The sequence below is a fragment of the Pyrgilauda ruficollis genome, unplaced genomic scaffold (assembly GCF_017590135.1).
Source record: "Pyrgilauda ruficollis isolate IOZ18807 unplaced genomic scaffold, ASM1759013v1 scaffold56, whole genome shotgun sequence".
Classification (NCBI taxonomy): domain Eukaryota; kingdom Metazoa; phylum Chordata; class Aves; order Passeriformes; family Passeridae; genus Pyrgilauda; species Pyrgilauda ruficollis.
In genome coordinates this window covers 4,449,168-4,574,198 of record NW_024527266.1, presented here as the reverse complement: position 1 = coordinate 4,574,198, position 125,031 = coordinate 4,449,168, and the positions used below count along the sequence as shown (strand labels likewise).

The following is a 125,031-nucleotide window of genomic DNA, read 5'->3' as shown; positions in this document are numbered from 1 at the left end:
CATTGTGATGACAGAAATTTATCCAGAAATAGATGCTGAATTCTCAGAAGGAAATCTGAAGGAAGTAGCTTTGCTGATATATTTATGTATTAATGTTTAATATATTATTAGTCTGAAAATGCCACAATACTAAGAACACATTTGAAAAGAGAGATGTGCTTGATAACATCAATATTAAGATTGATTGATTATTTTATATGGCTGAATATTCAGCCATAGAAATGACACAATGGAAATCAAAATGGCAATAATTTGTAGGACTGTCTGATATGTCAGTGGCAAAAGGAAGCTTTTTAACCAGGTGGGAAGAAGTGAGAGGTAGTCTCTTGTTTTGTCTAAATATTTTTGCAGTGGGTACCCACAGCTGGCACTCTTGAGTCTGGTCCTCCACCTTCCTCCCTCCACTCTGTCTGCAGCTGTTTTATTTATCCTTTCCTCAGGAGATATTGAAATGGAGCTAGACTTGGAAGAGGGCCTGAATATAATTTCAGCTTGGTTTCAATTTTTGGCAGCTGAACCTGAAGACTTCTGGAAACCTTGAAAAATATATATGCAAGGGAGTTTACTAAAGCCATTAGTCAATTGGGAAACATCCCCCTTTCCCAACCACACAGAGTGGAATAATGAATAACATGGACAAAACTACCACTGATGTCAATTGTTGTCACTGCGCTGAAGTTGATGATGAGACAATAACTCAAATTTATGATCTGAACTCTTGCTCCTCACCATTTCCCATAAGTAGATGTATTAAAAATCTCAGTACAGGACATGGAATTTAAAACAGGAATGACATGTGTCCATGGAATTGACTGAAGCATATTGAAGGAACTCCATTTGTTATTAAAATTTAATTGGAAAGATAAGATGCCAGCAAAATGACTGGAAAAATGTAATTTTCTTTCTCCCCAGAAATATTATTAAATACTTACAGTATAACAGTCCACGTGGTGGATTCCTAAAGGATACTTTCCTTTCTCTGTTGCTCTATAGCTCCTTCCATTCCAAGTACTGCATGTTTCTTTTATTTATTTTCCTTTTATACCATAAAACTCCCCTGTCACTTGCTATATTTTGTTAGGATACAAAACAGCCCACTCAGCAATTGTTTTGCATTCACACCTTGCATTTGAAAAGAGGAAAACAAAGCTGCAGTACAAAGTGCAGCTGAGGACAGGCAATATAATCTGCCTTACTTGTCCTTCCCTCTAAGAAAAATAACTGGCACTATTAATGAAGTCAGCTGCACTTCATCCTAAGCAAAGATGGCAGAGCTCAAGTGCTTTTAAGGGATAGGGAAATTAAACTGCATGGATTTTAACTGTGAACACAGGAAAAGGTTAAAGAAGAATTTTTACTTCTAGTTTTGAAAAATGTTTTTCCTGGAAAATACAATAGACACAAGATTGCCTGTCTCAGGGAGTGCCACCCTGAAGGTTTATATGTCCCTGGATCGTGAAGATGTCATTGTATATAAGAATATTTCAGCTTAGACATCAAAACTGAGGAGATTGGCATCATCCCTATGTACCTTATATCTAAAACATCTCCCCTTTATCTAAAGCAAAGTCTTACACACCTTTTTCATTTTGTACTGAGCAGTTACCAAGACATCATTGATTATATTGACCTGAAGGACTAACAGTGATGTTTTTATAGAGAGCTTCTTACTGACTGTTTCCTGTTTCCTGAAACCACTGACCTTTGCAGGTGAAAATACAAAGTGTACAAGTGATGTAAATTGATGGGGGGATGTGGGACACTGACCATTGTCACCTGTGATTCCATAGCTCTCAGAACCTCTGGAAAGTCCCTGGAGAGCCTAAATTAGTGCCAAAGTGACAGAACCATGTCCCCCTGATAGAGAGGCCCAGAACTGCTCTGTTCTCCTTTCCCATATAATTCTCCTATAATTCTTTATGGGAATTCTCCTCCTCCTAGAAGTCTTTGTTTCATCCTTGAGCAAAGAATGCTCTATAACTTCCTTCTTTAAGTCTGGAGCACCTTCCATTCACCCTGCTCTGAGTTGCAGCTATGTTTTGGCATTGTTTAAAATGATACCAATCTATTGTTGTGATCCTTGGCAGGGCCAGCTGTTCTTTATTACACAGAGAGGAGTAGCAATCAAATGGTTATTCTGTTATTGATCTGTAGCTTAGCTTTAGAGGTGTTTCATTCACCTCATCAGTTCAATTACTCCTTAATTAATTAGCTCAAACCATCAACAAAGGCTTTAGCTTACTAATAATCTCACAGGTGAGATTTATGGGCAATGTTGCTATCACAGCCACGGAGATAAAGGTTAAATTTGTCTTCTACAGATGTTTATGTTGCCTCATCCCTTTTACTACAGCTTTTATTTTTTCATGGTATTTTTTGTTCCTCACATTTTATATAATTCTATCATCAGCATCAACTCATATTGCAGAAAAACAACAGAATTAGCTTTAACCAATAGAGTGTCCACAATTAGAAATTAAATACTACATTAAAAAAAAACCATAAAAATAGTGACTTGAAATGGGGGAGGAAAAGAGGCTTGAAATAGAGGCTGGATTTGAGAAATGATGTATTCTTTTGCCAGCTTCAGGAAATCTGCCCAGTGTGGAAGGCTCTTGTACTTTAAATGCCAGGTTTGTTTTATACATTGTGACCAAGTATTTTGAAAACTTAAGCAAAATAACTCAATCACAGATCAGAATTCATAAAGTCCCACTCTTGTGCTTGGTCTCTTTCCCACTGGCATCTCTTGACCTGTGTGGATTTAAATGAGGTGGTACAAGATTGGAGCTTGCCTGGGAGTTAGGATAAGATTCAGATAAAACCCCATTTTTAGCTATTTGTTCTAACAGAAGTGATAGGTTACCAGTTCACCAGTTGCTTTGTGTGAAGATCAAAAAAGAAACTTTTCCTTTGCGTGTGGGGGAAATCTTTCTATGTGAATATTTGGGGCTTTATTCTTATGTAAAATGATATATTTTTAAAATGGAATTTCTAGAACTCTCTTCTGAATGAACCAATATCTTTTATATTTTTTTAATGTTTCAGAAATGGAAGACAAGCCAGGCTGTTATGCTGGCTCTGTGTTTGCCCTCTGTTTATAAACAGTGTTGAGGATCATCCATCATCTGCCCTGGACTTCAAATTGATGATATCTAGACTTCATCCTCACAATGCTGTAGCACTGACACTTCAAACAAACTCAAAAAATGCTAAAAAGAGGAGCACTACTTACAACCATTCTACAAGCATAGTATCAGTATGCAAGCAAAAAGCTAAAAGACTCGTTTTGCTGGAAATAATTAAAGTTTTGGGGTTTTCTTGGTCTTGGTTTGGTTTTTTTTCCAATATCTTTTATATTTTTTTAATGTTTCAGAAATGGAAGACAAGCCAGGCTGTTATGCTGGCTCTGTGTTTGCCCTCTGTTTATAAACAGTGTTGAGGATCATCCATCATCTGCCCTGGACTTCAAATTGATGATATCTAGACTTCATCCTCACAATGCTGTAGCACTGACACTTCAAACAAACTCAAAAAATGCTAAAAAGAGGAGCACTACTTACAACCATTCTACAAGCATAGTATCAGTATGCAAGCAAAAAGCTAAAAGACTCGTTTTGCTGGAAATAATTAAAGTTTTGGGGTTTTCTTGGTCTTGGTTTGGTTTTTTTTCCCCCACCTCTTCCCTTTTCCTGGCTTTAACGTAGTGAACATTTTAGTTCAGGCAGCCCAAAGGCATGAAATTACAGATGGTGCTCACTCACCCTAAAGTCAAAAACTTCCTCTTTCCAAAGGTAATTGTTTCCAGTTGGTACTTGCCACTTGAAGGGGGTAAGTCAGTCATATCTAGAATGAAAATAGTTCTTATATTCCTGAGAAGGGAAACTCCCTGAAAAGATCTCTGTCCTTGGAAAAGAGATCGTATGTTCTTTTCTTCACCTGTGATTTAACTTTAATTGTCAAATCCCCACACAGAAGCTTTGGCAGAAACAGGTAAAAGTTGCAAGAGTTCCTTGTTATTTATAGTCTATGAATTCAAAAAGAAAAAGTGGGGAAAGTAGATTATATATTTGAAAATATTCAATATTTCAAAACTTTCTTACAAAAGCCAGTGTTACAAATTTAGATTCTGTAACCTTTTTGAAATTTGGAGCATTTTGAAGAGCAGATCATGGAACAACTGCAAGAATATGTCAACAGAATAGACCATTTACAGTGTGCTTGGTAATGTACCTAACCCACACTGAAAAAAAATCCTGTATAATAATAGCCTTTTAAATAAACATTTTTATAGTCAGAAATATAAGTTAGGTTCTTTCTGTGGCTTTTGATGAGCTTCTTGTGGGCGTGCTTGCTAATAAGGATGTTCTAATTATTTATTATATCTGGAGGAGGAATCTCTGGTTTTTGTCTTTTCTGCTCAGCACAGATGTGAGCCCAGACCTTAGAGGGAAATGAACCGTGCCTTTTATCACTGGCTTTAATAAATACATGCAGACAGTAAAGGACTGCTGAGTTTTAGGATTTCAGCATTTATTTCAGCTCTGAAGAATATCTCCTTTAGGGTTTAATCCCCTTTTCAGATTCCTCTCACTACGTTTTTCTCCCAGCCTCTTCTGTCTGACCCTTATCCCAGCCTTGTATTGTCCCTGCTTGCCCTCTTGTAAACAGACAAACAAACAATCGACAGCTTCTATTTGTGTATTTCAAACACAAATTTGGCAGGTTTTACTTGTGTCTTTGAGCTATCTCTAAGCTATTCCTCTCTTCTGACACGCAGAAGAGCTGCCATAAATGTTCGTTTGCAAGTGATACAAGCAGCTTTGCATGCAAGCTCTCAGAAAATTTATGTGTCTGAGATCTGAACATGAAGACCTGAATCTGGTGCTTAATTCGAATCATCCCAGTGAGCGGGACTGAGTCAATAGTCATCTTTGCTTTATTCAGGAGCAAATACACTCCAGGTTATTCCTGTTCTGTCAAAACAAGGCTATTTCCTACTGTCTGTGTGCACCCTGATTTACTCCAGCTGAATCTGACAAGGGTTGCATTTTAGGACGTGAAATTAGCAGCAGCTACCTAAAATTTGTGTTTTCTCAGGGAAACCGGGTGCTTGTATGTCCCAGTTATGACTCATTTTTTCAAGGCAAGCAATTAGTTACGATATGAGTTTGGCCCAAAATACAAATTTGTAAAATTATTATAAAATGTTCAAGGGAAGGCATAAGAGCTGTCTTTCTCGTAAAAGGGAGGGGGGGGGGGGGGAGGGAAAAAGCCGCCAAAACATAGGAAAAAAGGAACTGCAGGACTTGCTCCAGTAATGTGGGAGAGAAGGACTGAAGCTCCTGCACGCACAAAATCTCCATGTCCATGGAACACCGTGGGGCTCCCAAGGTATTACAGGATCTGTTTCAATGCTTGGTGCAGTAAAACTCAACTGAAAAACTCCTTGTGCTCTACAGAGCTTCTGTATTGGAACTGAAGAAGGGTTTGCAGGCTGGAAATCTTGATCATGTTATTTTTCTCCCACTGTGCCAGCTGCTCTAGGAAAACTTGTGATCTCCTGAAAATCTTCCTCCTCAGAAAAAGTAGTGTATTTATGTTGTTTGTTTTGCTTGGGCTTTTTCCATTTTCAGGACAAGTAAAAATCTTGTTTCTGTTTTGACAGAACTCTGAGGGATATGAAACCACTTGTAGATCCCTCTACTTTCTGAAAAAGGAGTAAAGGGCTAACAAAGTTAAAGAGGCCAATTTAAAAAGAAAATAAAAGACAAAGCACAGCATGTGCTTAAGCATTTTCCTGACTGTGATGAAATTAGGCATATTCTTAAGGGAAACAGGGCCAAAACATCCTCGTTCTCCCTGCTGGAAGGTTCAGGGGGGATGGGGGTGCCAAGGCAAGGCTTTTGAACAAAGCTGTGTTGAGTAATTCTAGTTTCCAAGCACAGTCTATTTATGAGAGAGGGAGGCTGGCCCATGATAAACACACTGCAAAGGAACCCTTTGGAATTATTTCATGTTTCCATTGCAAACTTTGTGAAGAATATCAATTAAAACCATGAGTATTAAAAAATTACATACAGCCATCATTGTATATCTTCATGATATAATTTAAAGTGTTCTTTTAATTAAGGTTTCTTGATGCCAAAATTAAAAGCATAATGTTTAACATAATTTAAGTTCAAAACTGAAGACCAAAACTGAGAGGTTTATCTTTTGTGCCTCCAGTTCTCCTCTCCATCCCACCCGAGGGAAGAGGGAGTGGTTTTACTGGGAGCTGTAAATTGGAGAATACCATTCACAAACCATGATACGCCCCTATAAAAAAGTGATGACTGAAATCTTGCTTTTTCTGTCTGTAGGTAAAGACAGAATAAGCAGAACTGCATTACCTGAGTGGAGGCTGTTTGGTCTTTGTGGAAATTGGTGGTTTCAAAAGCATACAAGGAGTAGGTAGACAGTGGAATTAAGCAATATATAGAAAATTTGCCCATGAATCACGGAATATTTGCAAAGGGATTGAAAATCAGTTTCAAAGAATCGAATTTAAAAAGTTGTGGCAATGAGCACCTTGGCACTCAGCACCTGTGGAAAGCAGATCTTTCTCACCACATTTTTTCTCCCAAATTTGTTTATAAAAAATAATGCTTGGAGAGAAGCAAAACACAATTTCACCTCCTTTTTTTTCTTTTATTCCTTTTTAAGATCCAAGATACCTCTAGCAACTGGTAATTTGGCAAGACATAAAAGTTAAACTTTTTAAAAAAATAGCTTTATTTAATCATTGTTCTTATGCTGAGAAAGAGAAAATTAACAATAGAAATGGCACTAAAATCAGTCTGGTAGCTTGAAAAAGCAGCCCAGTTCAAGGCAGTGAGGGTGGTGAGTGGAGAGAAGGTGGTCTCATTAACAAAACAAAGCCTGGAGTGTCTTTACAGAAGGATGGATTATGTTGACAATCAAGTGAAGGATGCACTTGAAAGGTAAAGGTGAGCTGGGATATTTGACCGTGGTGCTCTGAGACAAAGCTTGATTAAAAAATGGAGAGAACAGTCAATCCTCCATAAATGCAGGATTGTGTCCTGCTGCTCCCCACACAATGGCTCCTTTATGGAGCCTCCTGCTCTCTGTGCTGAGCCCCAGCTCTGACAGGACAGGTATGACGTGGACCCTTGAAGATTTTAAATGTTGGGTTGTTTGGTTTTCTTTTAAACATACTTCAGATCTCCTGAGCAACACAAAAGCTTAGCTTGTTCTAAACCCAGGATTTTAAAATTCCCCTCAAGACTAAAGAGGAAAAGCTAGTACTTTACTACCTGAAATACAAATAAAGTGTCCTTTGACTACAATTATTGAACTCTGGCAAAATATCAAGATGGGTAATCTGATGCTATTTCCATGCTGAACAGCACTCAAGCCCTACTATAGTAATGTAAGCAGGGGGTGTGCGAGGGGGAATTACTGCTCATTATAAAAGCAAAGGAGTGCAGTCAAGCAGCAAGAAAGGAAAACATGAAATTAATGCACTTCCCTTGTTGTTTTAACAAAGCCTGTTTACTGTGGAAGAAGGAAGGTCTTCAGATTAGGAAATCTCACTTCTGGATTAGGAAACAGCCTCCATTACATCCAGCAGCTTTCCCCAGGATATATTGTTAGATTTTGCCTGAATTCTTCTCTTCTGCTATGAAAGAACGGCTGTCTTAAATTAAAAAATACTACAATGTTTCAGTTTCCAACGTACAGAAGTTTTATTGTTTCTGTGAAATTGTTGCTTTTGTCTCTGCCGGACACTTGAATTGTCTGTACACCTGATGCCAGCACTTGCAGTGTCTCTCCCTGCAGAGAGCTGGCAGGTCCCTTGTCAGCTGAAGCCACCACAGTTCCACACCAACACAAGACAAGCATCTTTGCCTTTGGAGTGGGAGCTCTGCTTGCTGTGCATCCAATGAAAATTGCCCTTCCCATGCATTTTGTTGAGTCAGCTCAAAGCACAAAGTGCTTGTTAGTTTTCCCATCCAATTGTGGACCTCACACAACAAATAATGAATCATGGGTGTGTGCTTCGGTCCTTTTTCACCTTTATCACTTGCTAATTTTGGAACTTGGAGTATATAATTACAGTGCTGAGCCAGGGGTCTTGGCTTGGGAAATGAGAATATTTTAAAGGGAAGCTTAATAGCTGCATCTTGGTTGAATACACTGTGAAGAGTTGTGTCTGACCTACAGCTAGAAAAGCTTAGAGAACATTTCTTTCTGCAAATGAATGGAGGGCCCTGAGAGAAAAGCACATATTAATTTCTCTCTAAACCACTGGGATCCACAGAAATTGAAATGGAAGGGTTTTTGTGGGATCTCTCAGTGCTTGTTTCAGGATGTTATGTGGCAGTGCATTTTGTCAGGGTTTGAGCCAGTGCCTGCTGCAGTAACCTGCTGTGAACTGGACTAAACAGGCAATATGATTTGTCCTAAAACATCTCCGAAATGCCAGAAAATTAAAGGCGACTTCTACATTATATGTTTAATTAGTGCTATGAAATGTAGGTAAAAGAACAGCTGATTAAATTATTTGCAAGATTTTTCTGATGCTGCATCAGTGAGTTCTGTCTTTTAAGCAGAAGTCAGTCTTGACACCTTGGTTCAGAGTCTGCATCTATGATATTCTTTTCCTGAAGAAGGGAATTTTTTGATTAGGGAGAAGACAATTTGAGAATAATTTCCTTTCCTGAGACTGCAACAAACGAGGATATAAGCTATTGCAAAACCCCAAGCATGGGGAATTTTACCCCAGAGGAAGTCAGTGATCAGGGTTCTTCTCTTTTTTTCTTGGGATATTAAATATTCTCTCAGAATAAACCATCTATTTGATGATTTTCCACTGACTGATACTTAGCTCTGGGAAAGGACAAGTTCATTTTGCTAAAATTGCCTGTGGATTAGGATGTTGCATACCCCATTGCTAGGGACACGGCCTACTGCAGAAAACATGACAATTTAATTATATTGGTGAATGCAATATTATTAGTGAAATAAAATTGCCTTATTAGGATATTAAGCCTTCTTGGATCTTTAGAGATTTATTAAACAAAGTAATTCCCTATTAGCTCAGTGAAAAGGAATTAATGAAAGAGTGGAGATATCAGAAAGGTCTGAAAGGAAGTGATTATGAGGTATCCTGATGTCAGCAGATAGAGTTTGAAAACATTTACATTTGTCATCTGATTTGTCACGTTTGATAAGTCCTTCCTTTACTCCCCCTACTTTGCTTATTTGATCCACAGCATCTCCTTCAATTTCTCCTTGCCTTCCTCACACGTGCTTATTCCTCCCAAGCACAAAGCAGGGAAATAGATGTTTCTGACTGTTTACTAAACTGAAAAATAAAACTGTTCAACTGGAGTAATAATATTTTGGTCCTCCATCTAAAAGGGCTAAAAACAAAAGACAAAAAATTCCCCAACATATTTTTGGTTTTAACACTACTTGTCAATGCATTGTACATGATACTTCTTGGGGGTCTCTCTCTCTCTCTCTCTCTCTCTTTTTTTTTTTTAAGCTTTCCCTTAAAGAGTAGCTAATTTGTCAAATAAAATGCCAAAACTATGAAACCTAAAATAACATTTCCTTTTGAAATTCCTTTGTATTTTGATATTTTATAATGGAATTCTTCCTTGAAAAAAAATATTGGACATAATTGAACTAAAAATGTTTCTTAGCGTAACTTGAATCAATGAAAATATGAATTTTGAAGTGAATTTACTGTCCATAGAAAATTTGTGACCATGCTTACATACAAACAATGAGTAATCATATACTGTTGCTCCTATTGATGTTGTATGACTTGGCTTAAAATTTACACTGTCTTGTTAAAATAATTTCAAAATATGTTCCGATTATGATAAATGTCCCTAGTGCTTCTGATGAACAGTGCATTTTCTGCAATAAAATTTGAAATTTGAAGCCTTTGGATTGAATAGAAACATTCAAATTAATTCAATGTTAGATTTACAATATATCCCATGGAAATACCTTCCATCTCTTGAAATTTCTAATCTAAAGGCTATTAAATAACATAAGTAGATAATCTTGCAAGATCTCTGCCGTATTGAATAGGGGAAATACTTCCAGTTCTCTTGAGGGTTTGCTTCATGGCAGATTTCAGGCTCAGCTCAAATTTGCCCTTGAACATAAATGCTGCTCATCATTTGGCTGTACGCCTTGGTTTTTTTGATTTATTTCTGAGTTCTGGTGGGGCAGCTCATTGTTTCACAGGAGTTAAAACAGCACCTGAAAAGTCATGTGCATCTCGGTTCTGCATTTCTTCTGGTTGCCAAGGAAACCACCCCAGGACTCCTGGCGCCAGACTTCATCTCAGCTGGAGATGGAAACACCACAGGTATCGGCCAGGCGGGCACCTCCCAGTGGGTGCTATTTGGGGAGCAAGCCCATGGATCAGATTCTCCTGTCCCAGCAGCTCTGAAGCTGTGTGAGGGTTTGCCTTTGTCTCCACGGGGCTCGGCTCTCTGGCAGTTTCTCTGGGCACAAAGCCATCCCAGAGGTTAGGCTGTTAAACAGTGCTCTCAGGTACAAAAAGCCTTCAAAGCCCTATGGTAAACCTGTCTCTAAATTTCCCAAAATCTGGAGTGAGGGCTAAAAATTATCAGGGGGAAGAAGGTGGTAGGCTTTGTTTCAGATGTACACTCTTTCTCCTCCTGTACCAAAACTGTACAAAAGTGTTTGCATTTACAGCCTTAAACAAAAATAATAATTGCACATTTGTAATGGATTTGTAATTTAGTCATTAAATGTCCTGAATATATTGACTGAGATCTCCAGTCCTGGGAATGGCAGAGCACTAAGGTAAGGTTCTGGGGTCACCTGTGAGTTCTACAGGCTGTCACCCAGACTGAGGGTCAAAGTGCTACCAGCCTGTTCCCAAACTGAGTTTGTCCAGAGAGCATCCAGAAGGGTTAAGTGCTTTATTCTCAAGAAGAGGAAAGTAAAGCTTTGGATGTGATTGGGGGTGTTCATAAGAAAGAACAGAGCAAGCTGGAAGAAGATTACTTGAATGCTAAGGGGAGAAAATACAACAGGATAATGGGGAAGACAGATGGTAGGAAGAGAATAAAACTGTGATGCACAGTTGCAATGGATACATAAAACAGAGATTGGAAACCTGTGGGGTGGGAATGGAAGAACTATAAGAAATGTCACACTGGGGAGAAATGGTTGTGAGCAATTGAAAAAATCCCAAGAACAGGGATTTTATGGCAAAAAATGGATAGGCCTGCACTGTTACAGGACTGCATGATGTTCCAGTTTGTGAGGGCAAATGCTGAGGTAACTCAGAGGCAACAGCAAGAACTTCAGAGGGGAGGAATGCTGGAATTCCCTGGCATCACCTGGATGGTGCAGAATGAACATTTTGGAGGTAAAACTGAGGAGTTTTATTCCCACTGGACTGTGGCAACAAAAGATGCAGTAATCTGTGGAGGACATTTTTGGTGGGAAAGTTTGAGGAGATCTCTAGAGGGGAAAATTGTTTGTGGGAAAAGGTGGGAAAAGTCTGAGGTAACTCAGGGGGGACAGGCAGAGAAAATTTTGTGATAAAACCTGAGGTTATTTTTAAGGGCCAGAAAGAAATGTTTGAGGTAAAATCTCAGGTAATCTGCAGGGGACTGAATGAATATTTTTGAGGCAAAATCTGAGGTAATCTGTATGGGACAAATAGGGAAAATTTTTGAGGGAAATTCTGAGGAAAATCAGTAGGGGACAAAATGGACATTTTGGAGGTAAAATTGGAGGTAATCAGTAGGTGGCATTTTGGGGCTTAAATGAGAGGTAATGTATAGGTGCAGATGGGGACATTAAGAAGGGAAAATCGGAGGTATTTTCAATGGAATATAACATTTTGGAAGGAAAATCTGAGCTAATCTGTAGGGATCACAATGAACACTGAGGGAGAGGTGGGTGCCCCTTGTGATGCTGAGGGGATGTGGGGGTCAATGAGGGAATGTGAGTCCCACTGAGGGGACACGTGTCCCTGAGTGAGTGTCAGGTGCCCCGTGTGTCACTGAGGGCATAACAGGTCATGGAAGGAATGGCTGATTCCCCATGCGCTGATGAGGGCCCGCGAGTGTCACTGAGGGCAGGTAAACGTGCAAGAAAATAAAACTTTGTTGTCAGAAGGCTACAGAGCAGGTATTTGTTTATTCAGTGCTGGGAGTGAGGTGGATCTCTCTGCCAAAACCTCACTCGATCTTCTTTAGCCTTCAGTTACATTTTAAAAGTCCTTCCATGCAACATCACAATATCATTAGCATGCTCGCATTTGCATAAAGCTGTGTCATCAGTTTGTTGCTTTTGTGGATGCATCAGTTCCTTCTGTGGTGGTCATCAGTCTTCTGGTGGATGAAAATTTTGATGAAGTTTTGATGAAAACTTCTGCAGTCTTCCTCACGTTTGAACCTTTTACCTCTACAGCACATGCCCGGTGCTTCTTTTTGGTCCATCTAATTTGTTTTTAGCTAATTTTGCCTTTCGGAAGTTCAGTTGGAACTTGCTGTCTTGCTCTTGATGGTGCTTGGTCTCTCACTGGCTTTGCTATCTCGCTTGTTTTACCTGCACATCTTGTTACAATATTGCACAAAAAGTTACAAAAAGGTTACAAAAGAGGTTAGGATTCAGATGCCGCTTGTGTTCCTCTGAGGAGGACTATGAGGGTCATTTGAGGGGAGGCAGGTGCCCCGTGTTCCTCTGAGGAGGCACGAGGGTCACTGGAGGGGTGGCAGATGCTCTGTGTGCTGCTGAGAGGCCGCGAGGGTCACGGAAGGAATGGTGCGTGCCCTGCGCGCTGTTGAGGGGACACAAAGGTGACTTGAGGGGGACTTTGAGGAACCATGAGTGTCTCTGAGCGGCATACCGGCACCCTGCCTGTAACTGAGGCGGCGGCAGACGCCCTGCATGCCACCGAGGGCCGTGCGGACCCCTGAGGGAGGCGCGGGGCCGCCTCGCGCCGCTGAGGGGGCCGCGGCTGCGCCCTGAGGGACACGGCAGCGCGGGCGCGTGGCCGTCCTGCGGCCGCCGCCTCCTGATTGGCTCCGCAGGGCGGCGCTGCCCGCGCGGCCGCGGCGGCCCCGCCCCGCCGCTCCCCTCACCGCGGCGGCGCTGGGGAGAGCTCACACCGGCAGCGTGTGCATGTGTGAGCGGAAACCGACCATGGGACAGCTGTAAAGATGAATTCTAATAAATAACTGAGGGAGTAAAGCATGGGAGAAGGCCTTTGAACCTATCCTTTGTTCGCAATTCACCTTTATAAGTCTTAAGTTGATTTAGGGGCATTTGAACTAAAGCTTTAAGGGTGTTGCTGTTCGACAGGAACTTTCGGCTTGTAGCTAAGCCTTAAAGAGATTTGCAATAATAACCTTTTAAAGTATAATTTTAGAATGTTGTTGTAGTAAGGATCTTTGTAGCTTTAGAATATATAAAAAGGAAACATGCTTATCTCGACGCCTTAACAAAACAGTGAAAAGCAGCTTGAGAAAGGAAGATGAACATCAACTTAAGGATTGATAGTTTCGACCAAGGGAAGCTGGACATCACTGTTGTGAGATTTATAGTCCTTGAAATGAAAAGGTGGACCCACATCTGGAATCTGGACCTCACCAGCTGGGAGACTTCTTTTTTCTTTCGGAAGCCGGACCCCCACCATCTGGGGATACTCCTTTCTGGGATACATCCTGAGAAAAACTAAATCACAATAGTGTATAGAATTGTGACATAAAAATTGGGAACAGACACTGCTGAGAAAGCTTTTGAGTACCCCTATAAATATCTGTAAGCCCCAACTATCGGTGTGCAGCTGGAGGGAAAACTTCCCCCACTGTACCCAGCGCTGTATTGCTCATACTTTAACATATTAATTAATAAATTGATTGCTGCTTGAATATTGGCCTAGTCAAGCTTCTCATTTATAACAGCGGGAACCCGGACCCGCTGTGTCCGCCTCCCTCCTTATTTTGTGATCAAACATGAGGTCCTTTTAAAGGGCCTGAAGGAATATCATTGGGCTGAAATCTCAGGTAATCTGCAAGGAATGAATGAAAGTAAAATGTGAAGTAATCTTTATGGCATAGAACATTTTAGGAGCAAAATCTGAGGTAATCTGTAGGAGATATTTTGGGGGGGAAATCTGAAGGAATCTGTGAGGGACAGAATGGATATTTTGGGTGCAGAACCTGTAGGGGACATTTTGGAGGCAAAACTTGAGGTAATCTATATGGGACATGAAAGATATTTTTGAGATAAAATCTTAGGTGACCCATAGGATACAGCTACGGGACATTTTGGAGGGACAATCAAGAGGTAATCTTTTGGGGTGTCCAAAGTCACTTGCCAGAAAACCTGAGATAAATTACATAAAACAAATTAGCACTTTTTTGACGGGTGAATTTGGGGTAATTTAGGGAGGAAAAATGGGCATTTCTGAGGGGAGAGTGTGAAAAATGTGTATTTTATGATTGGCTTTTTGCAAATATTAAAATGAATATTATATGTGTTATGTTACAAAGTTGTGCTGTATTAATTTTTTTAAGTAGTGTGTTAAATATACTTTTAGGTTATAACATAATGTTAAAATAGAAACTATGCTATGTAAGATACTTTTTGAAAAAAGAGGAATAGGGTACTTTCACCGAGATAGCAGCCACAGGACAGCTCAATCTTTCAGAGAAAAAGTATTTATTGCTCCCTTCTCAGAAGAAACTAACTCCTTCCCCGCTCAGCCCTGAAGATGCTGTCAGGATTTGGAGGAAAAAGTTGACACTGACCAGACAGAATCCTTTGTTTGAATGGAATTTGTGCATCTTGTATGAGATGTACGAATATGCAACAGGCTATTGCTTTTAAGGGTTAATCCTCTACTAACGTGTGTCCTTTTTTGGGCTTATTTTGCCCAGAAAAAGGTACCCAGACTGTCCGTAACTCTTTGATTTTATTGTCTTGTATTGTCCTAATTCTAATTGTCCACATTTTTATTACCCTGATTTTATTACTATTTTTATAACAATTTTATTACTATTAAACTTTTAAAATTTTAAAAACAAGTGATGGGAGTTTTTCACAGACAGTCTTTTGTAACACAGCATTTTGAGGCAGCATCTTTGACAGAAAATCTGAGATACCTTAGAAGGGAAAGAGGTGACATTTTCAGCTGAAGACCTGTGATACTTTAGAAGGGTACTGTCATGGGCAGAATGGGAGCTGCAGAAAAAACCTGTTAGAAAAGCCCTCCTGCTCAGTCATGAGGTGTAAAAATTACCCCCTTGCTTTCTAAATTCTTCACAGAGGAACCTGGGTGTGGGGTAATCCAGTCTCAGCCCCAGATCTGTCAACAGACAAAGGCAAATCCAAAAGATTTTATAGAAGTGAACCTTTATACAATTTTGTCCTTCAGGGTAAAGGATTGCAAACCAAATACATTTATATAAATTTGTACGATTTATTATGATAATAACTAGACAAAAGTATCTTAATCAAAATTGTTTACTACACAATAAAGGTGCTATAAAAACCAGAGTAGTATAATGCACTGTTCTGAACAAAGACTGAAGTGATTATATTAAAACAAGCAAAAAAAAAATTATTCTATTAATGTTAATGTAACTTAGCCATGCAAAAAAATATTGGCAAATATCATTTAGGACTGGGTGGCTGGAGGCTCAGCCTGTGGGGCTGTTGGGTCACGGTTCCCTTCAGGCACAGGAGCTGGAGCTTCTCAGGCCTGAGTGTGTCATCGTCCATTGGCAGAAGCCGTGGGACAACGAGGTAAGTGAGCAAGAGCAGGTGCAGCTTCCAACTCATGTTGAACGGTGAGGTAAGAGAAGCAGGGAAGTGTGGCAGGTCTTGGAAGAAGCCAGTGTCTCTGCTGGGACATACTGGTTCTGGCAGCTGAGATTGCTGCCGTGAGACAGCCGCTTTTTGCTCTCCCTGATGGGGCATGGGACGTGAAGGTAGCACACCTGAACTTCCACTCTGGCTGCTGTCAGCCCGCCCTGCTCCCCTCTGCCTGGCCCTTCCATCAACTACAGTGGCCAGGAGCCCCCTTCCCTGGCTTGTCAGCAGCCTGTACAGCAAAACCTCCCTGGTGGTGGCCCGGGCTTTGCTGGAGAACCATGGAGAGGGTAAGGTCTTGTACCAGGCACTGAGTGTCACATCTGGCCCTTCTCCAGCCTCACCCCAGCCTCTTATTTTGCTCATTTACCCAGCAATGATCTCACCTGCTTCAGCTTCTCTCGAGGCTGCTGCATAGGAGAAGGGCTTGAAGTGGAACAAGATACTAGTATCAAATCTTCTAATATTTTTGTAAGGCTGCAGATCTATTCCTGTTCCCTGGGAGAGTAAAACAACAGTCTGGGAGGAAAATGAATGCTCCCATGTCCATCTGTAAGCTAATGATGTGTCATGCAGGCAATGCCAATCCAGCCTCTTCTAAACAAGCAAAAAAGTAAAATCAGGAGTGGAGGGCTGTAAACGTGGCAGGACTGGTCAGCTGCCTCTCCTTTTGCTCAGGCTTACAAGTGCCATTGCAATTCATCTTTGAATTTGGCTGGATGTCATCTTTCTGCCCTGCAGCTCTGGAGCTCCTGTGACTAACACAGCCTGGAAAATGAAGGCAGAGCCCTGCAAACAGTGAATGCAAACCCCACATGGGCTTTGCCGGGTTGGTGCTCTCAGTCCCCGGTGAATCGAGGGGGAGGTAATGTCTGGGTTGCTGCCCTCTCTCCAGGGGTGGCTTACCCTTCCTCCCCCCGTCGTTTTCCTCCTCCCACGTTTGTGGCTCTGCCCGGTGAGAGCTGCTGGGAAAGCAACACAACGGGGCCCATTCAGTTCTCACTTCTGCAAGGAGAGCAAACACCAGTGCAGGAGCTCGGCAGCTGCTAGACAGGGTAGGGGACACTTTCCTCTCTTCAACACATCTTGAAGTCCAGGTACTCCAAACTCCGGGCGTGTGAACCCTCCAGGTGTGAGGGAGGGAGTGATGGCATGATGTCTGGCATGTGGCAGTGCTCCGGGCACAGCATGGGGACTGAGTTTAGTGATATTACACTGGTGGCACTGGGCAAGGGGTGTGCAGGAGAGGGCTGACCCTGTGTGTGTGTGTGTGTGTGTATGTGGGCTGCAGTAGGAGTAGAGCGGGTGACAGCAGGAGAGTAGTGTTGGTGCATGGGACCACAGGGGACAACGAGCTACAGTGGGCATGGGGCTGTGCACTACAGTGGCTCCAAAAATTTAAGCCTTGCAGACCCTACTGATGCTGTCTTGGAGGTTAGCAGGATGTATTGGTCATATCTGCAGCCTGCTGCCTCCTCTGTGTTTCTCCCAGCCTTGGCCTCTCTCTGATACCTTCACCCCAGGGGCTCACTCCTGCCCAGCCAAAACCAACCTCTCCTTCCTGCAGCTAAACAGTGGAGTTCTATTCCAAACACTATGCTGTGAATAGCTTAGGAGGGAAGCAGGGAGCTTGCAGGGTGGGAGGCAGATTACCAGGATGGTGGAGACATGGGACATCTGCCATTTAAAGAAGGGTAGCAGCTCAGAAGCCTGTGTGATCACATTCTCTGGATGGCTACACCTGCTTGCCTGACAAAAAGAATTGTAGGAGAGATACCAATAGCTTGGACAGACCAAGGCAATCTTAAGTTAGTGATATTTGAAGAAAATGCAGGGGTGGGGTGGGTGTCTGTTGCAAGCCAGCTCCTTGTGAGTGACCTGCTAGCTGTGACCTTCACTTTTCATTCCAAGAATTCCTCCTCTCTTTTTTCCACACTTCCTCATTTATAACTTGTGAAATCATAGTGTGAGAGAAAGAGAAAGTGAGACCTGACCCACTAGGTGACAGCAGCAGTCCTCTTGGCACGGGGGGTTCCAAGCAGGCGATGCTGTTTGGGGATGCATGGGAACCTCGCCTCTCTCCTGGCCTTACATCTGTCTCTCCCCAGCCACAGGTGCCCTGAAATATGGGGCCATCCTGGGGGCTCCTCCTTCTTGCAGTGGCCTTGGAGGTAACGGCTGCCGCCCGCTGCCCTGCACCATGTGTCTGCGATAACCTCCGTGCCCATGTCCTGTGTCTCAATGGGAGCCTGACTGCCATCCCTGACACCATCCCAGAGGTGGGAAAGGGGATGAAAGGTCAAGGGATGGGGAGAGAAGATAGGTATGGCAGTCCTAGGGTAATTTGTTGTTTTATTTGTGACTGACAGCTCACCAGAAAACTAGACCTTCGGGGCAACAGTTTCATGGTCATCCCAGCTGGATCCTTCCTTGCTACCCCCTACCTGACACACTTAGACCTGCAGCGTTGCAAGGTGGAGAGGCTGGAGGAAGGGGCTTTCCGGGGTCTGGGGAGGCTTGTCTACCTCAACCTGGCCTCCAACGGCATAGCCCTCCTTTACCAGGAGTCCCTGGATGGGCTCTTCTCCCTCCAGCAGCTCATTCTGGAGGGGAATCGCATTGAGGAGATACAGCCGGGTGCTTTTGGCCATCTGGGGTCCCTCACTGTCCTCGACCTGAGGGCAAATGCTTTGGTCTACCTCCCAGACATGGTCTTCCAGGGTCTGCAGTCTCTTAGATGGCTCCAGCTGTCTCACAATGCCCTCCATGTGCTGGGCAGTGAGGCCTTTGCTGCTCTGCCTGCCCTCCGCAGGCTGAGCCTGGACCACAATGAGCTGCAGGCACTGCCTGGCGAGGCCCTGGCCAGGTTGGATGTGGCTACCCGGCTAGACCTGGGCCACAACCCCATCACCTATGTGGCCGAGGAAGCCCTGGCCATGGCATCGCTGAAGCACCTCTTCCTGGACCATGCCTCCCTCCAGGAAGTGGCACCCGATGCCTTTGCCCGCAGTCCCCAGCTCCGTGTTCTGGACCTCCGGGAAAACCAGCTGCAGGGGCTGCCACCCCTGGCTGGGACAGGGAGGCTGGTAAGGGTCAGCCTGGAAGGGAACCCTCTTCTCTGCTCCTGCCTCCTGCGCCCCTTCTACAAGTGGCTGGCAAGGGCACGAGTGCAGGCTGAGGGTGCCTGTGCTGCACCCCCTGCCCTCCATGGCCGGTCTCTCAACTCCCTGAAGCCCCCTGAGATGAGATGCAGTCGCCTGCGCCCACCCCCTAGCCCCACCACACCACCAGAGCAGCCAAGTTCAGCTGGCAGCAGGCAGTGTCCCCGGGGATGTGTCTGCTCCCCTGATTTCCATCATGGGTCCTGTGAGAATAGGGACCTGCGGGAGATCCCTCGGGACTTCCCTGAGGACACTCGCCTTCTGGACCTGCGCCGAAACCCCTTCAGGACAGTGCCACCGGACGCCTTCCCTGGCCTGAAGGAGCTGGTGTCACTCCACCTGCAGAAGTGCAGCATCAGGGTGCTGCACCCCGGGGCACTCCGAGGGCTGGAGAGCCTGGTCTACCTGTACCTCACCGACAACCACCTCTCCACCCTGGCAGCTGCTGCCTTTGAGGGGGTCCCGCAGCTGGCCTACCTCAACCTGGACCACAATGCCTTCACCCGTGTGCCTGCAGGCACCTTCCGGCTCTTGCCCAACCTCATCTCCCTCCATCTGCAGCACAACGCCATCGGGGAACTGGTGGAGGGCGACCTGGCCGGAGCCAGGGGGCTCCGCTGGCTCTACCTAGCTGGGAATGCCATCAGGCACATTGCCCCAGCTGCCCTGGCTCCCACCAAGATGCTGGAAAAGCTGCAGCTGGAGGGAAACCACTTGTCAGAGGTGCCCACAGCAGCCCTTCGGGGCTTACCTGCCCTGAGTGAGTTGAAGCTGTCACGAAACCCCATCAAGCACATGGGGGATGGTGTCTTCCTGCCAGTGGCCTCCAGCCTGCAGCACCTCTACCTGGACAACATGGGCCTGGAGTGGGTGAGTGTGTTATGGGACTCTCAAGGGGCAGTGGCACCACAGGGCATGTAACAGGTTACATTGCCCAGGGCTGGTGGCCCCTATAGGGTCACCCAAACAGATGTCCTCAAATTCCCAAGCCTTCATATGTTCCATAGCTGGCTGGGAAGACAGATTTTTTCAGGCCCAGCTGTAACATTCCCTTGCTTCAACCTTGCTCCTGGCTCCCTTGGGAGAAGCTTACTCCTTCCAGTCCTTAAACACCCAATTTCATTGGGGTCCAGACCATTCCCTAAATCACCTCCTTCCCCCAGCTCTGGCCAGATTTCTCTTTCTCTTATTACAGGCTGTCCTGCAGGCCTCTCCACTGCTATTATCCTGAATATTTCCATTCTCTCAAGGAAGTGGTGTTAGCAGCACCCTCACAAAAACTGTGTATCTTAGCAGCACCCAGGGATCACTCTGAGACCTCCTTTCTAAGAAGACTGAACAAGAGTCTAATGAGTTCCAAAATGTGATTGAAACTGCTTGAATTAATTAACAGTCCTCCCTATTTAAAGCAGCTCTTTTGTGGGGCCATCAGCTTCAGGACAGGTTGTCAGGCCCCCCAAAATGATCAGAAGTGCAGGGACAGAGATCTACTCCCCTGCCTTTATCAGCATGCCCCTGACTTACCCTTCCTCCACTGCAGATTTCCCCCCATGCCTTCACTGGCCTCGGTCCCAAGATCAGAAGCCTACACCTGGAGAGCAACAAAATGAGTAACATTCCCGACATGAGCAACTTCACGGGGCTGGAGATCCTCAACCTGCAGGATGTGCCTTTCCACTGTGACTGCCAGCTCCTTCCGCTGCACAGGTGAGTGCCACAAGGGGGTGCAGCCTCAGGGATCTGCCTGGTGGGCAGCTGTACCTCCTATGATGAAGGCACAAGCTCCCAGCACACTGGCCATTTTTGGTCTTTTCCCATAGTGGCGAGATGTAGCACAAATCTGTGTGCAGAGATGGAATTTGCCTGGGCTTTCTGGGTGTAGGAAAAGCAGCCCCAAGCAAATATTGAGACATTCAGAGGTCACCCAGGTTACCTGGCCTTACTTTGAAGTGATCATCCATAGATCTATGCCTTTATGGGCATAGACTTAGGCCCCTTCTTTTGTCCTTCCTCATTTCCTTCCCTGATCTTCTACCACATTTCCAGGTGGATCAACAAACTCAACCTCTGTATAGGGGCCACGTGTGGTTCCCCTGCAGAAGCTCAGGGGCTGAAGGTGAAGCTTTCCACCACTTTCCAAACATGTCCTGGCTGGGGACAAGGCGAAGCTGGGGAAAACAATCCTAACAAGACTAAGGCTGCAAGCAAGCCCAGCAAGAAAAAGAGGTCGGGAAAATCTCCAGCCAGAGGCTTCAGTAAGAGCAGAGCTTAGAGTTTCTTAAGGTGTGTAGGACATGTGCTGGACACAACAGGGCCATACCTACAGTCTGGCTAGAGCAGTTTTTCTAGACTTGTCCCCACCATGGAGACATGAATATTGCCCTAGGTGCACAGGAGAGCCTGGTGCCACCAAAACAATGCTGATTTGCCAAAGATGCAGGATTCGCTTTTGCAGGACACAAAGGCACATTCCATAATCTGCAGCATGCTTTGGTGATGCAAACAATGAAGCCAAATACTTGCTTCTTCTTTCCAAGGCTTCATCCAGCCATGTGGAAAAGCTGCTATCCAGAAGTTTGGTTTTGTTTTTGAGAGCGCTTCCACAGCTCCCAAAATCATAGAACTCAGAGTGGGACTGCAACCAGCACCATCCAGTAAGGTCCTGCACTGGCCCAAATCTCATGCTAGAAAGCTTAAAAATTATTAGTGAAAATGTTGCCTTAATTCCCAGAAGTTCCTCAGAATTAAAACATATGCACATGGAAGCCTTTTTATTTCCTGCAAAATTCAATCAGTACCCATAAGTGATATCCCATGATAAACAATGTGCTCAACCTATTCCCCCTGACTGCATAGGTTGGGACCCCCAGAAGTTTGCTTAAATTGAAAAGGCTCTGAAAGATAAATGTCCAGATAAAGGTATGTTTTGGCTAACTCTGGATTTTGGTGGCCTGGAAAGCAATATGCAAGCCTTGGGCCTCTTCCTGATGTTGGTCACAGGGCTTTAGGGTTGGCTTTAGGATCATAGACCAAATTTACAGTACAACTGTTAAAAAAATTAAAAACTCAAACCACACTCCAAGTCCTCTGCAATTCTGAGTTCAAAAGCAAGAAATTACAGAAGCAGACACATAGTGCAGATGAATATCTGGTTTTGAGGCCGGTGCCATGGAGAAGGTTTTGGCTTTTGTGACAATGGTGTGAGCTTTAATGATTGTAACATATTAGAGTGGGTGTGCTTTAATGATTGTAACATGTTAGATGGATGGGATCCACCTGTCTATAAAGAGTAAGAGAATCTTTGACAACAGCCTGCCTAATTTGGTGAAATGGGCCTTAAACTAAAGAACTCAGTGTGATTTCCAAAGTTCCATGGCTTCCTCCTGGGGAGTAATCACACCAATCAGTGCAGTGAATGATGTTCCCTGACTGTCCCTCACAGTAAGCATCAAAGAGCTGCCACCGAAGGTGTTTATGGTTGTGGGTGAATCCTCCTAAACTGCTTCTTGGGTAATCCAATTGCTTGCTTAAACCAGATGTGAGGGAGACAATTTCATGTTCTTCCCTGGCAAGCTGTAGGATGGTATGAAAATGTTAGAGGGAGAGGGTGGTAGTGAGTCCCTCTGCAGGTGACTTGAAGAGATAGCAGACACAGGGGAGCACACTTGGAGTCTTACAGAGGTGAGCCAGGTAACAGAAGCCAGCAGGGATACCAGCAGGGAAATAATCTCAAAGGAATTAAGGGGTTTTCCTCTGGGAAGGTGATGCAGCCAACAGCCTGGCCAAGGTGCCTTTACACCAAAGCACACAGAATGGGCAACAAACCAAAGGAGGGGCTGGATGCCACCACGCTGCTGGAAAGTTACGACCTTGTTGCCATACTGAAACCTGGTGGGACAAATTGTGTGACTATCAATGGCTATGAGCTGTTCAGAAGAGACAGAAAGGAGGGAGAGGTGGAGGGGTTGCCCTCTCTATCAAGAGGTGCATGGAGTGTGAAGAGCTGTCTCTGAAGAACAGCCATGAGCAGGTTGAAAGACTGAGGGTAAAAATCAGACACTGAGGCAACAAAAGGAACCTTGCAGCCAGGCTCTGCTACAGCTGCCTGACCAAGGGGAGCCCACTGACAAAGCCTTCTTGCCCCAGTTACAGGAGGCATCGTGCTCACACCCTCCAGTCCTGCTGGGGGACTTCAGCCACCTTGACATCTACTGGGAAAGTACCAAGGTAAACTGCAGGCAATCCAGGAGACTCCTGCAATGCATGGAAGATAACTTCTTAAGCCAGGTGGACTTCTGTAAAGCTTTTGACACAGTCCCCCACAACTACTCCCTCCAAAGTGGGAGTCCATGGGTGGACTGTTTGGTGGATTAGGAATTGTTATGATGGTTGCCTGCAGAGGGTAGTGGTCAACAGCTGAGAGTCCCAGTGGGCATCAGTGACCAGTGGTGTCCCTCAGGGGTCTGTATTGGGACATATGTTTTTTAATGTCTTCATTACTGACACAGACAAAAGGATCAGGTGCACCCTCAGCAAGCTTGCAGATAACACCAAGCTGATTGGTGCTCTTCACTCACCTGAAGGATGGGATGCCACCATAGAGATCTGAACAGACTCAAATGTGGGCACATGGGAATCTCATGAGGCTTAACAAGACCCAGTGCAAGGTGCTGCACCTGGGTTGGGGCAAACCTGGTATCAACACAAGCTGGGGGATGAAGGGATCAATAGCAGTCCTGCCATCCACCTTGGGGATACAGGTGGATGGAGGCTGGACATGACCCAGCAATGTGCACTCACAGCACAGAAAGCCAATCAGCCATCAAGAGATGAGTGAAAGCACCAAAAGCAGCATGGCCAGCAGAGTGAGGGAGGGGATTCTCCCCCTCAGCTCCAGTGAGACCCCACCTGCAGTGCTGCATCCAGCTCTGGGGTCCTGCACAAAAAAGGACACAGACCTGTTGGAGCAAGTCCAGAGGAGGCCACCAAAATGATTAAAAGGATGAAGCACCTCTCCTATGAGGAAATGCTGATAGAATTGGGATTGTTCACTCTGGAAAAGAGAAGGCTTCAAGGTAACCTAATTGCAGTCCCCTGATACCTGAAGGGAACATACAGGCAAGATCAGACAAGACCATTTACAAGAGCATGTAGTAAGAGCACAAGGAGGAATGGGTTCAAACTGAGTAACAGTAGTTTCAGATTATGCATTAGGAAAAAATTCTTTACTGTGAGGGTGGTGAGGCACTGGAACAGGTTGCCCAGGAAGGTTGTGGATTCTTCATCCCTGGTTCAAGGCCAGGCTGGATGGGCTCTGGGCAACCTGGTCTAGTGGAAGGTGTCCTTGCCCATAGCAGGGGTATTGAAACTAGATGAGGATCTTGAGATCTTTAGGTCCTCTTCCAACCCAAACCATTCTGTGATTCTATGAAAAAAGGTCTCACTTCTTCAGCAGGCATCATCATCTCTTTTGTTTCTTCATCTCTTTCCACTCTTCCTATCCTGATTTTCTTGGGGTTCGCAGCACTTAGATCAGAGAGCACAGCACCAAAGTCCTACAGGGGCAGCTCCTTTCCTGATATGTCCTGCACTTGTCACGTTGGACAGCAGCTTGTCACTTCCAGCCAAAGCTAAGAACCCTCTTGTGCTCTGGCAGCCTCTTTCCCTATTTCAAGCTCCTGATCCAAAAGGTGCCTTTAAAATCAGGCATGCACAACTACAGCAGCCATCCTGGTCATGCTCCGCAGCACACCTGCAGTCTTTCTGCTGTTTCCTAGGGCTTAATATTACAAGTCTGGGGGAAATTTTCTTGCACACCAGGAAAGCAGAGTTGCAATGCCACAGGGTGGTCTGCTTTAAAAAAGGAAGGCCCTTTTGGTCCTCTGTTTCCCTTTGCCAAGACCTTCCCTAAAGAGCCACAAGGTGAAGCTGCTGTGGGCAGCTGCGGAATGCTCCAGATCAGTCTGTGTCCTCCTGCTTTATGCTGCTGATGGGAACAGGAAGCTCTGTCTCTCCAAATTCTGCATCTGAAGGGTCAATGGTTTCTTCTTTCACCTGCACAGCAATGACTAGAAAGAGAGAGGGAAAAATAAGTAAATAAAATCAACCCACGTTGACTAGCATTACCTGCAGCATCTCCAAACCAGCTCTGTCTATGCAGGTACTCAAAATTCCCCAGGCCCTGGGGCCAGCCCACTTCCTGAGGATACCCTCACCACAGGCAGCCCTGTCATGTCAATGCAAATTTATCCACAGTCACAGAAGCAATCAGGATGGGACTAAACCCTGGCAGCATTCAGCTGCTGGCTCCCAAGAACAACTCCGAAGGGATGACATCCAAAGCTGATGTCATCCCTTTTCAATCTGCCTGAGTTCACACAGGGGATCTTAAATGAACAGGAGGGACCTTCATGACTCTCCAATCCCCATGTGCACAAGGCACCTCACCCACCCTCCTTCCCCCCTACCCACTAGGGTTGACAGGTGACCCAGTGCTCTTCTGCTCACCACAGCATGAGAGGCTGTATTCACATGCTGCAACAGCCCTTATGGGGACTGGGATGTGACAGCCACCCCTGACATATCCACTTCATCTTTCCTCCCTGACCTCACACAACCAGGCCCTCAGCAGGCATTAGCAGCATTGAGATTTTGAGCAGTACTGGTCCCACCAAACTTTCTCAGGAGGCAAACATTTCCAGGGAAAGCAAGCAAATGCTTTCTTCTACTCTCTGGAGTGTCTCTGGAGGAGTACGGAAGGACATTTCACATGTGGCTGCCTTTTCCTGCCTGGGAGCGCCCATGACTTATTGGTCAAGAGGGTGTATGGGGAGAGGTGGATGTGGCTGCAGGGTAGAATAAGTAATTCCCTTACTCTCATCAGGTGCTGGCTCTGGCAAAGCCTGGCTGGCAGCTTTTGCTTCTCGTTTTGAATTTGTGGCAGAAGGCTTCTTGACAGTCTGCTTGACACTGCGGGCTTTGGCAGGTAACTTTTTTCCTTAACAAAGAGATAACAGAATATGAGCAAAAGTGTATTTCTTTTCCCCTGGAAAATCAGCAACCCTGCTCCTCTGAGAAACCACAGGCCAGGGACCAGCACAACTGAACAGAAAGCTACATGGTCATTAGCTGCCAACTGGTTATGCAACAGAAAAGGCCTACTGGAGAAAAATTCTATAGTCATCATCTCAAAATATGCTCCTTCATCTTCTCCTTCATTAAAGGCAAGACACTTCAGCATGTGTTTAACTTCCAAGGAGCAGGTCCTCTTGGAATCAGTGTGGAGTCAGCTTTGCTTACCTGTCTGAGCCTAGTCCTAGGCAATGAGCATATTTGCTGCAAGGTGCAGACATCGTAACGGTAATGTTCTGGTTTTTAGCTGACCTTTTCATTTAGGTTGAAAATCTTTACATTCTTTGGATGTTCTTTCCCCTCCACCCCCCAAGAAGGAATTTCTTGTCTGTCTACATGATTTGCCACAGCTACTGCAACAATGACAACAACAATAACAAGATGAAACAATTAAAGTATTTCTACTGGCGTCTTCAGCCATCTTAAGGCTTTCTTTCCCTCAGCACAAAGCAGGGTTGCTCTCCAGCTACCCTCCAGCTGCAGCAAACATCTCCCTCCAGCCATGGACACAGCAGTGAAAGCAGCACAACCTCACACCTGGAAGCAAGTGCCATATATACCTCAGCCAACAGAAAACAGACTGCAAAACAGATCCTTCCCGCACACAGCTCTCTGCTCTTTAGGAAACAGGGCAGGTAAGAAGGGTGAAGCTGTGTTGGTAAACCCACAGCTGACTGAGGGCACCCACAGCAAGACAAGGCCTCTCTCTCCTGCTCTGATGGGACATGGATGTGTTCCTCTAACTGGGCCCAGCCTGCGAGCGAGCGGGAGGGCACTAATCAAACATCACTCACTCTTCTTTCCATAGGGTTTCTTCCTCTTCTTGGGCACCTCCTTGGCCTTCGCTGGAGTTGTGGGCTCTGTCATGGAGACGAGAGGGAAACGAAAGCCAAGTCCCATAACCAGTAGGTAACTGGGATGAAGTGACATAAGCGAGAAACAGATATACCCGTCCCCCCAAGCCAAAGCCCTCTTCCCAAGACAACCAGCTGAGGGGAAAGCAAGGCTCTGGTGCAGTTGCTGTCTGTGCTTCCAGGTGAGGGCCCAGAGCGGCAGGCTGGGGCAGCACAGGGGAGAGAGGCCCAGTACAGACTTGGTAGGGGCAGTAAAGAAACAAGATTTGTAGTTTGAAACAAGAAGGAAAACATCTGCAAAGGTGAGGCAGTGGCCTCCCTGTGACAAGGGAAGGAACAAACTCTTGAGAGGATACTCTTACCTTTTACAGACAAAGAGTTGATGAGAAAAGGGAGCATGGGGTGAGCTCCTGCTGCTATCTGGCTAAGGTTATAGCTATGATTAATAAAAGGGAGCTGTGCAGGGATAGGACCACCTGGAACTCTAGCCAACTTCTTCAGGAGCAATTAATTCTCTGCTGGTGTGGATGTACAGAGCCAATCTCAAAACTCAGGCTGTTTTCTCCCCATCAAGGCTCCTCCCTCTGCCAGCTGCTAGAATGTGGCAACAGAGGAAGATTTATGGTAGCCAGTGCAACTCAAGGAGGCCATTTGCTTCTCCCTACAAGGCCCAAAAATCAAAGGAGCCACTCAAAGAGGAGGAGGAAGGAAATCTTTATCTCTAACATTAGAAACTACAGTAAAATCTTCACTCACCTGGAACCACTGGTGGTTGAAGCTGGTAGCCTGTCAGTTCACACCATCCCACAGGATAAATGTCTGGAGACTCGCAGTCCACCCACTGGTCATACTCGTTGTCCCAGCCATCAAAATGGATGCTAAGGAGACGCTGGACTACACGCTTCACCGTGGCCACGCAGATGAGCCGGGGTTCCATCAGGTCCACTGCCTCCACCTTCATGCCTGCCTTGAAGCCATGGTTGGGACAGTCCTGGGTGCATAAAAATTAAAAAATTAAAAAAGAAAAGCCAAGGCCATTGCACTCAGCCCAAACCCGTATCTGGCCAACACCACTCTCACACAGGCTGGCCTCTAGCCTAAAGCAAGCAGACAACAAGCCCGTAGATACAAAACCAGATCTAAGGCCAGTTGTGTCCTCAGTAAATTTCAGCCCAGCCTTTAGAAGCAAGATCCTGATGTGGGGGGAGCAGCAGTTCAGGAACACAATCAATTACCTGACATACCCCTGGGAAAACAGAAAGACCAGCACAGGCCCAGGTGCTGCAGTTTTGTTGATGTAAAGCAGCTCCCACCCTCCACCCAACATGCCAGCCACACATCCACAGACAATGAGCAATGCAGAGCCCACCAGGAGCCTGCAGCTCACAGAAACACTAGAGAATCACAGGTGACACTCACAGGGACCCACAAAAGGCAGGACACTGATGTCCCAACTAGGAGAGTACATACTCCTGGGCCTTTGAGCTCTACTTAAAGTGCCGCCAGCAAACTGCAGCCCACTAGACACTGCATATATTGCGTGTACTGCCTATTGTCTGTCCTGACTTCAGGAAGACTTTTGACACTGTCTGCCATAAGAACCTCATAGAGAAGATGATTGAACTATACAGGCTGGGTGCAGATGCAGCAAGCTAGACTGAAAACTGGCTGAGTGACTGGGCCAAGAGGATGGTTATTACTGGCATGAAGTCTAGTTGGAGGCTAGTAAATAGCAGTGTACCCCAGGGCTCAATACTGGATCCACTCCTATTGAACATCTTTATTAATTATCCAGATGACATGTCAGAGTATCATGTCAAACCAAGCAAGCTTGCCTGTAGTAGAAAACTAGGAGGAGAGACAATATACTAGATGGTTGTGCTGCCCTCCAGAGGCACCTTGACAAGCTGGAATCCCGTATCTGCGAAGGAAGAACCCCAGGCACAAGCTAGGGGCAGACTGACTGGAAAGCAGTGTGGCAGAAAAGGGACTGGGAATCCCAGTGGACATGAAGCTGAACATGGGCCAAGGATGTGCCCTTGGGATAAAGAAGGCTAATGGTAAGCTGTTCTCAGCAGATCAGTGGAAATGATCCTTCCCCTCTGCTTGGCACTGACAAGGCCACAACTGAATTGTTCCTTGGTAAAAGGGAGACAGTGGAGAGAGTGCAGCAAAGGGCCAGGAAAATGATGAGGGAACTGGAGCATCTTTTGTATGAGGAAGGGCTGATGGAGTTAGGACTGTTCATCCTGGAGGAGAAAAGGCTGAGGGGTATCTTATTTTTGTGTATAAATGCCTAAAACAAGGGTGCAAAGATGGAGCCAGATTCCTCTCAGTAGCTCCCAGTGCCTGGATCAGAGTTAACAAGCACCAACTGAAACACAGGAGTTTCCCTGTGAACATCAGGAGACAAGTTCTCCCATGAGAGTCAACGGGCACCACAGGTTGCCCACATGGTTGCGCAGTCTCCATCCATCTGGACATGGTCCTGAGCAATGGGCTAGAGGTGACCCTGCTGTAGCAGGGGTGCTGGACAAGAAGTCACTTCCATCTCTGTGATCTTGTGACAGCCAGAGCTATTGCACTCCTCCTTGCTTACTCCAAGCATTCCTACACATCGTTTCTTCCTGGCAGCACTCACTGTGTTGAAGAGCCGTGATGGAGCAGGTCTTGATTTGGTCTCTTCCAGGTAACGTTCCCAGCTGAATGTCTTTGCTTCATGCCCTGCAGAACGAAGTAACAGTAAGAGGTAAAAAGGCAGTCACTGGGTAGACCAGCTGGGACAAAATGTAGAGTAGGCAGGAAGGAAGCATAGCAACTGGTTGCAGAGCAGGTCAATGAACCTGCATGTACAGCCTGATCTTGGACATGAACATAGTGCATGGATTCCATGGGAGCCCAGCACCCCTCTCTGCAGGCAAATACAGAAAAAAGCAAGCTGTATCTCTGAACATCTGTGTCATCCATAGACCCAGACCACTGAGAAAGAGGAGGACCAGCAGCAAGTAGGAAGTAGTATGTTCAAAACACACCACTTAGACCAATCTTTCTTTCTCCCAGCAGCAGGAACATCAAATAAAGATGGAACAGCACTGCACAGAAATTCAGAGCAGGCCTTTTTGGGTATGGCTAGATGAGGCAGCAAAAACACTCCTAGGGTGATTGTCTCTTAGGAATTTGAAGAAATACTCCTGTCAGATCTATTCATAGAGAAAAGAATAGAGATGACTGTGGACACTTAAGTACCGATTCCTGCAGCAATGGTTCTACTTATCCCTTCCCACCCTCCTTCTCCTTTAAGAGCTTTTATTCTGTTCAGTTTGGGGATCATACACCTTTGCCACTGATCTGCCAGGAGCTAACCAAGACTTAGTATACGGGCAAAGCTTAAATAGCCTGGCTCTCTGAACTAGCAGTCTCCATGAAAAACAAACAGATTGGGACCTTGTTTTGATTTATCTGAACCTGACCCCTCTCAGAAACACACCCCCCATCAAATTCTGCATGCAGGTTTGTACCACAGGGCAAGAGTCCAAATCTCACCTTTTGGAGGGGTCAGTTCGATGTTGTTCCTCTTACAGAAGTTGGCAGGGAAGATGGCATGTGAGGAGGCGTGATAGCAGAACCAGTCAGAGCCATCATCAGACGTTGCTCCATCAATGCTGATCATGAGATACCCATCCAAGAGAACCTAAGATGGGAGTAAAGGCGTTAAGTGTAGAGCTCTACTTGCTCTAAAACCTCTCCTTCTCGCAAAAGATTCTTTCAACAGTCCCCACATATCAATCACAATTGCCATTAGATAGTAAAATCCAATGTTATATGCCCCAAGCATAATATGTTATCTCCTAATATGTTAGTCAACACAAACTAATCCCCAAAGCAGCAAGTTCTGCAGGACTGGGACCAACACCAAGAGCCTTGTGAAAGGACTATGTGAAAAGCCTTAAATGGTCAGGTGTTCCAGTTCAAATTTATTTTATTGATTCCTTGTTAAGTGGTTCATTCCGTTGTACCCCCATGCTCCCCACCAAGTTAGTTTACCCCTGGGTTTTACCCTCCCTCAAAGCTGTCCCTCATGCCATTCCCCGCCCCTTATTCCAACTCTTTCCCTGCCTGTCAAGGCAACCGAGTCCCTTTTGCTCCTCAACCTTCTCTGTCACTTTAACCTCAGGCCAATCCCTGACTGCACCTTCCTTTTGGAATTCCCCTCCTCCTCGAAGCCCCATGTGACCCACCCTCTCCAACCTCCTACCCCATTTGGCCCCAGACACTTGATGTAAACCCTTTACTCCTCCCCTGAGGATTCTCTATTGATTAGATGTTTGTATCCATCCCCTGATTTGTATCTGTACAAAATCCCTTGTGCAGGAGTGTGCAGGGGTCTTTGTTTCTGATCCCTCTTCTTGCAATAAACCCTTCCTTGTGGAGCCTCAAGACAGAGAGCCACCTCCTTTCTCGTCAGCCTGGTCCCTGTCGTGGCTTGTGTCTGGCACTGTAGAGCAAGTGGCCTTTAGGTTCCGCCCCTGGTAAATCCCCATACCAGGGCAGTTCTCCACTGCTGGCATGGTGCTGGAGTTCTAAGAGCTAGCCTGGGCTCCAGTAATATGGCACTCAGGAGCTCTGTTCTCCCCCAGAAACACTTCATTAGCAGCCCAAAAGCCCTCCCCAGCAGCCAGATCATGAATTTGTTACTGGGTAGAAGGGAAGGAGCACCATCCTTGGATTTGCTACTTCATACAGCAACAAGACTTGTCCCATTCTGTCACTCACTGGTAATTACCAAAGGTGAAAGGCATGCCTGTCCCAAACTCTTCCATTTCCAAATTGTGGCTGAAGGGGACATTTTACAGACACAAACTGCTCTCGTAGCATGCCACTGCCAAACTCCAGGTGTCAAAGTCCTCAGCCTGGGTTCTGTGAGGGCAAAGAGCTTCTTAAGGAAGCAGGAAAAGCCCAGATGAATGCTATACTTTCAACATTCAAACCTTTGCTGAGGAAACCGGGGCAAGGAATTTACTTCTCAACACTAGCACAAGAGTAGAGCTTACTACCACCTCATCAAGAGAGATGTCCATCCTCATGCCATTCCCAACATGAAGTCACCTCACCACTCTTCCTTTCTTTCCATAGGGGCCTCTCTATGCACTCTCAGAACTGGAGAACAAATCTTCCCTACTGCATGCCCATGGGTGGAAAGAGCGTGGTTGCCAGTCACACACACTGGGCACTAGCTTGCAGACCAAGCATGCTGATCTTCATGCTGTCTGTTTAAGTACACATGGATAACAGCTTGTCAGACCTCTGAGGTAACCCCCCAGTTCCCTCCACCCATCACCTGTCCATCTCTCCTGACAGCCCTCTCTGCTCTCCCATGCAAAGTCCTACCTGGTCTTATTAATTTGAAAAGATCTGAGGAGAAGCTGCATTATCCCAAGCAAACATAGCAGACCCCCTTAGGCTCATTGAACTTACCTTGCAAACAGTGGCCACGCAGATGTTGCCCAGATTCAGGGGGTCAATGGCTTCCAGTTTCATGCCTCGCTCAAACCATCCACCTTCAGAATAGACAGCTCGTACCTAAGGGAGACTCTGGTATACCATGTGCTGCCAGGGCTATGGGACAGTCCCATCCTGACACCCAGCACAGCAAGTGCAAATAGGACTAGAACTTCTTCACTTGGCTCAGCTTGGGAGGGGAAAGCAAAAATATTACAAGAAATACAAAGAGGCAGCCAAACCAACACTATGTTTGTGTCAGCAACCTCTTGCCATGGCTCTGGTCAGTCAGAGACCCAAGTCCAACTGCTGCTCTACAACAAAGCAAGCTTCCTTCTCATCTCAGTCCTTACCAGCATGACACAGCTCCTTGTTGGAACTGGCCTCTTCCATGCAATCCTCTTCCCTCTCCAACTCAAAGCTTCCTTGCTCGCCCTTTGATTGAATGCCTCAATCTGTCACTGTCCTTTGATTCTTTCAGCTTTCTAGTCTGACCTGCTCCTTCTTTACAACAGCCTCGACACCCTGAAGACCTTACTGCCCTTAGGTATAAGAAAGACCACCCTCAACAACCCACACAGCAGCATGTGTGCCCAGGCAAGGAAGTGCTATCACTGCTTCCTTCTTTGTGACCCCCACAGAAAGACAGACTTGTCCTACCTTCTTGAACAGATAGGGCACAGCATCACAGTAAATCTTCCTGAAAGTAGGATGGTTTGCCATGTCATTACGTTTTTCTTCTGTGAGGAATGGAAGAAACACAGAGAGGTAAAAAAACCTGCAGCAACTGCAGTAAGAAAACAGACTGGTTATTAATTTTCCTGTGAGAGCTTAGCTGTTATAAACCCCCTCAATATGAGACCATTTATTAAAAAGAACAGGTCAGTCCCTCTACACTTCTTATAAAATGGGCTGTGATGAAGGACTTGCTCAAAAGCAGATGGCTCAGCTTCCTGAGAACTACTGATAACACATGCAGCTATAATCACCAGGAAGAGGCAGCAAGGAATAGAGACACAAGCAAAAGGATCAGCAGAGCTCAAGTCTTGCTTTTTTCTTTGTCTTTTTTCTTTGTCTTTTACTTTGCCAGAGTAAGCCGATCATCAATTCCGCTTGGTAAAGTCCAAAAACACACAACCTGATGGCATTCAGTGTTACAGAAGTCAGCATGAATTTCCTCAAAAAAGACTACAAACATCTGTCATGTTGCAAAGTCTGCATTCTCACACTAAGGGGACAGACTGCCTGCTTCAGGTGAGAAACCCTACAGTCCCCCGTTGTGACCTGTGATTACAGGGCTTTTATCTATCCAGATAAAAAAACCAGCAGACACAAAACTAAGCAGACTTCACCTCTTAGGTCTTGAGGCAACTGCCTCACTCCCAGCATGTCAAGACTGGTGGCAACAGCAGAGTGCAGGCAGCTCCCAGCAAATCAGAAGATGGCTGCAGTGGTTGATGGCTGATCCTTACCAGTCTTCTTTATGTCATGGCCGACTCTCCGTGACCAGCCCACAGGATGGATGAGGGGACTCCACATGTGGCACCAGAAGTCATCATCACTGTCACCGTCCTCATAGAGGAGTCTCAGTCTGCCCCCAATCACTGTGTCCACCACTGCCATACGTGTCTGGGACACATGGTTCTTATCCACCACCTCGACCCGCATGCCCTGCCGGAACGGGTACTTCATGCTCTCTGCCATCTGGTAACAAACAGCAGAGGAGGTGAGATCAACCAGAGCTCTCCAAACACTTCAGAGAACAGCCTTCCCCACAGACATGCACCCTGGCACTGCCCAAAGCTGACTAGGAAGGGATGCAAAGGATTGGGTTCTTTGGGGGCACAGGTAGCTCCAGCCCCAGACATGACAGTGTGGTTGGGCACACACACCCTGGGTTTCCCTTTTGTCATGTGGCCTCATGAGAGCTGCCCCGCTCCAGCCCAGCAGCAACACCCAGCAACCACCTTGTGTGAATGCTCCCAGTGAGAAGTTCTGTTCACAAGGAACTGAGCAAGGAACTGTGTGTGCTTTTATCAGTCATGAAAGAGATCACAAGGGTTTTGAGGCTGCAATTAGTTAGAGGTGTAGCTTCCCAAAGTACAACAGGATTTTCAGTTGGCTTCAAAAGAGGTCAGGTTCTTTTTTTCACCTTTTTATTCTGATCAGAGGTTGAACTACATGATGATCTATCTCCCAACTCCACATCCAAAGCCAGTTGCTCTGCAGACTGACCCAAAGGCACAGTGGAGTCACTGGTTGCTTTCTGACTTTTTTTTGAGACCTTCAGTTTGCTCATGCAGCCTTGTCCTACTCATCCACAGATGTCCAGTGGTGTTTATAGAACCCCTGACATTTTGGAACTGTGATCCCAAGATGCCATGCAGCAACCAGGAAACACAAAATAGATACCCAAACCAGACTACACCTGAATCCAGAAAACTTTTAAGGTAAGGTCTTCCCCTTACACTTGCTGTTTATTAGGTGGGAGTGGAGATGCTAAGGGAGAAAGACAAAAACAATGTCTGTTTTCCTCCACCACTTCCCTTTCAGCTACAAGCTGGGGCCCAGGAACAAGCAGTTACAAACACCCTCTTCACTTTCTGAGAAGTAACATGGGAAGCACTAACTACACCCAGATCTCCATCTCAGTGTCACCACTTGCACACCAAAAAAAACCTATCACCTGCCTTCCTGCCTGCAGCCTCTGTGACTGTCTTCCTTATCTGCCATTTCCAAAGCTCCTAGCCACAGGAGACCCCCTTCCCTCCAACAAGGTCTAATTTCAGTGCAGGCTGCACAAAAACAATCATGAGAGCTATAGAGATGCCAAGGAAGCCTGTGCCCTTCTCTCTCCCTGCAGGCTGCTTTTCTACCAACACTGAAGGGAAAGTTTTTTGACTCTCAGAGCTATTCCCTGGCACTGAAACAGGGCAGGGAAAGGCCAGGTTGGAACTGCACTGGCCTCTTCCTTCAGCAAAATGCCAAACCTCATCCCCAGTATTTCCCAGCAGACCATGTGACAACATCTTTTAAAGCCTGCCTATGACCCAAAGCAGAAACTGTTGTGCTGAGAGCATGGAGGCTGTGCCATCCATTACCCACAGCATCATGACAGGTATCTTAGGAGGAGGTGGAAGCACTCACTGCCCCTGCCCTGCCCTGCCCAGGTTTCAAGGCACACAAAAGTTGCACAGATCAGAACCAGAAGAGACATGCTGAGCATGTCTTGACTTCAGCTTCATTTCCCCCATGCAAAATGACAGCCTCCCATGGTTACCTTTATGTGGAAATCCACTGGGATGGTCCTAGCTCCCACCAGTTTTTTCATGAGGTAACTTCTCCAGTCAGTGTACTTGGCATGGATAGCTGCATATGAGCAGGGAAAATGTTCATCTTTATGACCAAAATAATTACAGCACCACACCTTTCATCTCTCTCTGACAGCCCATTAGCACTAAAAGGCCTTCTTCACACTCAGATTCTGTACTCTGTTTTGCCAGCTTGCCCCCACATCTGGCTGAAGGGATCACCATTACAGAATGAACTGGGCCAAGCAGACACTCAACTCCACTGACCTAGATGAGGAAGGGGTAATACAGCAAAACACAGAAGCCATTCCAAGCAAATCTCAGCTTGCCAGAATTCCACTAAATTGGCATTCCTCTCTGAACTGCTAGCTGTGCAGGGACTGGAGTCACTGCACTTAACAGAGATGATGCCCAGGATATAGGACCAAAAGGTTCCCCCAAAGTTCAAGTCCAGCCACCATGTGGATTAGAAGGAGGAAAAACCACCTGCATTAGCCCCCACAGGTCTGATGTCAGCTCTGCATGCAGCATCCCCAGGTCAATAATATGGAGATGCAGAGGGAGCAATCCAAGCAGTCTCCAGCTTCCCAAACTCAAACTGCTGCTTGTAACTCAAAGCACAAATTGAGCTGTGGTCTACATGCAGTAGGAACACCTGTCCCTCTGTGCTAGGCATAAACCAAAGCTTCTCCATGCCCAGGTATATGCTGACCCCTCTTTCCCCACACTCACTTTGTGGTGGTACTAGGATTTTGCTGTTGATGGCACACCAGCCAATGGGGTGAATATCCACTGTGCCCAAATTGCACCAGAAGTCATGGCTAGCGTCATTCTCAAAGCCCTCATATCGCAGAAGGGCCCTGTATCCTGCCAGGACAGAGCAGACAAACAAAGGCATTAGAGGCCAAGAATTTGGCACCACAGGCTTAGTACCCACAGCATGGCCTTCAGCACCCTGCATAGGTTACAGGAGCTTCTCCAGCAACTATTCCTGCAAATTGATCAGCAACCAGAAGAGGAACCACATGCTGGTTTCCTTTCACTCCTGCACCATCGTATTTCCTGCTCCAAAATCTCTCAGCAGTTGAAGAGCTCCAAAGGGCTGCTGTTTTGCTTGACCAGCTACCCTCAACTCTCTAAAGCTTCCCTAAGAGCTTAGCTGTGCCCAGCTATCAAAGATTACTGAGGAGACTTACCTACAATCTGGATGACAGATGCAATCCAGTAGACACGACTGGGGAGCACAGCATCACTGTTCAGCACTTCCACTTTCATACCTTTCACCACATCATCCCACTGATCGAAGAGTGGCACCTGAAAGATTGAGGCAGCCATGGAGGCAGGGAGAGGGATATGGAAATCAGAGCAGGGTTTAGGCCCTTCTAGCTTTCAGAGACATGTCTTAGGCAGCTACACCTTCACCTTAGATGCAGGCTTGCATGCCTTACCCCTCCTAGAATTGCCAACATCTTGAAATACAGTTGAACTGTCCCAGACATCTCACTGTGATGTTCACTGAGGATCCCAAAAGGCAGAATACCATATAGCAATACTTAACTGTTTCACTGCCAGATGTCCTATTATTCCAAAGCAGCTGCTGCCATTCCTCTATGGCATAAAGATACCTAACAATGAGGTACCTAACAATGAGGATACCTGTCTGCCTGACCTATCCTCAAGAAAAAGGAAACGTTGTCAGTATTATCAGACCACAACTCAAAAGGAATATAACAAGTCTTATAAAAATTGGACATGTTGGAGGTGCAGCTACTGCCAGGCTCACATAAATTGAATTCCTCTCTGCACATCACCCTGGGCTGTACTCAGCCATACAAACTGCAAAATTAGCTTCCCACTGTCATCCCCAGTCAGAACAAATTCTGTTCCCAGTCAGCACTAAGCCATCACTAATGATGCCTGGAAAATAGACTAGATCTTCCCAGCAATGTTAGAGTCAATGTAAAAGCAAATCTTTACTTGAAAACTTTCAGGTACACAATATGGCAAAAAACACATTTGGTATAGTAATTCTGCAATTTTTGTAAGATTAGTCGATTAATACACTTATCATATACTGTCCAGTTAAAATGTTAGTTGGTTAGGTAATAATTTCTGGGGTTCTGACCCACTGGAAGCAGTCCAGAGGTTTTGTTTGCCCCACTTTTATTAAGTCTCATTCAGATTCTGGTTGGAAGACAGAATGTCCTTGTAGTTGGTTCTATTCTTGGAATAAGACTGAATGTGTTTATATGGTTAGCTTATTGTTCCTACACGTAAGGAAGAAAAACAGGAAAAATACTAGAAGCTACAGCCATGCTTTAACAATCTACAAAACTACAAATATATGAAAAACATAAAAAGTTAAAAATCACAGGCATCACTAGCAGCAGTGTTTCTACAAAATCCCCATCTGCTTCCTTCCCCCAAAACTCCTGGACCCTTTGTGAGACTCCCATTCTCAGCTGCCAGAAAACCCAACTTCTTTCCTTGCATCACCTGGTCTCAATAACCCCCGCTGGGCCTCTGCTCACCACCTGCCAGAGGAGCACAGAGGGGCCCATGCACATGACATGCCCTGCGTGCCCTGCCATGCACAGCAAAGTAGAACTCACGTGTTTGAAGCAACTGACAGGAGCTGCCTTGTAGCCGTGCTCCTGCAGGTACTTTCCCCAGTCAAAGCCCAGGACGAGTGCTGCAAGCAGACATGAGAGCAGAAAATCAGATGAGATCGCAGAACAGGCACAGAAATCAGTTACCTCTGGACTACAGCCTGCAGCCTCCAGGCACCAGGATAGAACACACAGGGATTATGCATTCCACTGCATTTTCTCTGGTGGGAAACTAGACCCTATGTGAGTGCATGGTCACTAACCCCCACAAGAGGCAAAATATATTATTAATCAATATTTTCTGTCACTTGCTTGTGGGGGAGCAATAAAAAGAAAGAAAGAAAGAGCAATAACAGGGGTCAAGTCCAGCCCAGGGCTAAAGCATTCCAGGGAGAGTGCATTCTTTCAGGGTTAAACCACTTCACATTTTGCCTCTCAGCAACAACACTGCAGGGTCATATCAGGAGCACTTGCTTTCCCAGAGGGTGCCGGGAACATCAGAGATACTAATTTGAGAGATCAATCCCACAGTCACTCCTGGTTGCAAGCTACAGCTCTGCTCAGGGACCTCTCCCTGCTGCTGCCATGCCCCAGCACTCCCCTTTTCCCTAACACAGTAAGTTGCTTCTCCTTCAGCTGCAGTGACTGGTTATTGCTCAAAGTGATCAGTGGATGTCTCGGGGCAAATATAACTCCGCATGAGCAGTGGGGCAGCAAACGGCTGGGGGAAGCAGGACACCTTCAAGTCACCTTTGCCAGCAGAAATCAGCACCTCATGGAACTGGGATTACAGAGCTTACACCCCAGGTCAAGTCATACAAGGAGTGAGGATGAGGCTACAATAGTGGATGGGCAGGAAGAGGAAATAAGACATGCCCTGTGTTCTGCCAGCTTGTGTCAGAGCAATCCACACACATGGTACAAGGCAGTGTACCAGAGAGGAGGAGGAGGAGGACTGCCGAGCTTACAGCCCTCAAGGTGTCCCCATTTCTGTGACTCCAGCAGCTGCACCTCCTCACACCTCACCTACACTCACCATCCTGACCTGTCAGTGTCCCATCTGCCAGCTGTCCCGTGCCCTGTGAATGGAGGAAGGCCCCGATCTTGGCTGACCAGGATGCCTTGTGCAGAACTTTAGCTTTCTTTGTTGGTGGTTTCCCCTACAAAAGAAGGAACATTAGAAACATTAATGACACAGGAGACTAAGCCACCCGCTGCAAGTCGGTATTCATCTCTTCCCTGGGACAATTTTCAGGCTACTACAATATTTATTAACGCTCACAGGAACACGAAACAGCAGGCAAAATACCAGTGTCTCCTTTCTCAGCTGTTAGGGAGCACCACCTTTAAGCTGTCATGCCTTCTCTGGGGACTTCAGGAAGGAAGAACAAGCCACTGGGAATGTCAGTCTAATATTTAATTAGAGAGCAACCACCTACATACAGGCACATCCTACACCATCCCCAGGAAATCTCACAGAATTATAGACTCTTCCTGAAGAGCTGAAAGTCTGCCTTCCTAAAGTTCAGGAGCATGACTTTACTCCTTAGCTCATCTGTATTCCTCAAGACTGCAAATTCCACCAATGCATGACCACTGCAACTGGAGCCGCTGCCTCCAGTCTTGACATCCCCAATTAGTTCACTTACCTTGGTGACCATCAAATCTCCTGTTGTGTTCCCTCTGCTACAGCTGTCTATTCCCTGGCTTAAGAAATTATCCCCCATGCATTCCAGGAGTTTCCTGGTTTACCTACAGCTTGCCATGCTACTTTTTGCAGGTATAGGGGTGGTTGAAGTCCCCCAGCATGACAAGAGCCTGTGAGCACGATGGAGCCTGAGAGCCAGCTGGAAAGGTTTTAACGCACCTGCAGTCTGGCCAGGATGCTGGCCTTTTTGGAATTTGAGGAGTAGCTTCTGGAGCAGGAGACACTGCAGAAACGTTTGGTCTTGGAGAAGAAAGCCTCCCTGGTGCCCACAATCCCACACATTTCGCACACAGCTGCAAGAAGGAAGGCCAAAAATGTGAGGATTTAGCAGAGTCAATTCACTACAGAATTGACAGAGCTGAGACCAGCTAACCATCATTATACAGAGCAGATCCCCCACACAGCCCAGAAAAAGCAGTGTGAATCCAAAGCTGCTCCCAAAGCATCCCCAAGGTGCAGCCACACACCCTTCACTGCCCCTGAGCATTTCAGGCAGCACAGGCAGTACCTGGCTCGGAGCCACTGTCCTCTGTGAGCCGGCCTGTGGATGGCTGGTGCACCGGAGAGGTCGAGAGCTCTCCAGCTTCCCGCTCTGCCACCTCATCATCGCTGGATTCCTCCAGACAGGAGCTGCTGTCACTGCCCATGCTGCTGTTGTAGCACGTGAGGCTGTCGTAACCACCAAAGATGTCCAGTTCATCATCCTCCTCATCGTCATCACCTTCCTCCTCCACTCGCTCCAAAGATGAAGTTTTGTGGCAGAAGGCAGACACCAGCTAGAAAAAGAGCTAGTTTGCTTTAAAACAGACATTTTACACCCCACTGCACAATAAACCTGCCTTTGCTGCCGGGGGAGGGAGTGGCCTCAGGGTGGGCAAGGAGTCCACATAACAACCCCAAAGGCAGGACTCTGAATGCCTTCCCCCAGACAGGTCCCTTTACTGGTATTCCACATGCTGCATTCTGCTTCCCAAGAGGAAAGTGCCACAGGGCTGTTGCTAGATAGAAAACAGCCTGAGGAACTTCGAAAAATACAGGGCAAAGCACTGCCTTGCTGATGGAGGACAGCTGAGACTGTGTCCTTCCAGGCAGTGTTCCTCCCAACACAGTTCCACAGCACAGCAGCACAGACACCGTCACAGTAAAGCCAGCACAGGCTTCCAGAAGGGAGCACAGCCTGCACGTTCCTGCCACCACAGCTCACAGGACCAGCACAGCCCAGAAATCAGCAGGGCCAACTCAGTCCTGGAGACAGCTCATGTCCTCTGGAAACTGCACAGTCCACAGCTGACCTCGGTTCAGAAACTACACCAGCAGGATGGCAGAACGTCTGCTATAGGTTTTTGCCTAAACCCAGACGCCTCCACAGCTAAACATCTTCACTGGCTCTTTGTACTTGCTGTTACAGCAGGAGAGCTGCAAGGCAGAGACTGAAGAAAGAGCACAGAAAAACAGTGTGTCTCAGACTAGAAGAATCTTGAGCCAGGCTCGAAATAAGCATAAAAGAAGCAGGGAAAATATGTTAGCAACTCATGAAGGAGCAGCAAGAACTCAGCATCAGCACGGGAAGTGATGGAACAGAAAGGCAGATTCAAACAGCTACACGAGGCTGGAGGATACCATAGTTCCTCCAAGTGGGCACCAACAGAAGATCAGCAGCAAGCCCATCACCTTCCAGTGCTAAATTCCCTCTGATCCCTGGCTCCTAGCTATCATTACAGACACGTGCACAGGAAGACCAGACCTCACTCACTGCTGTCTCCCCGCATTCTCCCCGGCTTTCACACAAAACAGACCCAAGGTTCCCAGGTTACTCCCTGAATAGAGAGTTGCTCTCCTGAGGATCCAGGCCCTCAGACAGCATTCCTGACGTCTGAAAGGCCTGAACTCCTCTAAAAAAGAACTATTTGCATCGCCTTCTAGTCGCTGTGTGGGTGCATTTTACACCAGCTCGTAGGACGTGAGCACCATTGCATCGCTACTCTTCCACAACAGGTGAGTGAAACTTACGGACACCATACAAGTCCCCAGGGCTGCCAAGCAGGGGCAGCATCACCCGGAGCCTCCTCGGGAAGCTGAGGGGGACGCAGAGGCCCATCCCACCGGGATCAGACGGACCCACCGCAGCCCGGGCCCCGGAGGATCTCCTCTCCTCTCCCGTCCCCTCCCGTCCCGTCCCGCTCACCTCTGCCCGCTCCCGCTCCATCGCTGCCGGGACGCCGCCAGCCCGCCTCACGCGCGTGGAGAGCGTCCCCCGCGAGCTGTGCGTCTGATTGGCGAGAGCAGCGGAAAGCACAGCAAATCAGCGAGGAGTTTGTTCCCGCGGCGCTGCCCGCGGGGCACGACGGGAGCTGTAGTTCTTTTCCCGCAGCAATGGCGCCTCGCGGCGGTCCCGCCCAGGAACAGGCCGGGCGCTGTTGCCGTGTCCCCGGCTCCGTTTCTGCTTCTGGTTTGGGATTAGCCCGCTCGGTCCTAGAATGGCTTGGATTGGACGGCACCCTAAAGATCATCCATTTCGAACCCCCTGCGGAGGACAGGGTCATTTTCCACTAAAGCAGGTTGCCCAGAGTCCAATCCAGCCTGGCCTTGAACATTCCTGGGATGGGACGTGCACAGTTTCTCTGAGCGGCCTGTGCCAGTGCCTCGCCACCCTCACAGTAAAGAATTTCTTCCTGTGTCTAACCTCAATCTGCCCTCCTTCAGTGTAAAACCACTACCCCGTGTTCTGTCACTGCCTGCTCACATGAAAAGTCCATCTTCCTCCTTTTTACAATCCCCCTCCAGGTACTGGAAGGCTGCAGTGGGACTCTCCAGAGCCTTCTCTTCTCCAGGCTGAACAACCCCAGCTCTATCAGCCTGCCAAGAAGCCTATGTAAAGGTAAGCCCCTGGAGGCAGTTCTATTTCCCACCCTTTTATTTTGTTGTCACTGTGTTGACGTTGTAGGAGAAAGAAAAAAAAAAAAAGTAAAGAAAAAAGGGCTGTACTGATCATTCCTAGTCTGTATGGGCTTTGTAGTGAGCGCTGAACAAATAATGTGTGAAGCACCTGTACAGTCTTAGCTGCAGGTGGAAGTAAAGCAGCATGAAAAAGGTTCATTCCAAAGGCTCACCTTATACACGGATTGCTCTTCCAGACAATCCAAGGGCTCTAACATGAGGCTACAGCCTGTTGATATAAACACAAAGGAGTGTCACTATCCATATGAAACACACTGAGAATCCAGGGTAGTGGTCACAGCCTAATTACAGAGGGACAGTGTCGGGGAGCTGGCAAAGCCAGTCTGCAACTTGATCAGCAAATTTCCATAGCATCAGGGATCCTCCACTTTCAGGTTTTCTAAACAGTCCTCCAGCAATGTTAAAAATAGAAAATGGCTTTAAAATAATATAGCTAATAATGAAATAAATCATAATGACTGTTGTTCCCTTGTAAATACTGCTAGACATTGCACGGCATGGCAGACAGCAAAGCTGTTTCCAGAAAAGACACAATCCAAAATTAAAGGCTCATTAAGTCTTTCTACTGCAATAATCTTCCATGGAACACATTGTGAGCTGTAACTGGTGTGCATCCCCTGCTCCCTTCCCAGAGTGGCACAAGCAGCACTGCTGCCTTGGGTCACACACAGGCTGGCTCAAGGCTTCTTGAAGGCTTCAGTAGAAACAAGTCCTGTGTTGACACAGAACAAGCTTAAAAGGCAGTCCCCACACCACAGCTGTTCATTTTTCATTGCAGTTCTAAATAAGCCTTTTCAATAAAAAGTAGTATTTAAATAAATTCATTCTAATGTCAATCAATTCAGCTTGATTGAGGAATACTTCTGTTCTTTTCAATAATAAAGACTCTGTTATGTAACAATAATCATAATAGTTCTGTAAAGCCAACTCCTTTCTTCAGGGAGAGAACAGCACTGACAATCTCAGGTAACTAAAACCCAAAACTTAGATTGAACTGCACTTTTCCCATCTCCTTCCCTACTGCTGTTCTGGGCTTGCTCTTGGATTTAACCTAATCTGCAATAAAAATTTTAGAGGGATCAGTATCGAAGGGCTGCTGTCAGGTGCAATGACAGACGGAGCCCTGGCTGCAGTGGGAGGGATTGTTGCTGCAGGACAGGGGGCCAGGCTGCTTCCTCAGGCACTCAGCTCCAAGGTGTGCAGCTCCTGTGCTGCAGCATCTGCTCTGTCCCTCATTACCACAACTTCTTTGAGGAGCCTTGTCTCACTGGCTCTTTGTGCTTGTCCTGGGACTGTCCTCTCACCCATGCTCTGGGATGCAGAGCTCATGTTCCAGGTCCACAGGCTTCATAAATTCATCTGCTGCTTCTCCACAGCCTCCTTTTTCAGTTTTCTACTCTGTTATTTCCAAGAGCTCATGAGAATCCTGGTGCTCCAGGGGCCTTTTTCCACTTCCAGCACTAAGTGGCAGCCATTTGGTTACAGGCCTGCCAAATTCTTGTGTGCAGTGGGAAGTGGCACATGGCTTTCGTAAGGCTCCTCCTAGCTGACACTGTGAAAAACCAAAAGACTTGAAAGGGTTTAATTTTTGTCATGAGCACTGGGAAGGAAACCATTTTGAAGAAAAAGTATTTATAGACATGTAAGCCTTGGCTATACATTCATGGTACTGTCTTTGAAAAAGGAAAATAGGGTAGATGAGCTTGGAAAACCAACAAGAAAACAGATGGAATAATAGAAGAAAATATTCTGCTGAACCTTTGGCAGACTAATTTTACCAGGATAACTGTGAAATGAAGAGAGGGGTGTCCTGCACTGTGTAAGCACAGGCAACAGCCTACTTGCAGGTGGGAGATTTGAGCAGTTGCTGTTTTCTAGATCTCTCTCCTGGGCTGAGGAGCTTGCAGAAAACCCTTGTGGGATCATCCTTAATGCTACACTAATGTTCTTCCACATTTACAGCCACTTGTCACTAAGTTACACTGTAGAATAGACATAGCAATTGAACAATTTGTATAGTGAACAAATAATCCAACCCCAGACCCAACAGGCAACCCAGTTAAGGGCACAAATACCAAGTTAGCCTGTCCTTCCTTGCTATTTTACTACCACATTAAATCTGTCAATATATGTAACACAACTCTACATACAAATACTTATGAAACAGTAAATAATTCTTGACCAAATTCAAAAAAAACAAACAAGCAAACAAAAAACCCCAAACCAAAACAAAACCCCAAAAAGAAGCTGCAGCCATTTTCAAGGCTATCCTGACGTGGAGAGGGAAGAGTTAATTGCCTAGGAAATAAATCTCAGTTCGAAGTGCTTATCCCATCCCAGACCCCCAAGAAATCTGGCTTTTGAGAGCTGAGCTGTGCTGCCTCTCAATCCCTCTACAAGCTTTTCAAGGAAGACATGGGGCACCACTGTGACTGCCAGCTCACCTTTCCCAGCAGAAAGGGCAGCCTGGACCAGTAAGTCCAGCTAATGGCAGAAGATGATGTTACAGTATCCACAAGACCTGACACATAATATGCAGTTTACCAAGGTGGAAATCTCTTTACATGTCCTTTCCCAAAGCCCAGTTAAGGGCTCTCTCTGACTGTTTGTGGTGACACAGGAGAACTGGGCCCACCTGACAGAACAAAAGGCTTGAAATCCTTCTTTACAAACTCAAACTGAGATAACAGCAGGCAAACAGAAGAGCACATGAGGTCTTTTTCCTTTTTTTTTTTTTTTTTTTTTCTCCTTTTTCTTTTTTAAACTCATGAGTTTGGAGTTCTAACTCCTGGTGGCTGTAACTCAGGCCGTGTGGTTACAAGCCCTGGCAGTGTGGGTGGTGGTAGACCCAGGTCATGCCCTGGCTTTCCATCAGCAGGCCTGCTGGGATATCCACTGTCTGGCTCCCAAAGGTTCGGTCACCACGGCATTGTACTGGGAACTCATGTCAGCGCCACACTGCTGTGGGACAGCACAGACAAAGAAAAGCAAAAGTGAAGAGGAAACGGAATGAAAGACTCCTTGCTTTTCAGGGCAGCAGAAGCTCTGCACTTTTAGCCAAAGGATCAGAGTTGGCAAAGAGCTTTCTTCTGGTAATGACCTTTCAATTCCTGCTATTGCCCTGGGGACTGCAGGGGCACGAGGAGAAGCAAAGTACCCACTGCCAGTGCTTGGGTTGCATCCCACATAGCTCTGCACTCCCAAGATATGCCAGAGCCTGCCACCAGCCAGCACACCTGGGGAAAACCACAGTCTGAGCTGTGCCACCTTCACCAGGAGCTAGGAAGGGCTTTAAAGATGACTGAGGGAGATAGTGCCAACAGTAATTTCTCCACCCTCCCCAAACCCACCACACTCACTACAACAGGGAGAGTAGACCAGAGCCATGGCTGATTGCCCATCAGCTACACACAGCACCAGCCACAGAACAGGTTTCTCTTCTAAACATCCAAGATCCCTTCCTGGAGAATTGAAACCAAGACCCTGTTCTAAAGGAGTGCAACTGAAGCAAATTGAGCAAACCAAAAGGCCAGAGCACACCCAGGCAGGCAAATGCTGATGCACATGCCACACCAGCAAGGCTAACAGAGCAGCTCAGTAGCTCTCCGGCCAGTAAGCAAGCACAGATGCTGCTGCAATCCCAGTGGATGGAGTGTGTTGTGCTTTCACACGTTCAGGGGCCAGGCTCAGCTCTGTCTCAGGGTGGGATCTATGGCACACAATCTGCTTTGACAAGCTGAGGGAAGAAATGGCTCCTTGGGCAAACTGGCAGATACCCCAGTGTTGTATTGTAGGAAGGCACCTGCTGAGGGGGTTTGCAAAAATAAACATTCCCCAGACAGCACCCTGTGTCTGGTTATCAAATAAAAGCTCATTTTTAGGGTAAGAGGCCTCATCACACACTTAGGCAGAACTGGTCATTAGGAGCAGACTCTTCTAACTGCTGCTGTCTTTCACTACAGGATCTGTTCCAGACTGCCCAGAGAGGATGGGCTGGAGTCCTTGAGTTTGGCTGAAACTGGAAGCAGCAAAAAGACCATCTTGGAAACAGGAGGTGGAGTTTCTTACAGAGAAATTGCGTATCATATACTGGAAAAATGAAACAAAAGCTGGAATGGCTGTCACTGTCACATGATCTACGTCAGTCTGGTCATGGTGCTGCCACTGCTAAGAGGCCACAAGCTCTGCCTTATGTGAGGCTCTGTCAGGTTTTGCCTGGGCTTGTCTTGGCCTGCCAGAAGCTGCTGTAGCTTGTTTTGCTGTTACAACAGTTGTCTAATGACCAGGTGACTGCTACCAACATTGCCTTGGGTTTTGTGCAATTATCTGGTGTTTGGGTTACCCAGTACAAAAGAGACATGGGCACAGTGAATCCAGCAAATGGCAGCACAGTGACAAGACTAGAGCCTCTGTCAGATGGGGAGAGGCTGAGGGAGCTGGGATGTTGGAAGGTCAGACATTAGAAAGTTTACATCAGTGAACTACACATTATTTGAGTACAACCATTAGCATTTTTGTAACTGGACAATTGATATCTGACTGGATTGCTAGAACTTCAGGTGTGAATTCTTTTTGCTGGTCCAAGAGTCTAATAAATAGGAGTGAAACAACCTAACTTGGAAACAACTGAATGGCAAGAGAGATACAAATGACACCCTAATTTTGTGGTCACCCTGAAAATCCTCCCACTGCTTTAAACGGTCATAGTAATGCCCCAAATGCTGGGTTCTGGTTCTCCAGTAGAACCAGGGAAAGCAGAAGTAGAGGGATGTCAGGAAAAGAAACCTTATACAAATTTTAGACTGTTGATCATCCACATCACCTCAAAAACTGAACTTGGCTCAGAGTCAGCACCTACAAAGGACAGAGCAGCTGTGCTGTCACATAGAATGCATCATGGCATCTTTCAAACAAGTCTCTATTTTGGCGTTTGAAGCTGGAAGATCTGTAGTGTGCTCTGCAAGCTCCCAGGACTTCCCCACTTCAGACGCTTTGATGTAGGTCAGGAGAAATTCTAACCACGGTTTGTGTGCTAACTGAGCAGCACAAATGAAAACTGTTTCCACTAAAAGCATGTAAGTCAGAAGGCTGGGCACACTTTTCACTTCATTAGCCTGTACGTGGTCAGAAGGAACTTTTTTTATGCTACATCCTGAGAAGTCCCTCAAGGCTGAAAGCAAAGCTAGGCTTTAATTGGTGTCAGGGAAGGAAGAGGAGAGCTTTCTGTGCAGAGCACAAATCTAAACAATCCCAGGCTGCTGTCCTGGCATTCTGTTCTCCTTTAGGTCAGGAGCAGTCCCTCCCAATGCTCCAGGGTAATTGTGGGCTTGGTGCAGAGCTGGTCTGCACCATGCTGGGGTGAGCAGTATGAGGTTTAACCAAGGCTGAATACCAAAGCCCAGGGCTGCTTTCCTTAAGCCTGCCACAAGTTTTCCACCATCTTGCTGAAGGCTTGCCACCAACCCCTTTCTAAATCCAAGATTCATTGTCCTAATTGTGTTTATATCCAAAACTCAAGCATTTTACTCCCACTTTTGAAGATCTCTAACACCCATTCACATTGTAATACACCATTACTTTTATTTGGCACTTACCCCCTCCATCATCTTTCCATGAGCAGTTTTCCTGAGGTCAGCTTGCTTGTGTTATCTGTCTGGGATCTGCTGTTCCCAACACAGCTGGCATTACAGTTGTGCTCTGGTCCCATCTGGGTCTTCCAGGTGCATAATGCCCTGGTGGTGAGTTATTCCCTAGGCAGCCAGCACTGTATGCACATGCACACCATAAGGCTGGATTTTGGGGAGCCCTCAATGAACCAGCCACATCCACCACAACCAGCTTGAGCACAACAGGCGACATGACCGGATTAACTCCGTGTGAGCGCAGCTGTGGGCAGCACACAGCTGGGGTCACTGCCCACGCGCTCCACGGTGACAGCACCTCTGTTCAGGAATGCCTCTGCGTCCAGCAGGTCACCAGATGTGACACAGGGTGACTGGCACCCACACACCATCCTGGTACAGCACCTGCCTGCAGGACACCCACACAAGCTTACCTCGTGCTCACGCTTCGGTGCCAAAAGGCGCACAATATACTCCAAGTGAAATAGGATCTTTTAATATCACATATCCAAACAAATAGTTCTCATTTCAAAATGCAAAATAGGTCCTTTGAAGATCAGCTGCTCCCAGGCTGTGTGAGCAGGGCGGGGCACAGCTGACTGGCACAACTGTTGAGGTCAGACCTCGTTTCTTTGGTAAGATACATGCCGGGAACAACGCAAATGTAGAGTTGTACCAAAAGAGTCCATTTAGAAGACTAATTATTACTCCACACCCCTTATTAGAGATTTGCATTTTAAAACAGTCATATACATTAAATAGCTCTCCGACGTCTAGATAGCAAACATTTGAAGTAGCACATACTCTGCCACCCCCACCATTTTAAGAACAAGCAACACATGTGGGAGAGTAGGGAAACATTAAAAACAGGCTGTCTGTCTCACACAGTTTATTTAACAATAGGTAATAAGAAATCAATTTTAACAGTCTATACAGTGATCGAAAGTTCTTATTTATAAGTAACCAACTTTAATTGCATGATATACAACATTTGAGGGTTTTTTGCTTTCTATTTTCAAGTTTTACAGAAAATGGAAGAGGGTGGGAAAGGGGCATGGGAGAGAGAAAGCAAGCATAAAGAAGAAACCCCAGGGACTGTTTCTCAGGTTGAAATAATCCCATTGGAATTGTTTCTTACCCTCTTTTTTATGTTTTTTTTCCTTTGTTAGATGTAAAAATAACAAAAAAAATTCTTTCAAGAAAACAGAAACCACAATATATATACTACATCCATTTGGCAGCTGCCCCTGTGTATTTCCAAAAATGTTGTCTTCTCTCTACATGTACAAATTACTTTAATACTTGAAGTTTTTTTTTAAGCTCAGACTCTTGTATAGAAAATTCTTGGAGGACAAAAGTAGACTTCAGGAGGGGACTGAGTTATTTAATATTTTTACATTTTTCAAAGAATTGACATATTTCCAACCAAAGAGGAAAAGATTGGTATTTATTTTTATATATATATATATTTATATATGTAATGTAGTTTTAAAGCAACATTAACCCCTTTTGTCCTCCGGTTTTAGGAAAGGTTCTCCTGTTTTTCTGTTGTTCTGTTTTTGTGGTGGTTTTTTCGCTGTGACATGAATCAAAACCAGAATAGGGAAAATGTTTACCATCTGCCTCAGTAAATAATAACTATCAATATTACATATTTTCATTAATTTAAAAAAAAAATAAAACCTATTGGAGGTACGAGCAGGGCATCCTTTGGTGAACAACCAAAAGACCACCTCACTCCCCCAACCTCCCCAACGCACACGAGGAAAAAAAAAGCCAAGAAAAACGACTGGTTATGATTCCAGCCATAACAAAAATATATTCTTTGTACTCTACTGTCCCTCAGGTTCGTTGTCGGTTTGCTTTTAAAACCACAAACTCCTGCTGCAGAGTTCAGATGTGTTCCAGGGAAAAATGTCGTTTTAGCTAAGAAAGATTCAAAAAAATTTGTCTTCAGTACAAAAAGTCTTGCGAAAATAAGTTTTTTTTATTTTCTTTGTTTTTTAATTTTTTTTTTTTTTTGCTCCCAAAATGCTACAATGTGTCTAGTGTATGTCTAGTGTACTCTGTGAAAGGTTTGAATTCAAGTCTGAGTTCTCGGAGCTGAGCCCCAGTTCCGTGGCGCTTGTACCATGGAGGCCTGCCATGCCGGCATTGCTAGCAAGCTGGGAAAGCATTGCACTCTGGTCCGGGCTGGCAAAGTGCCCTTGATCCATGGGGTTAGCCTGGGCAGCCACCAGTCCTGGATGTGGGGAGCTGGTCTGCGGGGACACGTGGTGTGGAGAAGGCTGAGGCTGCATCCGAGGGGATGGGCTGGAATGAGGGGGCTGGGACTGGGGCCGCGGTGAGGGTACAGGCTGTGGAGAACGCACTTGATTGGTGAGCGATGAAGGGAGCTGCTGGCCCTGGAGGTGCGGGGACTGGGCCTGATTGGGGAGCATGTGCTGTTGGGGGCTCATAGGATTGGGCTGAGCTGGGGATCCCATCTGCTGCTGAAGCAGCCTTTGCTGGAAGGCCTGTTGCAAACTGGCTCCTGTCTCTGCACTCATGGCCTGTGGAAGCTGGCTTATTTGTCCCATGTTTCCTTGCTGCATCTGCTGCATGTGATGCTGCATTCGCTGCTGCTGCTGTTGGGGATACCCGACACCCTGGGGCTGCTGAAACTGGTTGTGGTTGGCCATCCCTGGCCCCAGCGCCGGTCCCGCTCCCTGCTGCTGCTGCTGCTGGTGGCGCTGCTGCTCCATCATCTGGTGCCGTCTCATCAGGAGATCTCGGAACTGGGGAGCCATCCCCGAGTGATTCATATTCATCTGCTGTGCCTGAGGATTCATCCCAGCCATGGCCTGCTGCGGCTGCTGTTGTGGCTGCTGCTGGGGCATGCTGGGTCTCTGCACTCCTGCTTGCATGGGGTTCATGTTCTGCATGGCTGGGTTGGGGTGCACCCCTCCTTGCTGCCCTTGCATGGCCTGCTGCGGCTGGAGCCCCGGCTGCCCCTGCGGGATGCCAGGCTGCCCCGCCATGCCCTGTGGGTTCTGGGAGCCCGCGTACTTGGCCGCCCGCTGCTTGATGAAAGCAGCCAGCAGCTGAGGGTTGGAGTGAAGGATGTTAAGCACCTGCTGCTGCTGCATGGGTGAGCTGGGAGACCTGAGAGTCCTCAGTAGGTTTTGTAAGGCCGCCTGGGGCAAAGGTTGTTTGGGCTGAGCAGCGCCAGGTACCTGACCCATCCCTGGCTGAGGGGCCATATTCATCGGCTGACCTGGCTGAGCTACTGACATCATGGATGGCCTCTGCATTCCTGGCTGCAGCTGAGCTTGGGGTAAGGCCCCCTGCACCCACGGTGGCTGCTGCTGAATTCCTGCTGGCCCCATTCCTTGATCTATATGGCCACCAGGACCTCTGCCTATCTGTGGAGGATTCATTCCCATCGGTGGCATCTGGGGCATCTGGTGCTGAATCGGCCTTTGGAAGATCTGAACCTGTGCCATCTGGCGCTGGGTCTCTGCTGCCCGCTGGATCTGCATGGCCATTTCCACTGCTGCTGGAGGAGGACCTTGAACCGGTGGCTGTGGTGGCTGAGGTGGAGTTGGAGGCGTCACCTGGCCACCTGCCTTGCCCTGGGACACAGCGCTGGGGGGCTGAGTTCTTGGCATGGTGTAGGGTGGCATGCTGTTGGGAGGTGCGGGCTGAGGCTGTGACACGGGCTGGGGCGGAGGCTGGGGTTGCGGGGTTTGTGGTGTCGGGGGCTGCTGGCCCGTTGGAGTTGTCGGCGTGGCCGGCGTGGGCGAGGGCAATCCTTGCTGCTGGCCCGCCACGCCCGTGCGCTGCATGCTCGCCATCCTCCTTCGGAGCATCTGCGCCTGCTGCAGGCGGTGCTGGAGCTGCTGCTGACGGAGCTTGTGTTTGATGTTGAGGCAGAAGGGCACGGGGCACTTGTTCTCCTGGCAGTGCTTTGCGTGGTAGCAGCAGAGAGCAATGAGTTGCTTGCAGATGGGGCACCCTCCGTTGGTCTTGCGTTTGCAGCCTTTGGTGTGTTGGACGACCCGTTTCATCTTCTGACAGGACGGCAGCGAGCAGTTGGCATTGCGACACTGGCAGGCGTGGACCAGAGACTGGATACAGCGCTGGATGCTCAGGCGGCGGGAGTCGCCGGGGCTCTGCGTCGTGGCTGTCTGCTGGTTGTTGCTCTCGTCATCTAGACCGAGGCCTAATTTTTCCATCTTGTGGTCATGGTTTTTAGTGTTATAGCAGGTGATGCACAGGTCATAATCCTGAAAAGACAACAAAGGATGAGTTATCAGTGTTCCTGAAACTCCATACAATAAATGAATAAATGATGTCCTGCCACCTCAACAAATTACTCCCAGTCTGTTCCAGGCAAATTGTTGCTCTAGGGAAAAATTCAATCTTTCATGTCATGTGGAGGTAACTAGAGAAGGAATAAATCCAAATCATAGCCAGGGAAAGTGTGTGGGTGTAAGGGTGTCTGAAAGCTACACAAATATATAAACCTTGAAAAACAAGTTGGCTCTGAGCTAGAAAGTCACACATTATTCAGCTGGGCCAGAAAAATCCCAACAGGAAAGGAGAAGAAATAGGCAGGGGACAAATAGCTGCTCATCTGCTCCTACTTCAAAAGAAGAGAGAAGGAGTGGCAGAAGAGGTACCAGCTTTCAAAAAAGAAGGAAAGCTGCATTTTCAGTTTGCTGATATGAGTTAAACAACAGAGTGCTGTAAGAACAGAATGCATTCTGTGAAAGCAACCGCACATGAGTTTGGATTAAATCATTAATCTTTAAGAAAAAGACCAAAGTTCTTAGGATTGACTAAACCATAGGAAAATTAGAATTTACTTCCTGGTATATACCAAGAAGGTAAAAGCACATGTGTGTGCATGTATACATACATATATACACACAGAGGAATGGAAGTATCAAATTGTAATTAGGATCAAATCTGAGTCAGTCATTTGCTTCCAGCAGGCTAGAAAACTAAGTTAGAAGCCAGATACAATGATAATCCAGCTTCCAGTGGGCATTGAACCAAACCCCTGGACTCGATCTTCAAACACACTGGTTTTGCAAACACTTCTGAAGACACAAATGCCGTTTGCAGCATTCTACAGAGACACAACAGAGAAGAGGAGACACAGGAGTATTGGGATCTGCCTTGCAGCACAGCAAAACCTCTGTGCCAGTAAACCAACAGAGAGCTCTCTTTACAGAAATACTGCTGCCCCACACTTCTGACTCTGGAAGGAAAATGTACGCATTGCTCTTCAGAAAAATCAGCTGATCCTACCATTCCAGCTCAAGCCACGGCTACAGTTCCCAATTTCTTAGGCAGCAGCACCTTAAGTAAACTACAGAAAACACTCTCTTCCAGCTCTCCACAAGGCAGAAATCACAACAAGTAGCACATCAGCAGAACCACTTGTTAAGGAAAATGTTTTTCCTCCTTTCTGAACTGCCAGCAGATGAACTGCACAGATATTTTTCCATCAGTTAATAATGAGAAATCAGTTGAGGTAAAGAGCACTCTGGGCACAGAGATGCAGGGCCAGAAGCAGGGAAAACTTCACCAAACATACCTCACAGACAGTGCAATGCCATCTGGTCTCCACGTGATGCTTGCACTCGTTGCAGGTGTAAACAAAGCGGTCTTGGCTCTGGGTATGCAGTTCCACCAGCATGCACATGGTTGACCACTGAGCCCTTCGTAGTGAGGAGAACTCCAGGTGCTTGTCTCTAGCAAGGGTTAGGAAAGCATCACGCCCATCCATCAGGTCACATGGAATGAGCGGGTCAGGCTCAATGATGGGGGGCAGGGAGTTGGCTGCAGGGCCAGCAATGAGACGGATGACAAAGAAGACCTGAAAAATAAAAAGACTTAATATGCTAGCACTCATCAAGATGTTTTGGTCACCAAACCTCATTACAGAGTGTACAGTTCCAGGATCAGCTAACATCTGAATGACCTGCTGACAGGTGGGGTGCTCGTGAGGCCTGGGAAATCTCGGACCTCTGGGTGCCCTGCAGGTTCACTTTCCTCTGAAGAAATAGGAAAGGGGTACTGGACTGAACAGTAACAGAACTGCTGTGGCAATTCAGACTGTTAGGAAGTTCTGCACAGCTGCATTTATTCCCACTGCCCTTGCAGCAAAGAGCACCCAGACTTACTGGTACTGGTCTGTCTGGGTGAGCCAGTCAATTCTCCAGCCAAACCTGTATAATTTACAGGGCATGACTCTGTTTGAAGTATCAAAGCTTTGCACACCTCTTTACTGAAGCAAAAAAATTCCTCATTCAATCAACTCTTACCTCCTTGTGCTTCTCCATAGTGGCATACAGCTTTTGGGAGAGGTCATTGGATACATTGGGCATGCCAGGCTTCTTCTTATTGCCACGACTCAAGCTGCTCTTGTTTTTACTTGTCTTCTTGTTGTTCTTCTTTTTGGCATTTTTGCTGTCTCCCTTGCTCACCTAGCAATTTTAAAGACATTTTTTTAAAGACATTTTATGTCAGGTATCTAAGCAACACCACATCACAATTTTATTATTTTTACATATTCTATAACTGCAGGACAAAACACACTTCACAATCATTTACTCTGAAGACACATACTAGGGTCCCCAGAAACATTAAATTAACTCCCTTAGAATTACTCCAAAAGATATCAAGATCAGCAATACATACCTCCAAAAATATTAAAAGCACAGGTGCCCAGGATGTACAAGCAAAACTTTATATAATGAAATTTGTTTGTCCATAACAGCTACACACTCCTGGACAATCACCAAGGGGTTCAGTAGATGAATTCTCAATACAATTCAAAAGTAAAAACTGCAAACTGCAATTGATATTGCGCTAAACAAAGGTAAGAAAGACTTAAACCACTTAGATTTAGTTTGCTACAGCTCTGACATTTACTTTCAACAGAATGCATCAAACTGATTTTGGTATGAAGCTGTTGTTCTGAGTCCAAAATGCATTAGCAGTGCAACTTCTAGCATGCACCTGTCATACCCTGCAACACTCAAACAAAACAGGTCAGCTCAATTTCAACTCTATTCTGTTAGCAATGAACAGTTTATTGCTCGCTGGGATGCATAGAGAGCCCCTCAAAACCCCACAGCATAAGATGATCAAGGATCAAAGTAATTGTTAGCCAAACAAGCATTTTTCCTAAGCTTAAAATAACTCTGTCAGAATGGAAATTCCCAGTGAAGATGAATGACTATTGCATCACTTTACAGTACAGTTTATTATTGCCCCTTCTTCAAATATGAAACATAGGATCAATAAAGAGTTCAAAACATTTGTAATAATAATAATAATCAAGTTAAATTGTAATGTACTGCAAGCTGGCCCTGTGTCAGGAGTTTGGGGCCAAACTGCTGTGAAGGCTCAACTAAATATTGACCAATCTCACACAGAGAGCTAAATCATCCTTCACAAGTGGTCTCTGGGTATATTATAGAGATGAAGACCTTGTGGAAAGCAAACAATAACTTCCTAAGAAAAATGCTACTTAATGCAAATTTGATATCCTGCACTTCGTTTAATCAAAGTCCTTGAAAGAAGGTATTGCAAAGAGCAACACAGCACAATCACAATTTTTCACTGTAACATTAAACCTAACTTTTTTTGATCCAAAGATCTTCCAGCAAAAAAATTCTAATTCCCCCTCCAAAATCTAGTACCTGATAAGGTGACGAAGCAGCAGTGTTTAAAGAGTTAACTAACAAGTACTACTGCATGAGCAAAACTACTAACCCTATCCTACATTCACCACATCTTCCATAGAAGTTCAGAGCATGGCAAGGACAGGCAGATGCATAAATTCTGCATCTGTTCACTTTCAAACTTATTGTTGAATTAAGAGGCATCTCTTTTATTTTTGAGGTTTTTTTTTTGTTGAACTTGATAACACGGTTGTACATTCTCAAAAAAAAAATTGCAAAAGACACCAGCAAGAAATTTCTCTAGTTTAAAGTAGCCCAACAGTTCTGTAGTAATTTGTGCTTCAGTCATCGATGCCTTAAAGCTACTAAACAAACCTATTGAGAGTCAAGTACTAACCCAAAGCATTCCATTACTTTCTGCTAAGATTGGTGTTGTATCATCTAAGTTAGAATGAAAAGAGTGAACACTCTTTAAAAGCTAATCCTTAAGGAAAAAACTTCCAAATCAGGCTGAGGTGGCAACATGATCATTGATAACAACTGGATTTCAGCAACAAAATATTCAACTAGCAGCTGTTTCAACAAAATTGCCTTTGGTAATTAGATAGTTTATAGCCATATGAACACCTGCTGTTCATCCAGATGTAATACCCTAGTGGTATTTTACCAGCTCTAATTTATAAACTGTAAAATGGAAATGTATTTTAGAGTGAAAAGTGAAAACCCCAGTTAACCAAAGTGCCTTGTGCCCCTCTTTTTTTTTTATAACTAGCCTTATCTAATCAGAACTTTTACATTAGATCATGAAAAGCAGAAGCATCCTTACATCTGTGCTTTCATTACTAGTGTTTTCTTCTCTCTTCCGTTCTTCTTCCTCTTGCTCCAGTTCCTTAATGCTCTCCTCCAGAACATTAGGCCAGAAGTCCCCTTCAAAGTAAGGGAGCTCCTTTGCACTTGTTAGACGGTCTTCTGTTGCCTGCTTAAATATATCCTAAAAGAGAGCAAGCACACTTTTGGTTATCACTATTCCAAGTCACATAGGGGAAGGCAACGTTCTCAATGAGTGACAAGAAAAGGCATCAGCAGACTAAACAAATGAAAGCTTAATATTACAACTCATTATACGAGTGCAAATTTAACAATGTATCTGTTACAGTTTGTCAAATACATTTCAAATATTCCCACTCAGAAGAAAGAAATCATTACTGTGTGCTAGACTTCAATATGTATTCTTACCAACTGGGACAATGTAATCACCATAATCTCAACCTTCATTTAAATCCTTATAATTCCAAAGATTTTACATACTTCTAACTGCATCAGCATCCTAACCCTGCAATTTTATCTAACACAAGAAGATTTAAGACTCCATATATGTTTATTTTGCTCTTTTGAAGTATTCCTCAAGAATTTAGCTTGTTCTAAGGAACCATTTCAGAAGGAACTATTTCAGAAGCTACATGTTTTGAAGAGAGTATGTTTTAAACTTTTCGTGCTCAAATTCACTTAAAATTAATGCAATAAACACAAAGAATCAGGCACAATGCATAAGGCACAGAAGAAATCAAGGCAAGATTGACCAATCTCCCCCAAGCACACACTTAACACACCTTGTAATCATGGACGATGCGCTCTGACACAGACTTGTCCAGCATCTTTTTGTACCACTCTTGCAGTCGCTTGGGTTTGGGTATCTTTTGGTCAGGAGGATGGCAGTGGAAGATGTAGTCATCTCCTTCGCTGGGCGGGCACGCCCAGATGTGTCCAGTAGTATACCTGCCGTGGTCAGACAAAACCGGCTCGTGCGGGCGCTGACAATGACTCGCGCGCGCTCTCCTCTCTGACACCAGGTGGCGCCACCTCAGAGGTTGGCAGCTCTTCCCGACCTAACATTTCCATCTTTTCACTAATTTTCTAAAATTCAGAGCTATATATGGAGCCCTTATACGTAAAGGGTGCACATTTTACAGCCTACATAAAAAACAAAGCCTGACACAAACCTGCAACGACTATCTCTCAATTAACAAATGGGAGAAAGACTGAGTCTAGGTATTTCAGCCGTGAAATCTTGAGACAGAGCAGTAATACTTTATCTAGCAACATTTTGAAAAGAGATTTACTTACAGCATTCACTTTTCTAATGTAAATCCTCGGGTTTTTGAGAATCAGTTTTAAAAAGTATTAGAATTATATCTGGGAATAAACAGGCACTGCCAACCTGTGGTATTGGGTACATAATCTAGAGTATTATTAAGATAGGCGACAGCCAATTAGTAGCAGCTGCAGCACATACAACACCTAAGATCACTTCTTTATCCTCAGTTCTTCTCTATTAGTTTTTGAAGAGAAGTCTAGTAGGAGGAATAATCAGTTAAGAGAAACATAACCATCCTTGCCCTGTTGAGAAACAGCTCTGCAGAACCCTCCCCAAACCCTGGGAGCTGCAGTCAGTTGTCATTCCTTCTGCCTGAGATTGGAGAGATGATACTGCAAGACCAAGACTGTTCTCCCAAAATGAGAACCTGACGTTACCCATTAGCACAGAAAACAGCATTAAGTAAAGCTGAGGCTTGAGCTCTAAGCAGCAAATGTACAGACTCACAGATTAGAAGATAGACAATAAAAAAAGCAGAAAGAAGCCTAATCTATGCTTTTGAAGTAATAAAGAACACACCACCTCACTGAGGTACATGCATGAAGATAGTATGCATGAAGTACATGCATGAAGCTTACCTCCATTTCAACTCCCCTAACTTTTCTCATCAACTGCTTTAAATAATAGTCCCTAACAATTTCTCCACAAATAACTTCATCAACCTGCACTAGGTACCTTGACAATAGAGTGATGTTTATTTACTTCACTGGCCTTTATACTTCAGTAATCATGGAAATTTAATTTCCACCTTTTTTGTTACTGCAGTTGTTCTGTGTTCTTCTGTGCTGTCCAAGTATATTTTCTTCTTTCTTTCCTAACTCTTCAGTTTCTCACATTTTCAACTACTCAAGATTTTTAGTGGCATTATACAACTGTTACAGAGTTAACCAGTACAGACAAAACACGCAACTTTTTCCTTATAAACAAGGGTAAGAACTTACTTGCTTAGCCCAAAGGAATGACCTAATTGAAGCCATGGCATTACCCAATGACAACATTTTATGGGCTGGAGAAGGGGCTCCCTATTTCTACTTAGACTTTAAGAAAGTTTCACATAAATTTGGAAACACAAAAATAGCTGAAGCAGAGGCCTCCCCTGAAAAGCCTGCAATCCCTTCTTCTCTTCTCCTTTTTAAGTGTACACAGTTGTTTTCAAGTCATTCTACCACAAGTTGATACTTAGGCACCATACTCTTTACTATAGGATGTAGTAATTTAATTTGCAACAAGAACTACTCAGCACAAATGCTGTACAGAAGAAAATAGTGTAAGATACTTACCCTAGTTTCTTAACATATTCTAGATATCCAATTAGTATTTCATGGTAGACAGCAGTCCTCAAGCATTTAGGGCGGAAGAAATGAACACTGTCAAGGTAAGATATATACACTCGCCTAAAAAAAAAAAAAAAACAACCAAAAAAAAGCATGAGAAAGGGGAGAGATTTTGAAGTAATTCTACAAGTTGATTAATGCTATTTTATACATCTGAAACATCCATTACAACAGCAATCTGCAAAGCCTGTGATCCTAATTTACCTCCAGAAACTTGGCCTTCTTTTGATATCCTAGCCTCATCTCCCTAAAACTATTCAACCCCTTCCTTGAAAACACAGATGAGTGATCCTTAAGGCAACACTGTCTTCCAGCCAGCATCCCCAGTAAGAAACAACTCTAACATTACAGAAGCTACTTTGTTTCTGGAACCTAACAGCACTAAGGGTCTCACATAAGCAACAGGGAAGCTCTACATAGAACTACAGGAGGTTCATCCAAAGGAGAGAGTACCAAGGTGTTGCGGTGTGTTGTCATGGTGTGCCTCAGTTTCCCCGGTCCCTCCCGTGAAGTTTCCTTCCCCAGGTGGTGTGTCAATCACCTTTCCTTTCACCCACCTTGACTCCTGCTGGGCACAGTCTATCAACCCAGAAATTCAGGGGAGCATCGAATGATTGGCAGGTTCAAAGGATGCTCTCCATCCCCTGGGGGGTGATTGGCCCATCCAGGTGTCCCTGTCACCTGAGACCCCCTCCCCCCGTACCTGGTTGTGCTCCCTGTGTTCCCCCTCCTCCCCCAGGTTAAAAGGGTGAGCACACCATGCGCTGGGGGTTCTCGTGGAGCTGTTCCTGGATTCAGAGGCCATGCGGCCCAGAATAAAAACTCTGGATTAAACCCTCCATCAGGACCCACTCCTTCCTTCACCATCACCTTAAAGGTTTCTCCAGGTCAGGGAGGCCTGAGGAGTGACCCTCTTCTACCAACAAGCTCCAGCCGTAAGCACTGGAGCTCGGGACATGCCTGGACTCGTCCCCACGTGCTCAGCAGCAACTCACAGCGAGCCAGAGCTCTCTGGGGTGCAAAACACCACAGGTGCCGCTGTTCGGCTCTGCAGCAGGGACCAGGCAAGCCAAGGCAGTCCCGTTCAGTAGTACTGGTAAAATCCAATATCAAGGTAAAAGAGACTTTTGTGGGGTTCCTCACCTTTGATTGGGTGGAGGGCAGTCTGAGCCATACTCCTGCACGTGCATCCCAAAGAAGCACAAATCCACACCATCAATTTCCTCAAAAGCAAAAAGCGCTTTTGTTCGGTACGGGAAAGACTCTGCCATCTCTCCACTGTCTACGAACCTGCAGACCAGAGGGTAAAGTGGAATACCAAATGAATTCACATATCAGAGACTGCATGTTACTAGGTGAAAGCAACAAAGATGAGAGCTACTCTAGGTGTAATGTTAGTGCCATTTGAAAGTTAAATGTTTACAGACTACTCAAATATGAGGCACCCACTTTTTACTGTGAAAAAGACAAAAAATTATTATGCTGCTGGAACACCTGTTTGTCACTACTTGGCTGGTGATGATGTTTTGAACACAAAAGTTTTTTGACTGCATATTTGAAAAAAATTCTTCATTAAAAGGACTGTCAAGTATAGAAAAAGGCTACCCAGGGAAGTGTTTGAGTCACCATCCCTTGGGATATTTAGAAGATGTGTAGATGTAGCACTTGGAGACATGGTTTAGCAGTGGCCTTGGCAGTGCTAGAGTAACAGTTGGACTCAAGCTTAGAACTATTTTCCAACCTAAATTATTTTATGTAATCAACTGTATAATGTAAGTGCAAACAGCTCCCACTTCCACAAGAAGAAAGCAAAATTAGAAACGAGCATACCTTGCTTTCATTCCTGGTTTTACTTCAACAGTTTTGTCAGATGCGTGCACCACCCTAACTGTGACCTCTCCTGCCTCAGGGTGATTCTGTCGTCTTAGGAAATCATTGACTCTGTTCTCCAGGAAGGTACCAAGTCTTGTAGCTGGTAATCCTGCAGGAGGAAAATACAGCTCTAACCATATACAAAACTGAACTGTTCATATGTGATTTCTCACTCAGATGTTGGATGAAAAATTACTTTTAACGCATGCACTATGCTAGCATAAATTAAAGCTTTATCTACCACTTCTAGATGGGGTGAGCTGCTTTTGCCCTGCAGGCACATTTATGGCTTATACATTATTTAAATGAATAAAGAATCTGTATTTCTATCTTGTCTTAAAAGTCAATCACAATTAAGGCTTCTCCTGAACAGATGTTATTAATTACTTAAACTGGATTACAAAACACTGCTTTCAGACACATTTATACAAGCAGACATTGCATTTGGAAGTATATTGTGTCTATAAAGTCATACTAGCCAAGTTAGTATCGCCACTTACCAAAACAATATATTTCATTAATGGAAGTGCTCTAAAACAGTTTGTGAGCCCTCTAAAACAGAATGTCAACTAACACTACCACCTGTGAATGCAAACACTGAACACTACAGAACTGATGGTCAAAATTGACCAAAAGTATCCTCCTTGAGCTCTTAAAAAACTTAGATAAAACACAAGCATAAAAGCCACCTCTTCCTCATCCTTAATATATCATTTAAATTTTTTGGTGCAAGTATCAGAATCTTACTTTTAGCAGAGAATTTGTTCTCTTTCCTGGTTCGTCCTGTTTTCTTTAGGCAGCCATCACAGACGAAGCTGAAGCAAAAAAAAAAAAAAAAAAAAGACAAAAAAGACAAAGTGAAGTCACCCCAAGTCAGACCACCAAGTTCTCTAGCATCCTACCATTCGAAGCAAAATCTTTCACCAGGTCTTATCTGATCTGGAAAAGACCTTAACTGAAATTTGAAATAAAAGCACAAAGAACAGCCCAGTTGTTTCAGAGCTGCAGAGGAGGATCTAAGCTCCAGGTGCTGCACGCCCTATCAGTTGCTGACATCACCACTGGAAAGCCCAGGGAAGTGTCCACTGGCAGGTCTGACAATATCAGCTCAAAGTATTCTTGGTGCAAATAGGCTCAAACTGCTGTCTCGGATGATGAGACACCACAACACCAAGCATAAGGCTGATTTTTTTTCTAAATGCCCAAATGCACTGTAGACTGAAATGATTCTGTGATTCTTCTTCACTTAAAGGACATCCACCCTGTTCTGCAGCAATGAGGATGGGACAACAGAACGCTAAACTGACACTCTTTGGACAAGAACTGGGACATTTAAGCTTTTATAAAACTTAATCAACATATAATTCATCATTATTTTAAGTTTTTAAATCAATCAGAAGAAAACACATGTTGATCAAGAACCATGGAGCATCCAAATAAAACTGTATTTTTTAAATTTAAATTTAATCTGATCACTGAGGTCAAAAAAGTTGATTCCCCTGTTAAATCCTTGTTACAAAATTTTTTTAAGATGATGAAGCAGTATGATTTGTACAGAAAACAGACCAGGCTGAAACTGTTACCAGAACTAAAAATATCTTTTCGTGAAGGGCTAGCACCTCTAAACATAAAAGGCTGAAATGTTCTTTTCCACACAAAGAAGCACTGGAAACATTAAAGATTAGAGAACTTGACACACAACACTGTAAGATATACTGTCTAAATTTGATATTACCCTATAGATTGCATAAAATTTTCAGGGAATGTAACTTCTTCCATTAAACAGTCTTTTAAATATAACCAATATAAGGAAGTTTATGCATGAGCTCTACCAAATAGTTAATACGCTATCTACTTAATAAGGAGAAATTCCTCACCCAGAAGGCCAGATTATCTCATTATGAAGAACACAGATCTGGTGCATTTTTCTTCCACACTCTATACATTCAACAAATCTGTACAAGGCAAAAAAGGCAAAGGGAAGCAAAGGTTAGTAGTATCATTGCTTGCTTGGGTATTTTGTAGTATTTCATTAGAGCACTTCTAGCATTTAGGCCTTGGAGTCTATTTAACACAGAGGGAACATCTATGCTGAGAACAGCCTTCAGAACAAATTAAGAACCTGCCAGCTCAAGTCAGGCAGACTATGCAGGGACACTTGATTACCATTTGCTTGTCTTACCACCATCCACTCATTTTTTTTCAAGTGAAGCCCTTTTAAGGATAAAATCTGTGAACTGCTTGTTGCTACAAAGAGTAGAGGAAAATGGATTCACACATGTCAGAAAGGAAGAACCAGGTGAAATACTTGGCTGTTAATTTGCCCTACTATGCTTGAACCCTGGAGTATATTGGAAATACACTGCAGAAAGGTGGGAAGGAAGAACCAGAAGCAAATACTGAAGTCACCTTCAGAAAATTAGCAGAGATTTAAGGACAACTGAGATACATCACATGGTTTAGTTCTCAGATGTTGGTTAATATAATAATCCAAAATACCTAAGGCTGCTTCAGGTATTGGGACAATCTGACTCCTTTTATACACGCCTGTCTAAAAGTTTGAGACTTGGAATGAATAGTTGTAATCTATGTAGAGCATGTGGTATCACACTGTAAGTTAGCCTTCTATTCTATCTTCACTTTAACAAAGGGAAAGACAAGTTATGAATCAAGCTACTATTCTCTCCTTCCCACAGCCCTCGTAAAACAGAAGAACTGGCTGACCCTTGTGCCTTTAGAAGGATGGTGTGGAAACAATAAATATCCTTTTTCCTCATTCATTTGAGAACTGAGATAATGTCTGCAAAATAGCAGCATAGGTATATGAAGCAGGACCCTGTAAAGCAGCTTCAAAAAAACTGCTCAGGAATATCAAGAAAAGCAGCTGAGTCACCATCATCTTAATGTTACTGAATGACTACAGTTCTGCTTTCAGAGCAGTACAGAATAACTGGCTGGTTCAAAATATAGCAACTTTTCCTTCTACTACAGCTGCCTGTAAAATGCAGCAACTACACACAGCAACAGCACTAAGAGCTACTGCCAAATGACTCAAATCAGTTCTGAGACCTGACCATTCACCACAACATAGTTTCAAAGCAAAGCTATCATCCTTCTGTTGAATCTACATGCAAGACAACAAAATGGAGTCATTTCAGCCCATACATCCAGTGTCAGTGTTTCTCAAGCACAGCCACAGTGGCTTGCGTTCTCAGCACTGAATGCCAGATCTGCTGATTACTGAGCAGCCCCTACCAACTAACAGAGCTACATGAAATTGAAAACATTCAAAGACAAAGCTGATGGTGAGTGAATAATAGGTATCTTACAAAGTATTTATAATAAAATGAGGATCATTCAAAGAGTGACAGCAATACTTACAGCTCAGGATCCAGTGTATCATTTTTCCTTTTTGAAAACTGTTCTTTGTTTATTGTGCTATGGAGAAATAGGCAATAAAACTCAGTTTTAACACAAGACAACAAACATTCATGCAATACCACACCTATCCACAAACCAAGACAAAACTTACAAGCAGAGGTTTTATACACTCACTGGCACTACAAAGAAAGTAATTCTATTTTACACAGTGACAGACAACTGAAGCGTATGCCACTCCATTTTGTCTGTGGAAAACATTTTTCTCTTGTAGAGAGCAACATTGTTCCCTTATTCAGTTTTACTAAAGGATGAATATTAAAGCTTGCTGACAATTCAAGTTTTGGATAGGTCTGATCAGTATTTAATGGTGAAAAGACTACTTTATATGCCTCTTGTATTCTGTAGGCAGAATTCCAATTATCTTTGATTACTGAGAAAGGTAGGTTATCTTCTTTCACATTCCCCTAGCCCTCCTCCTACATCAACTTCAAAGGATAAATTTCAGCTTCCAAACCCTGCAACCCCAGCCCAGCCACTACTATACATTATTTCTACCTTCTCTACATCAGTTTCAAGGCCTAAAATTTCAACTTTTTGACAGAAGTTTTAAATGACTTGGTTCAGAACATACAATACTCAAATCTGTGAGAATTTACCCCAAAGAATGTTCTGCATAACATAAGAAGATCAGCATGTCCCTCCCTGAGAAGCAATGACAGACCCACTCCAACTTGCATGAGATTAATTAACCTATCTCCTCTTATTTCAGTATTTATTCTGAATTGTGCCACCTGCAGAATACTTGAAGCTCCTTATAAAATAAATGATGAAGTTAAATATCTCAACTACCTCAAATTATTCTTATAATATGGTGCATGGAACTTAAACAGGACCCACCATGTATATTCCTATTATGAACTCTATGACTCTATATTGAATACATTTTGGATCTTTGCTTCTACTAGAATAGCAATCCATCTATCCACAGGGACATGAAATGGCCCATTGTACTGACCAGCACACAACATTATTTCTTCCTTTTTCCTTCCAGAAAGGTAGGTCACAGAATCCTAGGATGGTTTGGGCTGGCAGGGACCTTAAGAGATCATCACCCCCTGCCACTGTCAGGAACACCTTCCACTAAACCAAGTAGTTCAGAGTTCGATCCAACCTGTCCTTTAACACTTCCAGTGATGGGGCATCCAGAACTTCTTTGTGCCATCTGTTCCAGCGCCTCACCACCTTCACAGTGAAGAACTTCCTTGTATCTATGCCCAACCTCCCCTCTTTCAGTACATCATCCCAAGCCCAAACAGATACTTCCAGTACTGCTCTGTATGCATCTATTAGTGCATCCAGGATCTGGTTCAAAATGAAAGTTAACTCAGTTTGTCCAATTACCAACTTGAACAACTCTCCCTCTGGCTTTAGACTTTTCCTGAATTCCTCACGTTTTTCTACCTGCAGGGTTGTTGCACTGCCTTCCTCCAAAGGGATTTCTTGAATAGCTCAAAGAGTAACTGCTTGGCTCTCATTTGTCCCTCAAGGACTTCCTTAGCCTCGAAAAAATCTATTTCAAGATCTTTTTGAGGGAAGGTATGAGGAGAATACAGCAAAATGAGAGACTGTGACAACAGTTTGCCACTAACATGGTAAAATCTATGCACAGCCTTTTATTGTGACTTCAACTACTGCACAGCATTCCTCATAGGCAGATGGCATTCCTCTAGTGAAATATTTGTGTGGCAAAAGGAGGTTGCCTGCTTCTGGTTTGGATGAAAAACAACCTGATGTTGAATACAAGTTTAATGGCATAGCTAGGGTATAAAGAAAATGGTACATTTGATATTTCAAGCTATGTCTGTCACATGCTTGCCTGCAGGCATGGTTATTTTTCTGCAGTAGAACACTTCCACTTTTTTTTCAGGGAAAAAGCCATTTTCTTCTTTCCTTTCTATTGGTACAGTTGCAATTTTAAGCACTAAGTGCTTATTTTTCACTAGTTCAGTCAGTCCAGGTTAAAAAGACAAGCACAAGTCCAGGCTTTTATGAAGGATGCATCATCCACCTTCTACTAAAACCTGGAGCTGAACCCCTCTTGCCTACAGAAGGCACTGTAGGCCATGATACAGCTCACCAAAGCACAGCCCAAGCAAACACAAATAACTCACGTTTGAGGTTGTGATGGGTCATCTCCCAGAGAAACGCTCTCCCCTTGGATTTCGTTGAAGCACTTCTCACAGAAATGATACCTGTCAGCAAGAAGGCCATATTTGGGTGAACTGCTCCGTCCACACAACACAGCCCAAGTCAAGCAACGGAGCCACCAATCACAGCAGGCCAAGGAAGGGACAGGAGCAGAGAGCAGGTCATCAACGGCGACAAGGATATTCAATGATGCAGATTTATGGGCCCCACATTGTGTTTGGTTGGTTTGGATTTTTGGTTTGGATTTTTTTTTTTGCGCAATCAAAGCCAAGTGCAGACAATGACAAGCATGAAGGAGAAATTAAAAAAAATAACACACACACAAACAAAGAAATGGGAGTTTGCAGGACAAAAACAAAAACATAGAAGCAAGACAAGACAACACAAAGCAGAAAGCCAAGGCAAAGCACAGATTAGCATTAAATCTCTCAAATGGGTTCACAAGCAGCAAACGATAAAAACAAATTAGAGTATTCCATTTTAGCATACCCATACCCTCTTCATTTTAATAATCCATGCCACGTACAGCAAAGAATTAAAATGAGACAGGGGAAAGAGCAGAAGGAAGGAGGAACTGCTACTCTGACTTGTACATCAGCACAGCAGTTCTGTTGGGAGGAGGATCTGCAGGAGATCAATGGAAGAGAGGTAGTCTTCCATCTTAAACGTATAAATGCTAAAAGGTCACAGAATTCTCTCCCAGTTGAAAGGAAAAGCTAAATACCAGAAACTTTAGGAACAATAAAATCTGTCCTTAAAATTCTTACAGACTAATAGAACTGTCAAAATCCATGTTAACTAACATTAACTAGACACATAATGCTCTACATGGATATGACTCTGTCATAGCCCAGTCTGCACACAGAACAGTCCAGCCATCACTACAGCAAGCATTACAGAGAAAGATTTCATTTGTACTTCAATAAAATAGAGATTAATTCAAGATTCTACCCTAGCCTTCAAAAATGTTCTGAAGCTGTGGCTTCTCCATTATAAGGCATGCTAATTGAGTGCACAAAAAAGCTAAAAATAGAAATAAAAAAACTCGAACAAGTTCATTACAAAGCCATGCTAATCTATGTTATTAGCAACTGTTAGGCTAAAAAGACAAGTCTCAACCTCCTTTTCCAGTTTTCATCTGAGATAATGCAGAGAACAGTACTTCTGGAATTACACATTTCAATCTACAGATATGTGCATCTGTATATATGATGTACTCTAGAAGGCACACGTAGGCACCTGTTACAATGCAAACATTCCCTTCTAACATTTGCAAACATGTCAAATGTCAGATTCCTGAACAATATCTTGCTGACAGGTCTTTTGGTTCATCTAGTATTTGCCTATAGACAAACATAAGCAGAAGATACTGACATGACAAGCTCTACTCTACATGCAAGTCTAAAACTGCAGTAGCTATTGTAGGGTATTACAGGACTGAAGAAGTAGGAGAAGTTTAAAACCCACAATTTGCTGCTATAAACCTTGATGAAGTTTTCAAAGGTTAAGACGTAACGTGTATAATCTTTGATTGCTTTTATCTGACCAGGTGCTTAAAGAAACTAAAATTCTTGGAAAATTTTGGCTTTCAGGTAAAATCTTTTGTGTTTTTGTCATTCTAGTTTGTTTTGGGGCTGTTTTTATTGTTTGTTTGAGGTTTTGGAATGAAGGAAGTGCAGGAACTAAATAAATTGATGGATCTTGGAGTTAAGCAATTCTCTGCTCTAACAGGTTCATTCTGATGACAGGCAAGGGAATTGGGAATGTTAAAATCTGTGTTTGCCTGTTTCTTCCTGCCTCATTCCCCCTGAGATGACCTTCAGAGATGACTAGCAAGAAACCTCCTTTCAGAAGTCAAGTAAGTTTAAATCCTTTAATAAACCCCAAGTAAAAAAGGATACTCAAAAGAGCTGTAGAAAGGCCAGCATGTTACAGAGCTACTGAGAGCTACTGACAAGACAATTCCCTCTAAGAAACTTTGTGAGAAAAAGCAAGCCTCAATCTGCTGAAGATCTGAACACACAGATCTTCCAGTTAAGATGTGCAATACAGAAGTAAGTTTGCTCTTCGGCATTAAAATCACAAGAAAAACCAAAGACTTGCCAAAACCAATATGTATTATGAGCATTAATACACTTTCTTCATAGTCTGCTCAGTGTTCTGCATGAAAAACACTGCTGCACAGTAGGAAGTAAAAGCAACAGACTTGTACATATGATTTGTAGGTAACTGAAGATTTAATTAAATGCAGGATCAAAATGTAGTAAGACATCACATTTTTGCAAACAAGGGAGGAAAGAGCAAAGGCTGCAGTGAACTTTTGCTCAAAGAAATAATTATTAGCACACAAGGCAAACTATTCAAGAGCACTTCCAGCAAAAAATTTTGTCGTAAAACATAAAGGTGTACACATATAAAGAGGGTGTCTATGTAAATACATGCATGCCTATAACAGATTGATTGCAGCATGCACAAAACTGCACCAGCTGAGTTTTCCTTACCTGTTCTGGTAACTGTAGTAAGTGGCATCTCGAGGGATGGTGCATAGCTGTTTGCCATAGCAACACAAAGTCTGTGGCGAGAACTCCAACTGCAAAGAGGAATGGGTTCCCTTAGTACTCACACATTTTCACTTGCTCTCCATGGGAAGCAAGTGTGACCCAGACAGTGAACACTTCCACCTTACTCTGTGCACGGATCTCTGTGTACAGCAAAGTGTACAAGGTGCTAGTCACAAAAGACCTTGAGTGGGCTGTTATTCTCAAGTTAACTCTTCTCCAAAGACAGAAAGCACATCAAAACAAGGGAAAGAGAATTTCAATATACAGTGAAATACAGAACTTCTGAAGGAATAAAACCACACCTGTTTAATTTGCAATAGCAAAAGTTTGTCCTAAACAAAATAAGCCCTCTGTTGCTGACTTTTCTTCCCCCAAGGGCTTACATACAAATAGATTATTTAAGGACTAGATAGAATTAGAAGATCCACAAAATGCTCAAATTCAATTACTCAGGATTGCTAAATCCTGGTAAACTTCAGAAATTTTTGACACACCGTAACTGACAACAACTGCAACTGCTATATTTTACCCCTTCAATTCAAGGAAGCAAGAAACAGACTAAAGATGTTTACTTTCTTACCTTTCTTCCACAGCAATAACCAAGGCTCTGCATAACTGGGTCAATTTCTTGCTCAAACACCTCTGCCAGTTTGGAACAGTACTTGTATACCCGGGATGTTTTGCGGTTATACAACCAGGCATTATTGAACATGAGCCAGATGTCATCTACATACTGCCATGGCTCCTGATACTGTCCTGTGTCCAGCTTTCTCTTGATAGTAGAAAGATCCATGGGGTTCTTCACTATGTCAAAATAATCCTGCAAGAAAAGGCAGCACATCAAAAACCCTCCTAGAGAACTATGTTGTAACATGACAGCATGTGCATTCTCAGCCTATAAATTCTCATCAAGAAAAACAGGTTCCTCCCTGACTTGATTGTCAAACTGCTTGTGACACACAGAATGCAATCCCTACGTAATACCATATAGTTCCCCAGTGCTTTCTTTTCATTATTCCTTTATTTCTCAGGTGCTGTTGCTCATTCACAACTAATGACATCAAGTCACTCTAATTTTAATCAGGAAAACAAGTACTACAAATAGTAGAAAATGCAAATGTTTTTGCAGCCATAGTGATCCAAAGACTTACACAAGAACAGTAATATAAAGTGACTGTTTTCAGTAGCCCAGAAAACCTAACAAAAATAACTTTATTCTATGATAATTCTATGTCTCCTCTAAAGAATGCCTTTTTCCAATCCACCATTGATTACAGTGCAACATCTACAAAAGTCTGCAGAATGACAGTCAATTGAAAGCTTGTTAAAAATATTAGCAAGTGTATAAATGCTTGTAATAGAGGAGGCCTTGACATCTTGCAGCATCTGCCTTAAACCCCCCACACCAATAGCAAATAACTCAGGCAAAAAACATTGCCTGAAACACCTAAAAAGGACTTCTACATCTATGTATTTGTTTATATTTTGTAAACTTGTGTGGTCAATTCAGAGAGTTTAAAAACACAGATCCCTGAATGATAGTTGTCTTCTCAAGACAATTCTAAAACAAGCAGAAAATTTAATGTAAACAAACCTCTAACTTAAATTGTTTCTTCCTTTCCTATAACAAATAACAATCACTAATGGACATTTTAAGTGTGTTTTATCTGCCTAATTTCCCACATCTTTAGAAAAGATTTACACATGATGAGGAACAATTATGAAATTCAGCAATAAGAGCATCACAACATGAAGCAACAACCATAAAAAGGTCATACAGCCCTGGGGTTCTGTTGGTAAATCATTCCAGTGCATGCTATATCTGCTTATTTAGTAAAAGGAACACAGAACCAAACAAACTTCCCTAAGTCAGACCTTGTATCTTCCACTGCCTAAGTTAAACCTCTCCAAACACATCAATATGAAGATGTTAAGGAGACAGATGTAAGCTGCTCTCAAACAGGTATGTCACAATACAGTAGTTTTGAATTAAAACCAGGAAATTATCTTGCTAAGACACTCACAGGAATTCCTAGTAGTTGGGGATCCACAGGCTGTCGAAATGGAAGAGACTCCGGATCCTGACGGTAAAGTGCCTCCAGTGTTGGCATAAGTGCCTGCCGCAACTCTTCTGGCTTGAAAACTTTGGAAAACAATCAACATTAGAAAGATAGCAGAAACAGCTGGAAGGAAGAAACCTGCTAGAAAATGTGATGTCTGTGGAAAAAGACAGACAGTGGGTTTAAGGCACTTAAGCACTGCTTGTTTATCCTCTGCAACAGTGAGTCCCGAGGAGGATATTAAAATGATCACCTGAAGAAAAGGCGATCATAAGATGACATTGATGAGTAGAGATGGTTCACATTCCAGATACATCCCCTCTTGGAGGCCCCGAGAAAAATATTGTCTAGAGAATCTGTAACTGAGTATTTCAAATCTCCATTGTATTGACAATTTTACTATGGCTTAGTGTCTAATTCTAAAGGCTTAAAGAACTTGCCCAAAGCCAATTATAAGCACATGTATTATTAGATATTTTTGTCCAAAAGCCACAAGGAACAATCCATATAAGTACCACATAATCCACTAAGTACCAAAAAGGAAAGCCCAGGTTTTTTTTCCTCTGCAGAGATTTCTCTAGGGAGATGCAGTGAATTTAAGTAAAAACAGTCTTTCTGCTTACTTTTTTTCTTAGACTGCCCAGCTGCTGGAGAAGATTGAGTTGCTGGAGTAGTAGGTCTTTCTTCCCCCTCTGGTACTTCAGCCTTAATTTCAGGTTTCTTCTCTTCTTGCTCCATTGGGTCTGGTTTACATTCCTCCACGACTGGTTCTACTTTAGCCTGGAAAGCAGTTTGGAGCCTGTCACTTAAATCTCCTGGCCACCCATCCACATTTCTGTCCTTTAAACCTGCCCACTCTTCTATCTCCTTTGCGTCAAAACTCACCTAAAACTTGAGTAAATGTGTTAGCATGCATCTTTAAACACTGCATAGCAGCATTAATGAGCTGCTAACGAGTTCTGAGCTGCAAGGAGACACATGGGTACTTCTTCAGGCAGCTCTAACAGCCTCTAATACAGCAGAGCTGCCAGGATGATGTGACTGGCAGCCACACTCCTGGCTGTCCTCAGTGACAAGTTGTCAAAGCCCAGTAAAGCAGCCCATCATGTACATATGGAATAATTCAGGTTGGAAAAGACCTTTAAGATTAAGTCCAATATTAATGTGGCAATGCCCAGTCCACTGCTATGCCACATCCTAAAGTGCCACCTCTACACATCATCTAAACACCTCCATGAATGGTGACTCAACCACTTCCCTGGGCAGCCTGTTCCAATGCTTGATAACCCTTTCAGCGAAGAAACTTTTCCTAATATCCAATCTCAACCTCCCCTGGCACAACCTGAAGCCATTTCCCCTCATCCTGGTATCTGCTATTTTAACAGCTGTAGGACTGACCTGAGTGCAGCCTCACACAGGCATTTACCAAAGCAAAGCTTCATAGCAACCACATTCTAATGGTCCTTTCTGTGCCCACTGACCTCTACTGCCGCAATTTCACCAGAAAACACAGACCCTTCTTCAGGAATATGACCGAAGACAACAATCAAAACTGCAGCAGCAGCTGCAGGTAGCACCTACAGCTCTCACTGAATTCTCAAAGGAATGACAGAAAGCATCCAGCAGTACTAGATTAAGGTATTCTACCCAACATCTGGTCAACAATCTCACCTCAGATTTCTCCTCCATTTGCATCTCTGTTTGTTCTGGTTCCCCTTCATCTGTTTTAATCTCCATTTTCACTTCCTGCAAGGGCGGCTGCTGCTGTTCTGGAACAGTCTGCTGAGAGTTCACCTCTGTGCTGCTGGTAGATGGGGGGTTGGATACCTGCCCATCAATGCTCACAGCTGGCTGTGAAAGCTGAGGGAACAAAACATGTCACAAACAGGCTTATAACGAACCTATTTTCCTTTTCTGATCTATGTTTTACCTATGCTACATTTCCACCGAGTTTAAAAGCACTCTAGTCCTTCTATTTGTTTTCCCTGAAGAATACAGTGGTCCCACAACCTCAACTATTGGAAAAGATGGATCAGAGGTATGCACTAGAAGGCCTTGTCTACAGAAAATGGCATTGTTTCCCCTATTGTATAAGTACTATGCATATGTATAAGTAACCAAAAACCTCTCCCATGTTTCAAAGTGAATTTCAAAACATGTACAAGAATTCTGTAAAATACTTCCCATTGGAAACAGCAGATGATCTATAGACTTGTCTTGATGGAAAAAGTTTACTTCCCAAATAGAAAAAACCCTATTTTAATATCAAACATGCCAGGAGCACACAACTGAAAATGAAACCTTACACATGAACATTTTCAGGGAAAGCACAATAAAGTATTTCCTTACAGGTGTTGTGGGGTGCTGAGGTTGCAGCGGTGCTGTTGGTGTGGGAACAGATGCAGTCGTGCTCTGCTGTGACAAGGGCTGCTGTTGTTGCTCTGCAGAAGGGGTAACTGGAACTGGAGGCTGGACTTGTGGAGGCAGCTGTGCCTGTGGAGGCGTTGGAGTCTGCCTTTGAGGGGGGTGCATAGTTTGGGACTGCGGTCCAGGTGGCATTGCCTGAGGAGCAGGTGTGGGGGCAGCGGTGGCAGCAGCTGCTGCCGCCTGCTGTTGCTGTGATCCCAAGCCTGGGGGCGTGTGGTGAGGTGTTGGGGTTCGGCTAGGTACCGGAGAAGGAGAATTTTGGTGCATGGGAGGCTGTGGAAGAGGTGGGCAGTGAATATGGCTCCCTTGAGAACCTGGAGCCATTGCAGGAGAGTTCACAGGACAGGAAGCGCTGGTCATTTGTGCCTGTGGGAAAACAGGTACACATTTGCAGTGACATGGAATAGAAAAGGAAGAGAAATGACTGTCAAATGTCTGCTTTCCCACAGTGTACTTTAAAAACGTGACAAACCATCTGCTTCACTTTTAAAAACTCTTTCAAAAGCAGAATTGGTCTCCTTGATGTATTTTGTTCTACACAAACATAACTGTTTTATAATTTATTCATCTCTCTTAGAGAAGTTTCAATAGAATAACTTATACTTGTTGATACACTTAAAGAATGACACACCTACACTCCCAGCTCACAAAACATTTCTTTCTAAACTGCAGATTTGTACATCCTGAATATGGGACAATGCACCACAGTGAAAAACTGCATTCAAACACACTTAGTGTGCACCCATGCCTCCACCCCCAAGATTAGAAACTGAATTTATCATCACAAATAAGTACAGCTGTAACTCTACATTATAAAATTACAAAAAAAATTGTATTGGTCAAGATAAAAAACTGTAACTCCACAATAATCTTGCCTGCAAACTAGGAAGAAGCATCAATGAGAAGCAAACTGACGTTCCCTACTTCTTCCTGGCCTGAAAGGTTCTTGCTGAAAAGGGAGAGGGAGAGGACAGAAAGGAAACTGCTAGACTGTAAGTTCAGATCTTCAGTAGTGATAACCCTCTTAATCCCCCAGAGGCAGCAACACAGGCCTGGACAGACATGCCTTTTTACAACTTATTCTGCCACCTCCTAATTTCTCAGGCTCTGCTGCTTCGCTGTTCAGCAAGAGAATCTTAACTACTGCATGCTGAGTCACAATTTCTTCTTTGCTCCATAAAAAAAACCCTAAAACAATTCCTCTCTAACACCTAAATTTAAGCCTGAGAACAAGTCAACAATATTTCACCCTTGCTATTCCCAGTGCTACACCAGGAAAATGAAAAGTCTCGATAAATGAATTTGGTTGATTATGATTCTAAAAGTCTCTCAAGGTAACAAGTTGTTCTCCACTACTACAAACTGAACAATCATAACCAGTTTATGACAAAGGTCACTGACACCACGTCAAGAATTCACAAACTTACTTGAGATACTGGTGTCTGATTGCCAGGCTGAGTCATAGGCATGCTCGCTGTGTTCATTCCCGGGGAAGAAGCAGGGAACTGAGTCTGCTGCAGAAATTGATTCTGACCAGAAGGCTGGCCAACTCCTGGTTGCTGCATACGTGAAGGAAATCCCATCTGGTGGAAAAGAAAGCAACTCATTTCACACAATGTGCATACACCTTCATAACATTTTCCAAAAAAAGAGAAAACAAGAAAACAAAAAAAACCCCAAACATTTATCTTATTGCAGAAGTTGATGCTTGCCACTTATCTGTATTACATTGATACACTTATCAATGTAAAAAGCCTGCTTATAGATCCTCTCAAAAGACAGAATTTATGATGATTTCTCTTGAAAGCTAAGTAAAAGGACATTGATTTCAGATTGGGACTGTGACTTAAGATTTATTTTGGTTCCTTGTTTTAACAATGCAACAAAAAGCCACTTCAAATTATTTTTTAGGTAATTCTTACCACAAATATCTAAAGATTTACTATGTATCAGGCAGATCTTAGAGGAGAAGCAAAAGACAGAAACCAAAGGGCCAAGAGAATGAAGAAGTGATGCTTGATTTACTTTCAAATTTCTTTTATTTATTGATTTTATGGAAACCACAGACAAGAGAAGCAAACCTGTGAACTCAGCCCTGGAGGGAAGGCACACTGACCTGGTTCATGGCCCCGGCCTGACTTAGCTGTCCAGGGTGCTGAAGAGGAGGGGTTTGTCGGGGTCCCATCGGTGACAGCTGCATGTTCATCTGGCCAAACTGATTCATTCCTGTGAATTTGTGCCAAAAAAACACGTGTAAACAAAGGCCTGCAATCATCTTTAGGAACCATTCAACATTTGGAGAAGAAATGCTGTTTCTTTAATTTTGCTTTCTAGCAACCAGCCTTCAATCAAATATTGTCTTCTATTAACTAGTTACATGGAATAATTTTAAACAGTGTTCAAGTTACCTACTCTTTCAGAATACAGACCAGCTTTTGCCCCCTCAAGACATCTGTTTCCACTGTTATTAAAACTCTAAGTTTGAGAACTACTGCAACACTTGATAAATATGGATTGTCACACCTGCTGCTGAAGATCAACTTTCCACAGAAAGTTGCATTATTTAATTATGTATTAGAAATTCACTTATTGAATCTCAAACTGGATTTTAACTTCAAGTACTTTGCATGTTGGCTATAACACATCTAACAAAGGTTCTGCCCTTTTTTTCTGAGCAGTAATTCTCACCACATTCCCTCTGCCACCAACATGTCCTCACCTGAGCTGGCTGGGCTCACCATGTTTGACTGATCCCACCATCCTATGCACACATGATCAGAAATTCCAAAAGCATCAAGCTCTTTATTTAACAAAGCAGCAGCTAATGTGCAACTCAAAATCACAAGACAAAATGCTACTAGAGATAGTGGTTTATATTTATTATATAGTTATGTAAGAATTATGCAATATAGACAGCTATTTTCTTAACCAAATGTAAAAACTGCACATGATACAAGGTCTCTGATGCTTCAGTAAGAACTGTCCAAATCCAAGATTCCTTTAAAAAACTTTAAAAATTCCTTTAAAGACTTTTAAAAGTAGCAAATTTTCTTCAAATATTTACCTGGCTGTGCCTGCATGCGATTCATCATCTGGTTTGGCACATTGGCACGTATCAGGGTTGGGTCAGGAAGAGGACCATCTGCAAAAAAGACATTGAAATAAGATAGTATTATTCAGAAGACCACCAGGATTTATCCACCAAACATTTTAGTGAGAATTACACATTAAAACTCATGTATAAAGAAAGTAAATATATACAGTAACTAAACATTATTAAAGAGTCCTCAAAGTGAGGCAAACTCAATAACTTCCTTGAAAATAGAAGTACATTCCAGTGACAGAAATATCCTCTGACTTAGAGTCAGCTTTCAGAAACGGGGGACAAATTTGAAGCATGTTATCAAGGTCCAACAATGAACAGTAGCTCACAAACAAGTCAGGTACCCATGAACAGCAAAATGGTCACCAGACTACTGAAATGACACAGGATTTCCTGCACCAGGTGATCAGTAACCCAAAGGCTCTTACTTGCAGACATTCCTGGCTGTGGCTGTCCCATATTGGGCCCTTGATTCATGGGAGCTTGTGGCATGCCCGGAGCATTTGGGATCATATTTTGCTTCTGCAGCCTGGTTCTTCGTTTCTCCTCCAACTCCTTCTGAATCTTGTAGATCTTCTCTGCTAGCAAGTGATAGTACTCTGCCTGTTGGGGAGGAATAAAGCCAAGAAAGAAGATGAGACACACATTAAGAAAAGGCAACTGGTCCCAGTGATTCAAACTTGCAAAGTGGCCTTAGACACACATTTTAGTTTGGGGTGGGAGGTATCTTCCCCTTTGCAGGGACTGTCAGACAGACAGGAGGGGAAAAAGGGGCAATGCTAAGGGCACTGCTCTCAATTATCAGACCAATACCAGATATTTATCTTGTGTCCACCATTTCTCTGGGACAATCACAGTGAAGAGCTTCAACATTGCCTTTAGGGGACTGTGACAAGTCTCAGGCACAGCACATCTCAACTCCTGGCACTCGCAGGCAGCAGCCTTCAACTGGTTGGTTCCTAGATCCCATCCAGCAGCCCCTAAACACTTGTTTCCTCAGCTTGGAAGTCCCATCTGTGCTTTCATTCCTCTTCCTCCCCAGTCAGCACAGGATCAAGGTAGAAATACATAGAACTAGACAACAGGGGATGGCATCTTACCCTGCTGTTTGCTGATTCGTACATATCCCCTTCCACTTTCCGAGCATATGCCACCAGATTCTCCATACGTCGATCCTTCAGTGCTGCAGGGTCAGGAGTAGGAAATATGGCTTGGACTCTGAGCAGGAAGAAAAAAATATTAAAGAAATGCATGCAAGTGATTAGAAAGCTTCCAGACCAGCATGAACCCCAGAGGTTTGAACACAAAGCAGCAAGCAAATCTGCTGACAGACTGCAGCTACTGCTACTTCTTCCAGGGGCAGTAGATGTTTGTAGGTGGCTTGAGCCCTTGTAGATGCTTTGAGCATGGAGTGGGAAACTTCCAAGACAACAGCCCCAAACCAGCAGATGCAGCTCCATCTTTTGGTTTCTGCTTTCCCTTCTCCATGCATCCTGACAAAACTCACTCCTTGGCCCTCTAGCTCTGCAAGTCAGGCTTCCTTCTGCAACCCCTTTGCCTCCAATACACCTCTGGGGCAGCAGCTCACCTAACAGGAGATTGTTTTGATATAAGCTACTCACAATTTATGAACAAGGTGGTTTCGGAGATCCTGAGTAATGTCTTCATGCCACTGCTTTCGAATTCCAGTATTGGATGGTTGAGCTGTTGGCATGGCTCCCAAACTGGCAACATTGGCGCTTTCACTCATCATGGGGCTTCAAAAACAGAGCAAGAATTGAGTGCAAAAGTCTAGCCCCAGCTTAATCATCTTACAGTCACAGCCTCTTTTAGAATACTGTTAGGACAAAGTGCTAGTTCAGCCATTCCCTAATCAATGGACAAACTGCAGAAATAGCTGCACACACACACCAAACAACGCAGTGAAAGTACATGCTGTTCTACCCAAGGACTTGGAAAACTGCAACAAAAGCTACAAAATCCAAATGGAGAGATAGCCATCAATGGCATTTACTCCACTGTTTATGCAAGAAGTGCCATGAGATCAAAACAAAATCACTGGGGTACAAAGGATTCAAACTTACTTTTGAGAATTCATGGTTGAATGTAACATTGAGTCAGGCAGCAGATTAGGAGGTTGAACCCCTACTCCTCCATTCACTCCCATTGGATTTGCACCTAGAAGAGAGAAGAATACAGAAAAAATGAAGAGCCCATTTTCCACACAAAATGAGTAACTGTTCAGCAATAACAAGGGTTTAGACTTTCAAGTACTTGGACTTTTGTAAAGGAATTTAATTATGCACTGCTCTCTTCACCCCTCTTTCTTTCACAAACATAGAAAAAGTCCAAGACCCAACACTGGTGACATCCAAGTGAAGCATCAACCCCATTACTCCTCTGCACATCTTCCTGAACTTATCAGCAAACAAGTGATTTCAATTTGCTGCAAATATTATGTTCCAGAGTCCTTTCCTGTAACTCTCTAATGAAAGAGTCCAAACACTTCTGCTTTTCTGTTTACAAGTTGGATATTTTTTCATTCAGAATCTTGGGATATGTATTCACAATGGCTTCAAAAACTTAAAACATCAGCTACCACCTACATCAGTCAAGGTCCCTTCTCACTCACTCCATACTTAATGATCGTACAACTAACTCAAATGCTTGTAAGAAGGAAAATCTGACAATCCTTTGCAGAAAACACCTCTAATTTGTTGCCTAACAAAATCTGGTTCTGAATCATACCCAATCTTAATCACCATAAAAACTGCCTGTTTTCTTCACACACTACAGTCACCTCTCAATTAGTAAAGAAAAATGTAGTATATTTCTGTCTGAAGCTTCCAAACAGATCATTTTGTGAAATTGCAAGTACCATGAAAACCATTACCAAGCTTCATGTGTATTTAGGACATTTGAATCCTACAGAATCTGTATTTCAAGCAAAATTGCACACTGAATACAGGAGAAGCTCACTGAAATTAAGTATATTGAGCCTAATACATACCCCTAATATCACAACCAATTAACCAATTTTTCACAAACCTGTTCCAAATCTCCTTTCCTTTAGTCTTTTTCTTCTTCCCAAATTCACTTTGGCATCTGAAAGCACACTGGTGTGCAAGACAACAGTCAACCTTTACCTTAACTCTCCCTTTTTCAACTGTCGAAGTCCACCATTTGTTTGAGCTACTTAGGATTGCATCTTTTCACATACCAGTCCTCATCAAATCCTGCTATTTCTTCTAAACTAGCCCTGTTGTCCTGTAGGCCATGACCTGGTAATTCCTATCTCACCTGTTGTAATTCCCTCCTTAGCTAACCACTCCTAATAAGGCAGAACCAGTCAAACGTGGTGGAAAACTACGTCTACACTATCCATGCTTGTCCTTTCTACATTAAGCTGCAGTTCTTCACACTCCAAGAGCTTTTTCAATCCCATTTCACTGGATTTTCTTAGCAATTGTACAAAGAATGCCCATGGTTCTGCAAGGAATGCACAGACGAAACACTGTCTATAAATAATCACAAACATAAAAAAATAAGAATCATTTTGCTTCAGAAAAGACTCTAAGGCACAATAGGAAAATCATATTATTTAAATCTAATTATTTTAAGACTAATCTCTCAGGACACTTGTCTTTTACTCTGTTTTCAGAGGCAAGGTACACTAGAAGTACAGTTTCAGCAAGTCACATGCAATCTGTGAGGGCCAATCACCTCATTAACAAGTCTACTCTAGCCAGCAGCCTTTTCCTGAGTACTCAGGAGCAGCATTCCCTTTGCAGAGCAAAGTAGCAGTTGGTTTCAGGCTGCAGTTTGTGTGCGTCTGGACCAATCTCTCATTCTGCACACAAGCTTCTCATGGGACACACAGGCACCATCACTACAATCCCATATGAGCTTGTGACAAATCACTACCAGCTCTTCTTTCCTCTTTTCCGCTAAAAAAGCCACATCTACTTATGCAACTCAAGCAAACAGCTAAGAGTGAGAAAAGGTCCTGTGATGTAATCTCAAACTATCAAACTTAGATTTATTTGGTGGTTAAAGATGACTTCATCTGACACCATTGATAGCCAGGTTCTGATTAACTGCACTTTGAATTTAAATTGTTATCTAGTCCTCCGATGTTGCTATAAGCCACTTAGACAATTTAGAGTTATGTGAGATCACACCACAGGATTCAAGGAGGATGTCATTTATTTACTATTTGTCATTTCTTAAACTTTACGTATCTGAGATACAAATATAAAATGCTGAAATCTGAGTGACAGGGAAGTACCCCTGAATGCTGGCATTACAATGCCTGCATATCCAATTAAAAACTCCCCAATAGTCTGAAACTTGCATTACAGTACAATTATAAAGAAAGAAAAAAAAAAGTCTTGAAAAATTATCATTTTTACAAAGAAACTAGTTTTTCCAGAGAACTTGTTTTCCAGGAGAAGGGCACCTGGGCCCTCTAATTTTCCTGTTCCATGAGTAAGTTGCTATTTCAAGTCTAAAATATCGCAAAGCCCTACCTTTTGCAAATTATCTAGCAGTATTAAGCTAGTAAGTTGAGAAAATTTGCATTAGATGTAGCATGGGGAAATTGCCTGTGGTTTGCATTTTAACACTAACAGATAAACTTACTCATAGGATTCATAGGGCGCAGGCTCTGGGGTGACTGTCCCTGTTGCTGATTCTTCACTTGAGCCTGGGGCTGTGTCTGCATCTGGTTCCCTTGATAGGTCAGTCCGAGGGCTGCGTAGGCTCTCTCGATGGAGCTGGGGTCTATCTGACTGGTAGTGTTAATGCTGGGCGTTGTCTGCTGCCCCACGCCCACCGAGCCGGTATTGGCAAGTCCCACTGCAGCTCCGCCCAGCAGCGCTGTGAGAGACACACGGAGTTAGAGAGGAGTGCAGGAGGCGGCCAGAGAATCCCACCAATACAGGGACAGACAGAGCGCACTGGCTGCTCAGAACTAAAACATCTCCTTCTGGAAGCATGCAGGGAACAGATCTGAAAAGCCTCTCACGAAACAGACAGACAAATTTTGACCCAACCAGCCAATCCAACATGCTGTTTTCCCTTTGGGCTGCTCAGAGGAAATCCCACTCTTAAGTATTTGGGACACATCTGCTTGCCTCAAACTGAAAACAGAGGCACACCATGTCACAGAGGTGAAAGGCAGAACTGTACACACAGTTTTCCACCAGCCATTGAAAGACCTTTTCTGCCCTTTTTGGTTTTTTTTTTTTTTTTTTTTTGTTTTCTTAAACCAAGAAATAACTCACATTAGTCACAAGAGGCTACACTAACAGTAAAGTAGGGAGGAAAAAAACCCCAGACACGTAACACAATGACAAAAATCTGGCCAAACATTTTGTCAGGGAGACCAAGGGGACACAAAGAGAAAGGGGAAATGACATCTGAGGCAAACAAAGAATAAAGAAAAGAACCAAGTACTGAGGTGAAATGACACAATGTGCGTGCGCACATCTGTCTCCAGAAACCGTCCAGCTGGAAGAAGCAGCGATGAAAAGCCAACCATTTGGTTGAGAGAGCTACGATTTGCTCACCCTTACTTTTCTTCTTGATAGAAAAATGCAATAAAGTTAGAAAGCTTTCATAAACACTACCAATCAGAGGTAGAAAAATACTCTGAGAATAAAACAAGAGAAAAATCACATTAACATGTTCCCAGGTTTGAAAGCATCAGCACTACCATCTGGGTACAAGAAATTTTAACTCACAACATGCATTTTATGGTTTATTCAACACACAGAATTCCCCAGTAGACTTACATTGCTGATTTCTTTTGTCCCCAGCATTTTTGAGGGGCAAACATACAGGACAATCATGTCTTGTACAATTCTTCCAGTGCGAGATGATTTGTCGGGAAGATGCGCAATGTGCCACTGACAAAGAGAAGAAATGAAAAGCATTTACAAACTGCTCCCAGTATCTCTACATGGTCATCACAAACTGGGTAGAGAGCAGCATTTTCTCTCAGTGCACACACATATATCTACAGAAGTCAATAAAGTATTATTTGAAGTAGTTCAGCACTAACTAGCCCTGAAAATGTAGCCAGATTTCTTCTAGTACTATTGGCTCAACCAAAGCCTACTCGAAAACCCCGTGTGATACACCCAAGCCTACATCTCCACGGCTCAAAGGGTAACTCCATCTAGCTCAGGTATCAGGCAGACTGTGCCAAGCAAGTGAGATGTCAACAACTGGCATAATCCAGATGAGACAAGGCTATCAAAAAGGGAGATTATATTTTAGTAGGACAGAGAGAGGTTGCAAGTGCCAGTAGCAGTCAAATTCATGGCTTGGAATTGCTCGAGATTCATCTCTTCAGTTTAAGAAAGACAGACAGACTCCTATTTGCAGATTCCTGGTTTATGTCTACCTTTAAAAAAAGACAGAATCTAAAATATTTTACCATGAGTTACTAAGTTAGGCAAAATATTTTTACTCATCTCTTTGTTGTATCTTGTCCCCTCTAACTTGCCTAAACTTTAGAGGCTCAGAAGTTGCTTACAATTCCCTGTCTTAAGCACATAAGACAGAATTTCTTTAACTTATTTCCCAAGTCACCCACTAGTCCATCTCTTTCTAGGAGCCCTTCTCCTCCCTAAAACGTTGACCACATTTACATAACCACTCCCCCACTTACCTTGGCAAGATTTGCCAGCCTGACAGTGTGTCATGTGGTTCAAGACATTCTTCATGGTTCGGCAATGCGGGAGGTTGCACTGCCGCACCTCCCCGTTGGCCTGCTCTCGGCGCTGACACTTGTGAGCATGCAAGAGGAGAACGAGTTGCTGCTGAATGAGTTTGCGCTTTTCTGGATCTGCTGTTGGTGCTCCAGACCCCATTCCTTGAGAAGCTGCCGGCCCCATCCCAGCTTGCTGCACCTGGGGAGCCTGCTGCTGGCCCTGAAGAAGGTGAAAAACAAATTCCTGGAAATAAATCTATTTCTGAAAATAATTCATTTAGCAAGTAAACAGCAATATAAGAGAAAGTCCAATAACATAACTACTACTATATTTTCTGATTAAGGAAACAGCCCACTTATGTGTAGTTCTGGAAGACTCATTTAAAATGCCCCTTAGCAACAGTTCTGGCAATTCTCTTGCCAGCCACAATTTTGTCCTCATATCACTCTATTAGTCCTAGCTCTTGCCTTATCAATAGCCAGCAGACCTTTGCACATGCTCACAGGTTAATTTGCAGTGCTAGACCAACCAGAAAATATTAATAGCATTTAGATCTCAAATCTTATTTTGGATGCTAAAAGTTGCATCCACAATTCTTGCATTAATGGAAGAAAGCACATTTTAAAATGAAAAGGGTTTTCCCTCTCAGTAGAAGATATCTCAAGTTGACTGCTCCTAGAAAAGAAGAATGAAAGACAAGTTCTGGGAAGCTTTTAACCTTTTTCCATCAGCAAACTTGCACATAAGCATTCAAAATAAGCATCTCCTACTCTCTGCTAGAGATGAAGCACAGCTTCAGCATAATAAACACCACAGAATTAATGTCAGGTATGTCAACATCTAGTTTGTCTTCTCTGCTTCTGTTTATTTGCTCAGAACTCTTTGTATTCCTTTCAGGTGACATTTGAAGAATACTCAAACAAGAGAGGCTCAGCTACTCTATGGTGCTTGTATCACTACAGTTTAACAGACTTTAGCTTCTAATTGACTCTTCAGGTTCTACAGGATGTTTCTGGAGATCTCCAGATCTTTAGACCCCAGCTACCTGATTTCTAAACCCCAGTTCCCATATAGCTCTTGATTACCAGCATTAACCTTTCATTTTACAAGGTGACTTCACCAATTAGTCAGGCTCTCAGGGTCTGTGGATGTTCCAATATCACCATCACTGTCTTGTTTGAAGCCTGGCATTCTAAATGGCAGCTGAGACAGTAACAACTTTAAGTTCCTACGTTCAGCTGGGTACTAGCTTCAAAAGTCACATGCTCTGCACTGAACACAAACTTGACAGCTGGGATTCTGAACAACTTTTGGCTGCTTTTTTATTGATTTGTACAACCAACCGTTTGCTTATCTTCCAATGTTTCACGCTTAACTTAAAAAAACATTAAATAAAACTCACAGGATGGAGCTCTTCTTAATTTAAATGTACTAAAGTTAAGTGGAAATGGTTTTTCAGCAACAGTTAGTAAGATCAATAGACAGACCCTCCCAGGGGGTATGTGGGAGTGAAATTTGAAGCAGGGAGAAACACAAGCTATATCCAGAAAAATGAATTTGTTTCCTAAATTTAAAACAAACAAATGAAAATATATATATATGGGAAAAAAAAACCAGCCCACTAAGACATGTTGCATGTCATACCCCTAACCAATTTAAACTTTGAAAACGAGGCACCAGCTTTATGCTCAAGCCAGGGAATCTAACGTTAAGGCATGTGGTGAGGCACTGGCTTTACAAGCTTGGGTCATCCATTTTTCCCACCATTCTGACTTCCCCTTAAGTCCTGCTGCAATAAGAGTGGAGGCAAAAGGGAAAGGAACCAGGGCTACTACAGTTGCCAGGGAAACACCTCCAGCATCAGGACTGTTGTGCATGTTCCTGAAATTCACAAGAACCAATACACAGCTGGGGCTTCTAAGCCCTAGCACAGGTAAAGCCTGTTTGAAAAGGGACACCTCTCTTTACCAAAAGCATCAGCAAGTACAAGCAGGAAAACAACTCTCCAGACAGAGATACTCTGAGGAGAAGGGGCCCAATAGAGCAACAGCAAAATAAAGGATGGGACAGGAGAGAAGAGGTGTCCAAACAGGTTACAAAGCTCCTTTCAATTAAGGAGCTCCATTACATTTTCCCTGTTAACAGGGTTTAAAGGCCAAAGAGTGGAGGTGCAGTTTAACAACACAGAAATCAACTCAGCCCTCTCCCTCATATCAGTGTTAGGGCTTGAAACAAGTGTGTTCTGCGTGGATTCCAAGCACATATTCACCCTGGGTAATACAGCCGCAAAAAACTTACAATGTGGCAAGACCAGAGCATATTTGCTCCTCTTTACCACTCATTTTTATGAATACACCTTTCATTCTACTTACCATGTTAGGCATGCCTGCCCCAGGAACTGGCTTCTTGTCCATTGGAAACTGTGGTAAGCTATTCTGCAGTCCAGCTTTATTCTGCATCTGAGGGCCAAGTCCACTGGCTCCAATCTGCTGCCCAGTATTTTGACTGTAGGGCTGACCATAAGGGCTGGGATTGCTCATCATTCCCATCTAGGAATTAAAATGGTAAGATGTTCGAGTAAGATAGTTTAAGTTCACAATGTATAAGGCAAATTTATACTTCAGAGAAGCAAGATGATCACAGCCATGAGCTGGCTGCAATGCAACACTGATCCACATGCTTCCCCTGCTCCTTCATGTTCACAGATTTACTCATCACACAACATTACCTTCTCAACTAGACAGCTCCTGTAAACACAACAAAGCCAAATTAGCAACCTTTGAGATCTGACAGGACAGAAGAGGCCTGATTATTTCTTTACAAAATGTTTTCAACAGATTTCTCATTTCACCTTTGTGAATTCTACAAATTTTGCAAATTTGTACCATGGACTACATAATTCTTCCAGACTTGAGTTCTCCTCTGTGCACTTGTACAGACTCCAAATGGAGACAAATACCATCTTCATTTATATCAGCACAGTTTATCCCAAAAACATGCTATCCAACTGCTAGCACTCCCACAGCTCGTCTCCAGACAACCATAAAAATGCATGTCTGTATTATCAGTACACAAACATTTTCAATTTAAGAATACATCACAGTCATAGGTAACACCTCACAGTCACACCAATTCATTTGCAGTACTAGAGGTCAAAGGACAGGACAGGTAGAAAGTCTGCAAACAAAACAAATGTACTGAACCATTCACCCACAGGGGAAAGAGATTCATGTTTCATAGAAGCCACATGCGTATTCAACAGTTCTAGCACACCAGCATATACCGTTTGTTGTCTTGGAACACCCAGAATCTAAAGAACAAGAAGCAATCTTGCCAATAAGGGACATTTTTTCCTATTCCTTGCATTCCCCTTTATTTGCCATGTGAAATTTGGCCTTCTAGAACCAAAAGAACTAGACATAGAGGACCAGAAAAACTGGAGATTTTTCTTGAGATTAGCAAGTTCTCACCATTACTCAGGCAGGATCCTCAAGGAGCCGTAACTCAAAAACAATGGCACAAAAATACGTTTAAGAGCTGTGCTGTTTCAACTCACATTAGCATTTGACTAGACAATGTCCAGTCTCCTTGATGCTCTTCGGTTCAAAGCATTTTTCTGCATTCAAAGAAGAACATAACGCCATGGTAGGCCTGTTTCTAATCACTTCTACATTTATTCTCACAGCATCCTCCCCTAGCAGAAACACCTTGTTTCTGCTCACCAAGTTTCTTCAACCTGCACTAGAAGTAACCAACAAGCTCTGAGATTACATGCAATTAGTCACACTTCTCTTTTTCAGGATGTAACAACCTTCAATCCATTATAATAGCCTTCAATTTGCATTTACAAAATAAGGCAAGATCAAACTCAAGCCACAGGAAAAGGAATACAAAATTCAGTAAAGAAACTGCCACTTTAGACATCTGATATGCACAAGTGAATTCACTTGAGGACAGCCCCACTCCTCCACACATAAGCAATAACCATAATCACACAGCAGTAATTCATTAGAGAGCAATGAAAAGAATCTCTACACATGGCAGAAAAACAAACTGATCAAGCAGAATTAAAAGCCTTCCTTCCCACTGCCATGTCTTGACCACAATGAATCCACCAATGGTGACCAATGAAGCAGTTGCCGCCAAAACCAGGACAGGCAAGACCCAAAGCCTTCCTCCTTCTCCCTCAGACTAGTAAAATCTCATGTGCAAGTTAAGCTGAAGGCAAAGGGAGAAGAAAAGCATAAGGAGTCAGCAAACACACTTTCAGAAATATTCCCCATTGTCACCGCCGCCTCAAATTGACAAGCAGGTTTTCAAGGCTTAGCGAGGGCCTGACAGTGAGAATTAGTCCCATAAGAAAACAAGCTATGTTTTCCTGTAAGATAGCCTTATCACTTTGAGGGAATCTCAAAACTCCAGAGAGAGTTTTGAAAGCAAGGACATCCCCAAAACCATAAATTTCTGAGCAAGGCTTTCAAGTTCATTAACAATCACAGCTCCCAAAGTCAGTTGACATGTGAGAGTACACCAAAGCACAGACAAGCTGGCTATTACTACCACCAGCCCCATTTAACTTCTGTAACTTATGCTATCAGCCTTAAAAAATAAACCAAACATTCAGAATTAAAGGCTGAAGGCACATTTTCACAACTTGGTGTCACAGGGAGAAATCAAGACATCCAATCAGACAACTGGAGACTTCATACGCTGATACCAAATGGTTCAGAATAACTGTGGCCTTGTGAGCCAGTTCTGTCCTGACTACACGGTAAGAAACTCAAACCTAGACTTAAAAAGGACACTTTTGCTATGTCACCCAAAACAACTTTCTAATGAAACTCACAGATGAGGTTTCACCAAGCCAATCAACATTTATATTTGCAACAAAGCTGAACACAAACTTTACGTGAAGCTGCTGACTTTTTCAAATTACTCATCAAGTTGGCTCACCACAAGGATCCCTGATGCTTTCTGCAGCATCAGCCACTGGCACTGCTTGGGGTGCAAGACCAGCCCCCTCCAACAAGGCTCTCTCCAAGGCAGAAACACAGGGCTCCCCTCCCCCTTCACCCTGCTCTGCCAAGGGGCCTGGCAGCAGAGCACCACATGCCCATCTCAGCCTAGCTGCTCCTTACAGCGGTAATACTTTCCCATTTCAGGTTACAGGAAAGGCAAAGACCTGAGAAGCTCAGGCCAGGTTGACAGGGAAGCACACCAAACTGACTCAAAAGCCAGACACTCAAGCGACACCTAAGATGCTAAAAACCAAACCTCTTCAAAGTGTCCCTGAACAAATCAGCAGCCATTACTTGATCCAGGTGAGACTGACACCTGCCAGATCCTCAGCTAAACCTCACAGCGAAGCCCTCACTTCTGCCATCACAGACTAACCTGACACCAGCCACCTGCATGCAACCCTAGACTGAGTCAAGAGAAACATCATTTGGGAGATTCTCACCTGGCACAAGGTGCCTTGTGATCCTGTACAAGAAGCAGGAGCATGCTCATGTTATTTGCTGTGACATGTTGAGAAACATGAATAAAAGAAAACATGTACCAGGAAGAAATGTATAGCCTCATGACAGAATGAAGATCAAAATCCTGTATAATTGTATCAGTAGGCAACAACCAGAAAGACTGACACAGAGTTCATCAGCACAGTAATTTTCTGTGGAAGGGGATAGATAAACAAGAGCAGAAGAACCAGCCAAAGAATGGTGGTGTTAGTACCACTGCATAAGAGAAGTACAAGGCTTCATCTGCAAGAGAATGCAAAAACATACATGGCTTAATCATAGCTACAAGTCAGCAAGTACAATCTCTACTTACTCTTCCTGGCCACCACTTTCTTTCACTGCCCTTCCTACTTCTCTTCATATTCATCTAAATGTTTTTTTCCTCCCCTCACCTCACAGCTTCCACTTAATTTCATCACATATGCAAGAACTTGCACACAAGGAAGAACAGACAGAAGTCCAATCCACAGTAAAGAAGAAAACAAGGAAGATCATTAAACGATGATAATAGAAAGCAAAGGTAATCTCAAATGATTCTACCTTTTACATACACAATAGAAAACAACTTTTCTGCATCCAGGGGAAGCAGGGGCTGTCAACACCAGAATGGTGAAAGGTGTGTATCTCTCACCATGGATGACACGAGTTCAGGAAACACTCTAGTTTACAAGCAGCATCAGACAGGGCTGTTCAGGTACTCCCCCCATCTAAGAGGGGCAACTACAAAAGCAGAGAAATTCCCCAAGGTTTTAGTCTAATGCCATGAAACACATGTATCTTCAGTTCAGAAGAAGGTCAAGTGACTAACTCTGCTTCTAGTTTACTGTTAATACCATAGAACACAAATTGAAAAGGAACACCTGCTATATAAGTAGCTATGTAAGTATGGACACAGATGTTGCAAATATTATATCATTTCTCTGTAAGAACAACTGCATCATTAATAGTCTAATATTTGAAAGACAGCTAGATATCAGCATTAGTACTGAACTGTGACCAGCTTTTAGATTTGCAAAGATAACTATAAGAATGGAGAAGTAAACAAACAGAATTAAGTTTTAATAACATTCTTTCAAAGAATCCAGAATTCACAGTATCAACTATGCATATCTCTATCAGGAAAAGTGCAGTGCATGGACTAGTTTGAGGTTATACTGATATCTAGTATCTTCCCATATCCACAGGTTCACAAGTGAAAGTTAATTAACTTTCCCCAAACAGGAAATTTAGTATAAGTAAATTCCAGATGGGTCTTTAAAACAAAGAATTTACTGTACAACACTTCCTAGTGCCATTCTACTGACTGGTAGAGCATTACTGAACTCAACCATACCCGAACTACATTTTGCCAGTGGTGTCTGCTGCATTCTTTTCAAGGACTGCTATTGATTATTTTTCTTTGCAGTTAACTGCACAATATTTTAAGATGCCTATTTCAAGACACCAGCATTATGTCGCTGTTATTTCTGCAAGAAACTCCCCATGCCACTCCAGAAACTTAGACTCACTGCTTCATTTTTCCCTCATAAACAAACATTCCTCTCTTACTCTGGTATAAAGTGAGCAATTATTCTTTTTTTTCCACCTCAGTTTACCAAAGAAGAGAAAGGCAAGGACTGGAACTCACACTACCCTTCGAATGGATCAATGTACTTGATCATATGGCATGCTTAGTCACAGACTGAACAGTATGGATACAATTACCTGTTGAATCAAATAGCTACTGAAAAACAGAAAGGCAACCAAGAACACTGACCACCTATCTAAAATGAGAGGCTGAATGTGCTAACACTAAGAAATATATGATGCTTTTATTTTCTTAATCTAATTTCACAATTTGAGGGTGACATCTTCAATGTCTTCAACTTTGAACATAAATTTATTGTTATGAAATTTCTTATTGTTCTACTTAGAGGAAGTTACGGAGATGCTGACTAATTATTTTGTCTTTGTAAAATATTGCCATTCAATCTTCCTCACAGAGGTTAAACTGATAATGCCAATAATAGCAGAGAACTTTGCACTTACTGAAAGAGTAAACCAGGTCACAAAGAATTACCTACTGGAACTAAATGTTTCAAGTGAAATGCTCACATAGCAGAGGTAGTAGTAATGCCCTTACCAATCTGAACTGCCTACACAACCACTTCATTAGTGGAGTAAGGGAACATTTCTTGAATCAGACAGGAAATGTAACTGACCTGAAGGTCAGGTCTATCGCTCTGTGGTAGAGCACGGCTATGACAGAAATGTGTAGAGTGACTTATACACAAAATACCCTCTTCTTTCCCTCATACAAGGCTGGACAGGTAAGAGCCTAACGGGCACTCTCAACAGAACCCAGTGGAAGAACAAAACAAAAGTTTTAACTAGATAAAATCCCACAGAATGGTTCAAAACCAGCAACATGAATCAGCTTTTAGCAATTCAAGCTTTGTAATAAGTTACCTGTTCACATTTAAATCAAAGCTGTAAAATCATCTAGTGAAATAAAACGCCTGAAAAGTACTTCAATGATGACAGAACCCAAGCATTACAAACAATTTCCAGAACACTATTTCAAGAGTAAAAGGCATGTCTGTTATCCTCTCTTAACTTGCACAAAACCAAGCACATAGAAAACAAAAAACTATTCAAGAACACGAAACTTCTTACAATTCCTTTCCCTCCAAACTTCTAACACTTCATTTCAGGGCAGACTTTCACAAGTGTTTTTACGTCTGTACTGTCAACAAAGTAGGATTCACACTCTCCTTTGACAGGCAAGATCAACTCCTTTAAAAAAATCCCCTCCCTAACACAGGGATACTAGCTTTCCAAATGACAAGTAGAAACTGGACCTGAAAAACAATTCAAATTAATTATTTTTTTAATGACCACCTGAGTTTCAATTTCAGTCAGGTTCAGTTTCTCCACACAGCCTGTCATGCAACTGGCACAGAAACGGCATCCAGAGAGAACTGCTTCTTCGTAAGTCGGTGACTGCTAACATCAGGACAGAAAACTACAGGATGGAAGCATCAGATTGTAGCAGAACAAGTTTATGAACAGAAATAATTTACAGAGACATTTGGGATTTCAAGTCCAAAAAGTAACATGCACAATTAGAGAAGGTTGGAAGTACATAGATAACGAGCAAACAAGTGTTCCAACTCTATTGCTACTCAATGTTTTGGGAAGAGAGGAAGAAAACTTCAGTAACTCCACAAGATAACAGAACAGAGCAGAAACATAACCAATTTCACTTTCCAAATTGACTAGCCCCTTGGAGTTCATCTTTGCTGTTAGAAGAGCATAACATCCTCCCCTCCCAATTACTCAACATCACAGGAAACCTAAGCTATTCCATACAAACTATTGCACAAAACATGTCCATTTCACTGAGAGAGAACTCTCTGAAGCAACCCTCCCATCACCTAAAGGGGCTGCCTTTGGCAAACTTACATGATGAACTTGATCACAACCAAAGCATCTCGTCTGACTTTTTTCCTTCCTACTGAAGGAGAGCTTCTGGATAATGCAGTTTTTGTAGCAATGAAGAAAACCTACAAAAGTAATTGCACCAACTCCCACTTTAACAGCAACATGCTACTAAATTTACCAATTAGAAAAACTGGCTTTTAAAAACAACTGCTTAAGGTCCTCTGTTTTCATCGACTTTTTGAAGATTTGTAGGTGGGAAAACCCAAAAGCAGATGGGTGGAGAGATAAAATGGTCAGACATTACTGTTGTCAGACTTCGCTAACTCTACTCTATGAAGTGAAACACAGGCTCCCTGCCAACAACCAAACCAATTGAAGACATTCCGGAATTTCAGCCTCCATTTCAGACTGTTCTCTTTCATCCGACAGTTTCAACTCCTTTATGAGGAATATACCCACTAAACACAAGAAGTCTCAAGACTGTTTTATCAGCAATTAACGAACCTAAGTATTTTTAACCAGTCTGGGACTATGAACTGAAAACCAGTAGTTACTGTGTATTTGGCCTGAATATTCTCAAAAGCGTAAGGTGCTCTTAATTTACGAGTAGAGAACTTTTGGAATTTAGGTAAGGAAACAATTTAATTTTAGACTAAATCAGTCAAAAGCTTCATTTTATGTTCTTTCTTTACTTTTAGATAAATGAGTTTATTATAGTGCATAACTCGCCTTTAGCTCTGGTAATTATGGATGAAGTTGCATTTCATCCAAACACTCAATACAACAATTTTTGACCTCTGAAGATCCTTTTTTTTTTTTTTTTTTTTAACAGCCAAGGAATAATGAGTGAGGTGTTATATAATTCCAATGCAAGAATACTTCAAGCAGCTACATATTTCTTACCACTGTAAGCTGCATTTAAGTTTTCTACTGTAGTAATCAAGTTTTGCATCAATTTTCCTATCAGTCAAAAATATCTGAAATGACCAGACCACAGAATCAACTCATTACTTAACAAATATATACACAGATATATATATATACACACACACACATCCACACACACCCCCTGAAAAGTTAGCACACTGAGCTTAAGCAAGCAACTAAGACAAAAAAATTTCATAATTAACGTTCACAAGACACAAAAAGTAATATTTCACTTAATATATTAAAGCATGACAAAACCATTAATACACAGCATGATTTTTATGTATGTTTCAAACACACTTATAGACTGTTACTTATCATTCCTAGTCTTCCAAGTAGACTGACTTTAGGCATTCAGAGAGATTTAGGTATTGCAAAGCACCTTAAAAAAGCTCTCCCCTCAGTAGCCAAGAAACACAAAATACCCACTTAAAGTGAACTAAAATACTGAAGAATTTTCTAGGCTTTTGATCAAAACATTAAAAAAATGGAGAATACTCAAGTGGCTCCTACTCTACTGGCTAATTGTGCATGACAAAAATTAAATTAAAGACATCCATTTATCCTTAGTTAAACCAGTAGGTCTTCTCTCATCTCTTCAGTGACTTAGGACAACAACTTTCTTCCAACCTCCTGGATTACAAAAGCACATTTATTTCCCTCTCAGTCTTCAAAATATTTTTTTTTAGCTTTCTGGCTTACTCTCCAATAAACAAAGCCACTGCAAATTTTCAAACTAGAACTGAGTCACATTAACAGTCTTAAGAGCCCAACATTGTCTTCAGGTGCCTACACAAGCACTCACTCCCCACCATTAACTCGAATACCCAGCACACACAGCGAGTAGAGCAGTCAACTCAAACCTGTGTGCGGCTCTCAGCATCTACTACAGCACAAACACTCAGCTGATCTCAGACAACAAATACTTGCACTAACTGTCATACAGAAAAAAGCACCACAGCGCCTAAAAGGTCCTGATGGATTCCCCTCACACTTGCAATACCAGCATCACATTAGATGGATTAATACAGTTGCAGAGAAAGCATAAAACAGAATAAAATACAATCAAGTTACTTTTCAATGTAATAGATAATCTGTACTGTCACAAGATTTCTAAAATAGGCTTTTTAATCTAGTCATAGTCTTGCTTGCTGTGCAACACTCAATTTTTGCTTCCTGTGACCATCACAAATTCCACTTTAGCAGCATATAAACTATTTAATCCATCATACAGGATTCTTAAAGAAAAAATCCTACAGAATCCACAGTGCAGAGGACGAATTTTACAAAACAAAGTCAACAATGAGGAAAAGTAACCAAGTTGAGCTTGTCTTACCTTGTTCATGGCTCCAGGCTGTGGCCCTCTCAGTCCAGCCTGCCCTCCCATCTGTGGAGTGCCTTGTTGCAGTGTCTCAGCCAACAAGTTCCCAGTGCCCATTCCTGGGTTTGGGTACGGCATATTGGGTCGCCCTCTGCCTGCTCCAATTGAACCGTTCATGACTTGCCCCTGCATCATCCCCTGTCCGTTGCCTGCTGCCAACATCCCAGGATTCATGCCAGCATTCATCCCTGTGTTCATTCCCATGCCAGGCTGGTTAACTGGGCTGTTCACTGTGGGCATCATTGCTGCTGTGGATTGAGCAGAAGGACCCTGGTTTGGTCCACTTGCACCCATTGCCATATTGGGAGAAGTCAACCCAGCTTGTGCCATGGGGCTTTTCACCATGCTATTTAACATTCCCATTCCAGGACTGTTTTGTTGGGTTTGACTGGCCATGCCTTGGCCAGGGCCACCAACCCCCATATTGAGATTTGGGGAGCTACCAGCCCGCAGAAGTTCAGACAGCTGCTTGTGTTTAGAGGCAGCATCTTGTGCCAGGCCAAGGCTGGTCTGCAGCTGATTAATGTCACCACCATTGGTGAGTCCAAGTTCTGTGGAGCTGATCAGTTCATCTGGCAAGTCATGTTCCAGATCAAAGAGTGATCCAAAATCTGAAAAACAAAACGGATTGTGTATGAGGTCAGAGCAATTAATAATAGCATCTTGAAGTTTCTACTTTTTAACTTCCAGCAAAACTTGACTTTTTGTATTTGAGCAAAATTCCCTTATCACTTGTTACGGAAAGCTATCTAATTCATCAGGATAAAAGTGATTCTAAACTTTATGGGATCTAAACTAGAGAAAACCATTCTACTTCAGCTTTCTACAATTTGTGTTAAAAGATCACTGGATATCTCAGCCTATAGATCTCTCAACTTGGAAATTTTGACAAGGGAGGAGTGAAAAATACATACTGAAATCTCTCAGAGTTGGCCAATGGAATTAAAGAGCAATTATAAAAAAGAATTAGCAGGCTGATGGGAAAAGACTGTCTTTAAAAAACTTTTGCTAAACTGTTGCCTTTGGAACAGCAATAATTAATACAGCAATATAACTTCAAAAATGTTTACTACTTATTATATAATAAATAGAGGTTTGGTTATAGGGTTTTATGTTGAATTGGGTTTTCTGGCATTTGGTTTGGTTGGTTGTTTTGGTTTCTTTTTTGGGTAGCTGTTTGGTTTTTTTTATTCTTCCACATACATTCATTACCAGCATTGAATTGCCAAATTGAACTTGACTGGACAGCCAGTATCTTCCAACAACAAATACTGTCAGAAAACAAAGTTACCCTGGAGAGTCCTTGCCACAAAGTTGTGAAAAACACTAGGACGAAAAAACAAATTCCCATCTCAAGAGCCCATGCAAAGCAATCCCCAAGGTAACTAAGTGGTGAAAGATTGCTACTTAGAATATACAGATACTAGAATATTACATAGTACCCAACACCGATTTGCTCAAGAGAACAAGTTCTTGCGTCTGCACTAATATACGTACCTTGGTCTATTTAATCTATGCTAGTTAAACTAAAAATAACTTGGAAAGCTTATGGTTTCTGACATGCATTAATGACAACTTCCTCTCCAAGTGAGAGAGGAGCTGGTGTGTTGTTCTCACCAACAACAAGTGTTTGGTGAGGAATGCAAAGCTCAAATGCAGCCTTGGCTGCAGGGACCAAAAAAGGTGGAGCTCAAGATGCAAACGGTCCAAATATTAGTGGGAAAAGACTACAGTTGAAAAGCATGTAAGTCAGAAAACTTCATCAGCATTATGGATCTGTTTAAAATGTTTCACGTGATACTAAACCCACATTGCCAAACACCTGGACTAACAGAGTTTCTACAACTTCAAAAGTGTTATCACAGATAAGATTATGACTTTAGAATTCTGAAAATATGGACGAGATTGGCAAGAATGCAGGTACACCACAACAGGGATTTTAACACTCCTTTTACACACTCTACATTACTACAAACCACCAGAGATAGAAAATTTTCATTAAAGAACTTTTAAACTATTACTATGAGGTAGCCCATTCTTCATTATCATATATCTCGTGCTAGAAGTTATGCTTTGCAAGACACACTAAGGACTGATCGTTCATTTGCATGACTGGTATCTTTGAAAATTCAGAAGTGAAGAAACAATCAGAAGAATACATCTTTGTCCAAGTTCTCTTTCATCTACAATTATGAACTTAATGTTTTGTGTCAGTAGATTAATCTAAAAACACACCAAACACCCCCATCCCCTCAAAAAACCCGAAACAAAAAACTGAAACCAAAACCAACTTACAACGCTCAGTGTTTAATTTAAGAATTACATTTCAATGACCATGGGAAGAGTTAGTGGAAGAGACCCTAAAATTAGAGATCAAGGAAATTGAAAAGGCAATGAAAAAAATTGATGACAGCTCAAATCAGCTTCCATTGGCACCTTAAGAAGCCTGTTAGGACAATAGGCAACTGTTGAAACATTACATCCTGAATGCCAATAACCTGACAAAGAGCCCACGAGTGAGGAAGGAGTAAAAGATACAATCAAGAACTCACAAGTTAGTCTGTTGTCCTCAATGGTGAACAAACAAAACTGAAAACAAAATTAAGTGATTGGCAAAAACATGACTCGGCACAAAGCCTGTACCTACAACACAACCATCATGGCAGCCCAGACATCTCCCATCAGCACCCACACAGTCTAAAGGCCGTGTTTTTGACTATTTCTAGCTGGGTAAAGAATTTCTGCTCTTGAACAAACACAACTCCCAGCACAGGGCAAGTCCCACACCAAAAATCCTCTCTTCACCTTTCTTGTGCTCAGACCATTGCATATAAAGCCCTTCACAAAACCAACTGGAAAGTGACTGGTAAATGTTTGAATATGAAAAACTAATTTGTTTTTCAAACTGCCACGTAGTATTTTCTCAGGACAACCCATATGATGATTTCAGATGTAACACCACAAAGGGGCAGTGCAATTCTTGTTTTGAGAGACAAAGATCTGGTCATCTTGACTCACGAGAAAATATTAATCTGCTTCTCTGAAGACCTCACTTCCTTAAATTCTCCCTCCTCATAAATGAGGAGATAATTCCAGCTTTAAGGCTTACTACCCATTACTTACTACTACTACTAACTGGAGCATCCAGGTACAAGCCATCTGAGCTCCTTGGCCTGCTCATTCTGTGACATCAGTGAACAGAAAGAAAAATGTCATAAAAACTGTAAGGGGTATTAATTCTTTTTATTAATACCTTAAAATACAACACAGCACCAGCTACATTAAGCAAACCCACCCCCAACCCAAATGGCTGTGAAATAATCCTAACTGGATTTGTTCTTTACATCAAAACATCTAAGACATTCAATATGAAACTCTCACATAAAACTAACTTGCTAGGATTTTTAAGCCTAGAGTATATACTAGAGACAATTCATTGTAAAAGAATACTGTCAACTATTAGCCAGAATTGTAAGTAGTAACTACCAAGAATGCAATATTCTGGTATGAGTTTGCTCCTTTTTAGAAGTCTTTTCCAAAAACAAACCTTCAAAGTCTTTTTTAGTCAGTAGATATAGAAAAAACTTTCAATTGTCTGGTCAGCTATGAAAATTACGTTTTTAGTCAACTGCTGGGAGGCAGAAATTTTCTGATACTGGACTGAAACAAAACTTCAAATGACCATAAAGATGAATAGGACCTTGTGTATGTATAACAGTTGAAATCCATTTTAGTCTTCTACATAGAACTGGTGCCCTAAAGGCCACTGCAGAGAGTTCTACCTATGACCAAGCCAAAAACTGTCAAGGCTGGGCAAGGCAGCTCACCAACCATGTGAAAACAAGATCATATATACTCACCCAAGAGACAAAGGCATAGCTTAAGACAATGGTGAGAAGTATCCAGAGAGCTGATTGACTTTCCAGTACACTGAGGTCACTGCTGCTCTTGCAATCTATTTCATTAAGGATATGCACAAAGATTTCTCACTTAGAAAATCAAGCTCGTGGGAAGGCAGAGGAGGAAGATTAGTCCTGCAAAGATCTGTCCACCTCACTCATCATCTCTAGAGATCCTAACACAAAAACTGGGATGTAATAGAACTGACAGTATCTGGCCTAAAGCCCAAAACCATCCAGCAACACACTGGTAGGAAGTGGCAGTGGTGGACTGAATCCTGATCTCAATCCTTATCTCAGTAGAGCAGCACAGTGATTCCCCATGATGCTGTTTATGGTATTATTAGTGTATTTCTTTCTACAGGTATCAAGAACGCATAGAACAGATTGCTGCTGCCACCCAAGAGGCAAAGAAATGAAAATCTCAAAGCAACATCTAAGTAGTAGATCTGAAAGTCTTAATCTGTGATCAACTCAACATGCAAAAGCATATCATAATTTCCTTTTAGGAACTGTACCACTACTGAACACTTAGCAAGCCTTTAGAAAAACAAAAACAAAAAATCCCAACAACTTATCCTGGCTATATTAGATCTGTAGTGAGAAAATCAGAAAAGACAGTGGGAGCAGGTCCATCTCTACCAGTGGCAGTTCAGTTAGACTGAATTAAGTAGTATGAACTGTGCCCTAAACTGTGAGAAGGCAACTTCAAAAATCGGTGTACTAACCTGCATTGCGTACTATGGACTGAATTCTTGATTTTGGATTCTACTTCTAAAAGCCTACCTTCGACAATGCCTAATCTGCAAGATGCAAGGAAACTGCCAGCCTGGGTTGAAAAGCCACCTGGCACCAAAATGGACTTTAAACTAATACATATGCAGAGTGTGCAATCAAAATCCTTAAGTCAATAAGACTTCAATGTCTTATCAAGTGATCAATTTTCAAATTAGCTACAAAGTATTTATTTCAAGTTAGTTTTACTGCAAGAGCACCTGGTAGCACCGGTGATGCAACAGCTCTCAAAGCAGGCATAGCAGCAATTTATGACAGTGTGTATAAAGCAGGGAAAATACATCAATACTAACTACTTAGCAAGGAAATCAGCACATGTTCAGGTGGGACATACAAGTTTCTTTTACATGCTTTCTAGTCTACAGTCAGGATCCCATTATTTTCTCATTTCTGGATTAAGACAACAGTCCTTTACTCACCTTTCAGAATAAAACAGGAATTTCTGTCTATATGGAAACTATCTGGTCCCAGCAAATAGGCTGCAGTGAACAATACTGGTTTTCTAGGAACACCCCCATGTGCTACAAAACAGCAACACTTTATTCTCACAGGAATGAACCCTCAGACTTAAGACATTTGAGCATTCAGTCTTGAGAAGAATTGGTACAAGCTGAAGGAAAAGCATCATGTGTGATCAGCAATGCCTCAAGAACCCTGCACGGCAGACAGGTCAGACAGCTGCTGATTGCTGAGCCTACCTCTGTCAGACCAGCAAAGAGGTAAGAAACTCAACAGTTCCTGTCCCTGTTTCCCCTTTATCACACTCCCAACAGACACACCAACTTTGAAAGCTGCTGCACAGTCACCTTTTTACACAAATGCTTCTGAAGCCCAGCAAGATCTTAGTGGATCAACTTATATCACAGTCATTGTGTTCACAACAAAACAAACAGACATGGCTTAATAAAGGACACTGAATACAAAGCATGTATGTGACAGGGTTGACAGGAACCACAGATGATGTTGGACCACATGGCAAACACAACACCTTTGCTGTGCTTTCAGACAAAGAACAACAATAAGGTGCTGAGGTCAGTATCTTCCCTGCATGGAGAAACAAAAGCTATCCATAACTGAACAGGGCCTACATGTAACAGAGAAAGTGCCCAGAAGATCCCACCGGTATTCCAGAGAAATCAGTCATTCAGGCTTGCAGTTAAGCACCAGCATTACAGGCCCTAAAACACACTGTCTGAAATGTCCTCAAAAGAAAAAGAAAGAAAAAAAAATTTAAAAAAAAAAAAGGCAGAACTCAAAACATGAAACCAAAAAAAGACAGGACAAGAAAAGGAGACACAATCTCACAGGATAATCCTCAAGTATCCATGAAAATGCAGAAGCAAAGGTGAAGCAGAGACTTGAAACAAAGTGCTAATAAAGTCATCAATTCCCAAGGCCTCTACAATGACAAAAAATTAAGCTAGATAAGTCCAGGCAGTTTATCAGGGAAGAAGAAAAAAACCCAAACAAAAACTCACATGCCTAAGGACAAAGGCACACACCAATCTGGTAGGAATTTTGCTATATCACACTTTGGAGACCAGACCATCAAATCCATTAAAAGAGGGGGCTTTTCATGTAGATACTCTACGAAGCCACAACTGCCCAATGGTAACGCAAGTTCTACCAAACTGTTCTAATTTAAAACATAGAATTAATTTAAATTCATCTACTAAATTGATTTAAAATGAAGGGGCAAAACATTCACATCAACCTAAGATACTAAGGTCTAGAGTCATCATTGCAGCTACTGCTTCCAAAATCCTCAGACAGCACTCCCTGTATAACCCTAATGGAGGGTGATCGCTTGCTCAGCAGCAACTGAGAATTCGTGTTCTGTATTACACTATTTGAGTCTTCAGCGTCAGACTTCAATATTAATTCTGCTCCCTGTAACAAACTGGGAAAGCACACCTTCCTTCCCTGCCAATCCAGAAAAGACCTGAATTTCTTCACTACATCAAGAAATATTGTAATTTGAGGTAAGACTAAACAATACAAACAGAAAACATATTAAACAACCTTATTCAAAACAACTGGAAGACAACAAACACAAAGGTTCAAAACATGTTAGCACACTATGGTAGCGCACAATTTCTGGCACAAATATTTTTAAAAACAATCAAACATTTATTGATCTAAGTCCAATTCACCATGTAGAATGCACATGATTCCAATATTAGCTGTAATAACCAGGCATAAATGTAAGTATTTTACAAGTGTGAACACCAACAACCACAAAAAAATCTTCTAAAGTGGCAACAGCATATCATTCAACATCTACTTAAGTCTAGAAAATTGAGACTTCATTCTCTCCATTTTTTAAGCTATCCTAATCCCTATTCAAACACTGGTGTCATCAACATCAACTTTTGCTTAAGGAAAATAGTCTCAGTTTTGTGAAGTCTCAATAACCTGTAAGTTTAAGTCATACTCTTCCCAAACTAATATCAACTGAAATGCCTATTATAGTAGACTCTGACTGATGCAAGGTTTCTGCAGCTTCAGAAGGAAATTCTATTTACAACAAACTTTTCAGCTTCATATTCAAAGTTCTTCAAAAAACCAGTATTTAGTACAGATGACAGTAGGAGTTAAGCAGAGAAAACCGTAGTGAAAATGCAATGGTTACGAGTCTGGAATATAGAATTGTAACTGTTCTAGGGAAACAGAAGTGGTGTAATCATATAGAAAAGACTGGGGTCAAAACTCAGGAATAGGGTATGTTTAAAGATTTAATATTACTTAAGGAGGAATTTCAGATACATTTTTATTTATGTACCTGTTTATTCATGCTGTTACACAAAGGCACTAGTCTTGCCATCACTGATAACCCACGTAAGTTTTGACATTTTAATTCCAAAATGCTGAAGTCACACCATTAATAATTTCCTTGTGAACACATTGCTATTTGCATAAATTTCATTGGGCTACCTTTAACTTGAGTCAAAAGTCTCTAAATTAGTATTACTATTCCCAGTGGCATCTGTGTATGCACACAGGTCTAGAAAGTTAGAGAAGCTGGTGGACAAAAACTGGGTACACACAGATAGGATGGGAACACCCTTATGCGCACAGAACACACTGATTCATTTCAGAAGCAATTACAAATCAGTTTCAAGAGAGTAAAGTTCATTTCATTGTCAAGTTAACAACGACTTTGAAATGATGCAATCTGCATATACAATTACCAAAAAGCCAAGTCACTTTTCTGAGTTCATTCAACATTACTCCAGAGTAAAAGCAAAAAGCAATGCTGAATTTATATACAAAAAAATTACAAGTAAACAAAATAACATAAGTCAGCAGATCAGACTTCATTATCTTAAACCAGTAATACCCCAGATTTCCTGGAATTACACTCAGTAACTTGTAGTAAAAGGCAGTTTAGCTTCAGCAAAATTTGTACTGAGCAAGCCATATATATCAGCATTTTGCCAGACTTTTACATTTTATTAGGATTCCAAAAAGGAAAAAAGCCACTGAAAATTCACATCTTTTCATCCATTAGAACAGCAGGGGTATGTTACAATCTCTCTTAAAACAAGAGAAATTGTCTATTCAGTGGTATTTGGAAGTCCCACAAAAAAGGAAACAGCAAATCCTGATTCTACAAGCAGAGACCATTCAAAACTCCTGTCCTTAGATCTCTCACAGGAATACAAAGAAAGATGCAGTCCAGAGGTGTTTCACACCATGAAATGGGAAAGAGCTAAATCTTTATCTGCCCTATCTCATAATGACCACTAATAGAAAATAACCTGTTTTCAAAGGTTCTTTACCTAACTTGCACTTTTTAATAAAAACCTTAGACTGGTCTCCCATTTGACATGCTTGATGTCAGGCCTGTTTACAGGAACAGCAACAAGTGAGCAACAAGTTACTGTGGTTTGAGTGCATCAGCATTCAACACTCCTTCTGCTAATTTTCTTCAAAAAGATTTGGAAGAAATAGGTGTTTGAAAGAGAATATTGCACATTGAGTTTTTAAGAGAACTTTAAATACATTCATATGCCAGTCCATTTAAAGAAAACTTGTTGCTATTTAGGAAGAGAATGGTAGGTTGTCTGATACTGTTCAGGGGGAGGATCTCTGCCCTAGTTGAAGTTCTACTTAAAGTTCTACAAATTCAAGGCAGCCACAGAAGTTTTTTATCAGGCACACCACCATATGCAGAGACAGATGTATTTTACTTCAGCCTGCTGCTACAGTTTAAGTAAAGACAGAAAAACAAAATCCTTGGAGACAGGTGTGCATTGTTTAGTTGTCAGTGAAATCTACACAGCAAAATTACTCCATTTGTCAAATAATAAATCTAAATGATTTTTGGGCAAACCCTCCCAGAAGGAGCACAAAATCAAGTGACGAGAAAGGCTGAAGTAGTATCGTTACACAGCTGGAGCAAGCACTGAAAGGCTGCTCCTAAGCAAGACACTGAGGTGACACACTGGAGGTGATCAAATAGCCTACAGAGAAGATGCAGGAAATGTACAATAAATCACAAAAAATTGAAATTTAATAATAAAGTGGTTTGCTTCAAATTATAAAGATACAAAAAACTAGGACTCCTACAGAAGTTCAGCATTTAGCCCCAGTATCTTATTAGACCCACACCCCCCAAAACCATATACTAAAACCTAGATTCTGATAGACCCTTTCCAGACAAAATTTGGTTTTCTACAAATGCACAAGTGACCAATAATCTGAACTCAAGGCAAGCCCTGCTCTAGGACTGTGAGGAACAAGATGGAAAAATTAGGTTTTTTTAATCTAGGATTTAAATTCCCAAGTCTTTTTCCAAAGGTTTTTCCTTGCAATATTAAACTTGTGAATCTAGTTTTAAATTGCAATTGCAAACTGGTTTTCCAGTCTCAAAGGCTTTTTAGCTGTAAGTGCTCAACACTCAGTTTTACACCATGGTATGTATGGTCCTCCTCGTGTTGGAGTATTTATTTTTTTGTTAAATAGGTACTTTTTCTGAGCAGTGTTAGAAAGCTACCTAACGTCAGAGACAGAGTCTTCATGGTGAAAGACACAAAGAATAGATACAGCAGTTAGAAAACCTACAAGGTTCAAAAGTCCGCATGATTTTCTTTGGAAAAAAAAAATCACTAAGCACTATATGAATGATTGGTTCATTTTTTAAAGAAGTCTCACAAACTTACATTTTCTTAATTTATATTTATTCCTAATGCATTTACTTGGAGAGCGTGTTTAACACAGGAAAGACACTCATTTTTGCCACACAAGCATTCGCTACTGCAATACTTGACTTACAGTATATTCCATCCATCAAATGACATTTTAAGGCAAAACCAGCAAGAAATATGGCTTTAACAAGAAGGGATGAAAACATTTAACTGATGGCTGCAAGTTAAAATGTAACTAATCATTTGGTCTTTAATGTTAGCTAGAAAACAGACTGATGGAAAAGTTGTTAATTTTAAATATGCTATGTACAAACACTAGCAAAAACCACACAGCTCTTGGAAAATAGAATTGAAAAGAGCAGTGGGGTAAGATTAATACAACTCATTTTGAGAAAAGAAACATCCTGATCCATTCGGAACAAATGAAAGACAAGTATCAGTCAAAACTGCCGTAGTCCAGAAGCAAGTTTCTTACAGGTCTTAGACCTTTGATGTGAGGGAGAGTGAAATTTAAAAGGTCAGAAACAGTTCCTGAGAAAAAGGATCATCCAGAGTTTACAAAAGATGGATACTTCAAGGGAGACTGAAGATGTTCTACTGTGCAGAAAAAATGTGACTTTTGGATATTGGAAACTGAAGGATGTTAAGGCACATGCCACAAAATACATTCTCTGTTCTTTGATATAACACACATGCCAACTAACTGTAGAAAACTGACTTCCAGTGTCCCAGCAAGCCTGGAACACTAAGCACTTAAAATCTTATTTTCAGATCTAGCAGCCTAAAGACACACTATACAAACACACTGCACCAGAGGGTGTACTCCATTTTTATTCTGTGAAGAAACACAGCAGTTTTGAACCCAGAGCCCAGAATGCTTTCCCAGCTCACAGAAAACAGCTTATTTCTAAGCAGGAGGAGGAGTGCATGTTGGGGGGGTGTAAAATAAGATAAAACTCTCCTGCCCTGGATATACCACATAGAAATCCGTACATAGCAATTTCAGCACACCTGCATTGCTTTCAGAAAAGTTGAGGGATCCACAAATAAAAACACATCTCTTGACCCTCCCCCCCACCCCCACTAATACCAAAACAAGTGGTTTAAAGCATCCAATTAAAAATCTATCTTTATGAACAACTTTCACTCATTTTATTCCAAGAGGGAATTCCTCAGGATCCACTCCAGTTATTCTGTTATAGTGGGGGGACTAATACACACCGGTGTGCTAACACAGTGTTGAAGAAAGCCTTGCTAGAGTAGGTGCAACATATCAAAAATGTTGCTACCAGTTAGGAAAGGTGAGCAAAGGTGCTACAATGGCAATGTAGTCAGTGTCGTCTTCTGTCAATGTAACCGTGCTGGTACTGAAGTGTAACAAAGTCACTGTTGTCACCAAAACACGATCCCACTGTAGAGCTGTAATGGCCCATGGAAAACTTAAGGCCTGGACAAGATACATAGATCATTACCATTCTTCTTTGCAACAAATTTAACACTTAAATAGAGAAAGGGGGAAAAAGTTATAGAAAAACCTGGTGTAGTTCAAGGGAATCCCACACAGTCCTGTCTCTGAAATTATTCTAGAGCTACAAAACATTAAAGGAAAAGTGACACCATCCAAAATTTCTAATATATTAGAGGATGATGCAAGTACCAAGACTTTCTAAACTACTTCAGAATGTTTATTACAAGATGTGCTACAAACATTTCAGTCTGCCTCCTAAAGGTTGAACTGGCCTTAATAAAGCAACTAAAAAGCACACTAACACAGTATGTTCCATGGCAAAGCAAATTCTGAGCAGGGAACACATGAAACATCTACAACTTTTAAGACAGAAGAAGATGCAGCACTGCAACCAAAGCGAGAAATGCAACTATATTTGGCTGCTGCCAATAAATCAAGCATATTAGGACAATCTCTGCTTACTTCTTTTTAGAAGAAAGCCACCAACATTAGAGTTTAGTACATTCCAGGCCCAGAATATGAGTATCATCCAGGTCTACAGTGAAAACATGAGTTAAAGACTCCTCTTTCGCCTTCAATATAAATATATTTAACATCTGCAAGTTTGGGAATAATGTGACATGAGTCAGCCATCATTTTTACATATCTAACAAACTAAAATGTTTCAGATTAAGAAAGTAATCAAAAAGTTAACAGCAAAAACAGCACTATGCACAGCTGCTGCAAAAAGTTTCATCAACAGTGCAAGTGTCTTGCCTTCCTCCTCTCTGATAGTGCTGAGAATCGAACAGTTTTAAAAAGAGTGCTTGAGTAAGTACATAAGTACCATGTTACTTATTTCCTATAATTAACCGAGGAGTGGGGACAATACAAGATTCTATAAGTGGAATTTACTTCATGACAGCTGTTTGTACTATTTCAAAGCAAATTTAACCAGCAGATAGGTTAAAAAATTGTAAACTTCAAAGCAGTTTCCCACAACAGAAGTGTGACAAAAACTGCAGTCTCAAGCAGCAAGTGAAAAAATACATTCATTGGTTCATAGGCTGGATTTTACCCACACAAATAGATATTATATGTCACGTTAAAAAACACAGAAAGTAAAACTGTCCCATAATTACTTGGCAATTTAAAAAAAAAAAAAAAAAGCCACAATATTAAGAACTCTTTAACAGGTCTTATGTAGTACACGTGAAGTGTTTGCACCACTATAAAACTCTGCATAGACCGGGCAATGACAGTTCCAATCACTTTGGGAAAAATTGAAACTGTCTGAAACGTACTGAAACTGTCCAGTCCCTAGAGTTTCACCAAAACCGTAAAAAGTTCATTTATTAACTGTAAAAAGCTGCCCAGTAAGTTAACAACTAAAGACTAAGTATTCTGGGAGAGTCTGCACCTGTTAAACTGAAATACATTCACAAATTATCCAACCTTTATTTGATCACAAATGTCTAAACTTAGATGTGTTCATTTGAATCAAAACATGCCTTTAACTTTCATACTTTTAAAGTATCAGAACTTTTCTCACAAAATATTTTTATTTCACCTCTCTAAACAGATCAAAATAACCACTATCAAGAAAAATTTAAAACAGTTATTATTGAATTAACCACTGTTTTCCAAATCTAGCACAAAAACTGGCTAGAACTAGTTCTAGCCAAAGAGTAGCTCCTCCAACCCTCTTCTACTCTCTTACTGAAGACCTGTTGATATTAGAAAGAGTCATGTCTTCCAATTGCAACATAATATTGGCTGTATTTAATATGCACTAAAAGTCACACACAAACTTTTCAAAACTATTATGTCATTCACCAAAAATAGAAAAGGCAAAAATCAAAATTTTGGAGATGATCCCAAGTAGAAACACATCCACTGCTCAAAGACCTGCTATTAAAATGTGGTGTTAACTGTCAAAGAGCTTTTCAGAAAAAAAAAAAAACAAAACAAAGATCCCAAAAAACAACAATAAGAAAACAACTCTTCCCTTTTCTTGCCTGTTAACTGCATTGAACAAGAGCACTGGTGCCTTCAGAAATGCCACCACCCACCAGACTGGCAGGAGGAGGCCTCCTCCATATCCCATAGGTTAATAGGATCTAATGGGAGTTCAAAGAAACTCCTGTGGGACAGGTAACAGAGTATTCTCACAGCAAATGACACCAAATACTCACCTGCTTCGCAAGAAGCATTAAAAGGCTGAAGAGCCCTTTGTTACTTCCTCCCCCCTCCCAGTACAACCAGTTCATATTTGCTAGGGATTGGGACACCTAAAATTTCCATGCTGTAGTTTGCCTTCCCAGCATCACCAAAGACCTTTGCAGGACTGCAGAGAAGCCCCTTTTTTCTTCACAGCTCTTAAGTCTACAGGGGAATTTCAGACATTTTGGTCTTGCAGCAAAGAAACAGGAGATGCAAGATTAACTACACTCCATATTGATTCTTAATGCAAATAAGGTGAAATAAAATTTCATCTCTAAGAAGATAAGAGTCTCAATAAACCTTATAGCCACAAGCGTGGCATCTGGATTTTGGTTTTAGCTGTTTTTTCTAAAGCCGATGGTCTATTTGAATCAGAAAAGCAGTATTTTGATACATTTCTGCAGGAAGAAGAACGGAGGATTGTAAAAAGTAAATCATATAAGCAGACTGCACATAAGAAGGAAAAAAGAAAAACAGAGAAATAAATCTCTCGTTTCTAAACAAGCTCTAAAAGAACCCCATATATGCAAAATAAAATACAAAACCAAGAAAACTTGTGTGTACACACGTAATTCAACAATAAAGTGTACAAAAGCATCGTCTTTAGCGCTACTTCGTATTTCTGCAACTGGCATTATGCTTAGCAAGGAGCTCGTAATCGCTACTATTGTGAAAGACACGAAAATGACGAACTGTTAAGTCCTATCTGCAGCTGATCAAAAGCACAATAAACTGAATAGCTTTGCTTTCAATCACTTCCAAAAAACCAGAAGGGCCAAAACACGCGAACACCCTCCCTATGCCATTAACGCAAATAGCTTCAAATGGAGCGAGAACAGGCGAAACAGACGGGAAGGAGAAAAGCAGGCTCGAGCTAACAGCAGCAAAAGGGAGGAGGAGATTTAGGCAGAAGAGGGGAGAAAAGGGCAGTAATTGCGGCACCGAGGAGCGGGGAGGCTCTGGGGCCCCGAGACTGACCTGTGCCGTCGCTGGCGGACACGGAGAGCGCCGGTGAGGAGAGTTTAGGCCGCTTGGCTGAAGGCGGGCCCGGCTCCACCACATTCTCGGCCATTTTTAATTTTTTAGACAATCACTCAGAGCAGAGAGAAGGTGGGGGGTGAACCCCAAAACCTTCACGTTCTTCTGGGGCCCCGAGTCAGGTGAAGAACAACAATACGGCCGAGAGCGAGGAGGAAGATCTGGCGGAGAAGGGGGGCCAAGTTCCCCTTTTTCGGCTCCTCGGGCTCTGGGAGGGCGGCAGCGGAGAAGCTGGGAGAGGTGGGAGCTGGGGCGGGGGGAGTGAGGCCTCTTCCCCCAGGCGAAAGGGCTGAACGAAGATGGGAGAAGCAGGTAAAGCCCCCGCCAAAAAAAAAAAAAAAAAAAAAAATTAAAAAATGGAGGCTGGTGAATATTTAATTTTTTTTTTTTTAGTAAAATTAATCCCGGCTGTTGTGCTGGTGCTTCCTCGCCGCCGCCACCATAATCATCTTCATCCTTCGGGGGGTCTCCTCCTCCTGCTGCCTCCTCACTGCCGCCATCAGCCTCTTCCTCCTCGGCGCCGTCCTCCTCCTCCTCATCGCCACAAGGAGGCGGGCGAAGGAGGGGAGAGGAGGAGGAAAAAAGAAAAAAAGATCACCGTCCTCTAGCAGCGGCTCCTTCCCCCTCCAACACCACCCTGCGAAAAAATACCCACCGCCAGCGACAGGGCTGGGGGGGAGGCGGCGGGGGGAGTGGCACGGCGTGCGCGGGGTCCCCAGCTCCACTCGCTTCTTCCTCGCCCGTCGCTAATGGCTGCAGAAAGGGGAGCTGTAAGGATGAGGAGGGTGAGGATAAGTCCCAGGAGTCTCCGCTTCACATCTTGTTGTGCAGGGAAGGAGGAGGGGTTGTTGTCCTGATGGAGGCAGCACCGATCGCGGGATGGGAAGGTGGGGGGCGGGTTTCAACACCCTTTCTGCCCCCCCTTTTTCTCTTCTTTCCCCTTCCTCTTTCTCTCGTTCGCAGTAGCAGGCTGCCCCCCCCTCCGGCGCAGGCAGAGGGGCCGATCTCACACCAGCGGCAGGAGGAGGAGGAGGAGGAAGAAGCCGGCCCCTCCCGCCCTCTCTGCCTACCTTCCCCCTTCCCGGGCGGCTGAGGATGGTGGCAGGGAGGGGGCCGCCTGTCTCAGCTCCCCCGGACCCACGGGCGATGCGGGGCGCGATGAGCGAGGGAGGAGACCCTCGGCCGCTGTTCGGGCGCGGTGGGGACTCCCCCTTCGCCTCTGCGAGGGTGGGGAAGGGAGCGAAGAGGTTGGAAGTCGGGGTGGGAGGGGAGGCCGCGCAGCGACCCCTCCGAGAAGAGGATCGAGAGGTAAAATTAAAAAAATAAAACAGGAGAAAAATCACGGCCGGGAAGGCCGGGGGATTCGCCCCGGAATAGCCGGGCGGGGGAGGGGGTCCCCGGCGCTGCCCGGCGGGGGGGGCCGGGGCGGGACGGCGGCAGCGCGGGGGCCGAGCGCAGGCTCCCTACTGCCCCTGCCTGGCGCTCCGGGGGCGTGTGTGCGGAGCGGGCAAAGCGGGGGAGGAGGGCAGTGCGGGGAGGGAGAATTCCGGGAAAAGGAGAAGAGAGAAAAGGAAACAGAAAGAGAGGGAATAGCGAGNNNNGGGGGGGGGCGTCTGGGCTCCTCGCTTCTCTCCCCGTCCCCTGTCCGAGCCCCTGGGTCTCTGTGCGCTGCCCTCCCCCTGGCTCGCCCCGTCCGGCTCGGCCTCTCGCTCCCTTCTCCTCCCTCCGTCGCTCACACACAAACAAAATGGCGGCTGTTGTTCCTTCGCTCTCCCGAGCCCTCGGAGGGAAGCGGCGGTGGCGGCGGCGGCCGGAAATGAGCCAAGAGAACACGGGGGGCGGGGCCGCCACCGGGGGCGTGGTCAGCCCTGCGGGCGGGGACACGGCGGGGCGGGGCCCGGCGGCGCCAGCGCACACAATGGAACGCGGGGCGCCGGCGGGGTGGGGGGAGCGGCACCGCCCCAGCCGCCGTCACGAGACCGCGGTTATCCAATCAGCGCTCGCCTCTCTCCGGGTTCTTCCGCAAACTCCACTGGTCCCGCCCCTTAAAGGCGAAGGGTTTTTCCCTTAAAAAAAAAAAAAAAAAAAAAAAAAAAGCTCCTTCTTCCTGCCCCGCCCCACACGCCCTTATCTGTCGGCCCAAAAGTGCGCGGCGTAGGCCTGGGGGAGCCTGGCCTGACCCTGTGCCCCCCCCCCCCGGTCTGCTGCACTGCCCGGTGCCTGCTGCCCGGCCCGGTGGGCTGAGGCGCCGGCGGGAAGAGCGCGGTTCTTTCGCCGCCGCCCTCCCTCCTTCCCTCCCTCCCGGTTCCCCGCGGCGCCGGCGGGCGGGGCGCTCCTGCCGCCGGTCCCGGGCCGTGCTGCGCCACAGACATGGCAGCCCAGGCCGGCAGCCCCCGGCCAGCGAGCAAAGGGGCCGGGGAGCGGGGCCCGCACCCCGAGGCCCCCCAGGTGGGCGAGTGGATATGCGAATCACATAATCGCAGAATAAATTAGATTAGAAAAGCCCTCTGAGAACATCGAGTCCAACCTGTGACCGAACACCACCATGTCAGCCAGACCATGGCGCTGAGTGCCACGTCCAGTCTTTCCTTAAACACCGCCAGCGACGGAGACTCCACCACCCTCCCGGGCAGCTCCCAATGCCTAATTGCTCTTTCTGTGAATAATTTCCTCCTAATCTGGAGGCGCTCTGTGCTGCCCATCCCGGGGGTGCCCAGAGCTGCCTCAGGCTCCCGTCGGCGTTACAAAACAAACAAAAACCCCCAAACCCCACACTTTTACGCCAAAGGGTAAATAAGCCCACAAGCCCGCGCCCTCTGCCAGAGCCCCGCGTGTGCCGGGGATGGCGCAGGGCACGGTGTGAGGGATGGCAGAGCCCTGACAGCGCTCCCGCCCCTCGAGGGGCTGTCGCAGGCACAGGTGACACTGGCGCGGTCCTTCGCCAGCTCTCTCAGCCCCAAAGGTTACGGGCCCGCCACGAGTTTTCCTCAAATCTCTGAGGGCTGATCCGTGAGGAAATGCCCCATCCCGGCATTTCCCTTCGGTGCCTTTGGACTCCGTCGGGCCGCACACCACTACGAGATAGGAGTGGAAGGGAAATGCAGGCACGTGCATGTTTTTGATGGAGAACCAGGGGGTGTTGATCCAAAACCGGACATTTGCGAGGAGGACTTCCCTTGCCGCTGTCCCTCAGGGCTGAGCTCTCTGCAATCCACGTAAGAGCCGCAGCAGGTATTTGGGAAGTGCCTAGACTAAACACAGAATCAATAGTGCAGCCTACAAGAGGAGCCTACACACAGGAGGAGATTCACAGCCCTGTAAGTTATCCACCAGCTCCCTCACATACTCCCACTCTTCAGCTTCCCTTGTTTGGGTTTTATTTTAAGCAAGATTGTTCTTGTCTCCCCCAGCACAAAAAGGAAAACACAAACCACTTCAAAAATGCCCAAAGACTGCATTAGCCTTCCTGAAAAGTCTTGAAGGCATAGGCAGTACGCTAAAAGAGGTGGAGGGAGCCTTGCAAACGACAAATAAGCCTCAGGAAAAGATTGTGTAGAGCAGAGAGTCTCAGAACTCTATTTTAGGCTAACAGCCTAAAATTTAACAGTGACACTTTAGAAACTATGTTAGCTGTTCTCACAGGTCCTTTGCCTTTTATTGTTTCTAAATTTCCCAAAATATTCCAGTTATAGAGATTTTATATTATCTCAATTTTTTATTTTTTTTTTCAGATTGATTTGCTTGTTTGTGAAGCAATTTTTAAACACAGCTGAGACTTATTTTAACTTTTTGGTCTCCTTAGAATTAGAAGTTGACGGAAATAAGTCAATATAAGGTTGTCAGACTATCTGGAGACCCTTAGTCCACAATTCAGTAAGGAATTAGTGCTGGCTTTATAAAGATGCTGAAGTGCACATAAATACCTACATGCTTTTAGAAGTCAGGCCCTTACTAAACAAGTTTGGAGCAAAGAAAATGTTTCAAATAAGAGTTTTGTGACGCTTGTTCTTATCTTGAAACTCGTAGAGACTAGATCCTACCATTCAGTTCACCTGACAAATAAAGTCCCTTATTTTTTTCTTTTTTTTTTTTGTGGTGCAACGTAATTAACTGATAATTTAGTAAAGCCATAGTTCTGCCTTGCAAGCTTCCTACCCAGCAGAACATCTTAGTTCTTTAGACATTAAAAGGTCATATTCAGTTGGCTTTCCATATTAGAGATTTAAATGCAAGCTGAAGTATATGGAAAATAAATAGAAATAATGTTATTTGCAGTATTTTTCTTTTTAAAAAAGCATCAAAAATAAAAGAAGGAGGAAGAAAGGGAAAAGCCAGGAAGATAGGGTTATGATAAATCAAATATGTATATATAAACAATGACAAAGAACTCTTCAATGTCTGTTAAGTTTTCTGAAATCACTGCAATTTTCTTAAATGAACCTTAGTACACGCACACAACCCATGACAGATAACATTACTGGAAAGCAATAACAGAACATAAAGCATACTAAGAAGTAAATGCATAAACCTATACAAATAAAACCAGGAGGGTATTATAATATTAAAACACACCTATTCGTCCAAAAACTTCTCCTCGTTGCTTCAGTTTCCCCATTCTTACAGCAAAAATAATTGAAAAATAATACCTAGAAGAATTGATTAGCTCATTATTGTCAGTAATTGCAGTAATTGTTATGTACTTTAAGATAACTGGATGAAAATACCATAAGTCCAGTTAAAACGAGAATCTGCTCAGGAAAGCAATAAGAGAGGAATGCAGAGCCTTGAAGTTTTATCGTGGGATCTTGTTTGGCCTTAGCTGGTAGTTACTGAAATTTGTAAGCATGCCCAGCTGCTTTGAGAGCTACAAAGAACAAGATAAGATCCCTTTGTACTGCAAAGGTCAATGTGATGCCCAGAGCTCAGCAGCCCTGCTACAGTGAGATGAGCAGGCAGAGGAATAATCATCTCCCTCAGCCCAGAGGGAGCTGGGCCTGTGGCCTTCCCCTTCCAGCTGCTGGATGGAGAAGCAGTGTAAGATCTCAAAGCCACCCAGCCAGCCTCCCCTACTCCCTAATGCTGCTCAGGAAATCACTAATGCCAAATAAAACTTCCCTGCTCCCCCTCAGCAGGATTTGACCCACAGCCCTGTGGCCCTTCGAGTGTCTCTGAAAGGTGTGGACTCTTGGAATGGAAAGCAGGAGCCAGGTACAGGGCACTCCCATTCTCTCAGTCTAGTTTCTTCTTGCAGTTTCCTTGCTGTATTATCTTTTTTCCCTGAGCTTTCCAGGGCTGCTGTTCATGTCTGGCAGGTAACTTCTGTTCCCTAGCTACCTCCTGCCACCACAGCACTGCTCACACAGCAGCTGGAGAGGGAGGAGGAATGACCCCCTTCTCTGTACCAGCGAGGAGATTTGTGCATGGAGGGTCCTCCCTGGCACAGGTTAGGGGGATAAGGAAATGATTTAAGGCTGCAATTTTTGCAAGTAATGCCAGGGTGCAGCTATATTTCTGGAGAGCAAGAGCCAGCTGTGCCAGAGCAGAGAGCATTGCTCAGTGCGGCGTCAACGTTAAAACCCAGCAGCGTTTTGATATGAGACAAATTTTATTAAAACCATAAGAAGCAACCATCCAATAGTTGATTCGTTCTTGCTTTTAGTGTATACATAAAAGAAAGGGCTGGCGTTCTGACAGCAAGCAAAATGCTTTCAGTCCTCAGTCTCAGAAACACAGGCTTCCTCGGTCACACAGTTTTCAATAGCTGCAAACACAGAGTTATGTTGCTAAATGTTAAGGGCTCAGCTGTTTACCAGAAGAATGTTTCCTCCCTGGAACACATGGTTTTGCTTAAAAGAAGTTCTCCCAAAAACCCCACTTTATTTAATTAGCAAATGCAACATTATAGTTCTAACAAACATGCCATGCTGTCTTCCCTTACAAGAGCAAAATAGGAAAAGAAGACAAAAATTGACCTCTCAATTTAAGAGAGGGCCAGAAGTACATTCTGCCTACGAAATATTGCAGCTTTGAGGTCTGGTGATCTAGAGCCAAATCTCGTGCTTGAAATGTATGGTACTTCGTGTGTCATTTCCATGTCCTGGTTCATGCTGAAAGCACAAACATGGAGCAGGCTGAGAGGCTTGCATGCTCTCCCAGCTTTTACCAAGGGCTGGTCAAATCTCTGCCTCTTGCTTCCCAGGCTCAGCTCTCCCCTCCATAAGGGGGAGGTGATCCCACTCCTTCTTACAGAAAGCACATTCAAATAATTAAATAAAAATATAGTACTCTTGTTGCTTCTAAATGAAATTACACTGAAATTAATTGCATTTACATCAGCAGTTGATTTATCCCAGAGTATTACTGGGATGCAGGCAAGAGCTTCTAGAATGAAAGTATTATATTTTTAATTAAGGGCCCTTGAACTTGCCACAAGCTTTGAGCTTGTGGAGAGTGAAATGATGGCAAATTTCTGAACAACTCAGTCAGCTCAACAAAGTATTTACGATTATCTGCTGAAAATGATCGTTGTGAGACAGAGCTTAAGCTAACATGGGAAATCTGTGCTGAAAGAATTACAGATAGTGTAGCAACCCAAAGGAAGCATACTGTTCACATTCCTCTTATTTCTTTTGACTCTTGTATCCAATGGAAAAGTTCTTGATAAGCTTTATTGCACTGCAGAGGGTATAAACAATGCACTTTGAAATCTGCTGAGTTTAAACCCAAAACTTATCTTTTCATTTGTTTCCTGAATTGTCCCACAGACACAAATCCACACCACACGTGTTTATAAAGAACAGAATACATTTATTACTGCCATACAATCCCTTCCTTTCTTGTTTTTTTTTTCTCCTCAGTATTTCTTAATTTATTTTTTTTACTTGCTACAACATTCTTCTCTATGCTGAACTACAACGTGGTTTTTGATGTCTGCAGTCAAAATGCAACGAGAGGGAAAAAGTAACTTTTTTTTTCCTGCTGTAATAGTTTTTATATTTCAAGATTTAAAGTGATTTCTTCAATGGGGTCAAGCAGAAATTTACTCTGTGACAGGGAAATGTACTGAATCAAGAGGGTTTTAGTATAGAGGGTATTGGCCTTCTGACAGAGCTAATGGAACCCTGTTGTTCACAGGATAATACACTTACTTAACACAATTTGAGCTGTTTTTGCAGCTGCCATGGAAGAAAAAAATTCCACAGGAAATATAGGTCTGGTTGGGGTTTTTTTCTTTTTTCTTTTTCTCCTTTTCTCTAAAAAGATCTTGTACATTCTTGGCTTTTTGGCATGAATTCTTTCCTTCTTGCAAGTAGAAGTCAATTATTAACTACAAACACCAGAATACAATTGATTCTAATGCCACCACTGTGTGTAAAACAGTAGGGTTAATCCTCAGTTCCCTACCTTCCTAATGTATACGGACTTATCACTTCTCTTCCCAAAAGTTTCCTTGTGAACCCTCACATTTCATTACCTATGAGGGTTTTTTTTTATTATTTTGGTCTCTTTGTAGCAAGGGATGTTGACATCAGGCGACACCAGACATTCAGTTCTCATTCCCTGCCTGTCCCTCATGTGAGGCCTGGAAGCCTTGGAGAAGGGAGCATCACCCCTGATGGTGCAACACTGTTAAAAGGCACCAAGAGAGCAGCCAGAATGCAGAAGCTGTGGCAGCACCCCAGCAGCACACTTTTTCTCCTTGTGCTGCTACTTTGCCTCAAGCCCTGGAGAGATCATTTTAGTAGAGCGGAGGTTTATGGGATGATTTGTGATACTCACTCCAACCTCTTTTGCCATCTCAGATGCCTTCCTGATTGCAGGACAGACGTGGGAGAAGGGGTTCCACAGGATTCCAGATTCAGTGGAGGTGGTCACAAACCACATCAGTGGGATGTCAGGGAAAGGCCATTCACCCAGTCCAGCACAGGCACCATAATAAAGGTGCAACCACCTGTGAGTAAAACTAAAACATTTTGAGATGGCTGGACAGGTCATCATTTCATACACCAACAGGCCCCAAAGGTCGAGGTTGTCATGATACTCTGTGAGCAAGGACTTGTTTATCATTCTTTAGAAGTGAAGAAACATTGAAGTAGATTTTAGGAGAAGGTAGAGAGCTTTTCTAGTGGTCAGAAAAGTAACAATTTCAAGGTTGATGTTACTCCTCCGTCCTCAGTGTTTCTGTGACTGCAACTTTGTTGCTAATTAAGAATCAGCTTCAAGAAAGTAAAACACAAAGCTGGAGGTGCACAATTAGCATCACAAAAGGCCAGAAATATTGATTCTTTCACCATGATAAATAAGTATTTTGTGCAGATGTTTGGTCCCTGTTTGAAGAGGCTTGGCCATGGGCATTCTGCATGATGCTGTTAGGCCATGCACCAAGCCCAGGAGAAGCTTTTCTGGGTGACCTGAACACTGAGCTCCCCTGGACAGAGAAAATTCTTTTGTCTCAGCAGGAGAAAAAAAAGGTGTTGTAACATCAACCACGCAAAAAATCCCATTTGCTGCTGCTGCTGCCCTGCACGGTGAGTGTTGGCCCAATGTTTGGGAGTGGACAGAGGGGACTTTGCCTGTCCATGCTGGATGTGCTCCTGGCATGCCTGCTGCCTGCCTCCCCTGGACATCCTGGGGGTGATGTCCCAGACAGCTGCTTTGGCAAAAAGGACAGTGCTGCTGGACAAATGGAGACGCAAAACTTACAACACCGGAGTGAGAAGAGTAGTAAAAAGTCTGGCAGCCGGATGTGTCAGTTGTCTTGGCAGCAATGCAGGGTTTTTTCTTGTTTACTCTGCTAGATGTAGGCATCAGAGTTCCTGCTGAAAAGGAACAGGGTTGTTCAAAGCCTCTCGTGATTTTGCAATTTGCTGGTTTATATGTCTTCCTATCTGTGCCACTTACAGATACATATGGATAAATGTATATGTATATTTGTATACCTCAGACGTATCAGAATTAAACATATTTTGTTTTGAATATTCAAGCCATCCCAGCATAGTTACGTCCTGCAAAAAAACTATTTAAAAATTATTTTCACCACAGTGAGCATCTTCTGCAGAGGAGTGCATCAGCTTCCAGAAGGTGAGACATGTGGAAGATTCCCTGTTGCCAGCAAAGGAACCGAGCCAAGGACTAACAACAGTGGTCTGACTCTACAATATGAAGGGGAGCACGTCTGTGCTTGCACAGAAGTATCCCACATCAGTGCAAAATAGGCCTGTGGATTCCTCCATCCCTCCTGGGTATTTCAATTAAAAGCAGAGAAGAAAGTCCAAGAAAATGCCTAAAATGGCTTGAGTCCTTCCTCACGATCTGGAAATGGAAGTCTGCGGTGACTAACTCCAGCCCAGCCACCAAACCCCTCCCTCCCCGACTCTGCATTGCTCTGTTCATTCCCAGCTCCTCTCCTGCGTTTGCAAACAGTCGGCAGTGGAAACAGTGAAGCAGCCTGGCTTCGAACGCCAGCACCACACGAGCGGTGTGCGACTGCAGCAGGGACCGTCACCAGCCCATCCCCGTGCCTAAGCCAGGAAGAAGTGGTTAAAATCTGACGGGGGCAAGGCTTGATTACAAGCAGAGGAATGACTTTAAAAGAGGCTGCCGCCACGCCTGCAAACAAAGCCCGATTAAATCCTTCCATGGGCTTAAACTGGCTTCAAAACAGGCCTCTAGCAGCTTCTCCAGTTTAAATAGAAATTAAAATGCTTGTTTATAATTTCTAAGCCAGTTCAGATGATGTCTCCTGACTTTCTCACAAAGCTAACAGCAATATTCGTAAAGGACAAAATTAGCTAACTGAGTGGTAAGGAAAGCTGCATCCCTTACCCACTCAGAGTTGGTAAAATGAGCTTTTTGAGCTTTTTTCTTTTCTTTCTTTCTTTTTATTTTTTTTTTATTCTTTTTCTGGTCATTCTGTTGCGGTTATGCATTTGACCTGAATTTGAAAGCATCAATCCTGAAAAGAGTTGCCTGAGCACTGGGAGCAGTGGGAACTCATGCTTTGATGGTGGGTTATTCCATGGGCACCAGCCCAGTTACTTCTCTGTTCACTCACATTGTGTGACAAGCATGAAGTCTCAGCTCTTCTGCTCAAATTTTAACCATCAAGTGCAAATACTGAATGACTTTGTGTGATTTCAGCTGTTCATTTCCTTCCACCACCCATCCACCTCACATAAAAGTCCATTGAGACTTGTTTTTTGCGTGTTACCTATCCCACAGGAGTGTGTGATCTCTCCTGGTATCCAAGAATTGTGATAATGCAAAAAATAAAGAATAGTATGAGATGCTTGTCACCCCAGTTCTGTATTGTTCAAAATCTTACAGTTCAAAATCTTACTTTCTCTTTTAGTTTAATTCAGTCACAACGTTTTCCCTAAGGACTTTAAGAGTCAGAGCTCTCTGTGCTCACGAGTGAAGGCTAAGGGAGGATAAATCATTCACTGTGGGCCCCGGGATGCCCTATCCGCTCCTCTTTGGTTGTGAACCATGGAGAAAGCCATCCTTGAAATGTTTGACTGCTTCTGAGACAAAGCCCTCCTTGCTCTTCATTCAGCAATGCAGCAAGATCTTTGGGAGACCAAATGTGCCTGGAGATGAGTTTATTCACAGGGTGTATGAGGTGCTGGCTGGAGAGACGCAGAGCTGAGCTGCTGGCATATGCCCTGCCCAAATTTACTCCTGCCCTCAGGTTTGTGACCTCGGTGACTATTTAATAGTGTAAACCTACCTTGTATATTCCCTGCAGAGCTGATTAAAAAGGATGATCACATGAAGGAACACCTGAGCAAGGATATCAGTAGATTAATTCATTATTTCTACTAAGCTAATTAAGTATTAAGGCAGATCAATTAAGTGATCACACCAAGATCACGATTAAGACCAAATCAATAAATCAGTAGATTCAAATGGCTGACCAACAGGTTGTGTGTCTATCAAAGTGACTTGTGAGGTTGCCACTGAAGGAATTACTTAGATTTTAATCTTGTCTAGGAAGATTTCAAGGAGGAGGCAGAGTCTTTTCAGGCTAAAACCCCAGTGAGCTTTCCAGCAGTGAAGAACATAGGCCTTTGAAAGATATAAGGATATTGAAGGAGATATCTCTCCTGCTTCGAAGGGGGATATCCAGTCTTTGGATTTTTTGCCAAGCTGTATGACCCAGATCATATGGTGATCTTGTTTTCACTGTGTCATGATGTAACATGATAGACATCACTGCGGTAACTTTCCTTTAACATGTCTTTCTTAAACCTTAATTTTATTTTAAAATGTGTTAACATTTATTGTCTATATATACCTTGTTTCACAAGTGGCCCAGTTTTTCTCCACTGCCAAAGAAGAAGGGGTGGTTAGGTAAGCCTGGCTACTTCTGAATAATCTTGTTTTCAACTCCAAAACCTGCCATCTTAACTAATTTACTACTTCATTGTAGTATTCCTCCAAGGGTATTTTTCACACAAGCACACTTGGTCACCCATTCATACCAACAGAAAACCAAGAAGAGATGGAATTGATTAATTAAAACAAAGGTAAAAACAAACAGTGTAATTTCATCATTCCTTGGAGGGTTTAATTCACATCCATATTTCTTCATTACACCAAGCACTGCACTGAAGGCTTCCTCTGGGCACACAGCCTGGAGTCTGACGTGGCCCCAGAGCAGGCTGCAGCCTGCCCAGCCCCATGAGAGCCTTCCCTCAAGTCTAGCTCATCTTCCTCTGTGTGCCTTATCCACACCAAAGCAGCATGTTCATGTTTTTATTTTGGGTAGTGGATGATACAAAAGAACCATGTTTCTCTTATCATTATCATTGGTACAGGCATAACTTCTACTTAAATCAGCCTTGGGTTCACGCTGTAGGGCTGTCAGGCCAGTTTTGAACCCCAGTGCTTTGGACGGTATCTATCATCCAGGTCCCTCATAAGCTGTGTCAGGAAGTCCCACCAGCAAGTGACCTTTAATTTTGCCTGATCAGTTTTGATCATATATCTGTAATATAAAATGAGGATGTGTAGGAGGAAGCCTCCCCAGTAAGGTGGAAGTTTTTCTTGCAGCAGAAGTAAAAGGAGTATCACATGCTGTCGGTGGAAGTCTCCCAGCTTTCAGAAAAATACCTGGTGTCCTGCATAGTACACTTTCTACTTGGTACAGTTTCCTTGTCCTAGTTCCTCCTCCAGTTAAAATATTGTGAATTTCTTAATGGAAAAGACTTGGGATGCTAACTTGGGGGAATTTTTTGCCTTACTCTCATGGCTTCTATCTAAACCCACAAAACATTATTACATTAATTACTATTTGACCATTAAATTTTTCTTAGTATAGATTCTACTTGGGGTATATTCTCATTCCACAATGTCCAGTCCAAGCAAGGGTCAAAATGTATTTGAATTCCCAGTTCATGGAGGCCCAGGCTTGCTGGTAATGTGGTGGAAAGCTTTTCACATTTCTTTGTCACCAATGTGAGTTATAGCGTGCCTGAGGCAATATGTGGGCCTTAAAAATAAAAAATTCAAATGCAAAATAAAAGATGCTCTGGTTCTCCTTTTGCAGAGACAGCACAAATCAGGGGGTGAGCTGTGCACAGTGCTCTGGTAGAAAGTAATTTCCTGATTTAGGGTGTTATGTAGCTAAGGATTTTGACTGATCTCATCTATATGTATATTCAGTCTTTCCGAGATGCTATTAGTAAGCATAGCTGAAATTTGAATATCTTATTTTGTTTTATAAAGCCTCTTTCAAATTATTTTTAGGGAGAGTTATCTTTGTTACTTGCAACATGACACAGCTTCAGGTCATGTGCAGGTTTAATCAACCTGATTTTTCAGGCAAATAATTTACATGAAGGTCATGTACAGGCCTGTGTCCAGGACAGATCCTGGCTCACTCTCACTTGGTCCGCCCTTTCATTTGGAAAATAAATTACCTTTATAAAGTCCAGATCAGCACAGGGCTTTGCCACTAGCCCTCCACTAATTTTATCAAGTGTGTTTTTCTGCCTGGTTTAGCAGGACATTGCATGAGACTGTGCCACAGCCTGTCCAGAGCTGAGCTGCTGCACCTCTGGAGCTTCTGCTGTTAGTCTGCTTTGGGGGGAAAGCTGGTTGTTGTGGTATGGCTTGGTCTTGACTATTCCAAGTTCTCATCTCTTTGTCATCTCCTGGATGTTTACAAATAAATTCATTATTTGTTTTGAAGAGTTACAGCTAGGCTGACTGGTCTGTGATTCCCTTGGCTTCTCTTGTCTTCCCTTTTCTCTTCATAGGAACTCCTTTGGCCTTTTTAAACTTGGGGGGTCCTGGCATATCCATCACTAACTCCCCAAATTAACCACTACTGTCATTTAGTGCTGGGTGAAATTGCTCCTGCACAACGAAATTGAAAACATTTACCTCATCTGTGTGCTCCCTAACCACTTTTTTCTTTCAGGATTGCATCTCATTCCCTTCCTTGGCTGCCTGTTCAGCAGCAGTTTATTCACTGTAGGCTGATAATAAAAAAAGTATTAAGGACTTTGGCTTTATTGAAAGTATTTATCAATAGCTTTTGCTATTTATTGGGTAGCAGAGCAACCCTTTCCCTTACTCATCTTGTTTTTACCCTATGAGACAAAGTCTTCTGTGAACGGTGCCCCATGCTGGAGTCAGAAGTGTTCAGTGCTCTTTCTTTCATCAGTGCATGACAGAGAAGATTTTTTGGAGCCAAACTGGTTGATTTCTGGCCTCTGTTGGTTTTTAATGTATTTATTTTTTTGAAGTTCTTCAGGGCTCAATCTCAAATAGAAATTTGGGGTGATAAAGACACTGAGATCACCTCCCATCCCCACTGCTTGAGGCAAGCCCAGACAACTCAATCGCTGTCCTAAGGCCATCTTTCTGAAGGTCTCTTCCCAAGATCCCAAACTCTCCGCATCTGCTCAGTGATTCTTTTGGCAAGGGGGCCAGCAGGAAGGACTCCATCTGCACAGTCTCCCACCTGGTTCCCTGAAGGGACATCCTCTCTTTGAAGGACAACTCCCAGTCTTGCTTTTGGGACGCTCCTGCTTCTCCTGGTGTGGTGGAGGTTGGCGATGCTCCTGAAGGCTGAGGCTCCCCTGCGTCCTTTTGGAAGCCCTGTCACTATGGCGACTGTGTGCAGCTTTACGATCTGTTTGTTGTCCACCTCTCTCAATCAGGAATGCTTCTGGAGCTTTTATATTTTCAGTGATTTTCATTCAAATTCTCTAGTAGGGTAGTTTTGAGTTCAAGAGAGAAATTATACACTGTGAGGAAAAGCTTCCAGAAACCTGTGTGGTTCACTGTTGCACTCTTTTATTTATTTAATGATTAAAAGAGACTTTTTATTGATTTTATATTCATTTTGTGTCATTGTCATACTGCTCTGAGAACATCAGCGAGAAAGAGAAAATTTTTTACTTCGCCCCCTGCTTTGGATGCAAAACTCACCAAATTGCTCCCTGTGATCCACCTGGGGTGGCTGTGGCACTGAGAGGAGCAGCAGAGCTGCCCGTGTGCTCCCCTGCCCCGATTCGCAGGGGACTGGCAGGAGCCAGGAAGGATGGACCAGAACCCTTAAAGCCTAAAGGCAATTTTGCCCTGGAGCAGACCTGTGGGTGACCCAGGGAGATCTCATCCTTGGTGCTACCAACTCAACCAGGGGATGAATGAAACAGAGGAGCAATAATGGTGAAGCCTCGGGGTGTGCACATGATAAATGCACCCACTTTTGCTCACCTGCTTATTCATCACCAAGGGACATTTCAAACCCTAGTGGTCACTCCTCCCAGCTTATAAACTAAAGCTTTTACCTACCAGGTCATAGCACTTCTGATGATTATTTTAATGAAGGATCACAAGTTGTATTTGTATCCTTCTTGGCCCATTCCCTCTCCAGGTATTCTGCCTCTGTCAGAGAGAGTTTTTATTCCTTGCCTTCTGCATATTTTCCACCTGCTCTGATCCCTCTGTCACAGCAGTCCTAGGAGGTGAAG

At 43.5% G+C, this 125,031-nt stretch overlaps 3 protein-coding genes across 6 annotated transcripts; 1 reads left to right on the top strand and 2 right to left on the bottom strand.

The window, feature by feature from the left end:
- Positions 1-17,476: 17,476 nt before the first annotated feature.
- On the top strand, positions 17,477-21,321 carry CHADL (chondroadherin like). The gene is made up of 4 exons (XM_041481645.1): positions 17,477-18,167; positions 18,258-19,919; positions 20,590-20,756; positions 21,096-21,321. Exons 1-4 carry the CDS (start codon positions 18,015-18,017, stop codon positions 21,319-21,321), a joined length of 2,208 nt encoding a protein of 735 aa, XP_041337579.1. The 5' UTR covers positions 17,477-18,014.
- A 2,734-nt stretch (positions 21,322-24,055) lies between these two features.
- Positions 24,056-42,987, bottom strand: L3MBTL2 (L3MBTL histone methyl-lysine binding protein 2). Of its 3 annotated transcripts, none has more exons than XM_041481699.1 (17): positions 42,347-42,987; positions 40,670-40,937; positions 40,321-40,454; positions 39,490-39,613; positions 38,457-38,536; positions 37,041-37,158; positions 36,577-36,711; positions 35,814-35,902; positions 34,006-34,237; positions 33,194-33,273; positions 32,510-32,614; positions 30,578-30,725; positions 29,676-29,758; positions 27,791-28,025; positions 26,975-27,040; positions 25,924-26,046; positions 24,056-25,117 (listed from the first exon to the last, which is right to left on the bottom strand). In XM_041481699.1, exons 1-17 carry the CDS (start codon positions 42,365-42,367, stop codon positions 25,008-25,010), a joined length of 2,151 nt encoding a protein of 716 aa, XP_041337633.1. In that variant the 5' UTR covers positions 42,368-42,987; the 3' UTR covers positions 24,056-25,007. The 3 variants fall into 3 exon arrangements, with proteins under 3 accessions (XP_041337633.1, XP_041337634.1, XP_041337635.1); XM_041481700.1 differs by having other exon boundaries at positions 39,499-39,613; XM_041481701.1 differs by lacking the exon at positions 26,975-27,040.
- A 6,625-nt stretch (positions 42,988-49,612) lies between these two features.
- On the bottom strand, positions 49,613-110,812 carry EP300 (E1A binding protein p300). Of its 2 annotated transcripts, XM_041481710.1 has the most exons (32): positions 110,700-110,812; positions 109,985-110,575; positions 95,448-96,103; positions 86,615-86,791; positions 84,200-84,485; positions 83,319-83,432; positions 82,165-82,401; positions 79,608-79,701; positions 79,146-79,280; positions 78,624-78,741; positions 77,952-78,126; positions 77,485-77,562; positions 76,537-76,646; positions 75,848-76,003; positions 74,343-74,786; positions 73,665-73,853; positions 72,617-72,773; positions 71,958-72,076; positions 70,514-70,753; positions 69,874-69,962; positions 67,336-67,416; positions 65,165-65,221; positions 63,661-63,738; positions 62,531-62,598; positions 61,742-61,892; positions 61,055-61,201; positions 59,858-59,971; positions 58,033-58,198; positions 57,249-57,413; positions 55,058-55,219; positions 54,328-54,609; positions 49,613-53,008 (listed from the first exon to the last, which is right to left on the bottom strand). In XM_041481710.1, the coding sequence occupies exons 2-32, from the start codon at positions 110,076-110,078 to the stop codon at positions 50,786-50,788; spliced, it is 7,362 nt and encodes a 2,453-aa protein (XP_041337644.1). In that variant the 5' UTR covers positions 110,079-110,575; positions 110,700-110,812; the 3' UTR covers positions 49,613-50,785. The 2 variants fall into 2 exon arrangements, with proteins under 2 accessions (XP_041337644.1, XP_041337646.1); XM_041481712.1 differs by lacking the exon at positions 110,700-110,812 and having other exon boundaries at positions 84,200-84,461; positions 109,985-110,490.
- Positions 110,813-125,031: the final 14,219 nt, after the last annotated feature.

What these genes read in the sequence shown, in the direction of transcription:
- CHADL (XM_041481645.1), top strand. Translation starts at nt 18,015, where the DNA reads ATGGGGCCATCCTGGGGGCTCCTCCTTCTTGCAGTGGCCTTGGAGGTA. An exon ending in TCCCTGACACCATCCCAGAG is followed by an intron (nt 18,168 to 18,257) that starts GTGGGAAAGGGG and finishes TGTGACTGACAG; the next exon opens with CTCACCAGAAAACTAGACCT. An exon ending in CAGCTCCTTCCGCTGCACAG is followed by an intron (nt 20,757 to 21,095) that starts GTGAGTGCCACA and finishes CCACATTTCCAG; the next exon opens with GTGGATCAACAAACTCAACC.
- L3MBTL2 (XM_041481699.1), bottom strand. Translation starts at nt 42,367, where the DNA reads ATGGAGCGGGAGCGGGCAGAG. An exon ending in GCGTGGCCACTGTTTGCAAG is followed by an intron (nt 30,726 to 32,509) that starts GTAAGTTCAATG and finishes CTCCCATCTTAG; the next exon opens with GTTCTCTTGGATGGGTATCT. An exon ending in CATCACGGCTCTTCAACACA is followed by an intron (nt 28,026 to 29,675) that starts GTGAGTGCTGCC and finishes TTATGCACCCAG; the next exon opens with GACTGTCCCAACCATGGCTT.
- EP300 (XM_041481710.1), bottom strand. Translation starts at nt 110,078, where the DNA reads ATGGCCGAGAATGTGGTGGAGCCGGGCCCGCCTTCAGCCAAGCGGCCT. An exon ending in GCGCCCTATGAATCCTATGA is followed by an intron (nt 79,702 to 82,164) that starts GTAAGTTTATCT and finishes TCTCTCTTCTAG; the next exon opens with GTGCAAATCCAATGGGAGTG. An exon ending in ACGAATCAGCAAACAGCAGG is followed by an intron (nt 78,127 to 78,623) that starts GTAAGATGCCAT and finishes CCTCCCCAACAG; the next exon opens with GCAGAGTACTATCACTTGCT.